The sequence below is a fragment of the Barbatula barbatula genome (genome assembly GCF_947034865.1).
Source record: "Barbatula barbatula genome assembly, chromosome: 10".
Lineage (NCBI taxonomy): Eukaryota > Metazoa > Chordata > Actinopteri > Cypriniformes > Nemacheilidae > Barbatula > Barbatula barbatula.
This window is the reverse complement of record NC_136773.1, coordinates 2084112-2228290: the sequence shown is the minus strand read 5'-3', so window position 1 is coordinate 2228290 and position 144179 is coordinate 2084112. Positions and strand designations below refer to the sequence as shown.

The 144179-nt window shown below is 40.9% G+C and overlaps 4 protein-coding genes across 24 annotated transcripts; 3 read left to right on the top strand and 1 right to left on the bottom strand.

Annotated features, from left to right (window-relative positions):
• The first annotated feature begins 26078 nt into the window (after nucleotides 1-26078).
• cngb1a (cyclic nucleotide gated channel subunit beta 1a) lies at nucleotides 26079-52330 on the top strand. Its single transcript, XM_079465334.1, has 37 exons — nucleotides 26079-26131; nucleotides 27791-27875; nucleotides 27962-27992; nucleotides 28112-28157; nucleotides 28240-28336; nucleotides 28963-28988; nucleotides 29687-29789; nucleotides 30201-30236; nucleotides 30802-30826; nucleotides 30924-31008; nucleotides 31253-31389; nucleotides 31480-31597; nucleotides 31675-31741; nucleotides 31822-31846; nucleotides 36682-36931; nucleotides 37045-37191; nucleotides 37383-37424; nucleotides 39836-39892; nucleotides 41508-41682; nucleotides 42000-42030; nucleotides 42561-42771; nucleotides 44126-44200; nucleotides 44316-44470; nucleotides 44593-44805; nucleotides 45227-45435; nucleotides 45729-45779; nucleotides 45895-45981; nucleotides 46073-46137; nucleotides 46694-46816; nucleotides 46900-47041; nucleotides 47863-48022; nucleotides 48093-48190; nucleotides 48335-48418; nucleotides 48643-48761; nucleotides 48953-49099; nucleotides 49992-50160; nucleotides 50565-52330. The coding sequence occupies exons 2-37, from the start codon at nucleotides 27792-27794 to the stop codon at nucleotides 50775-50777; spliced, it is 3903 nt and encodes a 1300-aa protein (XP_079321460.1). The 5' UTR covers nucleotides 26079-26131; nucleotide 27791; the 3' UTR covers nucleotides 50778-52330.
• Nucleotides 52331-52988: 658 nt separating this feature from the next.
• kifc3 (kinesin family member C3) lies at nucleotides 52989-84315 on the top strand. 19 transcript variants are annotated; one of them, XM_079466078.1, is made up of 23 exons: nucleotides 60061-60691; nucleotides 69754-69877; nucleotides 70858-71006; nucleotides 73380-73569; nucleotides 74472-74611; nucleotides 74804-74869; nucleotides 75009-75140; nucleotides 76572-76853; nucleotides 76972-77145; nucleotides 77340-77426; nucleotides 77834-77981; nucleotides 78067-78197; nucleotides 78287-78398; nucleotides 78471-78652; nucleotides 78729-78833; nucleotides 78910-79040; nucleotides 79696-79819; nucleotides 80023-80152; nucleotides 80464-80693; nucleotides 81027-81179; nucleotides 81498-81621; nucleotides 81842-81888; nucleotides 83249-84315. In XM_079466078.1, the coding sequence occupies exons 1-23, from the start codon at nucleotides 60389-60391 to the stop codon at nucleotides 83255-83257; spliced, it is 3273 nt and encodes a 1090-aa protein (XP_079322204.1). In that variant the 5' UTR covers nucleotides 60061-60388; the 3' UTR covers nucleotides 83258-84315. The 19 variants fall into 19 exon arrangements, with proteins under 19 accessions (XP_079322199.1, XP_079322195.1, XP_079322197.1 ...); XM_079466069.1 differs by lacking the exons at nucleotides 60061-60691; nucleotides 81842-81888 and adding an exon at nucleotides 52993-53265; XM_079466071.1 differs by lacking the exons at nucleotides 60061-60691; nucleotides 77340-77426 and adding an exon at nucleotides 53011-53265.
• Nucleotides 84316-84777: 462 nt separating this feature from the next.
• Nucleotides 84778-95530, bottom strand: wt1b (WT1 transcription factor b). 2 transcript variants are annotated; one of them, XM_079466472.1, is made up of 9 exons: nucleotides 94820-95530; nucleotides 93123-93245; nucleotides 92853-92943; nucleotides 90007-90087; nucleotides 88411-88510; nucleotides 87892-88030; nucleotides 86378-86467; nucleotides 85875-85967; nucleotides 84778-85756 (listed from the first exon to the last, which is right to left on the bottom strand). In XM_079466472.1, the coding sequence occupies exons 1-9, from the start codon at nucleotides 95223-95225 to the stop codon at nucleotides 85635-85637; spliced, it is 1245 nt and encodes a 414-aa protein (XP_079322598.1). In that variant the 5' UTR covers nucleotides 95226-95530; the 3' UTR covers nucleotides 84778-85634. The 2 variants fall into 2 exon arrangements, with proteins under 2 accessions (XP_079322598.1, XP_079322599.1); XM_079466473.1 differs by having other exon boundaries at nucleotides 85884-85967.
• Nucleotides 95531-101419: 5889 nt separating this feature from the next.
• eif3m (eukaryotic translation initiation factor 3, subunit M) lies at nucleotides 101420-107284 on the top strand. Of its 2 annotated transcripts, none has more exons than XM_079466313.1 (11): nucleotides 101420-101746; nucleotides 102073-102205; nucleotides 102283-102421; nucleotides 102528-102651; nucleotides 102775-102869; nucleotides 102953-103036; nucleotides 103114-103213; nucleotides 103291-103372; nucleotides 105436-105579; nucleotides 105679-105739; nucleotides 105899-107284. In XM_079466313.1, exons 1-11 carry the CDS (start codon nucleotides 101705-101707, stop codon nucleotides 106020-106022), a joined length of 1128 nt encoding a protein of 375 aa, XP_079322439.1. In that variant the 5' UTR covers nucleotides 101420-101704; the 3' UTR covers nucleotides 106023-107284. The 2 variants fall into 2 exon arrangements, with proteins under 2 accessions (XP_079322439.1, XP_079322440.1); XM_079466314.1 differs by having other exon boundaries at nucleotides 101611-101746; nucleotides 105679-105734; nucleotides 105972-106075.
• Nucleotides 107285-144179: the final 36895 nt, after the last annotated feature.

Here is a 144179-nt window from a genome sequence, read left to right as displayed (position 1 = left end):
AGCTTAAACCAAGCTTTTTCCATTTTTAACCGGATAAAGCCGGCCGACCAGCTTGGCCATGCTGGTTCAGCTTTCAGCCTGGACTGGTTTTAGCTTGTGAGTCAAACTAAAGAACTAAAACAAAAAACACACATTTCAGTGGGCTAAAATATAGACATGCCCCCGGTCAAATTATAATTGCTCGGCTGCTTATGGAAATCCTTCATAGCAAATCTATAATGCCGCCCTGACATGTTTTGTTTCCTTGTAGTTAATGTTCAATCACTCTTAACTCCAAGAGTCAAAAGGTTAAATCCTTAAGCTGCGAGAATTGACAGGGTGTGTGTATCTACCAAATGCATGCATTCGGTGTTCACTTATGTTATTATGTTATTACACACATTTTGTTATTGTTGGAGGCAGGACGGTGGGCTATTTGTCACACAGGGACGTCAGTAGGCTATTTAAAGCTTAAATTATAAAACCATGACATTTTTGTAATCTGGTTAATGATTGCAGTAGATATTCATCTAAAAAACCCTCTGTGTTCTATAATCCAGATCTAACTCTGAGACTTTGTCTGCACCTTAATTTTCTTATTAAATACCCAAGTGTTTTGTCAGGCCTTTGTGAAAAAGAAATGGGCTCCAATCTGGTTCCCTTTTACTATGCAAATGACAACATACATAATGACACAATGAATAATGCATTGAAATCGTGAATTGTGCAATTTGAGTATAACAATGGTTTGCTTGTTTAAATGTGATATTCAAAATTGTGTACAGTTTCAATCCCAAAAGAGGGTGGAGGGACTCGGCTCACTCAAAAAGAGGATGAATTTGCACTTGTTCAACACATTTTGGTCAGCCGACAGTTGCTGTGAATCTTGAGTTTGCTCTGCTGGAGTTGAATCCGAGCCATGCTCGTGTGTGAGGAGAAGGTCGTGACTCCATTATCACACTGTGTCTGTCTGTGGAAAGCCTGTTAGTCTGAAGAGTTGTGGAGTCAGTGAGTGTGAGTGTGGCTTTACACAGCGGCTCAGCTTGATGGACACACATTATCAAATGTCATCCAGTCACTTCACAGTATGCTGTCAGGAAAGAGAAAGAAAGCGGCTTACTAGTCAAAATGACTCCGTTCTTGTTTTGTTAGTCATTTAAGCATTGGAAAACCTCAAAACAGTGCCAGTCAAAAGTTTGGAAAAGCTGATTATTTTATTTTCTCAGCCTTTAGAATAATAGTTAACTCATCAAAACTAAGTAAAGCGTCTAAATAAATCAAAACTATGTTATATATTAAGTGTATGAAATATAGCGCCATCTAGATGTGAGGTGAATTGCACCCCTCCCTTTCAAAGACCTACGGCAGCTCACACAGGACAAAGATGTTGTCATGTTTTCACTTCTGTGCCGAAGGAGATAACATATTTACAGTTGGGATCTGAGCAGTTTGTCCTTTAAGGGCTACTGTAGAAACAAAATGGTGAATTCCATGCAAGGAGACCTGCGGTGTACGTTGATAGCTATAGCTCATTCTTAGATAAGAAAAACATAACGCTTCATTACATAAGGTCTTTACACCTCTGAAAACATAGTTATGTATGTTATATTGCATTTCTGTCAATAGATCCCCCCAAAATGATACCCTGGCATGTATTGAAGAAGCTCCCATCTATCTTTGGCAGCTTTTTCTTCATTAATTGGTCCAAATAATACGTTTCTAAAATATTTTAACACGTTTTTTTCTAATATAAGAAATTGATATGTTGACACAATCATATTTTTGTCTGCAAAAGTAGTTCCGTAGTACTTCAGACCGGTCTTGGTCTACTCTCTTAAAGGGACTTAAATATGGATCTGATCTGAGATCAACAATGTTTGTCAGTTCTTCAGTATGCTTGGGCGTATGGCAAAGGCTATAAATATCCGCCTTTATCCAGCCAAACAGAAATATATTTCGATGTTGTCAATGGGCCATTGACCCAGTTATAGTTGCATATGAAACTATCGCAGTTCTTCAGAGCATCTCACGTCTCAGTGGCTCATGTAAGTGAATTCTGGCCTATCTTTCTGTGATCAAAACTGGTCCCGTGACAGGTTTATAACGTTCCTTACTCTCACATAATCTACTCATTATTGTTTAATCCTTTGATGCTGCAAGCAATAGCATTTAAATGCTGAAGAGATGTGGGGAGAGCTCTTGTCATTCAGTATGGTGATTTTACATCTGCAGATCTGATTGAGTTAAGATTCTGAAAGTATGAATCACTACGACATACACACAAGGTGTGTGTGTGTGTGTGTGTGTGTGTGTGTGTCAGTCGCCAATTAGCACATTTCCTCAGCAAACAGATGGGCGCTATCAAAAAGTAATTAAATTCAGATTTTATGAAGGTATGGTATATTGAAAGAGCAATTCAAGGGTTCTCATTAGAGAGACTTTCTTTCATCTTGATTTGTTCATTCATTTGGAAAATGTTATAATATCAATTTCCGAAAGCCAGCTATGCAAGTGGCGAAGGCCATCAATCATGATGTGGTGTCACATGGCTCGGACTCTCAGATCGATTTCATTCAATGGTTTCCTACAAAGCGAAGCAAATGACTTTGCATTCCTGACCGATGAAGGTATTTGTAAGGCTGTACATCCAAATATTGACCATTAAACATGTAACCTAGATTGGCTGATTCCAATGAACTACAACTTCTTGCAAAAGTGAGACATTATGCTTGAGTTAAATATCTTGGAGCATCAACCAATGATGTCTGTGGCGTATACAGATAATACAAAAACATTGTATTTTCAAGATGTATTAATAAGTGACAGCTTGTCAGAACTAAAAAACAGTCATGCACTGGCTTTGAATCATTTGGAAAATGTGCTTACGTTGTAAAATGTGAACATGTCTTCACAGATCCTTTCCTCATAAATCTCTCATTTTATTAAAAACATCTCCCATATTGCACAGATCAAACGTATTTTTTTTTTCATATAACACTTTGTCAATGAAATATTTTATTATGTATTCATTTTAAATATTAGTTTTAAATATTTATTTTTAAATTATCTATTTGATTTAAACATTATGTGACATGTTTAAAATATGCATTATTAAATGTTTAAATATTTATTCATAAACATATTTATTATTAAATAAAATTTACATTTTTAGGCAGTTATATAAATCACACAAAAAACGGACATTCTGTGCCTTAGGTTATCCAGTGTAAACTAATGATATTCTGTCTAATTTTGCTTAGTAAACATCATTATAAAAGCTGTAAGTTGTTGACCACCCAAGAGCTTATTTACGTCTACCGCACGGATGTGTAAAGGTGTTTCCATCTCTCTAATGACACATTCCCTCAAGAGACCATTTCAGTAAATATGGTGTGATGAAACCTGCAGTAAGGTTTCTCTGAGGTTGAGCTGGAATGAAGAACCTTCACTTGTTTGTTGGCAGCGCGTCCATGAAGAGGTAAGACACGTCTTTCCTGTCATCCTGCACTCTGGACTGCCCCTGACAAAGAAAGAAAGGCTGTGCTTAGTTCTTTAGCATTTCAAAAACACCTCCCCTCTAGCCTTCCAAGATTCTTCCAACCCTGACAACGTGAAGAAAATAACATAATATAAATAAAAGGGATGTTTAATGTGATATTATTTACATGTTCAGCCCATTTTGGAGTTTCGAAATGATGTTTTCATTCTTTAAAAACATGTAATTATTGGGTGTTTAAACTGTGAGGAGATATTTTTCATTTCGTTGTCATTTTAAATGCTGTGTTCAGTTTGATAGAATCTTCAATTACAGGCTCAATGTCTCTTAACACAATTAGTGTTTGATTATTCAAGATGATGAGTGCTGCATGACCCACATCCCTCTTTTGGTTTTGCACAATTATAACTCTTGTTTCAAATTTCAGTTTTGAACTCAAACCTTGCTGCATTTCAAATTCATGGATTCTAGCACATATACATTTCTTCTGGATTGCAACCTTAATTATTATCATTTTCTATCCATCTCTGATCTCTAGGCGGTGGAAGAGGAAACAACCTATTTTTGGTCTCATCTTATGCAGAAATGTTCTGTGTTTATCGTCCATCTTTTACAATCTTTTGGGCATTACTCACTTACTCATTTACTCACTCACTCACATGCCCACAAAAATAAAAAAATAATTGTTTTTCTTTCAACAAATGTAATTTTACTCTGTTTATGTACATGTATATTAAACAATATTTTTAAATAGGTTTTGCACAAAAACAGATTTTTATGTCAAAGTCACATTTCCAACTTTCATTCAAAGGGATAACATGGAACTTGACATGGTCAAGTGCCCACCTTTTTATTAAATGCACTGTACAAATGCAATACAAAATTAGCAAATAAAGCAGTGACACATTTAAAAAATTGTACAACTAGGAACATAAATTGGTGCTTTCATCTCATACAGTCTGGTTTATTTCGCATTGTTGATTCTTTTTGCATTGTTGGAAGTGTGCCAAATAATTTCTGTCTGTGTGTTATGCTTTGTTTCTGATTTTGAGGATGAATTCTGTCAATTTTCCAAGCGGTGACTTTTTTTACACGAACATAAAATCAAGATATCATTCCAATTGTTTTATTTGAAGATCTTGAAAGTGTTGACCACCGTACAAAGTCATTTGCGGGTCAAAAAGACCACGAAGACCGCATAAGGGGTAAATTTGTTGACTTGCTTATTCACTCGCGCAACAGCTCATCAACTGTCTTATACATATGGTCACTCACTCGCTCGCTCGCTCGCTCGCTTACTTAATAAATCAATCACTCCCACATTCCCAGTTACTAACTCACTCATCCACTCAACCATTTACTAACTAACTCATTCACACAGTTGCTTAATCCCTCAGCCATTTACTCATTCATTTTCTAATTTACCGGTACACATTCGCAGCACCATGCAAAGAGGAAGAGAAAGAAGAGAAAACAAATTATGAAAAAATTTAATAAAAAGAACAACAGCAAGTATGTCTCCTCTTTCCAAATAGACACACACAAAAAAAGAGCCTCCATAAAAACAGGCAGGATATTAAGAGGAAAAAAACATCTGCATAAATTTTAACAACTTGACTTTTTTTGGTTGTTTATAAGCAATAGTGATTTTTTTCTTAAGTTTGTGCAGAAGTGTCTGATGCAGGCGAAGCATGTGACGTTGTTTTTCACTGGAAGGCAGTGACAGCGCTCTGGGGATTTTTCCGACATTTGAAAGGCCCAAATCGGGGGTCTGGGCATTTTTTGACTTTTTCTAAAGTCCCGAGGGCAAGTTAATCGAGGATGGGCAGCCTGTTTGCAAATCTTGCCAAAGCAAAGTCTCCGCAAAAGTCATCTACGTGAAAACCACCCGCTGTTGAATGCAACGTTTAACTCGGTACCAAAACTAACTCGGGCAAATAACCGGACAGATTGATAAGAGATTAAATATTTCATTATCTCACTCGTAATTAACGTGATTCGTGAGATATATACGTGCGCTGTGTCATAATGCATATCTGCATTAACGGACATCTATTATCATTGCTGTCCGTTGATTTGTTTATATTTCATTTGTGCTCATTGCTTGTGTTGTTTTATGAGTGGACTTGATGTTCTTATTCAAGGTACTGTTCATTAAAACCTGCACTAGAAAAACGTAAACCTCTCAGGGCTTTATGCTAATGTTTATTTAATGTTTATGCATTAACTTGCATAATTTATAATTGCACAATTGACAAATTCCTTAATTCAGGCAATAAAGCGCTTTCTTTAGATATTTCTGATTTTAAAAACATTGCATATGTAATTGTTGTTTGTTGATTTTCCAATATAAAAAGTTTCTGTATCAGTTCTTTTCGAACAATTTTAGCTCATTTTAACAAAACCATGACAATATTGATAACCGTGGTAATGTTGATCATGATGTGAAATGTTCATACATTTCTAATCCCGGCAGTGTGCGCTGAGCCTTCTTAATATTGATGTCAAATCACTGAGATGCATTCACGCACATTTGCACCCGGCATGAATGTTTATTTTGCATCTATGAGATGTAGCACTCCTGAGAGTCAACGGGAAGTGAAAAATGAACAGAGAACATTGCAGGTCTTCAGTCAGCATTTCAATTTTGGTCATTAGACTTGTATGAAAAAGCAAAGCATGTGTTAGTGGGTTTCATTGAAGCTTAATGCTCCCCCACACACGCAAATCTGAATACACACAGAAGCCAACATTATTTGTGCGGTTTTAATTTTAGATTTTGTTTCATGTACAGGGACCGGACGTTTTTGTTGGCAAAACCAGATGAAATCTTTTGGTAGTAAAACAACGTGAGTTTATTTCTCATAATTGTGGGAATCTATTTTACAATTTCACCTAAACCTTCAATTGAGGCCCCTGTCAAGGCCCCATGTGTTTCAGAATGTTTGCATCAATACAGAAAGAAACATTTCTTCTCTTTACTTTTTTCCTCTCTTCTTCGTCTTTTTTAATATTCAATCCTGATGCAGAGCAGAAGGATCAGAAACATGGATAAGAGAACATTGGGTCGAATTGAAGTTTGCGGAGTCATGATGAATTTGTTGCTGATGTTTCTGTTCTTTGATCGAAAGTTAAATAAATGAAACCTCCAGATTGTCGCTTTACTATAACTTTCTCTCACCAGACAAACACGAGCTTATCGTGTTTCGAACTTGTTTTTTAAAAATATGCAACTTATGCAAGTATCCGTCCACGAAATAAGCAGCCGTATTTCTGGAAAGTCAGAGAGGAATCTCTCTGTCAGGTATTAAATGTAATACTGCATTCTGCATTTTTTGTTGTTGTTGTTATTTAGCGCAAACCGCATTTTAATATAATTTTAATCAATTGATTACAAAAATAAATGTCTAGTGATCATAAATCTAAATCTAGACTCACTGAATAAATGAATAGCTATGTATTTAAGTAAAATGATTTCTTATTCATTTTGTACACTACTAACAATATTTCTCCCAATTCTTTAATACACATATTATTCTGTTTGCATTAATTTGCAGAAAATTGTCAAAATAACAGAAAATATGCTCTGTATTTTCATACCTCATATACCGTCCATATTAATTTTCAAGCAATACAACACTAATATTCTAACTTTTTTAGGTGATAAACTTGATTTTGATCACAGTTTTCACGTGTCTTGTCATACGGTCGGTCTTTAATATTGCTGATGGATGACTTTATGTCACTCCTAAGGTTTGATTTGGTTGAAATTCAACAGACACTGGACTGTTGTACAAGTAATGTGTGAATTCATATTTTTCACTTTTCCAAACCCCTTAACCTTCAAAACATTGTGTGGTTACTGTGCTTGCACTGTGTCCTCTTTCCAATATTTTGTGAAACGATCTTATCTTAAACTTACACTCAAGGTCCACCGCAGGCATCAAGTCCCGGTCCTATTCAACATTATGATCCAACTTTTGGAGATTGTCAGACTTAAGTAGTCTTTTGCAACGTATGCATTAGTCTATGCCTGCCGAAAGGTGCATAGCAGCTGGAAAGGAGGTTCTTGCTTGCTACCTTATGGATCAGAAAATGATAAATGACACTCATGTACTTCACAAAGAATTGCAAGAGATGTCCACAAGACAGCGATCGTACATCAAGTGTGTCATTCAGACCAGGGCCCGTGTCACAGTTTGCAGGAGAAGTCGCTTGTTTGACGTTCTTCAACATCTGCTGTCTCTCCAGTTCCACACAAACCGTTCATGTGCCTTTCCATATACACCGACCGAAGCAAAGTAAATTGGTAAATGTCGCTGCAAAGCCTGAGGATCTATACGACATTACCCCTAAATGCATCCCGTTGGCTTTGACGCCCCCCGTGTCGCATTAGGAATACAATTTCCCCACACGCATACGGTGCGCATACATGATCTCATAATTCAAGCGTGAAATATCGCCATTTCATATGAATAATGCAAGAGCATTAAAAGACGTAATGTGTCCCTGGCTGTGTCCACTATGTTTTTGAAGCGCACGTGTCTCGGGGGGACACCCATGATAGCGGGCAGTGGTTAAGCCGCTGTATTATTTTCCTGCATCTGAACTTGATTTAGTGGGTGTTTCAGCCATAAATGGCGGTTATTGATTGCAGTAATCTTGAGTTATAGCAGAAAGGTCATTACAGATCATTTCACTGAGATTTCACACTACCAATTATACCTCAGTCTTCTGTGAATGATTTTAATACTCTCTTACGAGAGGCCTAACGCCGGCTACGGCTGAATGATTTATTATATATATGGAGGTTGAGAGGGAAAATTATTGTGTGAATTATTTATCCCGAGCCCCTAGAAGTAGTTTTCTGTCTTTTGGAAATTTCCTAAGGCATGGGAGAAAGACAGCAGGCACAAAACTAAGTTAACTGACACATTGAAGCTCATAAAGTCTGATGACAGTAACTAAGAAACTGTAGACTCCATATTTTCACAGGGCCATGTTGGATGGATGTTGTAGATTAAACTAGAGTAGCATTTGACAAGAAGGCCTTATTCATTTGCATTAGTTAATGTCGTGATTCCAACAGGAAGGACCCCAGTGCTGCCAAGGTGCAACAAAAGGGACCCCAGGACTGCCAAGGTGCAACAAAAGACTCGAAACAAAATGTGATAGGGATAAACAGCAAATTATAAAACACTCGAAACAAAACACTTCCCAAGAGGGGGCAAACCAAAAGAAATCAAAACAGCAAGAAATAAAGTCCACTTGATAAAACAGGCAAGACAGGAACGGGGGGCTTGATGCAGGGGAAAAGAGTTCACACGAGCCGGCACGGGACAGAGAACACGAGGACCTTAAAATGAAAAACCTTACGAGGGATAATGATGAGGGGAAGGAAACACTAAGGGCGAGATTACGGGAAACAAGGGGGTGGTGCCAAGACATGTGACCAGAGAGCATGTGCCGCAAAGTAACCACAGAGGCCATGTGCTTCCACACAAACACACAACAAGCACAACATGAAACTGTCACGACCCTCTCCACAAAACTAGAAAGCTCCGGACAAGAAGGACAGGATCATGACAGTTAAAGCAGTGGTTCTCAAACTTTTTTATTGTAAGGCCCCATTTGTGTAAAGTGCATGGCTTTGTGGCCGCCCCGAATAAAAACGTAAAATCTTTATCTTAATTCAACCAAACACATATTCAGTTATACGGTGCTTGAACATCAATTCATTGTGTTGCTGGTCTTATTTTTCCGTTAACCAAAAGTGAAATTTCTCTCATCGTTTATTCACCCTCATGTCATTTCAAACCTGTATGATTTTCCTTTCTTCTGCAGAACACAAAGAAGATATTTCCAAGACTGTTGGTAACCAAACTACATTGGACACAAAACCACTGAGACATTTCTCAAAATATCTTAAACGACATGATGGTGATTAAATGATGACAGAATATTAACTTTTTGGGTAAACCAGTCACATGACCTGAGCCTCATTTAACCAGACCGTGTACTCTATGGAGCAATGTCTAGCCAGCACAGATGTTTCGCCGGGGTAAAACACTGAACATCTGGAGGTGCGTGTTTGGCAAACTTCCTTTCTCGCATGTAAAATATGTCTTCATGTCGTCTTTGGGGAGAGGGGCTTTATTTCCAGTCTTCTTCTTTCTGGTCTGTATCTCAGACAGGGATTTCTTTAAAGGTCATGTGTTATCGCCAGCTGTATTCCTGCTAGTGGGTTAACGCAGTTTCACTTCATTTTCGCCTCACAAACCTGCTTAATTTAACGCAACCTTTCCCACATCTCTTCAAAATAAGGAACACAGGGCCGTTAACGGCGTGCCAACAGCTTGTGTTCCGCTTCAAAGACAGCAGCATCAGGAAGGAGGCGAGCCGATCTCCACTTCTTCTATATCATAACGCCTCTCCCTCTGCTCTCTCTCGATGCGATGCCTAATTCTGTTAATGTTGTGCGACAAAATAAATGACATTAAATATCACAACTTCTGAATTTTATTGGATGTGATGGGAAGGGAATTTCTTATATTTTTATATCACATTTCCCACACTCAAACCATTTTACAGAGAGAGTAGTAGGTTACGCGTTAATGACCCAGAATGCATCTGTGCATTTCAAAGCTGCTTTATTCCTGCTATGTACTGTTTATTTACTGCTTTACAAATGAAGTGGTTATGAATATATCAGGTTAATACGCATATGACAATATAAACAAAGAACAACTTTGACAACTAGAATTTTATGACAAGTTTGAGCAATAGTTTTTTTACTTTAATGAATGTGAGCAAAAACAGTACAAAAATGATAGTAAAATGTACTTTAAAGAAATGTGTAAAAAATATTTTTGGTAAGAATTACTTGAAAAAACTATTTGCAAAACTTGCGCAAATAAACACAAAAATCCTACTAGTTGCTTTTACAGTGTAAATAATACAGCACCTGTTATTTATTATATTAATTTTAATATATATTGTGAGAATGATGTTATTGTGAATGTAGTGAAAATGCAGCGAAAATCTGATATTGTGAAAGCCCTATACTATTTTAAAGGGGGCTTTTAAATCGTGTTTTTCCTTTTTTTACCATTGTAACCGCTACTTTACCAAAATGCATATCCACACAGTCATACGCTTTACGATTGCAGGTTACAATAACACAAAACTTTTATTTGTGATCAGCATCTGAGAAAAGGCTCTTCCATGAGAGTTAAAAAATGATTTGAAATTCTGTATAGCTGGCAGATCTGTAGAATCTTGACAGAGAAGCTTTGCAAAATAGAGGCTTTTGTGACAGTGTCAGCTGAATGGGAGGATGTTCACAGGATGAGCGTGTGCGCACGCATTTTTCACCTTCGTGGTTGTGCATCAATATGGTCTTCCTTTATTGGATATAAATGCCTGACATTTTTTTATTCTGTTTCTCTCTGCAGAAAATCCAGGTGACAGAAACATTTATTACACATCCTGTTGATGTTTGTTTCTTGTGGTTTGTTGTCTTATTCATCACCACTTCGATTTCATTCTCCAAACACCTGTGTTATCGGTTAAAGACATCCAAACGCACACATACTGTAGTGCATTTATACATTTCTGGACCTTTTATAATTAACTTGCATTAACTTGGTTACACTGTAAAAACTGTGGTTAAAAAATGAAAAACGTACTTTACGAAAAACTTCCTGGCAACCCAGTTGCTGGAATATTGTCGTTTTACAGGTTTTTTTTTAAAGCGTCTCGATTCACATTGTTCTAGGTTAGAAATCAATCCTGAAGTTTTGACATTTTACTCATGCTTTTTAAATCCTACATTAACATTGGCATTCGAATTAAAACTTTCTTTTTCTTGATGTACAAACCCAGGATTAAGCGCAGTTTAAATGCCTGACCTTAGTGGCATCCCTCCCCCTGCCCCAGACGCCATCAAACACACAGCTCATAACATCTCTGACATCCAGTTTAATGGTGTGCATAAAACAAAATACCAATTACAGCGATACTATCAACAGGGGTTACGGTAATAGTAATAATTACGATCGATCTAGCGGTCTTGAGAGCTAATATCACTGTTGCTCCATTGACTCAGTCACGGCTTCAGCTGAGAGCGTTTGTGAATTGAATGTTCATTTTTATTGATGAAAAAATGTCGGCAGGAGGCAGAAAATCTCTGCGTGGAATGAGACGTTCACACCATGCACCTGAGCATTGATAATCCATTCAAACCAATGCGGTCAGAGATTAAAATCACATCTGGATTAGATTTTGTTTTGTTGTGTTTTATGATTTTTCAGCCCCAAGCAAAGCTACACTGTATCCCTCACTCATCCTCTTGTTTACCGATCATTCATACTGACTCTCAAATTCAAAACGGGATTACATCTGTATTTGAAAGCAACAGGCTTGGAGGCCAACTTCATTTTCACGATAGTAAGATTTGCGTGTGGTACCGCAGGGTTTAGGGGTGGATCAGCGGGGTAAGAATGTTCTTCAGGCAGAACTGACATCCGCTTCAACGGATCTGAAGCAGGAAGCGCATATCTGTGTGGGCGACTGAAAAAACAGCATATAATGGTTAGGTAGGTTTTGAAGCATGTTAGCTGGTTTAAAATGGTCATGAGCTGGTTTAAACTGGTCCTGATCGAGGAGCTATCTGATTGGGACCAGCACATGACCAGCTTGTCTTTTTCAACAGGGAGATTGAGCACATAAAGCAAAGATTGTGTTTTAAAGATACAGATGCAGAATTGTATTATTTGAATATGTGGTTTACAGTATGTGTTGTTGTTTTTTAAGAGGAATGCACAAGAAATCCCAGTTAGACCATTTATGGTTCTAAAAAATGGAAAATAAATAGAATTTGGGGGGTTTGGGGAAATATACATTTCTCAGCATCTTACATACAGTATAAGACACACAACGGTTTCAAATTCATATTTATGTTCATAACTCTTTAACATGTACGAGTACAAAGTATGAGCGTTTGTGAGATATGATTTGTATAAACACATGGAATTATCACTGAAAGCAATATAAAATGCCCCACCCCCAACTTGTCCTTATGCTTTTGCACGTTTTTTTAAGTAAGAAAGTTTGGTTCCACAATTCAAAATCATGTTTTTGAAACTGAGTTACTGTATGTCATTTCAAACCAAACTCTTCAAATGTATCTTTCATTTTACATTAGGGGAACCGATGGCAAATAAGTCTTCTGGGTGGTTGCAAAAAAGGATGATGTAATCACTAAACAGCTTTTCTCAAGGTCATATCATAAGCACCAAAATATTCAGAGCATTGAATGCAAAAATCTGTGAAGCAGATTTTTGAAGAAAAATGTCATTACAACTTTTTATAAATACTGACGATAAATAATAATTATTAATGAACAGATTTAAATCCATTACAAAATATGGAAAATATTTTAATGGCATATCCAATTATTATTGTATACATCTAGACTTGAACTTTCATGCCGAGATATTATAAGCAACTCTATAAACAATAAACCTTCTATATATCTCGTATAAGGATGAGCAGGCTGATAGTAAAAGCAATTTATTTTCTAAAGGGTAACCAGGGGAGATGTTGATATGGACCGCAGACATATGTCGAGCAGGGCCAGAATCATGAGCTCTTAAAAGAGCATCTCTCTCCAGCACCGATTCCCCATTCCTCTCCCGTCTCAGCATCAGATAAACGCATGATGAAGAACACTCCATCTCTAGAGGACTTCCACAGCCAGCCACTGCTGTTTCCTGCCCAAGTTGTTATTCTTGCGCTAGTTATGTATAATATATAATTTTAAGGGCATCCATCGTTCTGTATAAAATCTGTGTGATTCTGAATGTCAAATCTTTTCCATAAGCCAGGATCAGCACGCAGTCAGATCATGGAATATTGGTGCATTTATTATTCTTTACAATGTTTGTGTCAAGTAAATAAGCAACGGCAAAGTAGCTCGGGGTATTAACAGAGAACTGAAGCTTAACACCTAAGCTTACTGAAGCTTTAACACAATTCTTGGTATGTCTCTGGAAAAGAGAATCTAGTTTTTATAGCTTACGCAAAGTAATGCCAAACAAAATATAAATCATGCCTCTCTTATATCTAAATTGGATGAACTCTGCACAGGTCAGCATGGTTTTCAATTATAAGTAAAGGATCTTTTATCAGATCCCATGATAAACTGTTGGATGATAAAATGTCTTTGGTAGATTACATACAGGCCTCTTTTTAAGAAGTAACAAATGAATTACATTTATATTAAACAGATTTATCTCAGGTTGATGTTTGTTTTGTTTTGTGGGTTCTTTGTGTTTTGTAGTTTTATTTTGTGAGAAGAAAACATTTCAAGAATCTTCACATGAGCTTTTAAAGGGATAGTTCACCCAAAAAGAAACAAAAATGATATCATCATCAAATCACCCTTAGATTTTTCCTGTATATATATATATATATATTATATATATATTTTTGTTCTGATGAAAACAAAGACAGATATTTGGGAAAATGTCGGGACATGATCCACCACCATAGTTCATCTGTTGAACACAAAATGAGAGAATTGGAAGAATTCAGGACAACGAACAGTTCTGGGGCACTTCACTACCTTTTTGTTTTTCCTACTATGGTAGTCAGTGATGTTCCAGACGTCCCTTTAAGCTCCTACAAGTATACAAGGTTGTTTTATTGAATCCACGCATTGTTCCCTATGTTTGGAGCTTGACATATTATTGATGGATGGTTGCATGAATAAATAGTCAAACAAGTAGTGTGCATCAAGATCCCCAAAGTTCTCAATGTCGTTTATATGTCCGTTTGTTATACGTGTGTTTTGAAATCGCACCTGTTCTCTTACAAAAAAAGTTAGATTTTATGATCAAAGACAAATTTGAAGGAATGAAATGATTGACAACAGGGGGCTTTAAAATATATTTTTGTAGTTGGTGCCAAAAACCAAGGGGGCTGCTTTGTAAAATTGCTATGTTGTGTAATAAAGCTCTGTGATCCAGAGAAAAACAGAAACAGCATATAACAAATGGCTGACAACGTCGTGAGGGTGAGTAAATAATGTGCGAAAATTCCTTTCATTTTGAAAAAGAAACCCTCAATGCTCAAAATGAAGTGTGTTTTGGATATCTAGACCTGAAAACTAATCAAAACGCTCCCTGTGAGTCAAGCCCGCAAGCGTCTTTTAATCTTTTCTCTGCCTGTTTTGCACTCAATAATACAAAACAAAGGAAGCCATTTGTTACACCTGCCAACAGCTCGGCGAGCAGATTTTAAGCAGGATCTTTTCATTTCAAAGCTGTCAAAAGTATCTGATGTATCATGTTTAGGCAGTGGAAACGCTGTTGATTCAGGCTGGCTGAAGTTTGATAAGATGTGTAAAATGCCAAAGCAGGATGCTTGTGCTAATTGAGAGAGCTGTCAGAGATACAGCCAGGTGTCCGGCACCAAAAGACAAATGTCAAAATACTGATAAGAACTGAGGAGGAATCAACAATGACATTTAGTAAGGTTCGGTGGATATTCCTATTCACAGCAGTGGATTTCAACACAGTTTACACACGTACGGTCTTCTGTCACTAAAGGTCATGATTTAAAGCTATCTTGTTATATCTTTCAAGCAGCTGTCAGAACTCTTATGCCTCAAGCTGTCAATGTGACAAAACACTCAGATGCAAGAACTTTGTTTTCTATGCACGACACGACGCAAGGCACACATTGTATGGATCTCGCTATAGCTTTTAAATTGCAATGTTTATGGTTTGTAGTGTGGGAGGAAGATAGTGAACTTGGACCGGGCTTGAAGTGGATGAAAGTGGACGCTAAGAGGTTTGGAAGTATTGTGTGTGTGGGACGTAATTGCCTTATTTCATAAAACCCATGTGCAGAATTGTAAGAGAAACTTTGTTTCAAGACCACAAGGCGATATACTATGGCCAAACGTATGGACAGACCAATATGTGCTTGTGCAATTTATTAGAAAACTATGGAAAAGCTATTGGAACTGAAGGTCTCCGGGATATCTGACAAATGAGGTTGTACTTTCGTCAGTGTGAAATGAATGTCATTGAAAAAAGATCATTTTTCATACTTTGGCATTCATGTAATCCTTTTCTGCATGTCTAATTTCTTTGAGGAGATTCTTTCATTCTTAAGTATCAAAGACAAGGGGTTAACAGTACCCACCCCTCGTGTGCATTCATGCACGGTTCAATAGGTTTGTTGTTGCACGATATTGCAAAATGCTTGCCTGATATTTCTAAAAGACAAATGTAACTTTGTCAAACCTTCAAGCTAATTTAATACTGCATATGTCATGAGCCCAGGGCGAGATGGATTAGTGTGGTGTGTCTAATTGCTCGGATCTCACGGTGGAGTCATTGAAGCTGGACCTTCATTGGCTGCCCTCTCATCCATTAAACTCCATCCTTCAGAGTCACCTCAAATAAACGCTGGGCAATGTCTATTACAGGGTTCAGCGGGCTAAAAAAATCCACTGATGTTCATCACATTTACTTGAGTATTTGATGTTATCGTGTGAGTTTAATGTCTTCTAGCATCTGTTTCACTCTATTAACCCTCTGGGACCTCACAGGGGGAAACGTTTTTTTGTGTGGATATTTTTACAGCATGTACTGGGCTTTTCAAAATCTCAAAAACAAGTGGCAAAAACGTAACTATTTTACAATGTGGCAAATTTTTGACAATTCGTATGAATTCGTTCAATCTCATTGGTACATTTTTGTACAATTTGCTTTCACACCAGTGACATGGGGGTTAGTGAAGGAATTAGGGGTGGCGCTTCAGTATACATTTTTTCTAGTAATCGTGTGTTTTTGTATCACTCACGATGTACAAATTCATACGAATAAGCCACCTCGTAAAATAGTTACCAATTCCCATGAGATCAGGTTGGCTTTTCGCACTGGAAATGGTTAACCCCAACTTATTCTAAACCCCAGACTGTAAAAAAGAAGTTTTGGTTCAACCCAAAAATATTAATAACCTGGCTTAAAATCTTTGAATTTATTTAACTTTAAAATAGTAAATGGGGGGGGTGCCACAGTGTTTCATGCATTCTGACTACTTTTTTAACAAAAGTTTGTAGAAATTTTTTTAATATATATTTTGACGGATGTTTTACCTAAAACAATTGGTCGGTCGGTTTCTTTCGACATTAACATAATACACAGGATATATTTTGTATATAATTTGTCTTGAAAGCTTGGCACTTTTGCTCAGAATGACCGCATTGCCACACATGGTGAGCATGAAACCTTATAGGGATTGCAACAGTAAAGCCATGCCTGTTTTCTATTTGTTGTATAAATTCTTAAGGACAAAGCAAGGAGTAATCTGGAGCTTTACTTTTATTTACAGATGGGTTTCATGGCCCTGATGAAATATTTTCACCATGCATTGCAGCACAGAAACACAGCTTTGTGTTAATCTTAAACAGCACGTTGTGATATCTGTGTTTATCTGGGAATGATTTTTTATCTATACGGTCCAGCCGTCATGAGTGCAGGCTTTTCTCATGAGTGTGTAAATGTGTCGCATTAACCAGGGTAATTCAATAAAATTGAATTAGCAGAAGCTTAACAATGAACCGCTGGACAGGATACAATGAGGGTTTTCATTTCGGTATTGTTTGGGTAAAGCTTTTGTGTTGCTGGTTGAGATGTTCCACAGGCACCTTGATGTTTCGTTTAGTATGCATCTCTTCTTTTGCTCAGTTTTCTTAATGCTTAATGATAATACAGAAGGCTGCAATAAATAATAGACAAATGCACTTTATCGACCCAGAGGGAAAGTGGGTTGTGTTGGCAGCTAGATAATACATGAAATGTATTAAATAGTATTTTCCTTTATCTTTTATTAATGACATTATTGTTCCACATAAAGGGACACATACAGTATGTAGATATATTGCATTACATAACAGATTGCTGATATTATTTTGACAGTAGTATGTACTTAAGGTCTTAGATATTTAGATACCATGATACCCCCAGTCATGTCGACAATACCGTGGTACAGTACATCAAAGTAATGATTGAAATACTCTAATTTACTGTATATTCAGCTACCAAGGTATTGCTACAGTCAGATAGTATTTTTTGTTAAGGTTATGCACATCATGTCTGTAAATTCATTAAGTGGCTTCTGTTGGGATCCCCTTGGTGATTTATGGGCACCTGTTTCCACAGGGGAAACTCAGGAGGGTGCCAGCCACTCTCAGAATAATGGATGGGGATTGATGGAGTTCATTATTGCCACAAGAGAGAGCCTAACCTACCGCCATAATGGCTATATAACCGCATCGCTCTCTCTCTGTCTTCCGGTCCACACTTGTTTGTCAGTTGTTTGGAAGCAATGGTACATATTGACTTTGTGTTATGAGGAGGGAGGTCGTGATCGTGTGTGGAGGAAGGCGCGTTCCCTCAAATAGACTTAGATTTTTTTTGCTCTTTGTATCTATTTGCAGTATCTGATGACGATTAGAGTTGATAGTGTTTAGCATCTAGATGATTTGAGAGCCAACGGCATTAGATACTCTCTCCGGTTGGATATTTCTCCCCACATCTCTTAAGGGATCTTTCCATCTCTCCTTAGCCTCCGGCTGTTCGGCTCAAGGTCTCATGGCTCATTTTATAACAAGGGCCTTTATTGGATTAGATGGATATTCTTAAAAGGTCTCTTTTGGGTTTTTGTGATTTTGAAGATGTGCTTCTCAATCAATATCTTTTCTTGCTTCTGGAAAAGCATTCAACTTAAACAGGCTTTGTGTGTGTGTGTGTGTGTGTGTGTGTGTGTGTGTGTGTGCTTGCGTACGATAAATGTCTGGAGTTGTGCATTTTAATATCCCAATATTCATTATATTGCGACCATAGTTAACAATCTTTGGAAATGCACCCCTGACCAATAAACAAGCATAGACTGGAGGTGTGGACGGCCAATGAAATGGTCTATTGAGTAAAGAGGATATTTTGATGAACGTTGTCCACTGGCACCCACTCGCTTGCATTGGTTTTGTAATAGAAGTGAATGGGTGCGGGCACTGTTCGGTTATCAACATTCTTCAAAATATCTCCTTTTGTGTTCTGCGAAAGAAGTCATGCAGGTTCGTAATGACAAGAGGTCAATTTTTGGGTGAACCATCACTTTAAGTATAAGAAAGCGACGCGTAAAATCACTTTCTGCTCTGTAACTTTGGCGAATAGCATCATACAATCCCTTTTTCTATAGATGCAGTCTGAGAGAACAAGCTTGCCTTGCTGTTCGAAATAAACCGCTTTAATCTAAACAAGTATAAAGCTTCCCATCACAGTGTTATCTCTTAAACGCCAGCAACTCCCGAAACAGGTGACGCGTTAATTGAAACTGCAGGGAGATGGACAGAAAGAAGAAAAAAGCGAGGGAAGGTGAAAGAAATCAAAGAGAATTAGTGAGTCATTCATGAGTGATAGATCGATAAGCTTCTTTAATCTGATCATTCTGCAGCTCTTGCTGTTCAATTATGCATCTGACAAATGTTAAAATAGTAGAACAATGCCACCAAACTGCACAACCAGGCAAAATTAAATAAATCCCCCTGAGCTAGAGGGGAGTTATTGTCACAAAGCCCTTGCTGGGAAACAACAACCGTCAATGACGCAAGCATGTTTTTACTTGGGTTTTGCTAATAGGATGAATTTCCAATGTAAATATGTATGATTTTATACGTCAAGCTGGCTCTTTTTACAATCTGTGGTAAAAATACCATCCGGGACTGTTCCTTTAAAGGGATTGTTCACCAAAAAATGCTTTCATTATTAACTCACACTCGAGTAAGCCTTCTGCAGAACACAAAAGAAGATTGAAGAATGTCAAAGAAAGAAAGAGTCAAAAACAGGTTTGAACGTCATGAAGATGAATAAATGATTACAGAATCTTTATTTCTGGGTGAAGTATTATAACCACACCTTATATCCACAATTTCGTTTTCCCACATATTTTAAATGACCTCCGTATTTCTGTTTCTTTCCTCTTCGTCACTTAACCGTGTGGGATTGGGTGAGCGTTACCAAGCAGTTTCCATATTGTTTGATGCTTTATCTCACTCATGGCAGCATTCTGACTGCATTTGGTCGAGGCAGATTGGCACAGTGTTGACAGCAAAACTGCAGAAGTTTCTGTTCATCTAGGCTCCATTCCCAGGACACTGCTGCCCCCTGTGTGCAGATATACACAGAGTCTGTCAAGCTCACTTATGCAGTAAGCCGTGCCCGCTGCTACTCGCCCGAATGAACCGCTTTCAATAATTCATCTGATTTGATGTGGAGAAAGATCACAGTCTGGTGCCCGCAGGTGCTTTATCAGAGCTGTCCACAAAAAAAGCTGCAAAGTGCATTGTGATGATAACGGAATAATTGTTTTATTTTTAATTCTGAAAGATGGTTTTATTAGTTCTGGTCCATGGTTAAAGACCCCAGACATGTATGGAGAGTTATGGGTTTAGATTTCAAATACCAAATACAAAGGTTTCCTCCAGTAGTCATTTGGTTTGTTGGTTTCAAACGTCTACTTCAAAACTCCTCATTCATTTTTGCAAGCTTTATCCTTCAAATTCCAATATCATATTTTTTGTTTGTCTGTTGGATGAGCGAGTAGACAAAAATAAAAGCACACTGGCACACCTTTATAATAAAGGAATACATTAACTCTAAGATTGAAGTTAAACTGTGTTCTTGACCCACACCTAACCGTTTTGTTTTCCTGAACTGCTGAATTTCATACAGGATTTACTCTTAAAATTCATTGAAATGACCATAAGCCTGTTGAAGTAAAAAGTGAAGACTAGCCCCGATCTAATTGGATTAGAGACCGGCGGTTCATTGCAGAAATACGACCATACACAACCAACTTTATTTAGATAACTTCATCATTGAATAGTTCGGAATGTTGAACAAAGAAAGCAAGTCCAAAATATACTAATAGTACTATAGGCCTATGCAGAACACATGAGATACAAAACAATTAAGTTTAATAGTTTGCCGTTCGATGTCGCGCGTAGCCAGACCATTGAACAGTGAAGGTCTAGGAACTTTAGCTGCATTCTTCGGCTATGGCCTACCCAAATAGCCACATGACTGACGGGTAAAGCAATGTTTAGAAGTTCCATACAGTGTCTGCGCCAAAAGCCGTGTGATCGGTGCACAGACATATAGTGCCAGTGCACTTGCAGCCCGACCCAAGTGTGATTTCCATCTCGAGAGTCGTTTGCCGGTCCCACTCCTCTTGACTCTATCCAAAGCTTTCCAGTCTCTTCGCCACTGTCCTGTCAAATAAAGGCAAAAAATAAAATGTCTACGCAGTAATAGACTAGTGTACACTTACAAATATGTCAAAGGATAACAGCAACAGCAAATATAAAGTGAATGCCGTGATCTTCTTTTTAAGAATTTAGCGTTTAGTGGCTGCTATTGCAAAATAAGTCCCGACGGGGTGATCAGTGACCCGGCGCAAAGCAGATATTGACTTTAACTTATTCAAAACTTCCACAGATCCCCAAGCTCAAACAACGCAATGCAATTTGGTTTAATCATTGTAAATATAATCTAATATATGGTACATTCCTTTTTTAATTTTAGAGAAAATGCTTTAAAAACAATAAAAAACACAAGCACAACCAACGCATTACAAAAATACATTTAATCTATGTTAATTGTTCTTCTGTGTCATGATTCCGCTATCGTGTCATGTTTATTCTTGGTCTTGCAGCGGAGTCATGGCATAGCCTAAGGTTTTGTGTGAGAAAGACTTGCCATGTGCTTTCTCGTGTCTCGTCAGTGTTTCCCGCCCTTTTGTCTCGTTAGCCTTCCCATTAGTGTTTCATTACCTACACCTGCCCCTTGTTAATTATCCTGTGTTTGTTCCCCTTTAAAACATTCATTGTATTTGTTCTATGCATTGTAGCTCAGTCGTGGCCTGTTTTGCATGTAAAGGAGATTTTGATTACCTTGCCCTTTGTGTGGATGGTTTTGTAGTAAGTCGTGTGTTAGTCCTTATAGCTTAAGTATTTTGTCTTATGCCCCCTCGTGGGAAGTCTTTGTTTTCAGTTTTGTATTTTAGTTTGTCAGTGTTTTCCCCCATCGTGTGTGTTTGTTTTGTGTTTACTATTTATTAAAACCTGTTAACCCCTTCATCCCCGTGTCTGCCTGCAATTTGGTTCTTCCCCTAACCAAACCGTGACAGAATGAACAAGCCCGAACAGAACCCAGCAGGCAGATTGGAGGCAAGGCGAGCGACCCAGGCTCGTCGCCTCCTCCGTTTACGTCAGGGACACTCCGACGTATTAGAGTTTGCGGACCGCTTCTTTGAGGTGGCAGGGGAGATGGTCCACAGTGAGCAGGAACAGATGGTCATGTTCAATGGCGGCCTTAACCAACCACTAGCGCGGTGGGAGATGCAGATGGTGAGACCGCTGGGCTTCACTGCCCTGATCAGGTATGCCATGAATCGGCCGGAGCCCAGTGTCTCAGCTCAACCCAATTTTTCCCACCCGCTGGCCGCCATCCCCGAGAGGCCGTACCCTGCGAATCGGGGCTGTGGGCCTCTCCTCATTCTCTGCACCCTTCGACTCCTCCAGCACGGAGCTAGTCGTGCTCCCCACCACTTCTCCGCAGCCGGCCACACCTACCGTGCACCGGTCGAAAAAGAAGCCGAGGAGGGGGGTATTGTCCAGCCCAAAGCTCCAGCCGGAAGACAACACCGGGTCTCAGCCCAAGTATTTTTTGGGGGGTCCTGCCGGTGTCAAGTCCTGCACCCAGTCCTGCCGGTGTCAAGTCCTGCACCCAGTCCTGCCGGTGTCAAGTCCTGCACCCAGTCCTGCCGGTGTCAAGTCCTGCACCCAGTCCTGCCGGTGTCAAGTCCTGCACCCAGTCGGGGACTCATAGAGCCTCTATGACTCCCCCTAAGACTGTCCCACCCTATCCATACCTTTTGGACTGCCCCCTAGGCACTCTTGTTTGCCTCCACCCCCCCTCCCACTATTGTCTCAGCCCAACCCGTTTGTGATTTTCTTGAATGCCCCTAGTCATGTTTGCAATGTTCTGTTGGTTTATGTCTGTTACCCAGTCTGTCTTGTTAGTTACCCCTTGGTGAACACCGGGAGGTGTTCATTTGAGGGGGGGGCTTATGTCATGATTCCACCATCATGTCATGTTTATTCTTGTTCTTGCAGTGGAGTCATGGCATAGCCTAGGGTTTTGTGTGAGAAGGTGAGCTGTCATGCGCGTTCTCGTGTCTCGTCTATGGCCCTGCCCTCTCGTTCCTTGTTAGCTTCCCTTCAGTGTTTTATTACCCACACCTGCCTATTGTTAATTATCCTTTGTTTGTCTCCCTATTTAATGCCCTTGTATTTTCTATCCTGTGCTCGTTTGTTCTCGTACATCTCGGTAACTGTATGCTCTGTGTAACTGCTCTATTGAGGATTTGTCCCTACGCTGTGTCCCAGCGTTAGCGTCCTTTTTGTTACAGCTGGTTACCCGCCGTGAGTTTTTCGTTCCATACGCCATTTCGAATGAACATTTCTCTTGCTTTCCCTGACATCATGTTGAAAGCTTATGAAGATCAAACTTGTCACACCATATACACATGAGCAGCTTTTGAACAAATCAATTGCCATCTTAATGGGAATATGTTAACAATCATATCACCGGACAATGCTTGTCACATTATTTCTAGTTGGTATTGAACATTTCTGCCATCTACATTTTGTGCATTTTGCAGTAAGAAAAGCTGCATTAGAGTTGCATATAATCAGACATGTGACTATTTCACAACCTCAGCCGCAGATTGACATTGTTTGTATTGAGCGTGTGAAAACAGCCGTCACCGAAATTTTTGATTTATACACTAAATACAAAGGTGTTTGACACACAAAGATCTGCCAACCAAAACAATCATGTTTCTTAAGTGTAAAACAGGCCCAGCTAAGAGATAAGCTGAAAAACCTTGACTGTCCTCATGTCAGTCACATTGTAGGCAAGTCGTCCTACCAAAGTATTATTCTGTACACATCATTATTTTCCTACGGCGGCCGTCCTTGCACAGAAAAATATACAGCGGCTTACATAAAGTATTAATGTTCGAAGGAGCTCTTATTTGCATACAAAGTGAAGGTTATGGAAGAGAATAACTCTACCTAACCTGCTCCTGTTACAGCCACACCACGACCCTAATGGCAGCGTAACGCACTAAATTCGCCGGGAGGCGTGAAGAGTGGGTGTAAAATGTGTACGGGGAGAAGATCAGTAAAGAAATTGGAGGTGGCACGAGGCCATTTACTGTGTGATCTACAGGTAATGAGATATAAGACAGCGGCTGTTGATCTGATTTAGATTGCATGATGGAGTGGGACAGAGAAAACAGAGACTGAGGGGAATTATGGCACATGAGATTTATAATCTTGCAGTAATAAATGTCACAACTGCAATCTGTAAAATTCTGATTTTAAAAGATCTCGGGTTTAGTGATCAGATATTTCAGTCACACACCGAGTTGTGTTCGAACACAGTAGCAGTGACCTTTCAAGTCCAAAGCCTTCACACTTTTAAATATACTCCGATTTCAGATTTTATCAAATTTCTTCTAGAGTTGTTTCATCACTGAGTTTGGATAGTGTTTTGTATAGGCATGCTTACCTGTAATGTACTTTTAATAATATTTTGCCAGGCACCGTTTGCATTACAGACATGAATGATTTCTCAGACTGTGCAGTTTGCTAGGAGCTACTAAAGCCGCGGGTATACTTGATTTTCCGCGTCCGTGTCCGTGTCCATCACACGCACAAACATGTCCGCTTAGCTTCTTGAGCATACTCATCGCGGATTGAGCACGGACGTCCGAGCTACCAAGACCGTCAGAGGGTAGCGCTGAGACCATCTACACTAACTTGTCGTATTCTCTTTTCACAGGCTTGAATCTCTTTGGATCAGCCTTTGATCTCATAAGAAGATTGTGTGTGAGTTTATTTGTATGAACGAAGGAACAGAGCACAACAAAGCTTTCCCAGTTTCACATGAGGAAAAAAGGAAGGATAAACTAGAGATTAGTATGAGCACCACACCAGCAGACAATAAACTTATGTTCGCAATTCTCAATTTCATTGCACAAGTCATTTGGATTGGCTGTCAATGTTAAAGTGATTTAAACCATATTGTACCTTAATATTGTTTCTTTATCTGAACACAGTAGTTGAGGTGAGTATTTTCTTCATTTCTTTCAAACATAACGTGAAACTGCTTATATTATGGATGTTTTTCTCACATTAATGTTGTAGGGTGGAGTTTGGATCCACAGTTAGATGTTGAAGAGAAACGTGTCAAAGCTGTCGGTATATAGAGATGATCCATCCTTGTTTTGCTGACTCTGAATTTCAATACGGCTTGCCCTGTTAGCCGACCGAGTACATAATCCCCCAGGCCAAAGAGAGAGCTGCAGTTCACCCTGTAAGTCAAAACCTGTCTGACATCTGCACGGATACTAACAGTGGAGTCAGAACAACATAAAGTGTGTGCCTTTATGTTTAAAGCTTTGACAAACCCTTCACTGTGAAATAAAAGCTTCAGAATTAACTAGGGAACTCACTTTTTAATAACATAATCTGTCATCTGTTTATTTTATTAATAAAACTCTCTATAGTCTTTGGTTATGTGGACAAAGGATGAGATGTCATAGGAACTTCGTCTCTGCTCTGAGTGCTGATGTGATGTGTGGAAGAAGTAGCAGGGTGGCTGACATATGGGCACGAGGAATGAAGCAGACTCGAGAGAGAGAGGAAAAGTGACTCATCTGAGGCGCTGAGAATTTTTAAACACGAGCTGAGAGATTCTTATCTCGCTGATGAATATGTGGCAGATGGCGAACTGGGAAGCAGCGGCACCCGACGGAGATAGTCACGGTGTCTGAAGGGCAGCTGCAGACCCACTGGAATAGATTATAATATTACAGTCTGTTTTACGAACCCCCAAAGATCAGACAAATGACATTATAACACTCATATTTATATTCGTAAAATGGATTTCAAAAGTAATGCAGTGATGTTGCCTGCAAACTCAGAAAGTTTGAACTAGTTTTACCTTCTTATGCAGGTTATCCTTAAAGAGACAGTTCACCCGAACTGCGGAATACAAAAGAAGATACTTTGAGAAATGTCTTAGGGGTTTTGTGTCCATATAATGGAAGTCATTGGGGGTCAGTGTCGTTTGGTTACCAACATTTTTCAAGATATCTTCTTTTGTGTTCTGGAAATTATGAGAAAGCTTCTTTAACACAAAACCCTAGAAATCTGGTTTAACAAACTCCCCTTTATACATCAATCATACATTTACAATTTCCAGACATTCTGGCAATAGTTACTGTTTGTTCTCGGCCCGTATCTGTTGTCGAGTGTGGGCTGACCTCCAAGATGGATTCTGTGAGGCTAATGAAGTCCGAGACGGTCCTTCCTCTCCATCCCTGCCCGAGAGAGTTTAATCCCGTTAGCTGAGCTTTCTCACGCATAATCCCTCCACTTCCCCACCTGTCCGTCCTTGAGCCCTCCAGCCATTTTCTGGAATGACCGCCTGCTTCTGAACGCTTCAGGTAAGTAATCATACAAAGCAACATTTACAAACAAGAAACAGCAAGACTCTGATATAAACTTGTGTGTCTATTTGATTGACAAACAATTGAGTTGTATTATTCTTGTTGGCTCTTATATTATTGACTAGATTGCTCAAAAAGTAATTCAGCGGTGCTTTTTAAAAAACAAAAACACAGTCAGGCAATTTAGTTTTTTTATTAACTGTTTATTTTCATTATCACTACCATCCTCCTTTGCATAATCAAAGTCAATTGAATTTCCAATTGAGCGACTCCGCGAAAAGGTTTATAGGGAATACACTGTATTTGAGATTTCTCTTTGGTTTAATGCCGGTCACAGCTCATTTCCGCACATATTCACAAGTGTCAAACGGTTTAAATCTCCCGACAGCTGTTTTGACTAGCAGTTAATCAGTGCTATCATCTCTCCCATCTGCTCCTAGACATTTTAGACTATTGTGTCATGTGAAGTCGTGTAGTTTGTGTAGCTGTAAGGTGTTTTTGAGAAATCGTGGTGTGTTTTCGTTGGTTGGATTTGAGGCATCTGTGGCTCAGCTGGTGGAGCATTGGTTTAGCAACGCTGGAATGTAGTTTTGATATATACGTGTTTTGTTACTGACTGACCTGCGATGGAGAGGTTATAGTGAGGGAGAAACCAGCAACACACTCACAGACGCATGGCTCTCCTCTCAGGTGTGAAGTGGAACAGTATAGATGGACAGGTACAGCTGGCAGGTGTCCAAGCCTGGAAAGATTAGGCTCAGAGGCATTTATCAGTGATTAAGAGTGACCCCATACAAAATATCAGCATTCCAATTGGGCCAAACCATAAAATCATGAATGATGTATGCATGTCCTGTAAATATCATATGTCACATTTCAAGTTGTACAAAATGATTGACAGGCGGAGTCTTTCTGCTGAAAAGCAGTGATGTTAGAAGGTGTTTAGTCACAAGAATAATATAGATCTTGGCTGACTTCTTTCAGGAATTAAAGCAATTTCGCTTTTCATTATCTTTAAAAAATGTGATGGTAATTAATGAAGGTATTTAGTTTAATCTCTGAAGTTTTCTGAAAACCGAACCATCCCCATATTATTTTTTTTTTGTTTGTTTATTTTTTGGGAACTAATTCATCTTCTGATCCTGTGTTTTTTTTAAATAACATGTTTTGTCTTGCGCTGTTTGACACATCGATGTTACGGTGATTCTTTTAGCAATATTCACGATATTCGGTCGTTTTATATCTTCAGCACAATTATCTCGATAATATCTAATAATCAATATTTCGCCCGGTCCTTAGGGCTATGCGTTTAATAATTCTATTTTCAATTTTGGCTTCCAAGATTTTTTAATTATTTGTGAGGATTGTCTCATTATTTATAAATGATTTGTTTACACGTATTTGCATGTATTTTATTTTATGTTTTTACACGTATTGTTTATTTGTTGAAGTTATTAATTTATGTATTTATTATTTATCTATTTATTGACTTGATTTACATAGTCAACGAGTAATCGTGTCAATAATTGTAAACTAATAGAATTCTTACATTCAGATTGAATCACAATAATTGAAATCTGTAAGTCAAACATGGTTAAAAATACCTATAATATTGTCTTCGTGATTTTCTAACTTTTCTATTTTTGGTTTGTTTAGCATGTTTAGCTGGGTGGTGAAAGTTGTTCCCCAGCCCCCAGAACCTCCTGGGAAACTGGGAGAGGATGGAAATCCCACTGCAACAGTGAGTGTGCGTGCAATTGTGTGTGCATAGAGAAATTATCGACAGTATTAAAATATCTTCCCTCTTTCTATATATATCTTTTCTAGGACACAGGGAAAAAAGAGGAAGCAAAACAAGGTAACAGTCCATTCCATGACTTTTGACTTCAGCTTTGATCAATGACTAAAACAGAAACACCCCATCACAGAAAAATACAGACTTGAGAATGTTGCTCATTCATTTTTCATATTCTACAGAAGCCAAACCAGCCAAGTCAAAGGAGGAGGTCTCAGAGGAGAACAGGTAACGCTTGTGTGAGTGTGCTTAGTACAATATGTGTGTTTAAGGTCCTGACAGACCTCATTACCTCTCTGTTTCTCTCTAGTTCTCAGAGTGGGGTTTTGAGTTGGATGTCTCACGGTTTTAACACTGCTCTCCCTCAGCCAGTAAACACTTCTAAACCGGTCAGCAATGAAGCTAAGGTACCTTCATCAGGACTGTAATGGGATAATTCTCTCATCATTTTCATAATTTACCATTTTCATCTTGCACTGAAACAAAGGATTTTTTGACAAAATGTCATACAAATAGTTACTAGACGTGCGAGAACCAATAGCTATAAAGTTATCATTGTGCTGTTAATGTATGTTTGATTTTAGTGCTATATTTAGTTCGATATATTCATCGTTTTCTCACCCACACCTGGCGAAGAAGACAATTATGAACCTACTGGAGTCATTTGTGTGTCATATTAATGATGGATGTGTGTGCTTTTTGGAGCTGCAACATGTTGTGTCCCATATAGCATTTTTGAAAAAGATTCTCATAGAAAAGTCAATACTTATAATCTTTAGGTGAACTTTTCATTTAACAGATCATTTGTCGTTTTTCCCTGTTTATGTTTAATGCGTCTGATAGCTATAATGTTACCTAATGGTGTACGTTATACAACCTTACTGTAAATGATTACGAGTGATATACTTTACATGTAGACCTACATCATGAATAATAGAGGCCAACTCATGACTACCAAAAGAAAAATCTAAAATCGTGGACACAAAGTGTGTATTTATGTTTACCCGTTTCTTTTTGTATCACTGCTCAACAGCAAGAGGAAAATGAAGAGAGCAACAGGTATCATTTTAATTCATTTAATTGTAGGTTCACATATTCAGAAAACTTGTTTTTTATCTATATGTGTGTGGTGTGTCTGTATTTGCTGTGAAATGAATATTTTGATGAGCACTACACCTGTTTCATTGCTGTGTCGTGGATGGCAGTGACCCATCAGATGAGTAAGTGAGCTCATGCGCGCTGTGGCTGATGCCGTGCCCCTTGCTCTGTTTCCAGACCTGCATGAAACTGCTCTTGGCATGCTGTACACGCAAAAGTAGCTTCTCAATTTGACCAGCTCAGAGCAGGGGCGGACTGGGAATCAGATTCGGCCCTCCACCAATTCTGTCGACGGGGGGGTTTGGGAGGGGGTGTTGTATGTAACGTGCTTACTACTAATATCCTACTGGTCAGTCTGCCCCTTGCTCAGAGCAAACATCCGGTTGCGTGAAGTGGTGAAGTTTGGCATATCATAGCAGTTTGGCTTTCAAGTTAAAAGAAATAAAATGTAGTGACATGGATGTTTTATCAAATTAAAAAATGCTTGCTAGCATAGACTACTCTTGGCCTTTGTCTGTTGCGCAAAGTTGTATTTGTTGGTTTACTCCACCATGCTGCCACCTAGTGTTTGTTTAGGTCAAATCAGCCAACTTGCACGTCGTATACCTCACCTGTAACAAACCCAAAGTTGGTGGATTGAACCGTGTTTATTCTTCCAGCAGGACTGGGATGATCGGATGGATTGTGCAGGGATTGGGAAAAGTGGTTCCACAGCCAGATGAGAAATACAAAGGCCACACTGAGCCAGAGGAGACCACTGAGGTAAAGACAAGACAACATCGAATCATTGCTTTGTGTAGTGTTCTCTTTCATCTGTATCCATTGCAGTAATCGTTCAGTTAAAGATTAAGGAAAATATGTCACAATAATGCCACATAATAATGTTAAAATACGTCCACGAGGAAAGATAAGTTATCAAAATACTGCCCCTACATTTTAAAGTGAATTTTGTCATCACAATTGATCCAAGGATGTTTTGAAGCACATCACAGTTTTGGACTAGTAATATATTTAATAAAATGATATAAAAAACGAAACCATCAACAATTTTCCTGAGTGCAAAAATACATGAATAACATATGCCAAAGACGTCATTAAAATCTGATAAAAACTATAGAAATCTCAATGTCACTTCATATAAGTCTAGTCGAATTTAATATCATTTTCATTTAGACTGCAGCTGTTCCAGCGTTTAAAGTGGATCCTCCTGTAAGTATAGTGTTTTGAGAAAGCTTTATCATGGTCACACTATGTCCCACTTTCCGCTGTTACAATGTATTAAAGTTGTAAACAAGCTGACTGCTGCAGACAAGCTTGCATAGATTGCTTTAAATAGATTGCCTGAAAGGGATAGTTCACCCAAGATCTCTGTCATCATTAATGCACAAACTCTCATCGGCACCAAAAAAAGATATTTGAGAAATGTCTGGCTTTGTGTTCATATTGAAGGGGGATCAATGTTGTTTGGCTACCAACCTTCTTCAAAATATCTTCTTTGGTATTCTGCAGAAGAAAGTCATAAAGGTTTGGAATAACGTGGGGTTGAATAAGTGATGGCAGAATTTTCATTTTTGGGCTGAACCGTTCCAAATACTTTGTGACGTATCCTCTATGTTTTTATTTACATACAAAAAAGTTATTTTGGAAAAATGCATGGCATTAAACAACAGGGACTGACAGAGCCAGTCAAACTCGGAACATTCAGCTGCTCAATCACAACACCTTTACAAATAAACAGTACATGACATAACCACTATTTTGCTTTTCTTGGCAGGTGTGTGAGGAGAAAGACCATCACGGTAAGTCCAGCCTCTACATTACCACTTCATACAGTACGTAGCCATGAATATACAGTAGTTCGGAGGATTAATGATGTGATGGTTCTGTATTGATCAGATGCCGAGCCTCTTCCTCATATTCCTGTGGTTGAAATCGTTTCTGATGAAGAGCCAGATGCAGTTAACAGACCCTTCTCTCCAAAGTACCGCCAGCCCTTCATATCTTACATGAACCTGTATTTTTTTTACATTTGTGATTCTTTAGTTAAACATCTTGACATCTATTAGATTTTTGTATGTAATGCTTTACTTTTATGGCTTAATTTCTTTGGAGTCAAACTTTAATGTTTATCATTTATTTGTCATAACATAAATATAATGTTCGGTTCTGTGTTAGAGCAAATTTTTATATCGTCTTTATTTCCACATGTTCCTCTCCTTTTTTAGAGTCATAGAATGGATCAAACAGGGTTTTGAGAAGGTGGTTCCTCAGTCTCCAGTTAATCTTTGTCCTCCTTCAAGTTCAGAAACTCCAATCCTGAAGGCTGCTTCTGCTCCTGTGACACCCTACAAACATTCACCGAGTATGATTCACCTGTTCTTATTTATTAAGAATGAAATTATGATCACTAGTGAATGTTGAGTGAATGTTCAGCATGTTTTTTTATGTATAGCACCTGCGCCTGCGCCCGCGCCCGCACCCGCACCTGCACCGGCACCTGCACCTGCACCCGCACCGGCATCCACATCTGCAACTTCTGAACCACCAAATGTAGTTGAGGAGTCGAAAGGGTACGTTTATTTTTATCCTAGTCTTTTATTTGTAGGACAAACCTAATATTGTGCATCATGTTTCTATTGTTTTACAGTATGGTTGGCTGGATTGTGCAGGGCTTTGGGCGTATGATTCCACAACCAGTACTAAAACCAAAAGAGGTAAGTTACACCCACACTTCCCATACGGTACATTGTACCACGTTGGTTTGATTTACCATCGTCATTGTGTTTATTTGCAGGAGAGCTCTGATGTTGCTCAAAATGGTAAGTTTTGTTACTATTTCCTATTACTTCCAGCACACACAGACACCTACTGTACAAAGTATGATATTTTACGTCCTGGTGACACCCGCGACAGTTGCGGTTCATACAATCTGCATTTAGGAGTTGCAGACTGCAGCGCATGCAGAGTTTGGTTACATGAGTGCAGGACAGGATGTTTTTTCTCTCTACTCATTTGTAGGATGGAGGTGAAACTCTAACTCAGCTCCTCTTCTCCTTCTGTTTCAGGGGAGAGGGTCTCTAAAGCCCCCTAAACAAAAGGAGAAGAAGACTGGGAGAGTCATGACCTCCACACAGACAGAGAGAGAGCGAGAGATGTTCAGATAAACCCAAACGCTCTGGAATTCAGTAGAGTTAAAGCACAGCTTTCAATGTTTTGAGCAGCTATGATGCACAATGCACAGTTTCATATAAAACATGCCTGCTAGTTTTTATTAGCGATACGTTAAGTGCGCTGGTAACACTTTACAATAAGGTGCTATTAGTTAACATTAGTAAATGCATTAGCCAACATTAGCTAACAACGGACAATTTTTTTTAGCATTTATTAATCCTTGTCTTTCTTAGTTCATATCAATAGGTTGTTCCCAACGTGGTTTTGATGACGCGCGAAGTGCCGATTTTAGGGCACCAAGTGTTTTTTTCACCCTAGGACTTTACTTTACCTTACTTGTAATAAACATTAGCTTCTGTTAAGAGAACGAGACCTTATTAAATGGATAACATGAAAAATTTAACGTTTTTAACACGGTAAACCAAGTTAAATACATTTGTTTATCACTGATATCAAACATAAACATGATAACAGAACATGTTCTCAGTTTTTCGCTGCCTTGAGCCACGTTATGAGGTTTCTTTGTTCTTACGTTCTTTATACTTTATACCTATAACTTCTACGAAAAACAAGCTTAACTTGAGACCATTCTTATCCCTGGATTAAGTGCGTGTTGTAATAGAAATTTGGTTTCACGTGGTCATTGTTTTGGTACTTTAAGCTGTTTCATTATAATGGACTTCTATGGGGAAGAGACGCTTATCGCGAGATAAGATCTTTTGAGTTTGTGATAGTGAATTCCTATGGAGAAAATGACATGCTGCCCTCATCTGCACTTCGCGCAGTGCCCTGACGTCATGTGCAAACAACCTATACAGATATTCATGTTAGTTGATGCATTAACTAATGTTAACAGTGACAACCTTTGAGTTTAATAATGTATTAGTAAATGCTGAAATTAACATGAATTAATATTAATAAATGCTGTAGAAGTATTGTTCATTGTTAGTTCATTTTAGTTAACTAGTTGTTAACAAACAGTACCTTATTGTAAAGTGTTACCAGTGCGCTCAATGATTGTTTAGTACTTTGATAATTGTTGTCAATGAAACATGGCAGTAACGCAGTCGGATAACTTTGTACTTGAAACAATAAATAAATGCTCTGCATCCGAAATCACCTACTTGCATACTATCCCTTACAAATAAGAAGCTCGGTTGTATTCAGCATTTAAGTGTGCTATGAGTATTCGTCTTTACATCTGAAAATAAGAAAGTATAGTTATTAGCTACTTCTTATTTCCTTGACAGAAATATATGTACCTATACTTGACTAACTGTATAACTGGCCTATACTTAGTTACACATACTCGGTTACACCTTTAAATATGCTTTGATCAAAAGATAGTTTTCGAAGTGTTCTTGGGTTGTAGTTGTGTTTACGACGTAGTCTACGACATAACATATACTATACTTCAAAGTGTCCTTTTTAATATGCTTAAAAAGTATTGAACGAAACAATCAGTACCGATACGTTTGTGTAGTATAGTTGCTGCACAAACAAAAAACATAAATTGTGTCAAAGTTTACTACTGATACCTTCAAAGTATAATCAAAGAATTGGGCCACTACTAGTACACTTACAAGTATACTGTTAGTACATTCACATTAGTGGACTTGCGACGTAAAATAAAGCTGAAAAATATACTTGTACTTCACTTTAGTATACTTAGTAGAATTAACTTGAACTAAATACTTTCTGTAAGGGATCGTATGTGAAAATAAGAATGCAAAATCAGTATTATGTCCAAAACCTGGATGCCTGGATGGTCTAATGCTTTTGTCGAGATTTAGTATGCATCTGATGAACACTATTCTATCCCATGCGGTCACCGGAGCTGAAGCCACCACTTTAAAAAAAGTTTATTAATACAAATATAGAATAATTGTGAGCCGGGGTTCTACTTTAAACTATAAATGATATACATACAAAGAACTTCAACCTTACGGTTAAACTGGACCTAAGTCAATTATTTTCGCTGTTGTTGATGGTACGTCATAAATGAACGAACATACAGGGATATATGTTGCATAGGGCATCAACTATTTTCTTACTACTACTATATAGTACCTGAAGCAAGAATTACGTGGTTTATTTAATTTACTACGTAATGTCACAGTACACAATTTCGGATGCAGGGTATGCGTATGCCACTTTTTGCTTTTGCCAACACTGCTTATGTGTAACAGTTTATGTGATTGCTTCACAACAGAGAGCCCATAACCTGATTTTTATAATGGTAAACATGTTAGCAAAGTCGATTTGTACTGTGCATATGATTAATCAATATCAGACTTTACAACAAAAAAGTGAAACATTCTAATAATAAGTTTGATAGACTCTATGTTTAACTGTGAAAAATGAATGCTAACATATCACAGGCAGCTACCGTACTTTGTTTGCTGTACGACATCACTGATGAATAAATTATTTTGAAAAGCAGATTGTGTTTGGAGATTGTCAGATGAGAAATACATTTGTATAATGCTGTTTTTTTGAACGATGACAATGTATTTCTGTCAATTCACATCTGTGAGCTAATGCTAGCTTTGATAAGTAGCTAAAATACTTGGTGAAATGTTTAAAACATATAGGGGTAGACATGTCTTGTTTCATCAAAAACCTTTTTTTAAATGTCTTAAAACTCTCGGTCGAGCAAGTCTAAACATAGTTTAGTAGTTGCTTTTGTCATGTGCTGTCAATTTACAGACACTTTTAGAAAAATGTACAATGCATCAATAAAGAATGAAATACGGTCACACTTCAGTATAGGGATGCAATTCCCGCTATTAACAAACCATCAACTGCAAGTTTTCCTCCTTAATAGTTAGTAAGGTAGTTGGTTAGGATTAGGGATGTAGAGTCTGAACATGCAGAATTTGTGCTTTATATGTTCTAATAAACGACTGATATGCCAATAGTAAGCATGCTAATAACAACTAGTTTATAGTGAGAATGGCCCCTATATACAAAATATTTAATGCAGAAAAACCTTGTTTTTCAATGGTTTTATCACAAATAACAAAAATACTATCAAGGTTCCACAGTGTTTCAGCGAAATTGGGCTATGGTTACAGGTTGTTCAATATTATGTCTGTTAAAGGTGGATAGGTGGATTTTGATTACCAGCTGTCAATCTTAAAGTAGGTTGAAGTTAATCATTTAAACAGAGTGTTTATGACTACTACGACTGTGAGACTACTACCACTGTGATTTTTAAGACAAAGTTGTTTGTAATGCATGATATTGGGCTTAAGGCACAGGTATACTCGACGTCCGTGTCCGTCTCGCGAACAAACGCATCCGCACAGCTTTCTGCTCTTTCCATCGTCCGGATGGATGAGTTCGATACACACCAGTCCGTCAGAGGGCAGCACTGAGATGCATTATTCACAGGCCCACTGCAAATTAATGATAGAAGAAGTGTGGCTCTACCTTTGCATACAACAGAGATCACAATAGGCCTCTTCCACAATACGGCGGCAGCGACCGGAAGTAGGGTAACACTGCTGCCATAGCCATTCATTCATCGTTTTCTCACAGGCATTAATTTTATTTACCAAAAGCAAAAGTAGCATATGTTGTCCGATGTTCATGGTTTACTGGGAGAGGTAAAATTAGGGAAAACAAACATTACAAAAACATTGTTTTTTGAGCGATTTATTTATTTCCAAATGAAGGTTAGACAAATCAGCATAAAGAATTATATGATGCATTTATATAAATGAATGATATAAATGCAGATATTTTCGAATCTCCTCACACAAACGCTCGTCGAACTCTTTGTTGTAGTGTTTTGGCTCCTCAGCTTAAGCATATTGCTTTTGTGTCGGTCTTCTTCGACATCTGCACACCGCAAAATTTCCGTGTGTGTTTTTCTTGCACATGTGCTGTTTTACATGTTTCATCTGCACGCTCAAATTTGGGCTGTTCTGATGATGGAAATTGCATCATGTGGATGGCGCGAACCTGCAGGGGCAGACTGTACCTGTGGCTTTAGGACACTGGTCTAGTTTTGGGTGAGGGTTAATAGGCCATGGGGCTTATTTTGTCACGTTGTTACGTAACTGTAGTTAGCTGTATCAATCAGCTGTGGCCTAGTGGTTAGAGTGTTGGGCTTGTGATCAGAAGGTTGCCGGTTTTAATCTCAGTGCCAGCAGGTCATGACTGAAGTGCCCTTGAGCAAGACACATTACCCCTGATTGCTCTGCAGTAATGTGCCACTGTAAAAAAACCTACTTGTAAGTTGCTTAAGATAAAAGCGTCTGCCAAATGAATAAATGTAAATGTAGTTAAACCATGCTTTATTTTTTGTAAAGACAGTCAGCAATGAAAAAAACTATATTTGCTCTGCCCTCAATTCTTCAATGACAAGCCTGTAAAACACTTCCTTTTGAGCTATCATAGATGTCTAATTATTCAGAGTCTCATCCCAGCCTATGGGAATGATGACCGGTCTGCTGTGTTCTTGTTTCCGGGACAGTGTGCATCCTGCAGGATCCATGTGATATGGTGCTGGAGGAGGTGGACTCAGACTGGGAGACCCAGCTGGAGGAACAGGGCTCTGGGCGTGACGACCAGGCAGAGGAGCAGGTGCTTCCCAAAATCCTGCCACAGGTGCTGGCCATGCAACAGCAGGATGATGCAGAAACCCAGACAGAGCGCTGGACACCTCTTATTGAGAGGATCAAGAAAGAAGCGGAGGAGGCTGCCATTGCAAACATAGAGGAGAGGTCAGAGTCAATCCTTCTAAAAAGCATGTGGTTATCTTGGTAAAGAAACTGCCAGTCTTTTTTAGGGCCCACACTGCAATAAAACAGACATTCTTTCTGCATTTTATGTGTAGACTACAGCAGGAATGCATGGAGGCAGCTCGAATGGCAGAGGATTTGGCCCGACAGGCTGCGGAGTTGGCTGTCAGACAGTTGGAGGAAGAGCATCCCGTACAGATCATCAAAGAGCTCAAAGATGAAGAACAGGACAATGATGATCAGTAAGTCCCAAACACACAACACACTCAGTGTCCCTGTGATAAACCCTTCCACCAGGCTATTCTGTGTACCTTTGGTGTGATCTGAGATCTGGGGGTGTGATAACATCTGCGGCCAAAGTGTGTGCTCTCTAACACACACAAAAACATGCTCATAGTGTTCAGAATTCACCTGTTTACTGTTTTTTATCAAGACTGCCAAATATCCAGGAGGAAGAAATTGAAGAAGACCCAGAGTAAGTGTAACTCCCTGCCACTCTTGATCCGTGTTTCCTGCCAGGCTCCAAAATGAACCCTCACCAGGCACCAAATTCCACTTGAATATTAATGGGTTAAAAAAACATTTACTGGTAACTACTATGCAAATGGAAATATTTCATATACTGTATGGTTTAAATCAAATTCTGATGTGAACAGTAACTATAAACATTATAAAAAACATCTTTACAGGAATATTTTGGGGGGATTTCTACAGTTTCTAATTACATTTATCTCAGTGTAAAATGTACTTCGAGAAACCAGTTTTTATATATTTAAAAATGCAAAAAGAATTTGAATGTCAAGAAAGAAATATTAATGGATGCCCATGTTCATTTGATGGACCGATGGCAAAAAGTTGATTTTGGACCCCTGTTCCTATGAAAGCATACAAGGTGCAAAAATCTAATGAAATGTAATGTGCAAACTGGCAATGCAGCATGTATTTCTGTACCGTGTTTAAATGAATGCGCCTTTTTAAACTCAACCACCATGTTTCCAACATAGACCTACATGTACTAACAGACTATCATTGAGTGGGAAACAGCGAGTGAAGTTTTTAGGTGTATTTTTGTTTGCGTTTTGCTGCATCCACTCAGAAAAATAAAGTTCCCTTTCTGTCGGTCTCTCAACGTTGTGTCTAACCGAAACATGGAGTTCGCCCTTGAGAACCTATCATCTTCTGACTAGTTTTGAAAAGGCCAATGAAATTGGCGAATGAAATTTGCATGCCGGACTCCACCCCGGTATAAAAGGGAGACGGGATGAGTCTACATGCTCAAAATAAACCCTCTCCAAATCCTCCTTTCCATTGACCATAAGACCAACCATAGCCATGTCAACTGCATACTAGAGTAGGGCAGCATTATTTTCACGAATCTGGGAAAAAGGAAATACATAGGAAATAATGCAGGAGACAACACCCAGCCTTGGGGCACTCCAGTGTTCAAAGTAACCAGTTCTGACATGGTACCCTAAACAGAGTCTCTTTGAGGACGATCAGTTAAAAAATCCTTAATCCATAACACAAGGTGCCCATTGGTGTCAAGTTTTAAAAATCGATCTAACAAAATGTCAACCCTGACAGTATTAAAAGCTGAACTAAAATAAAAGAATACAATTCTGGCAAATGCACCAGGGAGCTGAATGTGCTAATCATATGAAGCAGATTTAAAATAGCATCCTCTCTGTGCTTTATATGCAAAATGCAATGTGTTATGACAGGAGAAATATCTGTGAGAGAGAACCCAAGTGAAGGCAGCGGTACAAACAAATTTAACTTTATTAAATGCAAGAAAATACGAAAACCCACGATGGGGGTTTCTAAATTAGAAACAGACTTCCCATGAGGGGGCAAAAAACTAAAGGGTCAAAACTAGAACTCACACTATAGACAGAACTGGGGAAACAAGATAGAAAGATACGGTATAATCCAACAAGACAGGGTATAATACACAAGGTAAGGTAAGGTAAAATCCATTTGATCAGATAAACAGTCACACAACTGGCAAGACAAGAACAAGGCAAATATATCAAAGCAAAACGAACAAGCACAGGACAGCAGACACAAGGGCATTAAATAGAGGATCTAACAAAGGGTAAAATAACACAGGTGTGGGTAATGAAACACTGATGGGAAGCAAAACAAGGAAACGAGGGCGGTGTGGTCAAAGACTAGACCGGAGAGAGTGCATGTTATGCCAGAACAAACAATAACATGTCTCTACCCACACTAAACACGTGGCCCTGTCATGATCATGCCACTATGCTAAGTAAGTAAAGGGCAAGAAGAGGCACACTCATGACAGCAATGGGTCTGACGAATAGAAATTTGGCAGGCGCCCTAACACAACCCTTTCCATGCATTTTCTCAAAATGCTGGTAAGAGCGAAAGGTCTTTAATAATTTAGTGATACGGGGTCGATGATGACCCTACCTCTCAAACCATCCGGACCAGGTGCTTTTTTATCGTAGCAAGACAACCAGCTAGCTCCTCTTCAGGAAGACTGATTTTATTCCAGACTAGTTCTGTGGTCCAGGGTCACATATACGTAACATTTGAAACATTTACCTCATCATGTGGAAATGACAAATCTAAATTGTATGATTTAATCTTTATTTTTATTTAGAATCAAACATTGCACACGTGATATGAAAGATTTGCATTTAAATACAGAAATGCCTTTCCGTTTTACATACTGCATTGCACTTTTCATATTACATATAACATTGAATTTCTCCACCTGTATGTTTCCATAGCTTCCAGCCCTTCAGCGCTGCCACTTTTAAGCAAAGTGAATGTTATGACTGATCATATGATTGCCGTCATTACTCTTATATCCTACGTGTCAGCTGAGGTGCTGTTTGTCCTCTCCGGCTTGCCGTACAGGTTACAGCCGCTCCACGAAGAGACTGAGGAGGAGAATGAGGATAGTAAGATGACAGAGTAAGAGCTAACCCGCAAACAGCTTCTAGCCTGAGCTTAAACAACAGTGCTGGGCGCCTGTAGTTGTGTAGTTGACAGCACATCATTTTAAACTATTTTTAAAAAAATGTTCTATATGCACACAAACAAATAACTAAAAGCCAGGCCTGGTCCTCTCTCCCTGGCGGTCCGGTCGCCCATCCTCTTATGCTCCCGGCTCTCGTCCAGCCTACCTCACTACATAATACAATATAACTTATTTATTGTTAGCAACATGAACACTTTAAGAAAAACTTCTGAATAGGTTTCAATGGATTACCATGTATTTTTAGCAAAGGATGAGATAACTGTAACCTGCCAAGTGAATCAAAACTCTTTCACATTTCATAGAAACATTTTCAGGAAACTTAACCACCCATTTAAGAACTCATTAAGATCATTGGGATATTCACAGTGTTGCTCAATGGTATAGAGTATGGTCACAATAATCACTGAAAATCACTAATGTACCTATTGTATTATATATATAAATATATACATTTATGAATATATAAAAGTAATAGGGTGGGAACCGGCGAACGTAAAACAACATTTAATTAAATAAACAAACAATAAAACAAACTTAAACATGCCATACAAACATAATAAAAACACAACATAAAGTCCAGGCCTGGTCCTCTCTCGTCGTACACTTCCTGTCGCTCCTTCTTTTATGCTCCCGGAGCTCCTCTGTGAGAGATGCAAGACCGGTGTAACGCACAGCTGACACTAATTTTCACTCGCGTGCCCGGCCTCGAGCCTTTCCCTCACGGCTCTCGTCCCGCCCTGCTCGCCACAATAAATTATATCTAGAAATAAATATATATTCAAAAATAAAATGAATCACCTCAAATTTATTTACATTTAATATATTACCTAATAATCTCAATATTTTTAAAAAATGTATGTCTCTGTATAAAAAAACTCATGGTACAGCCATGATACAGCATAGAAATCTTAATTCTGAGCTCAATCTAATATTTGGTTAGGTGGACATACATTCAGAAGCTTTTTTAGGCTTCATGCTGCCATGCCTCATAAAAATACTATAAACCACCCTATTCAGAAACCAACACAGCTGAGGCTTGAGGCCAAAAAAGCTTTATGGTTGTACCATACAACTTGTAGTTGTAGATGACAGATTTAGACCTGCCGCATGCTTTGAAATAAATTCAACTCAAGTGTGCACGTTGTATTAATGTTTTTGCCACCAATTTGCCATCACCTGCAAACAGTGTCAACATAAAGAGGTATGTCAGGCCAGCATGGGGTAGTATGTTTAAATTAAAATTCATGCTGATCTGAGAGTGTATTCTTTTGGTCATTCATAGCTGTATAAAATTAAATAAATTCAGGTAATTTCGCAATTTTAAAACTATTCTTTGAGTTACCTGAAATAACATCACGATTCATATTTGTGATAGCTGGCCACCCATTGACTCATTTATTTTTCTGTGCTGAATAAATCTGATGGCAACTAATAATGGATGATGGAAATAATCCATATGAGTTAAATGATCACCTGCAGGTTTCATTTGTAATTGACTGGTTGTGTTTCCATGACTACTGTACACTCCCACTCAAACCCCTTGTTCAGGTGCCTGGTGGACGTCTGCCCGGCAGAACCATCACCGCATGAATCTGAGGCATCAGTTAAGATGACCCAGAGTCCCATTGCACCAACCCAAACATCAAAAACAGATACAGTGTCTCCTGCCGTCACCACCCAACCTGAGACAGCCACATCTTCACCTCCTGTTCATGTTCAACAGGTAACATGGATGTTAAATAAATCTGCAGTGTTACACTGAAAAATGTAATAATTTACTGATTTTGAGCACACTTGCATTTTTTATTTCAGAAAAAACCTTTTTTACAAAAATTAATTTGTCTTTTTGTGAGATAAAAACTATTCTGTGCACTATAAAAGAAAGCAAACTGAAGCAAGACGAAACATAAAACTTCACTTGAATATATAAATAAAGTATAGCCTATCTGCAAAGCTGTCATGTAGTCACTAAATTACTTTAATGTTTGATCAATTATTAGTTTCCATTAAAGTCTTACGGAAATTAATTTTCTATCACAGGAAGAGGAAACTGTTGAAGAAGGCTGTGGAGGTCAGTTTTGTCTTTTTAATCGTGATGTTTAAAGGACCATTGTGTAATTTATCTAGTGGTGAGGCTGCGTATTGCAACCAATGGCTCACTCCACCCCTCCCTTTCAAAGCAGATTGAGAGAGATTGAGAGAGGATTAAGATGTCGACACATTTTTTGCTTCTTTCCTGAATTCGATATCGTATTTACGAACACTCTGTAGAGTGTTTGTCCGTTTTGGGCTACTGTAGAAAAAACATGGAGAATCCCCATGTAAGGTGTATTTAAGGTCTTTATACACCTCTGAAGACATAGTTGTGTATATTTTATAGCATTTCTGTCAATAGATCCAGCCAAAAATGACACACTGGTCCTTTAAACCTTATATGACAAATAATACAGTTATTGTGCTACATTTTCTTTATATTATCTTCACATTCTTCTATTTCTTTATCAAGGATATTAAGATATGTTTAATAGAAATGAAGACCAAATGGGCTACTTTTGTGGCGTAAACATCTAGATGTTGAACTGGTTGTTTACGTGCCTGCAGAGCCCGCTAGCTGTTCTGGTGTAAAGAGCTGGGTTCTTCGCTTCTTGCATGCCTTCAGCCAGCATCTGAAACAGAATAACATTATGCTGCCGAAGCTGTCATCTCTGTCCCCTGACCTTCAGCTGCTGTGCCAGGAGCTCTCGCAGCTTACCAAACAAGCCCACCAGCGCTTCCAGAACGCCCTGCTCTGCCTCAAAAACCTCAAGCCCTCGTAGAGCACCTCAGCAGCACGCGGTAGAAACTGTAGCTAGTGGATTTAGTGCTAAAAATACACACGAGACCCACTTTCAGCCTTCCAGTATTCCGTATATCCCAAAGTGCCATAGAAACATCAAACCTCAAATCTCTCACGTGCTGTGCTGTGCTGTTCTGTGCTGTGTTTTGTTAAGAGGTGCTGTCAGTCTAAACAGTCAGATCCCATTTTTCCCGTCATTTACAGTAGGAAATCATTTCAGTGCTTCCCAAATGGGATAATGAAATTATCATTATAAAAAGTTAAAAGTCGAGGTTTTTATTGCATACCCTTACCACTCTTACTACATGAATGGTTTCGTTTTGGGGGGAAATTTGGGGGATTCTTTTACTACTAGGCCAAAGATTTTGGTATGCTTTTGGAGGGCCGTTTGTCTCTAAAGTTTGGGAAGCTCTGGCATATTTCATGTCATACAAAGACTACTGGAGTTGTGTTAAAATACATTATTTTACGGTTGCACTTTATATTAAGGTACACAAATTAATTATGAATGACATGTTCATTAGCATGCCTATTGGTTGTAAATGAGTACGTATAAAGCACATATTAAAGCCTGATCTTATTCTTAGTTCTCGATTCTACATTTCTAAGTCCTACCCTGTACCTAACTTACCTTATAAGCAGTAGTTAGGATTTTATTGAGGCAAAAGTCAAAGTTAATAGTAAGAAATAGACCCTAATCTAAAGTGTGACCATTTTGATAAATCTTTCCACTTTGCAAACTGTGTCGTGAGAAACTAATGATGAAGGACATTTTGGACAAAGTGAACTATATAAAGAATAGATACAGCAAGTCAGCCGTTAAGTCGGACAATGTTCATTTAAAAAAAAAAACTACAATAATTTCCCCCACACAGAGATCAAGCATATATGAATAATATATAACTATATTACAATATATAGTGTGTAATTCTACACCCCCCATGGCCAGAAAAAACGTTTTTTACGGGACTTTTTTACCGTGTATTGTTCTCTCAAAATGCATCCACGTAAATCCAGAACCGAAGTTGGAAGACTTTGAGGAGGGAGAGATGACGATTCCCACAATCGTTGTGGCCCCAGAGACAGATTCAATGACCCTGACCGTTCCAGTACAAAACCTGACCCTTCTCAGGTCTGTGTTTAATAATCAAATCTGTAATGTTTAAAAAGGCATTTTTGCAATGAAACCTATATTTTGTCTCCACACTCACAGCAAATCTGTGGATTCAAAGTAAGTTGCTCTTACAGTACCTTAACCTTGTATCCCGTACAGTCATTTAGTTTACAGTTTTTTACCGTAACAAGGTATCTTTTCCGTCCTGTTATTCAGAAGGGACGATGTGGAGGAACCAGGAGGACATCTGGAGAAGGATCTGAACCAGACAGATGCACTCGGTATAGACATGTACGTTTAATCCTAAAACCAAATATTCCAGGTTTTTTATAGAGCCTTAGCAAACATTTGTAAGTTAAAATATAAAAAGAAATCTCTTCCGATTTTACGATATCCTTTCCTATAGAGGCCTTGAGCGGCCTGTGTCTGCAGCCAGTCAGAGAAGTATAGTCGTGAACGAGCGTCTCCAGGAGCTGGTCAAGCTGTTTAAGGAGCGAACAGACCGTGCGAAAGAGAAACTGACCGACCCAGATGAGTCTGATCAAGAGAGCCCGTCAGCATGTGAGTTCACCATTCAGCCTACACCTCATCATTATCATTGTTTTTTCAGTGACGGTGTCACCAGTGGTGCAGAAATCACATACTATAGGTTTGACCTCAAACACATTCTATTTCAACCTCAGCTCCAGCCAAAAAGCCCAGTGACGCCCCACCTCCACCACCACCTCCTGAGGAAATTAAAGATGAAGGTGCTGGAGAGGAGGAAGAAGAGGAGCAATTCTACGAGTTCATGGGTCACAAATTTAAAGTTCCCCAGTTTACAATGCCTCAGATTCCTGACTGGCTCAGAATCATACTGGAGTTTCGCTTCCCGTCCAGCATTGACCCCTACACAGGTCAGATCACCCGGAGTACCGTATTCGTCGCAATATAAGGCAGTGTTTTTTCTTTGAAGTATATAGGGAAAAATTGCATCGTCTTATATTCGGGGTCTTGCACCCTGGTCTTACAGGGTCGTGCACACGATTCACTAGTTTATTCCTTCAAGAAATTTTGGTAGGCTTTATGGTTCTGACTATGAGATGAATAGCCTATTGAGCAGGACAGGTTTTTATGGCATGCCTTGGCCTAAAGTATTCCATTAAAAATGATTGTTGGTACATTTATACTTTACTTACAATAAGATATTTTCAAATAAATACATTATATAAGACCAGTTGTGGTCTTGAATTTCTAACGTTTGCCTTCTGAGCACATTGACCGTGTACAACATACATAAACGCATGACAACTCTCTGTCTGATCGTTCATCCTGCAGATCTGATCTATGTGGTGTGGCTCTTCTTTGTGACAATCGCGTGGAACTGGAATGTTTGGCTCATCCCGGTGCGCTTGGTTTTCCCGTACCAGACCCCCGACAACATCCACTGGTGGCTCCTGATGGACTACCTCTCTGACACTATTTACATTCTGGACATCCTGGTGTTTCAGCCCAGGCTGCAGTTTGTGAGAGGAGGGGATGTCGTGGTGAGCACGTGTAGGACATTAGTGGACTCGATTAGACCACTGATCTGTCAATCACAGATCGACAGCTTCTCTGTCTCTCTCTAGTTCTCTGAGTTTCCTCTCAATCCACACAGGTGTCCTTCCAGGTGTAGCCCACCGCATTAACTTTGGAAATGTTTTACATATATTTGACAACCAGAAAGTGTCCAAATACTGTCTTTACTTTAAACAATTGATCGACTGGGTTTATTCATTCAGCTTAGTACATTGTCAATTGATGATTGTGTCGTTTTCTTCTGTTTTGTGCATTTCAGTGTGACCCAAAGGACATGAGAGAGCACTACATGCAAACGGAACGATTCAAGGTCACATCTCTACTTCATGCCATTATTATGCATAACATCACTGTATCAATGCTTTACTATATAAGCGGCTTTCTACATTGTGTTGAATGCTGTTTTCCACATTTTCTTGTCTCAGATGGATGTGATCAGTCTCTTTCCTCTGGATATCCTTTACTTCTTCACGGGTGTCAAATCAGTGTTGCGGTTTCCTCGTCTTCTAAAGGTCATATCTCTCACAAACACACACACACACACACTTGATACGTACACAAACTTATTCTGTGATTAAATGTAAACTTTATGCGCTGTTGCAGTATCATGCATTCTTTGAGTTCAATGATCGACTGGAAGCTGTGATGAGCAAAGCTTACATTTATAGGTAAGACCGGAGACAACCACCAGAGGGCAGCTTAACACAGAGTTACTGCCTCTTAAAAATATTGTTTACCTAAAAATGAAATTTTGATATTTCTTTTATAATTGACTCTTGATTTTATAATTGACATTTTTTCAGTCTTAAACAAGCAAAGATTAAAAAATATTTCTCAATCTGTCCACTGTAAAAGATCAAGTTATGTCATATTGGCTTAAGTCAGTTATATTAAACTGACTTTAAAGCCTATAGTTTCAACTTAATTTGGTTAGGTATGCAAAATTACATTGTATTTAAGTGAGTTTAACATATAGTTTCAATTGAAATTACTTGTGAAGCCATTTTGATTTAACTTAGAAATTTGAGTCAGCTTTTGAACTAAAGCTTTAAAAGTTCTTTTTACAGCGTGTGGTCCCAGCTTGTTGAAACCTCAAAAAGCACATAAATCCATAAATAAAAGAACAATTTTGGGCTGAATAATTACTTTGAATAAATTGTTTAATCGTTGTTGAAGCTTAGCTTTACCGCTCTTAATCTGTCTATATAAAACATCTGTTTTCAGGGTCATCCGGACAAGCGCGTACCTGCTTTACTCTCTGCACTGTAATGCCTGTATTTTCTACTGGGGGTCTGATTATGAAGGTCTTGGCTCAACCAAATGGGTTTACAACGGCAAAGGAAACGCGTGAGCTGACTATTTAACCTAAACTATATGGCTTACCCTTAATAACAAACATTGTATAATAACAATGTGTGTGTGTTCTGTAGTTATATACGCTGTTACTACTTTGCCGTGAAGACTCTGATCACCATCGGAGGTTTGCCTGATCCCACAACTGTCTTTGAAATCGTCTTTCAGCTTGTCAACTACTTTGTGGGAGTCTTCGCTTTCTCCATTATGATTGGTCAGGTGAGAGCACACGGTACATTCCAGTCCGGTGTCTGTTGAGTTTTAACAAAAGCAAACATTAGGAGTGACATCGAGTCACCCAACTGCAATGTCAAGACACGTGAAAGATTTGATTAAAAAACTAGTTTACTTGATCAAATTTGTTTTTTTAAACGTTAGAATACATGTATAACTTGAGTATTGTGTTGCTTAGATGAATATGAACCGCAGCATTTGAAATCTAAAAGGATTGCATCTTTTATGTTATTTTGAGCAGTTTGTCCGGTTAAATTGAGAGGAATATTGTAAGTAGTTAGAATAAAACAAAAAGATCACGTTATCTAAACACATATCGAATTCAGAAAAACAAAGCATTCTTTTGGAATGGTCTCTCAACAGTTTCCAGAGAAAATAAGTTTTGTTTAGAAACTTGAAGATTTGTTGAATTTATATACACAATTATTTTTATTGCATTGCAAAAAGTTATTTTATTACTGTTGTTCAACAATATCCACAAATAATGAAATAATGGTTGTAATTGTTCTGAGCACACCACAATAATCTGAATGTTTTGTAATTGTTATTATTATTTTTTATGTATTTAATATAATAAGAAAAAGCAAAAACAATCTTCTTGGCCTTGAAAATAGGCTGTTTTTGGTCTTGAAATATAATATTTACACTTATAGATCAATGCGATTTCGAACGAAAAATAAAGAGTTGCTTCATCATTATCATCTCCTGAAGACTAAACATACACCGACTGTGACTTTAAAGAGCACCGTAGTATCTACTGACTCCACATAAATTGTCTATCTGTGGTCACGTCTGTGTGTGTATAGATGAGAGATGTTGTTGGAGCTGCCACAGCTGGTGAGGCGTACTACAGACACTGTGTGGACAGCACTGTGAAATACATGAGCTCCTACAAGATTCCACGGGAGGTGCAAAACCGAGTCAAGACCTGGTACGATTACACCTGGAAGTCGCAGGGCATGCTGGGTAGGCAAAATCGACCTGCACCCTCATATGTCCTAAGAGTGTGTTGTAAGGATGGTATGTTCATTTTCAGATGAGCAAGAGCTGCTCATACAGCTGCCCGATAAGATGCGTCTAGACATCGCTGCAGATGTCAACTATGCCATCGTCAGTAAAGTCGCACTCTTTCAGGTCAGCAAACCCACATTATTTACTCTGTCTGCTCTTAATCAGGTCATTCCAGTTTTAAGCTTTGGTGTTTGACCCAGATCAACTGAGCAGACCAAAAATAATCAAACAGAAGCTGTATTTAATCCAAAAGTTTCATTATTGCAGGGGTGTGACAGACAGATGATATTTGACATGCTAAACAGACTAAAGTCTGTGGTGTATCTTCCAGGAGACTCTGTTTGTAAAAAGGTGAGCGATATAACTCCATGTTATAATTTACACTGCAATTCCATTGTTGTAAGATATTTAAAACCCGAATAGATATATTTGTTGCGATGTGTTTGAAGGTAACCCTTGGTTTTTAGATTCTCAAAGCACATTGAGTTAAGGTCACATCAAACAGTCAGCATGAAAGCCTCTTTTATCTGGTAGCGTTTTGAACTGACGTGTGTCCCGCTCGCTGTGTTGGTCAGGGCGAGATTGGCCGGGAGATGTACATCATCAAAGCCGGAGAGGTGCAGGTGGTGGGAGGGCCTGATGGGACGATCGTGTTCGTGACTTTGAAAGCTGGTTCTGTGTTTGGGGAAATCAGGTGAGTCAATATCGGAGCCCCACATATGCTTTTGCACTTTTATTTGACAAAACACAGTAAAAAATGAAGTACATATTTGCATGGTCATTTGTACTACGTGGTTTTATAAGCTCCACCCATTAACGGGATAGGAAGAAAGTATTTTATCACAGTCAAAAGTGACTCGTTTTCATGCGTCTTGTCCCCTTCAGTTTGCTTGCGGGTGGTGGTGGAAACAGACGGACAGCTAACGTGAAAGCCCACGGTTTTGCTAACCTCTTCATCCTGGATAAGAAAGACCTCGCAGAGATCTTAGTGCACTACCCCGAGTCAGAGAAGCTTCTGCGAAAGAAGGCCAAGTGAGGGGATGGGAGCTCAAACCTTCACCAAGAGCCCCAGAAATCCTTTAATACACAAACGCTAAATCCAGTGCAGCGGTTTGACTGAGCCATTGACAGCTCTGTATCACACTCGCAGATCTCTTCAGTGCTAGCCCTTAGCTTTGTTTACCAGACATGTCTTTCTCTGTGCCATTTCTGTTGCGTTTCTCATAACACTCGCTCTCTGTGTCCCTTCTCCCTTCCTTTTCTGTTTAATTGGATGGGGAATGTTGAGAATGACTGTATTATTGTGTTTAGAGTAGTTTGGATGTAATTGGGAAAATGCAGGTAAACACAGTCATGCAGGTGTAATCTATCTTTGATTTCTGTTCACCCATTAGTCCAATGTTCTTCAAAGTACCTGTGTGTTGAATGTGTTATGCGATCATGACATTTGATGACATCTAATAATTTGATTCTGCCACTACCTGGTAACAGGGAACACGTTAGCATACTACTTCCTGTCATTACTGTAGTGTAGGGTGACCATACATGCCATTTTTCCCGGGCACATCCCGGCCAGGATTTCAGTTGCGTCCTCCGAAGGTTGCATTTGTTGACTGCATCCTTCATCGTGGTTCTGACATTTAAGTTAAAAAAACATTATAAAATTAACATTTATTTCTCTTTAGACATATAATCATTGTACTTTCATTCTTAGCTGGAAATATAATGCTTGCTTTCCTGAAATAAAACCTGTAATAATAAACCTCAATGACATGTGGTGGACAAACGCGACCTCTGGGAGAAACCAACCGAAATCATGGCCAGGACGTATCTGGGAAAAACGGCACGTTTGGTCACCCTACTGTAATGTTTGCAGGTTCTGGTGTCATGATTTACGTTTGTGTGTGTTCGTCTCCTCCCGTAGGAAGATGTTGACCAAAGACAAGAAGCCGGCAGATGAAAAGGTTAAGGATACGGGTGAGGTCATCCCTCCACGTCCAGAGACGCCCAAACTCTTTAAAGCTGCATTGGAAGTTGCCAAGGGACAGACTTTCACAAAGCTGAAGGAGACTTATAAAGGAGCAATGCTGGAGGTATTTACGGTGCATTGTGCTTTTATGATTCTGAAATAAACACACTAGAAATATATACTGTGTTGGTACTCATAGTTGCAAACACAGATGAAGGAGATAACCTTTTTAAGAAATGCATTCTGTAGAGCAGTTTGTCCGTATAGGGCTACTGTAGAAACAACATGGTGAATCCCATGTAAGGGGACCCGCGGTGTAGGTATATAGAAACAGCTCATTCTTAGATTATAAACACATAACGCTTCATTATGTAAGGTCTTTATACATCAGAACACAAAGTAATGTATAGACTATTGCATTTCTGTCAATAGATCCAGCCTCTATAAGGTTCGCATAAGGCCTTTTTTCCACAACATTCAGCCAGCATCTCAAGTCGTTTCTTTTTTGTTACTCTTTTTACTCTACAGCCATCCACTTCTGCTTCCTATAGCACCTCCACAGGTCCAATTCCTCCTCCCTCTCCCATCCATCGGCGTTCACCGATCCCCCGCCCTCGTGTGCCAGATGACGATGACATGGTGTCAGAGACCACCGACAGCACCGTGATCATTCGCATGACTCCACGCGTTGAGGGAGAGGAGACCCTCTCTGTGGAAGTTAGCCCAGCAGAGTTAGTCTAAGTGGACATGGAAGAACAAGCCAAAACTGAAGAGAAATGAGAGAAGGAGTGAGAGGGCGAGATATAGAGTAGAAGAGACAGTAGTGAGCATGAGGACAAGCTGGTTCATGCAACCCTGGGGTTCTTATTTTGTCTGCTTCTTGAGGCACAGTTTGGATTTCTCATTTTGCCACAATGGAACCTTTTGATAAGCTTTAGGTAATCTTAAAGAAATAAAATTTTGAGGAAGTGGAAAATGAAACCATATGTACCGTATATAATGAAGTGCCAGCAATGTGTTTATCAGAAAAACAGAACAAAGAAATGTGTACAGGTTTGGAACAACTCAAGGTTGAGTAAATGACGACGATTATTCCATTTTGGGTGGAGTATCCCTTTAAATGTACAACAAATATTTGAGAACCCTTTAAAAGGCTTTCAAGAGTTTCTTCAAAGGCTCAGACGCATTTGAAGATGAAGTGAATGTTTGGGCCAATACATTTCCTTCCTCTGTCATTGGTTAGACAAACAGAAAGTCCCGCCCCAAACTCATGCCATTGGTTTAGCCACTGTTGCTCTGTCTGGATGCTAAAACAAACAGACTGGAGATGGCATTTAAAAGATTTCTAGGACTGAAGAAGCATTACGCCATGTATAATGGAAAGTAACTCTCAGTAACTATCCACACATTTGCATGATAAAATGCATTTGATACCTTGCTGATATGTGCTTTGATACACTGACAGAGCTGTGATCAATTACGAATGATCTTTCGCTGTTTCCAGGTCAGTTCATACTGAAGAATTGGTGTCTGAACTGGCCCCAGAGAATCTATAAATGGAAAGTTACAACACACTTTTAGCTTCTGGCAGTGGAACAATGCCCTCATCATTCAGGTCTCAGACAGCTCTCAGCAATATTGTGTGTTGAATTTAAAGAATGTGTGGAAGTGTGTAGGGAGGGACAGCAAGGAATTTTGTCCTGTGACATGAGGGGCCAACAAGGTTTTCTTATGGTATAGTACTCAGAAACGTCAACCATAAATATTTTGTCATATATGAATTTAAACAAGCTATGTGAAAAAATGTAATAAACAGTTCAAGCGCAGTAGATCAGTACTGTCGGTGAAATTTTGCTAAGCAGGCATTTTTTGCATAGGTTTCCGAAAAAAAATATGTGAACTGCATTGACAGGAAGCGCACAGGAAAACGGTTTTCATTGTCTCTTGCTCCATAAAACCAGATGTGAAAAGGAGGCAATCTAGGAGACAAGACTTGCATTTATGTGAATACAGAATACACTGACTTGACATTGTCACAAAAATTATTTATGAAATACTTTAAAATTTAGTGAGAATGACATCAGTAATAATATTTCTTCTTAAATTCAATTCAAAGTCAGCAATGTGATGTTATGTTCTTATGTAAGGTTTCTGTCTGAGCAAATCTAATCCCAGAAACTGTGTGACTCAAGTGTGACCCTGGATCACAAAACCAGTCTCAAATACATTGGGTCAAAATTATAGATTTTTAATTTATGGCAAACATCAAGAGGAAATTAAGTACAGATCATCCATGAAGATACGTTGTACATTTCCTACCGTATATATATATATATATATATATATATATATATATATATATATATATATATATATATATATATAGGCCTATATATATATATAACCTTTATTTTTGTGAGTGGATGGCCTGCTACAGCGCCTCTCATCAACAACTTCAGAGGCGATTTTCTCAATATTTAGATATTTTGCACGCTCAGATTCCAGAGTTTCAAACGGTTGTATGTCTGCCAGATATTGTCATATCAAACCACCATCAATAGAAAGCTTTTCCGCTTTCAGATTATGTAAACATCTTAATTTAGAAAAATTGACCGATTTTCTTGTCGAGGGTCACAAATGTGTTTGTGTTATTGGGTGTCAATCATTTTAAACGGTAAGCAAACTGAGTGAAAATACACGCCTATATATTCCATTTGTTGTGTCATTGTAGAGTGTAGAACTCTGAATCATAGAACGTTCGCACATTTCTTATTTTCGCTATATCTTTTTAGCAGCGTATAAAACAGGTTTTCAAGATCATAAAAGCATCATTTTTTATTTCATTTTATTTGTATTACTATAATCATTACTATACAATTTCTGTAAAAATGAATTTGTAGCTTCAAAATAAAAGAGATCTTAAATGTGTTATTTCACACGTGTCTCTATCCCGAGAGCGGCTGTGAGTTTGACTGGAAGTGGCCTGTAGTCATTAATGGGAAACGCTTGCGTCACCGCAGTCAGCTGTGTGTGCGCGCGCGTCTCACGCTTCTTGTTTCTCAGGCGGGTTTCTTTTTCTTCACTTCACGAGACTCCGCCGAGCTTTTAACTGTGAAATATATCGCAGCTTTCTTAAATAAGCTGACAAAGAGTGGAATAAAACCGACAGGGAAAGTTTCAAGGAGGAAGCGGCGTGCGGAGGAAGCAGTTCGGCGTGCTGGCCTGAGACGTAAGCGCATTCTTTCGCTTATTTATATCGCTGCTTTAAAAGAGCTTTAATCCCTGTGAACTTTAAGCGCTTAAACGAGCGAGTTGTCTGTGCGTTTGCCTGTGCTGTCAGTGAGAACTGTCGTAAAATCTTTCAAAAAGTATCCGGTGCATGAAAATGTTACATTGAGTCATTTAGCGGACGCTTTTATCCAAAGCGACTACAAAGAGTTCAGGGAGCAATAAGCGACATGTCATACAAGAGCATAGTATACAAAGTTACTAGTTTCAACAAAAGCTAGACCACTACCTGTTGAGACAAGAGTTTTTGTTTTTATTTATTGACTCTGTATTCATACACATTTGGGTATAGCGTATACTATCGCTTTATAAGATAATACAGATACATGTAGCCTTCCTGATATTATTCGAGGATCAGACACACTCGCCAAATTTAAATCTAGATTAAAGACACATCTTTTCAGCCAAGCATTCACTTAATGCAAATCACCAGGAGATGCTGACATTAGATATTATTTACTAGAATAATTTGATTTATTATATAAAACACCATGTAGTGTGTTTTACCCTTTCTTGGGTTTTTCGTTTTTTCCCCCCCTGTAAAGCTGCTTTGGAACAATGCAAATTGTGAAAGGCGCTATATAAATAAAATTGAATTGAATTGAACATGTTTAATACACGATAACACGTGTCTGTTGCGGGTAAAGTATTCCGCAGTTTTATCTGCCAACGCACAACTTGTACACCATCTCAAAACGCGTCCGTTTTCACGATACATCTGCGGTTTCTGTACAAGTGCCAGTCTTTCATTCAAAGCACGTCAGCTGGTTCCTCTGAACTCTAAACAGTTATTTGGTGAACTCTTAAGACGCGTTTGACTGGTCCGGGTGTGCCCGCCCGCCACTGCAGATCCAGCGGATGTTTTATGAATAGGTCCCCTGTCGGTCATCGTGACACTGATGGTTTGAACCACAAGGTCCAAACTCCACAAGGTCGCAAAGTTTCCAGTGTTCCCTCGACTTGTGTAGTTAAATAATGTCTCGGTTGCCCATCATTGAAAACGACAAGGAGCTGCGCTGGTCTGATGCGTTCCGATAAGAGGGATCGAGCGTGACTGCTCTGTGTTTGTAAAACCTTATTGTTCCGATGCAGAGGAATATAAAACCACGCGTGCGTCACTTTGCGTCGCGTCTTGTCGTTTTCCAGGCGTCGCGCTTTACGCGTCCTGTGAAGTGTGCATCGCCAGCGTCTTCAGCTTGCGCGTTGCTCACGGCTTCGTTTTTAATATTGACAGGGTGTAACGCAGGCAGGCAGAGACTGAACGCACATGTTGGGCCGCCTCGTCCGGTTCGTGTTCTTTAATTCCCTCGTATGCCCTCGAGTGCATTCCTCAGCGACAATGACGCGAGCGCATATGGCCTTGTTTTTCTTGGGGTATGATCTTTTATTCGCACTTGTATATTTATTTTAGCATTTCAGAATATTAAAACAAATCACTTTAAGCAATGTTCATTTATTACATTACATTTAATTGCGGTTATTTGAGGCATTCGTGTTGTTTAATGTTCCTTAAGTGTATTTCTGTGATGTTATGTCAGCTAATTGTATGTAATTAGTTTAATTTTATAAACAACTTAACTAGTTATTCCAAGCAGCCTGAGTCAGCCCGTCACACCCATTCACTTCATACCGTCTTCTTCCCAAAGCACTTTTTCCAGTGTTACATAATAGTCTAGAATTAAACCAGACACTTGTATATGCGAGACAGCAGATGGCGCTGTGTGCCGCTCTTTGTTGCGCATCATTTACAGTGTGATTTTGCTTTTGTTGTGGATGAGGGTTTGAGTTTGTCTCATATAAACAGAAGAGCAATCAAATCTGGTCATTCATTCATTCATTCGTCTCATACATCCGTCACACAGTCGTAATGGTTTATCATGGGTGATGTACTGGCCACCCACTGAGTGTCATGTGACCGAAATAGTGTGCGGTTGGTTGAAGAGCTTTATTTTCCTCTTCTCTTTGTACCCTCTGGAGGTATCCGGGCTGAAACATTGTCGACGGCTTCTGTAAAGGGAACATGTGTAAAACAGATGTCAGACAGCCGGACACGTCTGTCTCACCCTATGCATGCATGTATGTACGGTATGACGCCTCGGTGGAGACTCTGAGTCACTCATGAAGGCCAAACCTCTGTTATGGCTTTTTATATAGTTTATGCAGATCCCTACTGAACTGGCAAGAGCAGTGTTCAACGAAAATAGGCAGTTCCTCGAAATAAATATGTGTGCTTATATTTACATTTAGCAGATGCTTTTATCCGAAGATACTTACAGAGAGTTCAGGGAGCAATAAGCTTGCCTTTTCTCTAGCTAAAAATGAAAAAAACAAACGTATGGTTGAGATAATGTATCATGCGTAAATGGTAATGATCCCTGTCATTTTGTGGTTTCCCACCCTTTTTGTTACTCTATAATTTCTTCCTAGAGCATTCTGGACGCAGTGTGCGACAGCCAAGCTACAGTAGATTCATCGCTCTGTAGAGACTCATGTTTACGTCTTGCTGTGTCAGTTCACTGTCTCTCTGTGTTAATGGTGAGGCTCTGAATGTGGTGGCAGATGTCAGCTTTTCCTAATCCCGCTGTTCATTTTGCTGAAATGAAGAGCTGCATATTTCTGCACTAAGATGCTTAAATTAAGAGTTCGGCGAGCCGCTTAACCAGAAACCAGCAGCCTACCTGAGAGTATCTGTACATCACCTATTAATGTCTATTCACACAAACGACATCAAAGTAAATCAAAGCATGAATGTCATCAAAGTTTTATTTATAGGGTCGGTTTTAAGACACAGCATCAGTCCTCATATTTTATTTTCCAAAATGTGTTTAGATGCACGAGACCCCTGTGTGAACTTGAGGAAAAATGGCTAAATAAAGCAAAGTTATTTCTATGAAATATTGAGTAATTTGTCTGAAGATCAGCGTATAATATGTGATGAAGTTAATATAGGGCTGTTCAATTATTAGGTGATGCAGAATAAACGTTTGAGTTTGTGTTTACACAATATATGTCTGTGTAATGTGCATTTTTATTTTGGTGTATGTATTTAGGAAATATGTGCATGTATAGATTTATATGTATTCATTTGATAATTTCTTTAATATTTACATGTATGTGTTTATAATGAAAAAATGAGTATGCACAGTACATGGCTATATCATGTAAACGGGTTAAAGATGAAAAAGGGTTTAAGCATTAAAAAGATATTTGTAATACTGCTAATTGCTGTTTGCAATTAAATTACATTTTTTATTGTCGTTTTTATTTTATCCTACATTCTTCCTGATTTACATAAGACGCCCACTACAATGTAATCCAGTGCAACAATCTTGTCAGGCATATTTACAACAAAAATTTGTGTCATATCAAAAGACCCCAAATGCTACATTTGTAATTTGCCACTATCCAAGGTTTTGCCCATTTGTCCATAAGATTGATTTACAAAATTTCAAGCACAATGAAATGTAATATGCTCCGATGTTGTTTGGATGGTACATAAATATTGTGTTACACTGAATGACAATGTAACATTATTTCAACCAGATTTTCACATTTTATTCTCCCCAAAGTTTGTCGAAACCATAAAGTAGACATTTAAATGTGGACATAAAATCACTTTTTGTAAGAAAAATGAGCTTACACTATTTTTGTAAAAGCGATAACTCACGACTAATTGTTGTTCAGCTCTACTGTAACTTTAAACGTCTAAATGTGTTTGATTGTCGTCTTTATTCATTTTTGTAATTCCAGCAGCGATTGCCTGTAGTTTCTATTACCTTGTGTGCTGTACCTTGGCCAGATAATATTGTCAAGCCATTATCAAGCCATTATTAAGACATTGCCATTATTTGCCAACACCGCCTTACCTTGATGTTGACCTTCTTTATTTGAATTGTTTTATTTGTATTCCTGTGAAGTGAGTCTACTTGCTGACTGCTGAGTAATAGCAGCAATAGAGTCCGTCATATTATTTAATGCATTTATGGCCTACATGTTATCCGTCTTTTCATCTTTACATAAGAAATCTGTCAATGATTTTGTGTATTTCGCTTTTGTATGGGTGAAAAGTTAAACTGCAGGATTTTTAAACATACATATAATTCACAACTTTATACATATAGCATATTATTTAGATATCAGATATTTTCTACACAGCCGTGGAAAAAAAATTAAGAGACCAATCCAAATTTTTAATATAATCAGAAATTCTATATGTATTGTGGTCATTCCATTTCAGTGACCTTTGAATTTCTATAAAATTAAACCTCAGGAGTGACAAAAGTTCACATAGATAACAATCCAATCTTTTTTTTACTTTACCTGAATGCATGTAGAAATATTACTCTTTTTTTTTTTTTTTTTTCTTTTTTTACTTTTTCTTGAAATCCAAAGCATATTTTCTGTATTTCCAATTCTCATTTTTGGCAAATATATGTTAAAAAACTACTTATAATTGATATTTGGGAGATATTTGTTATTGACAGAATTGCTCACAGAATGAAACAAAAATGATCATTTTACATAAACATAAATTGTAGATTATTTTTTAATTGACGGCTAAATTTAAGTGGCTGTGTTTTTTGGTAGTGATTTAACAATGCTTATACTATAAAAGTTAATATGTTTTTCTGATTTGTCAGTGAATTAGATCTTACATTTTCTAAATGCTGCCTAGGCAGCTCACTAGGTTTTGAAAGACAGCCATTATGATGGCTTTGTACAACAAATACACCCATTTTTTAAATTTAGATTTTGCATTTGGTGACAGTGATTTATCAATATGTTGTTTGTTAACAAATTCTTGCATATTCTATTAGATGTGTATGCTTGTTTTACATTGGCACCCTGCAAAGTTCCATATTACAGAGAGGAAGTACAGAACAGTTTATGTTTGCAATAACGTGAAAGTACGGGGGGTTTTGGGTGGAATTTCTGGTCACCTTTTTGTGCCTTGTCATTCTAGATATAAAGTTGATCATCTTTTCACCATGTCAGCTCTTTTATCTACAGTTAGTGCAAGTGGTGCTCTGTTTAATAATTTTCATGCCACTGTATCTGTGGTGTGCAGCACCATCGGCAACTCCAAAGTGATTCAGCCAGATTTCTAGAAGGCTTTTAACTAAGGCTTACAGAAACGACAACATAAGAAGTTTGCGATGAGGGTCTATGAATTCATGGGAGTTCAATATGTGTGTGCATCTATGCAAACCTATTTGAAGGTTTAAATGAATGATTAAGATGACAGCTGGTTAATTTTTCCCCAAATTTTCCAGCCTATTTCATATTTTACGCTAAAGGATTTTTAGAATATTAAAAAAACTCTGCACATATTTTTATAAGTATTAAAAATATTCTTAATGAAACTTTGAAAAAGACAGTCTTATTCTGATTATGCTAAATAACCCGATTACCAGTAAGGTCTTGTAAACGCGTGAAACGTTTTCTTTTATCGGGGAAAGCTCATATACGGCATAAGTAGTTTTTTGCCCATTACTCTGATTTTGCGCTGCATGTAAACGCCTTTACCGGTTTCTCTCCATTTTGTTGATGTGCACATGTCTGACAGCGAAATAGTAAAAGTCCCAAACCTAACCGTTAAATAAACCCATAAAAGGCCGCTCTAGAATCATGCAGTTCATGTAGAAATGGCTAAATGAATAAGTATTGTTGCATTTGCAGGTACTGTGGACATGAGAAGAGATTTAAAATGACAGCTTCTGACCAATTTCCTGTATTTTATTTTCTACAAAACAATTTGGTTACAGTATTATTATTCAGAACAGTACCCATAAAGGCTTGTTGTTTATCTGTGAACTGAAGTATGTGACCCGTTCACTGTTTAACATACCCCTTAAATGGGTAATGAACCAGAAGATGCTCTTTTGTCTGTCCACACACACTGGGGGATATTTTCAAACGTCTGTGGTTGCATTCCAACATAGAGGTCCAGTGATCTGTTTTGACCACATTGTAATTCAGACCCCATGACTGGCACTGCCATTTCCCGCTGAGTGTGGCGCACAAAGTATGATGAACAGGCCTGCAAGACGCAATGCAACGAGGTCAACTCACTATGGCAACAACCAATCGCGAACAAGCTTGGAGTTTTTGAATGGATTTTCAAGTTTTTGCATAAATGCAAACGCAGTTGTTACATCACCAGAGATCAAGCGATGGGTGCGGTTAAATCTGTACTGCTGTGACAGATGGGCTGCATGAGAGCAGGACGGGCAGGCAGAGACCAAAGATCATGTTTCTGTGAATGTTTGGAGTTTGCCCAGCGTTACATAGCACGAGTTTGGAGAAAGACCGGACTATCGACAGGAATTATGGAAGGAGTGGACTGACCTGCGAGAGTTTTACTATCATTAAATGACTGTAATGCAACAATAAAACCATCAGTGATGGAAGAAGAGACGATTTGTGTTTGGATAAACGTTTATGACTCCACTGTTCTGATTTCTGTGGAATTATAATGTTTGGATTGATTGTCCTACGAGTCACCAGTTATCAAAGAAGAGGCATTGAGATGGACATAAAATGTACAAGGGAGGACCTGTTGTTTCCTGAGTAACAAACAATATAGCTCTGTTATTCTACAAGTGTGTGTGTGTGTTTACAATGGTGTACGTGCAGTGAGTTGCTTATCAAGGTGTGTCTGTATATGGTGTGTCCTGGAAGATTGTAATGGCTTTTGTTGATTATAAAACAGGTGACCATGAGTCCTCCCTCCCTCATCCTCTCTCGAGCGAGAGACAAGAGCCATCTCATTTGCTGATCCGATCACTAACAGATTATCTGTCTAAATGAGCCGTAGACAAACTCTCACAGAGGTGTCTGACAAAACACTCAAAGTTAAGCCACTATCTACCTTGTTTATGGACTTTGGCAACCCAAGAGAACTCGAAGGTGCAACTGATATCGTGCCTGTAAGATAGTGTTCTGCGCTCGACTTCACCCTGAAACAAGAGCAGCCGGAATGGCTCCAAAAGGAAACTTCATCTCTGTTTGAGACCGAACTCATTTGCGGAGTCGCTTGTTAAAACCAAATTGTGAGAGCCGCCATGTATGTGCTGTGCACCTTGGTGTTGCTTTCTCTCAACAGCCTGTTCAAGAGACCTAAGTTCCTGGAGCCCCTACAACCCGAGGCTGTGGAGGACTTCAAACAGCCCAGCCCGGTTGCAGTCAAACCTGGACGTAAGAAGAGGAGCAAGCAGTCCTGGTCAGGTATTTCTAGAGCCCTAGAGACTTCAAAAGTCCACAGGCAACGTGGTTTTGAAAGCGGTCTGGATGGAATGACTAGGAAATCATGTCGAAGTAGATGTACACAACAGGAGAATGTGCATGTCAGGAGGAGAAAAGCACAGGTGAGATTGAAGCTGGAAAGATGTGCAGGGGTGGGGGGTATATCTAATGTTTTTGGATGTGGCAGATGAGAGTTTAAGAAGGTTTGAAGAAACCGTTTACGCTGTGTGCTTTTGGATGGAATCCCTCCATTTGATCCAAATAATTTATTGATTTTCTTCTCGTTATTTATGAGTGTTGTATTATTGATTTGATGAAACATCAGATGATGCTTTGAGGTTTACGCTTGGCTTCGTGCTCTGTGGGCATATAGAGTGCCCCAGACAATCGTTGAAGAACGTCAAAGGCGCTTTATTTAAATGAATATGTCCGAGGTTGTCTCGTCCCTTATCCAAATGGGATCCCAAGTTTGTGTTCTTCTGTGATGAGGAATTGTTTCCTTGCAGTTATTCACAAATTGAAATTACCTGGAATTGGTAAGCATCCTCTTTTTCATACCCACAACCCATCTCCCCAATTGTACATTCACTGTCCTGTATCTGCTGTAATGGAAAGTTTCAGCAGATAAAATCCGGTTAGCTGCGGCGGATGAGATGTTATGTAAGCAGTGGGTTTATCGGAGAGCTCCCTGTCCTTTCATCATAACATTCATTCGCACAATCTGTCATTGTTGGGTGTTCTCAATCTTCTTTGCAGTCACTAGTTGTATCTTCAGCAATGATCTCCTTTCTTGGAATAAGTTTTGTAAGATCATTTTGTCAGGAGCAGCATCAGTTATTATAAAAACGGTTTATTGGTTGATAAGGCAGACCTGAGGTAAAGGCTCCTCATGTCAACAGTATGTTACGCAGCATTGAGACTGCATCACTTGTGACATTAAACATCACCCATTGCCATTGGCAAAAAGGATGATACCGCTGGACTCCTGAGTACATGAAAGCAAACACTTCTATGTCTGCTTAACGTGTAGTTGAGTTTTAAAACGTGTTAACATGTTTTGTAAGGTAATGCACATGTTGTGTCTAGCCAAAAGGAGTGCTTACCACATTACCATAAATCTCATGAGAATTCGTATGTATTTCGCGTAAAATGTGGTTCTACAAAACGTATATTTATTTACGTTTGTACAAACAATAAAACGCGAAATACTGACTTATTTAGAGCATCTAAATGCACAATACTGATGTACAGACGACACACAAGACGTTAATTATTTCCAACGTTACAGACTTACAAATGAATCGAGTCGATATCAATGCATATCGTAGTCGCTGTATTCATTTTTATTTTATTTTATTGTATTTATTTCTCATAAGCCTATCAATGGCATTAATTTCAAGTGCATTTAAAGTTTACTCGTTTACTTATGAAATGATTTCAGTTCTGTGTGATTTCTGCTGCCATCTCGTTTAGAAGAAACAAGACTTTATACTCTCAGAATGAATAAGGTTTCTGCAACCGTTTAACCATTACTTATCATGTGATCTTTGCTTTGTTTGCCATGAAACACAAAGTTATTTTCTCCGACATGCTGACAGTAGAACCATAAAATACACCTAAACGACTTCGAAAAACAATCAGTGTTTTTTTTTATATTGCGATTACGATTTAATTAGCGTTATTATTTTTTTCGCATCTTATCTTCTGTATTATTTAATAAATCAACAAATCATGGTAACCAACGCAATATTAGACAGACTTACTATAAACTATAGGCCAGGCTAAAGATGATATTAATTGATACATGATTTGATTGACATATTTTTATAGAGCTACCCCAATCATACTAATATATTAAATGATTTGTTAAATTTCTAGAAACTAATGTGCACATTACACGAATATGAAACAAAACTGTGGCTTTACCACACTCAGCAATTTGATAATGCCGAGTCACAGTAATCAACATATGATAAATTTGTGGATTGCACTTAAACACTGTCTGTCAGCTTAGTAGATATGAACTATTAATATCTGTATTATCTTATATATTGTCTTTTATTATTGTGTAAGTGCTGCATGACGTTAGTAGTATTGCCCCTTGAGGTAGCATTTATGTTAGCACACACAATACCTTACACATTATCCACACAAATGACGTGCTGTTGCTCTTTCTGTCGAGCCTGATGCTATTGTACAACAGGTCAATGTACAAATTCATTATATTAAATGCAGACGTGCGGGAAGCGCGCTTAAACTGAGACAGGCGCAGTCGCAGCGTGCATGTGGTGCAACATGCTCTTCAGCTGCAGCTCATGGTTCAAATAAAGACGTGGTGAGGTGCAACGCATTCTCTTCACTCGTAGGCAGTCAGCACAAGAGAGCAACATTTTTAATGATTTTGAGATAGTACTGGTGAGCTCCAGGCAGATTTAACGTTTCGGCATTAGTAAAATCGCACTTGCTACGTATTTTGTGCTTGTAATTTTAACATACAAGTATCTACGTATAAACAATGAGATCAGGCTGATAAACCAGATGAAGACAAAGATTAAGCCTGTTCCAATGCATTGCATCGTCTGTAGAATTGCTGAATGATGTCTAAGCAGAAAATTTCCATTTATGCAAATTCTTTTTTAAACTGTGCACCTTTAATGTCCATGTACACGTCCATGTTTTTTACTTTATCTCACTATAATTTATGTTCATTCAAAAGTTTGCTTAAGTTTGATTTGTTGTGGCAGTGCTAGATTTTCTTTAATGGGGTCAGTGGCCGGTCAATATTGAAAACATCCCATTGTGACACAGATTTAGAGCTGACACGTCAATCGTTCTGACGTCGAGCTTCTTTAGTAAACATTTGACATGCACATAACAGTGGTTTGTATCCTTCGTTTTTACAACCTTTAGGAAAAAGTTTAGTAATGCTGACCTGTAATTTTGCAAATACTGTAGCTTGTACAACTATAAAACAATCTTGGCTTAGCTCAGCCTACTGTATGAAGATAGGTCGTCGTGGATGCAAGGTAGGGCTGGGCGATATGGCTAAAAAAAAAAATCTCCGATTTTTTCACAACAAACCCGATTTTCGATTTTAATCGATTTATTTTTTCTATTTAAAAACAAACTACAACTGACAAAGAAATAGCTCAAAACAAATGTACTCTTTATTTTGTTCTGATTTTCCTTTATGCAGTTTAATCTAAATTTCCCATTGGGGCATAAGTGTAACAGGAAACAAGCCTTAAAACATGCTTGTAAACGAGATGGCAGGCCCTGCCATTGTAAACAGTGAAAATGTAGCTTATCAGTTTTCTAATAACCTCAAACTTACAGTGACACAATGCACCTTCAAAATAACTTAAAATATGAAAAAATAATTTAATTGTGTCCATAAATGTGGCAAAAATGACTAAATTAGATTGTACAAAAATACATACAGCAGTGGTATTCATAAAGTGCAAACAAAACTTTAAACAGTTTTCCTGAATCCCTGAAATTGTAAACAAAATGAAACATCTACATCCAATACTTTAGTTTCAACATTCTTCATTTACACATTTTTAGCCAGGAAGACAAGCCTGTCTACTACCTCTGGCTTAAGGCATGCCCGGTTACATGTAACAATGCCCTCTCCCACACTGAAAAGCCTATCTGATGGGGCACTTGTAGCAGGGACAGACAAGTGTTATTGGCCAGATTACTGAGCCTTGGGAAGTTTGGTTCGTGACGCTTCCGCCACTGAAGTGGATCAGTGTCTGGGTGTGCCGCTACCCTCTCAACAAAATCCATGTCGCAATTAGACGAGAGCCGCTTGCCAGAAGCCCCTCCCATGATGCGCATTTCACTCACGAATGGCGCGAATTACACGCGCAAATGGCGCGAATTACACGCGTGAATGAAGCGAGTAAAATCAAAATGTTCAAGCGTCCAACTACTCGCGAATAGCGCGTTTTATTCGCGCAACTCGCGTTTGGTGTGAACACTCGAGAGCGTCGGTCGTAGAAGTTAAAGAGAAAACCGATTTTCATTTAAAAAAATCGCCCTAAACGTCAAATTCGAGTTAATCGATAAAATCGATTTATCGCCCAGCCCTAATGCAAGGTTTATCAAACAGTTGCTCATATTTCCGAACTGTGTCCCGTTTTCTGTGCACTTGCTCATGTTTGCGATTGTAACCCAGTTACCTTTTGAGTTTGTGTCTGTTCTCGTGGGATCGTCACAACAGAAGAATGATGTTAGTGTAGTTGCTGTGAGACCCGTAGATTAATACACCACACAAATGAGTGACCAATTACACCCGCTTTGGCAGGCCCGCAAAGACACGCAACTATTTGCGGTCTTTTGTTCATCAATATGAATAACACATGATTCTCAAAAGAATGGATTTAATTTAACACATGGATTCCTGTGGCTGAGCTGGTGAAGCATGCAGGGCAGAGGTTATGGCTTTCAGTTTTTACACGGATGGTGAAGCGTGTTCGTAGATGTCGAACATAGTCGAGAGAGGGCGAGAGAGAGAAGGTTTGCGGGGGGCCGAGATACTGGCTCAGATTCCACCGTTACCAGGGAACAGCGACGGGAGAAAGAGCATACTTGTCAGTACACACAGAGAGAGAGAGAGAGAGAGAGAGAGAGAGGAGGTGTGTGAGAGGGACAAAGAGAGAGCAGCTAGTGGCGGTGCACAGATCGGCTGTATGTGTTCCTCTATGTGAATGTATATGCATGTCTGCTCTGAACGTAAACGCTGCAAAATGATGGAGGGATGAGAGACGGCAGGAGGCCGCAAGGACATAGGTAAGTTCAGAGATATAGGGAGACATTTTTTTAAGGATTTCTTTTCTTCAACCACCATCATTTGGTTTCTTGTGATGATGAACCTATAGTATGATCTCCTGTAGCAAGTAATGCATCGTGTTTGCATATCTGCTGATGCTGTGAATCGGTCGCCGGGCGCTGTGTTTTAATTCTGCGGTTTCCAGTCCAGATGTTTTCACGCCAGCTTTGATGTGTGAGATGGAGGGATTTAGAGGAGCAGATAGGGAGGGAGGAATGATTTTACTCCTTTATATCGGGGGGATGGGTAGGCTGTAATAACTGCATGAATGTTTTATGGGTCTCTTGGTTAAATAGACCATCCGTGTGTTTTTATTCCTGCGCGCTGCTTGGTTCTACGGTGATTTAGACAAAGACAGAAATGCAGACAGACATGTGGTGAGACACACGAGACTACATAGGAAGGATATAGGGATATCAGACAGACGTGTGACAGACCGTTTGACCACAGGATTCGGTTTGATACTGCTGACAGACTGTGCGCGCACTCATGTGAATAATTGATGCTGTACACTATGGTGAATACATGAAACATGACAGGATCATCTCTTATTTTGTTTTTTATTTCCAGAATAAACTTGTGATTTTATAATGTGACGTGGTTTTATAACACGGCATGTTAGCAGACCTGTGCGCACACATGTAATGATGTTCTTTATATGTACGTGTAAATGTATATGTTTAAGACATTTTGCAGATGCTTTTACACCGTTACGCTTGTGTGTTTTGCCCATGTCATTGGTATCGCATTATTGTATTGTATTTAAGTATTAATTGACATCCATTCAGTTCTGTAGAGATTGGTTGACTTTCTTTCAATGCTGCATGTAAAAAAATACAATTAAAATACCATTTAAATTATAAAAAAATCAGACAAACAGTAAAACAAACAAAAATATATAAATTCTTCATTGTCTCATAAACATATCAACATTTATTTAATTCAAGTTATATACCCGAGGTCTCCAAGTCCACAAACAAATGTAACATGTCATGTCACTTTTAGAAATATTCTTGAAGTTATGTTTGTTTATGTCTCATGAATCTGAAACGGTCTTTCAATGCATAACGTGTTTTACAGCACAGATTTTCAGATCCACGTAGTCTCATTTGACCGCTGTTTTTTGTAACATCGCCAGTGTTTTGTACGGACTTGTGTCTGGTGATCTAGTGTCTGTTGGAGGATGTGGGTAGCAGAACTAAAATAGAAGATGAGACGCTTGGGACAGAGCGAGGCAGAAGTAGGCTAATGAGATTCACACACACAGTGTTCATGCGCTGCTGCAAAAGATGAAAATGATCATGTCTGTATGATCAAAATACATCTACAGTTAAACCAAGGGTTTCAGTGTAGTGCGTCTTTAGATGTCAATCTATAAGGACTAGATTAAAAAACACTTGTGCACAAATGAGCGATGACATGATGATCTCTGGTGTGGCATTTCATCAGGGGATATGAGCTGATGATCCGTTATTCCCAGTGGAGGAGAGCGTTGTATGAGGTCCTCCCTGGAGACCAGACGATGCTCTGCTGAAACGTCAGAAGGATCCGGGTGTTGTTTTACTGATGAGCGAGCGTAATTTGACTTTAGGGAGAGAGATGGGGGGATCTTGGGTGTCATAAAGTTGTGGGGTTCACAGGGACTTGTGTTGATCTTTATTTTGTTTGTTCATGTAAATGATGTAAACATGCATTAATTGGTGAGTTGTTGGTTCTTACTGCTCCCCCTTGTGGCCAATCAATAACAAATACAGTGACGCTCAAGGGGCAAATGCATCTTGTTGTTTCATTCACTGACTGCTATTAGCAAAACATGTAGATGTAGCTACAGTATGTAAATATGTGTGAATGTGTAAATATAGGGAAAAAGGTGTATTGTTTAGTGAAAAGTAGACTTGGTACGTGACTTTCGGTGAAAAAAGAGAACTAATGGTTACATTGTTTTCTGCCGTGAATGTTTTCTAATAAAAGCAGTTTTTGCCTTTTGTTCCAGCCTCCGAAAATGTTGTGTTAATATTTATAAACTGTATATTGGCTCCAATGTTAAAGAATTATCGGTTATCGGTCAAATTGTACATATAGGTACATCCCTATTAAAAACACAGTACGTGGTGTTTTGAGCTCTTGTTATACTATGCATTTCAGAAAAAAGGATGCCATGTAGATTACGTTCAGAGGCCCTACTGTAAGTGGCATTTTTCTAAACACGGTCACCGTTTGTTCTGTCACAAACTGTACGATCAGGTGAAAGTACTGTACAGGTCGAATGCAAGGATTGAATTGAATCCCTTCTGCCATGACGGAGGAATGAGGTCATCTGCTGACAGCTTAAAGGATTATGGGGAAAATATGCTTGGCATAAGCTGTTGTGTCTCAGCAGAGCGAGGTGAAGATGCAAGATGTCTTAACTATCCTGCAAACGTTTACTCTTTCTTGCTGTTTCTCACTTTCATTTTATTAATAAGAGCAGTAAGTCATCAGCATGAAGATTTAGAGAAGTCAGGAGTAGTTGATGCGGAGATGTTGGGTTGGATGGGATCGCTCATTAACTGGGGCTGGTTGGAGCATGTCCGGGACCGCAGGAAGTCCGGATTCCCGGTACAACAGGACTATGGGCATGTCAGTGAGAGACCTCGAATAGGAACTTTAAGGTTTTTTTTCAGTGGTCTGGTTGTAATAGTCAGGTGTAGTGTGGTGTTATTGTGGAAAATTCACAAAGCTTCACAAAGAGTATAGAGCTTTTGTTTGGATTAATATTATTTGCATTACATGAGTACATTGCATCACATTCACTTTCCATAGTCATTTTTAATCCTACTATGGAAAGTTAATGGGGGCAAATTTTGAAGTGAAGTAGGATTATTCTTATTTCAGAATTTCTGTACACAGAATCATCAATGAGAATTTAGAGAAGACCCTAGTAGTCCTAAAACAAGCTTAATATAACCTTTATTACATAACTAAATTTGCTGGTGAAAAAATCCTGTTTTTATAACATTGACTGAATGAATTTTATGCAGATGAATAACATATTCACACCACAAGAGGGTGCCCAAGTGTACAATTCCGAACTAGTTAAACAGATTATCACTATACTGGTGGTATTGAATACCTTGTGTTTTTGACCAGATGGGTCTGTTTAGACAGTAGACTATAAAGACTATACATAGCCACAGTTCAATATGCAGGTGCTTGTGTTTTATGGACTTTAATCCTCTTCAAGGTGGCTGCTGGGCTATAATCTGTTCGGATAGCTCCATGAGCGTGCTTATTGTTGTTCATTTTGTTGACAATATAGGGAACACGGTTGTTTACAATAACACATTATCATATTTTACTTTGTCTGCAACGTGTATGGGTTGTGGGCAGTATGTGGATTTTTCTGTATGATTAAAACACAGGGGTGGGCAGAGCTGGCCCCTAAAGAGCCCCTTAGTTCTCCATATAAGCGAGCTAAGCGGCTAAGGGACTAAACATTCAATATTTGACAAGTGTTGTATAAAATTTAAAAGGACAGTTCAGCTAAAATTCAAAGTTGTGAAATGATCAAATGTTAACTATCACAATACACTTCTAATGCAAGGTTTATGTGTTTTTGTTTTTATGACATCACAACTACAACTAATTGAATTGTTAGATTTAAAGTGTGCGTGCATATTATCAAACATTGACAATAGTCGATTGTATTGAGGTCACAGGGAGACCCCCAAATAAAATTCTGCTTGGGGCCCCATAAAAGCTTGGGCTAGACATAAGTGACTGTAAGCTATCACAAATGTTTTTGGCTTGTTACTCGATAGACTGTATTTATTCCACCTACAGTTCACTTCCTGACAACGTTCAGCTGATATTCAGTTATTTTTATAGTTTGTGTGTTCTTGTTTAATGTTGGTATGTACCAAGGTTTGACTTGCGTTGTTCAGCTTCCTGTCATTATAGGGACACACTGCTAATGTTTAATCTACTACACATAGCATGGACTACTATATCCCACAATGCAATGCTCTTACTTTGAACTTCCTTTTTCAATATGACAAATACACTTTAAACGATGACAACCACTATTTGCCCTACTGAGTTTTGATATTTTTAGGGAAAAAACAAATCACTCAAAATAATCACTTGGACTTTAAAGGTAATAACATGATTTAATATTAAAAGTCAAACATGCAAGATTTCTATATTGTTTCACATCATAGAAAATGGCATGCAGTTTATCGTAATTCATAGCCATGTGAACCATAGACACTTTGTAGAGATTTCCAAAAAAAGCAAAGGGTGAAAAGAAAGAGGTGTCTTCAGTCAGCTATTTGTCACCCAGTCTTTTGTGATTTTCTGTGTCCACAGGCGGTCCAGCGGTGCGGTGCGGGTCTGCTCGGCCCTGTGGTCATGTACGGCACACGAAAGACCTGGGACGTCGGCCACACCCCCTGCCTTCAGGAACTCTGGAACACAGACCTCCCATTGGACGGTAAGCGTCATCAAATGGGTCAACTGGAAACCGGTGTGGCAGCATTTCTTTTAAAGGATTGTTTAAATATTTGCGTGAGTGTTGAAGAGAAGTGAAGAGAAAGACAGAAGATATGTGCGTAAGAGAGCTCTCGCTCACTCACAGAAAGCAGTGAGAGAGGCTTTCTCTCTTACTGACAGAGTGACATTTCCAGACTGAATGGAATACAACAGCGTTCTGTCCAGGTACAGTAGGGTAAATCTCCTTAGAGACAGACCGGGGGCTTGAAGACTGGCAATGTTGTGTATGTGTGTGTGTGTGTTAAACAGAGAGAAATCGTACATGCGAGCTTAAGCTTTCCGTTCTGCATGGGACAATACAACAGGCACAGCAATTGTGTGAGGAAACAATGACCAAATAACACTAAAAAGAGGTAAGTGCGAGAAGCCAACAAAGAGAGAGAAACACTGGGATGTTGTGGAAAGCGATGCAGACTGCAGATTTTGTGTTATTTGCGGTAATGCAGCGACTGATTTGCAGTGTGTTTTGAGAGAAAGCGTCTCTACCTGCTGTGTCATGGTTAAGCGCACCGGCGTCTCGTCCGTGTGAGCGCGAAGGACCACGGGTGTCTGACATCAAGGACAAAAAGCTGATTGTTTTCCCTTGAATAAGGTTCAGGGGCTGGTATGAGGTCCAGGTTAATATATCACCCGCAGTAGACTGTTATCTTGTACCTTATCGCGCTTTACCGGTTTCCATGGCGCTTAGAAGACCCTGAGACGTGTTTGTCAGAGGATTGAGTGAGCGAGGGGAGAGAGAGATTTAGAGTAATTGATGTCAGGTTGAGGGTTGCTGTACTGCGGTGTGCTGCAGTGTGAATGAATGGTGCATTTGTTTCGGTGTATGTTTGGATTAACCATTTAATTGAGTAAAGTAGAAGCTGGAATGTGGATTAATGTTCATTTCCTTGAGCGCAATTTGTTGTTTTTGTGTGCGTGTAGTTTCAGCAAGTTCTTTGGATATCCTGATGAGTGATGGTGAGGAAGAAAGCTCCTTCCTCTCACTGCCTAATTCTGTCCTTCAGCGCCATTGTTTGACCTCTGACCTCTCTGAAGCGGCCACCTCTGAGCAGCAACAGCTCCTGATACAGGTACGGCCTCCTTATAAATATTTACTTCATAGTGCATTGTTCTGTACAATTCAGTCTTTCCTCACTGATTATTGTACATAAGGATCATTCACTTACAAATGCCAATTTTCATTACTTTACCAACAACCTCTATCTTGTAAAAAAATCTAAATGTGGACGCTTACAAGATTTCAAGGCTTTTAAACGGTGAATTGCAAATTCAACTTGGCTTCGTCCTATGGTAGTGTTTTGGTTTAGAAGACTTGAATGTCTAGTGACTGTAGTGCAGGTCCATCTGTTTTCTGGATAATTGGTTTTACAGGGTTAATAAGATGCAGCACTGCCTGTCTGTTCTGTATTTAAACAATGTTATCAGCTGTAGGACTTCTCAGCTGAAATGGTTGCTCGAGGTAAATTACCCTGTGGACTGTGTGTTAAATGTAGGGATCCCCCAGGGCCGTATCTGCGAGACAATCACGTTTCGTAATTGAATGGACTGCTGTTTGCTCAAAGTGTCCCCTTATACTGTTTATTAGTCTACAATACACTTAATAATTGTTCTTCTGTACTTATGGTCCAAATGGAGGGTTGAGAGCTCTGTACAATACTTAAAAGCTCTCCAGATGGTGCCCTTATATCTGAAGAAAGATTTCCAACCATATCAACATTGTGGCAGCAACAGTGTTGCTATAGCATTTGACAAAGTTTTTATAATGTTGCTTTTTTTATTGGTAGGGCATTGCTAAGAAATTGTCACCAGACAAAAATGAACAGAACACTCAAAGGATTGTTGTGTCACTGTAGATTGAGCCGGTTTCACAATACAGATTTTTCTGACACAGCATCAATAGTGAGCCTTGTTTTGGTGTCATGTTATCCTTTGTACTGAATGTAACAATTGGAGTTGCATAACATTAGGTGGTGATATATTAGGAGAACGTCTCTCTGCTCTTTGATCTCCAAGCCTGGGTAAATGGTGAAAGATGTGTGTCTGTGAAAGATGTGAGACAATCCAAAAGAGCTGTGTGTACATGGGGTCTTTATCGCTATATATAATTCTGGATATGGTTTACATTTCTCTGAAATCACAGTAACTTATTTTCCATCAACAAGACAGGATTTAGAATACTTTATTATAATATTTAATCTATTTATGCATTATTTGCTTGACTTTAAAAATGCTTAAGATACTTCCCTTTTTTTTAAAAAAAAGTAACATCATAAAAACCCCAAAAGTTTGTTTTTGCATTCCAACATTGCAATAATGCTGTATACGGATAAAAGGCATAGCAGATATCAGGATATGAAAAATTGTATAGTGTCACATGGTGGGCCAGCCCATAAGCATTGGTGAGACCTGATTGGCTAGGATGTTCAGAGAGGCCTCGTGCTTTCAATGCTAAGTATCATTGATCCTCGACACAAACAATAGTTTAGACCATCACTAGACCTTTCTGCATTCATGCAACCAACTGTGTCACCTGTAAGGTAGAATGCTTTTCTGTAGAGAGCCAGCGAATCATTGTAATGCAGGATTTCCCCCTCGATGCATTGGTATGTTCACGTTTTGATCTGCATTTAGAGAGTTTGACTCAAGTGTGAAAGAAACCGTGTTGTTTTTATTTGTATGATGTGACGTTTAAGTTCTACGGGTTGTCATTTGTCATCCATCGTTGTCACCTGCTTTCATGCTGTTTCTCATATGCTTTTCTACTGTTCTCCTCTGCCCTCCATATTTCTCTGGTTTTCCATGACTTCCTTTTCTCTGCACCTGGTTGATGTCGGTTCATCTGTACAGAAGGTTACTTTGTCCTGTTCCTGGATGTCTGCCTACGTAATTCCCTCTGATTCTCGCTTTGTGCTTGCCTGTGAGCCGCTGTGCCTTATTCTGACGTCGGTCTTTACAAAAGCCGCAGTCTGTTATGTTTATAGTTCCACCCTGTTTGCTTGAATATTTCTGCCCGTGCTTGTGTTGACGTTCGAGTTGCTGAAGATAATGTTTATTGGATAAATACAGTTTTCCCTCTAGAAATGTTCTCATAATGCTTTTGTGTGAAGTTACAGCTCTCAAATGACAATTTGGTCAGCATTTACTCACCCTCATGTTGTTCCAAACCATTGTTTTCTGTGAAAGCCTAATGAAGCATCCAGAAATGTCCTGCCCTCTCTTCTCCATCCAGAGATGAAAACGAATGCTGAATGTTGACAGAAATGAAATGACACAATCAGGATGAGTAAATGAGGATGGAATTTTCAGTGATCCTAAGTTTCGTTGTCATCTAGATTTCATGTGAAATGTACTTTCTGTTACGCTCCTTTAGTTTCTCATGTATAGCGTGACGTAGCACAGGTGACGGCGTGTTTCACATATACTGATCTTTTGTGTTTGTGCAGACGCTGCAGGAACGAGTTTGTGAATTCCAGGCGCGCCTCCGCAGTGAAGACGCTGCAAAAAGACTCCTGCTGCAGAGCCTGCAGACGCACGACCACCAGATCAACCAAGAACATCCATCTGTTCTCCAAGAACCTCACGAGCAACCCAGACAGCTGAGCGGTCGGCTCAACCAAGCTGTATCGCCTACAGGTGAGAGACACAAACTGTCGTGTGTTGTTGCAAACTTTTTCTTTTATATTTTAAATGGCAAAGATGCTCTAAACAAGTATCACTTGTAGTCAATTTAACATTTTGCGTTATAAATTGCGTTCTGACGTAAATATTAAGTCTGGGTGGAATTTATTGTGTTTTTAGTGTGTTATCATAAAAACTTCATTTTGTTTGTTTAATATGAGCGATTGTTGTTGCATTTTTCATCAGGAATAATTGTGTATATATGTAATATATGTCTGTGTACTGTGCATATTCATTTTTTATTTATAAACATACATGCATTTTTATTTACCAGTAATTCAAATTATACATAAACAATTATAATGTTTTGTTCAATATATGCACGTGTTTAAAAATGTGAAATTGAAATGCACAGTACACAGACAAATATTATGTAAACACAAACTGTTATTCTTGATGCGATTAATCATTTGACAGCCCTATAGTTCAAAGTAAGGAAATCTAAAAAAAGAATCATGTTAAAGATGCTGTGTGTCAACCTGTCACAACACCGGCATTGTCACAAGTTTAATAATTGGTGGAAACATTTACAATTTTCTCATTTAGCCGCTGAAATTTTCACATTTGGGAGATACCCAACCAAAGTGCCTTACAGTTCTTTTAGGTTCCACATTTCTGTTTGTGTGTTGACAGGGAATCAAACACATGACCTTGGTGTCTGTAAGCCCCGTGGTTTACCAGTTGAACTACTATCGACATGTTTATAGCTAGCTACAGTATCTTAAAAAAATCACATTGGCAGGTGGTTAAAAATAACTATCGCCCCCCTAGCTTTGTTACAGAGGAACACAACAGCACTATTCATTCTCAATGTGCTGGTGATGCATTCATGTTTAAAACTTGTGTGTTTTCTGCAGGCACCAGGGTCTCTAATACTTTAAATCAGAGGCTTGTGGATTTTCCCAACGCTTTACGAATAAATAAAGTTCAAACGCAGGAACGGCTCCAAAAAGACGAAGAGGAAGAACTCGCTCTCATCACAGGGCTACGCACACAGGTGTGTTACACACAAACACACACAGCAGAGCTCAGTGTTTCAGACGGATCATTTACATTCCCTGCCGCTTGTGAATCGTGACCTTTTCTACACCGATATTCATTGTTTCTGTCGATTGAGATGAAAGCAGATCTGTATCTCATGAGGTTTGACTTTGGGAGTGGATTCAATACTGTTTGCTGGTTTTTGTAGGTCAAGGAGCTGGAGGATAAACTAGTGGACCAGACGCAGGAGGTGGAGAGACTGCGCTCTGAGCTGGTATGGTCAACAACAGCCTTGTGGTCGCAACACTTTTGTTTTCAGTGTTTGAGAAGAAGTTTGCGTTCTCTCAGTGATATGGTTGATGTTTTGTTGATAGTAGAGGAACATAACCGTTGTCTCGTGTGTTTGTGTGAAGGGGGCGACAGATCTGGAGAAACAGCTGGAGGTGCTTGAGACTGAGAACCAGCGTCTCAAACAGGAGCTGAGGGCCAGTCACGGCCAACAACCTCAGACCACCTGCTCTACCTCCCACTGCCCACACAGCCAGGTATATCATCACAGATGACATAAACACGCTCTCTTTCATGCACGCATTCATGTCAGGTTACATGAAACCAGGTGCACCCGAGGCAAGTTGTTTCTGGGAGGGGGTCCCTCTCCCCTGGGCCTAGTGAGTAGGCTGTACCATTAAAAAAGTGTTTCTCCCCCACATTTGGATGTCCCTTACACCTGATATAGCTCAATTCAAAGTCTAAAATGGGTGTGTCAGATATAGAAGACATCTAACATGTCTACTGTTGGTGTGCCTCGAAAGACAAGTTAAAGACTTGAGGTAAAAAGCATTTTTGTTCGCAATGAAAGAGCCACACTTTTAAAACACTTCGATTCACTTTGGCTTAAACGCACAGATTATTATTCACCTGTCAATTCCCAGTTCAGGAGGACAAATACCTCACCAACCAACACTTCATACTTTTCATTTCTTTGCACAGTTACTGAAAAACAATGCTGAAGTTGTGCTGTCTAATGATTAATCGCATCCTGAATAAAGGTTTGTGTTTACATTATACGTCTATGTGTACTGTGCATATTCATTTTGTATTTATAAAAACATACACAGACACATAAATGTATATATGGATCTATTTCTGTGTGCGATTTCTCATTTTTTTAAATCATATCTAAATATTTATGTAAACATACATGTGTATATACAGTATTTAAGAAAAACATAATTTAAATTATATATAAACAAATACCATTTAAAGATATACACTTAAATATGTACATGTGTACGTGGAAATAGTTGCATGTATACTGTATATACATATTTAAATATTATTTAATATGTATGTAAATCATTTATAAATTTTTATATATCGAAATATTTCCACATAAACATACATGTATATATTTAAGTTTATCAAATAAAACGACTAAATATATATCATGCAAGCACAAACTTTAATTCTGGATGTGATTAATCATTGAACAGCCAGCTGAAGTGAATCTATTTCTGTGTGCGATGATATCCTCAGGCTACCACAGCGTTAATATCTGCAAATAAGAAATACTTTTAACAGATCTTTTCTGTGGATAATCCGTATCACACGGTAGAACCAAAGGTCTCTGCCGGAAAAACTGTTGTCGAGTGCAATGTTCCCAGTTTTTGCAGCACAATGTTTTGCTGCATTGAAAAGCAACGTAAATGAGTCTGTTGTGACCGTTAAGAATATCTTTATATGTAAACATTTTCTCAATAACTGTACATCCAAAGTTGGGGTCAAGTACTTTCCAGGAAAGCCACATAAAAAAATCATTTGTTTAAAGTCCTGCCCCACATTTGAAAACGGGAAATACATTTTCACACATCCATTCTCTTAATTGTAAAATGTTTGATGCTTAAAACTGCAATGTGTTGCAGTTCATTAAGATGTGATTTGCTCGGTCAACTGCTAATTCTTTCTGTCTGTCTCAGAATGTGGAGGTCCTGCGAGGCGAGCTGTGTCGTAAAGAGGAGCAGTGCCGCGAGCGGGAGCGGCGTCTTGCTGCGCTGGAGCAGGAGGTGCAGGAGAAGACAGGTGTGGTGGTACAGCTCCAGCAGCAGTTGGAGGACGCAGCACGGCACAGACAGCAGCTCCAGCGGCAACTGGAGGAGACGTCGATGCACAGGAGCCAGAACGAGGAGCAGCTAACCTCACAACTTCATGATGCTGAGGAGGCTTTGTCACGGCAGGCTGCCCTGTCCCCGCAGGTCAAGGTAAGAACTGCAGGTTACAGAGATTCGACTTATGGCTCAATGGACTGCACTTCTATGACTCTTTTTATAGAGATAGAGGATGTTTTTATTGAGACATGTCTTGTGTTATTCTTTTCAGTATGTGACTAAGACGGTTGAAGTGGAGTCGTCTCAATGTAAGCAGGCTTTAATGGAGACTCAGGCTCGTAACCAGACGCTTCAGGAGCAGCTTGGTGTGCAGAGACAACTCCTCAGAGAACTGGAACAACAGCTCCACGAGTCCCAGAGAACCAGCAGTCAGCTACGACAGCAGGTATCACCACACGCGACTCCTCTATGGTAGACATTTTGAGACGCTTTGAAGTATCTCCCTGAAGATCAGTTCAGGTGTCTCGTCGGTACCCAAGCGGTTTGATTTTCGTAGTAAGATTGAAATGTGAGGTCACTGTCATTGAGGTGAGGTTGTGGAAGAGCAGTTTAATGGCTCTTTCTTCACTTTTATTACAGCTGAGGACGGATCGCAGCCGTCTCTACGGTCTGCTCTCCAAGGCTGTGGGTGGGGGTAGCGTGGAGGTCACCGACAGGCTCTCCAAGGTCGGCCGGTTTGCTCTGCAGCGGGTCAGAGGTCAAAAATGTTTGCGTTGGCTCAAACATAAAAACATTTACTTTAGGGATGGAAAAAATACATTTATATTGTAGATTTCTTTCGTAATTTCATGTTGGCTGATGCTCACATTTTTGACCTGTCTTCCCCCGAATCTTCGCAGAGTAGCTAGCTCATAACATGACCCCGAATCGCGTGATCCAAATAATCCGCTGTGAAATAGTTGATCACCTTGTGTATTCCATTCGTATTAAATGTGCGTGATTCCAGTCGCCCTTCTTGTGTGTGACCAATGACCCCCTCACCAAACATGTAACACATGTAACTGCATTAGAAGAGTCTGACACATGATCCTTCATGAATCGTGTGTAGCGACGTGTGTATGTACGTGTTTTAGATTCTCGTGTATGAGGGTGAGATGGAGAGAGCTCAGGGTCACCTGGAGGCCGAGATGCAGAGTCTGGAGGAGGAGAAGAACAGAGTGATCGAGGAAGCTTTCATCAGAGCCGAGAGCGAGATGAAGGCCGTCCACGAGAACCTCGCAGGTGAATTGCAAACCTTTCGGAAATGAGATTCTCACGTTCTCATCCACGTGACTAATTCATGTTCCTGCTAACCCTGCGTGCGCAGGCGTGCGGATGAACCTCCTGACCTTGCAGCCGGCTCTGAGGACACTCACTTGCGATTACAACTGTCTGAAAAGGCAGGTGCAGGACTTCCCTTACATGCTGGAGAAAGCTATCACCGAGGCAAAGCAAGAGGTTAGATGAGTACAGAGAAACGCAGAACGCACTTTAACGCCATCGCTTGGATGCTAAAAAAAGTGTTGTGTTGGTTTGGTGTGATGTAGATCTGTCAGGTGATCGGAGAGGTGAGCAGCGCAAACCAAGAACTGCTGAGGAAATACAAGCGTGAGATGAACCTGAGGAAGAAATGCCATAATGAGCTGGTGCGCCTCAAAGGTGAGAACACAAAGCATTCTGGGACGTTTGTCGGTGCATTGAACAGGGATAGTAAAACGCATCGTTTTGCAGGAAACATCCGCGTGTTGTGCAGAGTACGTCCCATCTGCCCTGGAGAAGCGGATTGTGCTGAGACCAAAAACATTGTGACCTTCGACCTTGACGACGACTCTGTTCTTTACCTGTCCAATAAGGGCAAGCTTATGACCTTTGAACTTGACAAAGTCTTTCCTCCTCAGGCTACTCAAGAGGAGGTTAGTGCACGAGTTTCTCATGTTTATATCCTGAGTGAAATGTGACCTCACAGTTTCCCATCTTCTGATTGGCCAGGTGTTCCAGGAAGTGCAGTCTCTGGTCACCTCCTGTATCGATGGCTTTAACGTATGCATCTTTGCCTATGGGCAGACAGGTTCTGGAAAGACCTACACTATGGAGGTACTGCCTCACTACATTCGCTTATCTGCTTCCTTCTTGCTAAAAGGATGTTCTAATGCTTTTCTCTGTCCTGTAGGGCGTTCCTAATGACCCTGGCATTAACCAGCGAGCTCTCCGGCTGCTCTTCTCTGAAGTGTCGGAGAAGAAGCCGGACTGGGATTACAAGATCACCGTCAGCATGGTGGAAATCTACAACGAGACACTTCGGTAAGAGAACCGGTGTCGTGCAGATATTCACCAGTCGTATTTTATCCTTAACTGGCCGTCTAGTCTGGTGTGCATTAGATTCTGCTGATCAGCAGTTATGTCAAAACAGATTAGATAAAAATCACCCAGCTGCAAGATATAAACAGAATAGACCACACGTCACACTTTTATCTCGCGCCACCTCTTCGGTTCCTGCGGTGTTGCATAACCTCTGCCCATCTGATTCAGTTTTATACTGAAAGCAGAAGGATCCGATTACTTAAAGCATCCCACTTTTGGAGTTTTTACATTAGCATAGTTCTCATGATTGTTTTTTTGCTAAAAAAAGCATCACTACATCGCTCGTTGTTAATGTTATTGTCTCACATAATGTGACTTAAGTGCTTTACATATGGTGTTCCTGTAGCTATAATGGTACAGTATAGTGTTTGCACATACAGTCCGACTTAATGTGCAACTGAGCTTTAGTCTTGTCATTAAATCTTGCAAAGACCTTTAGTCTGTGCTTTTCCTCACTCGGGTTGTCAGCATATCCACGTGTTCCAAGTTTGCAGTAAGCACAGCGCCCCTGATGTTCAAAACATGGATCGTGATTCATTTAGCATCTCAACCGACTTGAATCGTCACATATTGACTTTCTATTTGATTCCCGCAGAAATCTTCTGGGTAATAATCCGAATGAGAAGCTTGATATAAAGATGTGTCCGGATGGGAGTGGGCAGCTCTATGTGCCAGGACTCACCGAGTTCAACGTGGAGAGCGCAGAGGACATTAACAAGGTGAGAGTTCACACCAACCCACCCAGATGAACAGCAAGTCTGTATTCGCGTATTTATGAAAGTCTGTTTACTCAATGTATAGTGCAATGTTGCCCTGTAATTCAGTTTGTCAACGTTCCTATTTAAGGTGTATTAAATACAACAGCATTGACCTTGAGCTTATTTATTCAGTCTTTGTTTCCTTTGACCATTGACCGCTGCAGGTATTTGAACTGGGTCACATGAACAGGGCAACGGCATGTACCAATCTAAATGAGCACAGCTCGCGCTCTCACGCCCTCCTCATCATCACCGTAGTGGGTTTCAACTCCTCAACAGGCCACCGTTCCTCAGGTACACACACATTTATTTGGACAACCATAGACCTCTATTACTTTACAGCCTAACCCTCAGCCACACGTTGAGCAGAAATATTTAACAACTTTTTTTTAGTCCTGTGGAAATTTAACTCTTATTAATATGCATAACTATGTGTATAAAGACCTTACATAATGATCCGTTATGTTCATCTTAGAATGAGCTATTTCTGTCTAAATTCATTGCAACCTCACCACTAGATGCCGCTAAATTTCATACACTGGAACTTTAATACCATCTTTTAAAACTACGTTTTAACACACTCGCTCTCCTTCTCTGTTTTGCAGGTAAGCTGAATCTGGTCGATCTGGCCGGTTCCGAGCGAATCGCCAAATCCGGTGCTGAGGGCAGCCGTCTGCGTGAGGCTCAGTGCATCAACAAGTCATTGTCTGCGCTGGGTGATGTCATCAACGCCCTGCGCTCCAAACACTCACACGTGCCCTTCCGAAACTCGCGCCTCACATACCTCCTGCAGGACTCGCTGAACGGAGATAGTAAAACCCTCATGATGGTGCAGGTGAGTCTCACGTTCGGCTGCTTACAGGGTGTTTAAAACGCCTTGTGGGTCAGTTAGGCTAGATCTGTTCTGGAAGTATAGAGAAAGGCTTATTTTAAACCATTTTCTGGTGGATTTTAGCTTGTTAAGGAGGTCAGGTATTTTAAGCGGTTTCTGTGCGCACATTAATCATCACAAAAGAATCACCAGCAAATGTAGAAGAATTTCAGCTCAAACCAATTGTCTCCATCGAATTGTTTTTGGGATCCAGTGAAATCATGTTACGTGTGAATCACAAGACAGATGTTATGTTTCTCATTCTTATTGGTCATGTGTTGTGTTTCTCTGTGTCAGGTGTCGTCTGTAGAGAGTAACATCAGCGAATCTGTCTGCTCTTTGAAGTTTGCTCAGCGTGTTCGGACTGTTGAGATCGGCCCCTCGTCTTCATCACGACGACCAGCAGAGAACTCTTCAACATCCTCCTCCCCTACTCATGACAGCGTGGAGGTACACACACATTCTTGTGCTTATTTCTGCTAACAAAGACACCTTTGACTCCCTCGTCTACCACTTCTCTCCTGTTACTACAAGAACAACATTTTTGGTCTTCAATACACTCTGTTCCTCCCTGGTCTCTTGTTGTTTTTTTGAGTGATACTGCTGTTTTATTGTATATTAATGGCATGTCATTTAAAACAAACAAACATTTCCAAACGTCCATTCAGGCAGTTCTGGCTTGCAACCTTTCCCCGATATTTGAATGTTTCTCTTTTCCTCTTTACATTTCTCTTAATATACAAAGTTATTTTGGATTTCTGATTGCAGCTGGACTCTCCTCCTGTGACTCCTGTCCCACTTCCCATCTCAAGGGCCAGTAGCGCAGGTTCGACCCTCTCCTCCACCTCTAAAAGCAGCACCCGCCGGAGGTCCCACAGCCAGCTTTCCACAGGTAACTCATTATTACACGAGACTGATTTATTTACATCAACTATACATCCCAAGACAGTTTATTCAGAAATATCTGCTTGTAATCGTCTTTTGTCTCATAATGTAAGCTGTCAACTCACACATTCAGTACAGGTCACATTTTATAAACAAAAAGTCAGTTCTGTTCCCTTTACTTGCAACTTACGGTTTGCATTGTGACCCTGTAATTGGTTGGTTTACAGACAGACAGGTAGACAGAAGCAGCCCATTGGCTGGGGACGGTGGGCAGGTAGGTTGGGTTTTATGTGGTTTGTCGCTTGGCATGAAAACGCTCAGCATGGCATGGTGTCCCACGCGTCACCTGGTCAGTGCCCACCCATCTAACACAGCGCCTTTAACCCCAAGAAGCTTTGTGTGAGTGTGTATGTCCGTTAAGATAAAAGTTGGCCAGTCTGTTATTTTGTTTTCGTCTTGTATAAGTTTATTGTGTTTGTCTGATTTATTTGTTGTCTTTTGTGGGTTTTGCAATTGTGCATTGTGTATTTACTGTATGTCATTGTAAAGTACGTGATAAGTGTGTGTTTTTGTGTTTACCCACAGTAGGGGTCTGCGCGATTCGTTCGCATTTCCACGTCCACCCCTCAATTTAGATGCCTTTTCCACAGGTTCTGCATTTTAAAACGGATGATTTATATAATGGCGCAAAAGCCTCTTTATTGTAGTTGACATGTTTGCCTCTAGTTATCATCCATTAAAACATGCAAAGCCAAACCTACCTTATCCTTACCTCTTAGAGGAATAGTTTACCCAAAAATTCTTACATAACGTACCCTTATCCCAAAATATATATATATAATGTATACTGACAGTTTGTATGTGAAATAATATATATATATGAAGAGTTTGTTTCATAAATGAGAGAACTCATTTATTTTTCAAAAATCATGTTTTTTATTATGTTACATACAGTATATTGTGTTTTTATTGTGTTAGTTAGCTGTGTTTTTGAGTTATTAGGGCTTAGATCAAAACAAACCAACTGCAGTTTGATTGATATTCATTGGACTGCATCTCATTTTGGAAATAAACTCTTCATATATACTGTATATATAAACTTATTTACTCCAATGTGTCCGACTTCCCAATGCTAAAGCGGTAAAGCTCATATTAAAAAGACACATATAACGGACAGTTCCCACAGAGAAATGTTTATAATGCCGCCCACTCTCGTCCGCACATCAAAAATATAATCTGAGCAACAACAACAACCCCTAACCCACAGCTTTTGTTTGCTGGGCTGCCCTGTGGTGATGGTGACATGACGATGTTTGTTGTTTTCAGATATGATGTCATTATCGTGAGGGTAAAAACAGTTCACCCTTAAAACGATACACAAAGATTCTCCTGGGAAATGAGTAATAACTCATAGCAAAAGAGATTTCTATACTTCAAGGTTTTTTTAATTATTACAGAATTGTAAAGAATTGTATTGTATAGAGAAGATTGCAAGTCTGAGCAGCGTATTTTAATAATGTCTGTTGTGTGGTTTTCAAAGGCCCCAGCCTTTTATTAAAACGTAAACCTCAAACAATATTCATCAGTGCTTATGTAAATCCCACGCTTCATCTTTGCCCTGTCTTCGTTTATAGGACGAATGAAGTTGATAGCGTGACGGACGTCTCAAAAACGGACCACTGAGAGATGCCCACCTTCAGTGCTGTGCATCCTCCAAAGCTCTCGACCAATCAGCTCCCTCCCTCAGGATTCTACCAATGACATTCAGCTTCCTGCTAGGGAAGGAGCTTAACTGGCATCAATCAGGGTTTGTGCCATCAACCACGACGAGGAGAGACCTCAACAGAATTGACATTCCTATTCATTGGATGCGATTTATAATGATGTGTGATTAGAAATGGATCATCCCGCCGACCTCTCGACAGCGTCTGCTGCCTCACGATCCTTCTGTTACGGCAAAGTATTTCTGGGCAATAATGCACTTTAGTCGAGACTGTCATTTGTAGTGTTAATGTTACGTAAATGCGTTTGATTTACAATGCTTGAGTTGTGCGTGTTTGTATATCTGTGTGTCCGAGCAAGATTTTTCAATTTGATTCCTTGAGATCTTTGAGGGATAGTTCACCCAAAAAACATTTACTAATTTTACCTGAGGGTGAGTAAATGATGACTATCCCTTTAAAGAGATCTTTGTCTCCTTAAGAGAACTTTTTTCTTTATCAATCTCTTTTTTTCTTAGCTGACACACATTGAAAATTGTTTAGTAGTGGCAATAAGAAATGATGCAAAGAGCTTGGTTTCTCCGTAGCATTGTGTATTTTTTGTATATACTGTAGAAACTCAAAGGCCATTAAAGCCTGGACGTGTCTTCCTGATCCATGCATGTGTTGAGACTGTCTGAATGTGCTCGAATTTTAGTTTCTTTTTATGACAATCATTAAAGATTTTCATGGTAAACATGATGGTATACAGTGTTTGCGGCGGGTAAACAGGATGAGGACTAGATTTGTAAATATATAAATGCATTCATATGACCCCTCGCTGAGCTAACAGTACATAAACAGTGGACACGTTTGACTTGAACTGTAAAAATCCACCAGTTTGTGGCTCTGACGGTCTTGCTTGTATTCACATTGATGTACGTTTGTATACAGTTTTGTTTTTGTACACTGTTTTTAATAAATACTCTGAATAAGACAAATCATTTTGCCGAAGTTTGATTCATAGTTGTGCCTTCCAGTAAAGATCTTATTTTTCACATGATTTCATCATTTTGTTAACAGCATTGGTGCTACTCAGAATGTTACATGCTTAAAAGTGAACCAAGATCCAAGCAATTTGTCCACAAAACTCAATATTCTGTGTACACGTTCAACTTTTCTGTGCTTTTTGTGTAATGTATTTTAATCAAAAGTTAAGCTTTAGTGGCATCTAGTGGTGAGGTTGTGAATTGCAACACTTCTCTCCACCCCTCTCTTTGGTGGCTGATACAGCACAAAAATGTTAGTTTTCACTGCTTTGCTGAAGGAGATAACGTATTAACGAAACACTCTCTGTAGAGCAGTTTGTCCATTTAGGGCTACTGTAGAAACAACATGGTGAATCCCATGTAAGGGGATGTAGAAAGAGTTCATTCCAAGATAATAAAAACATAACGCATAATCATTATGTAAGGTCTTTATACACCTCTGAACACACGGTTACGTATATTGTTTTGCATTTCTGTCAGTGGATCTTGAAAAGAATTACACACAGCACTTCACAAATATATACTAAGATGAAGCAGAGTTTACTGTAGGAACAATTTAGTCAAATTTCACTTTTTAAATGGATCTTTCAAATCATGTAAACCTGTGACTGTGCACAAAAAATATATCCAGTGCAATCAACTTTTCGTTCATGTACATACAATTTGTACCATTTGTAATAATAATGCACATTGAAAATGAGTCCTTATTTACAAAAACAAGATGTTAAATATTGCTCATTGTAAACCGCACTGTTCCCATATATAACATATGGAAAATGCTTCCATGCTGTAAAAAAACTGTAATTTGTTATTGTTTTCACAGAATTTCCATGTAAAATGTCAAAACACAGGAATTGTACTGTTTTTTTTCAGAATGTATTTTTTGAAATGCGGTCAAAAACCCCAAAACTACCGAAAATTGACACACATTTACAAGCAAAACAGGGGTAAATGTAACCTCTTATTTTACAGTTTATTTCCTGGCACCCCAGCTGCCAGAAAATGTCAGGTTTTTATAACAAGATTTCCTTTTTTACAGATTATTGTTTAAATAAGGTCAAAAACTTTATAATTACAGAACAAGACATTTTGAAGAAAAGCGGGGAAAACGATTGAATATTCCAGGTCATACATTTTTTTAATGAATGCATTTGACAACATCATTGCAGCAGATTCACCTGTGGCTGTATCTTCATGTTAACAGCTCATCTGGTCGTGGTCCATCTATTGAGATTGTCTCGGCGTCTGTCTGTGTGTGTTTTTATAGTGTCTCATATTGAGGGCTGGAGTTTGGTTATGTTTCTCTGATGCATATTGTGATGTCTGACCAGCTCATCTGAACGGGCGAATTTCTTCTGACAGCTGGGCCAGCGACAGTCAAAGGGTTTCTCACCTGATGACGATGGTGATGAACAGAGAAAACGTGTTAAAGTCCTCATATTCAAATGGAATTTATTCACATGCATCAAAAAAATGTTTTGAAGAGTTTGAGACAAAAAAGGTTTACGCACTTGTTTTACCTGTATGAGTCCGTGTGTGTGTTTTGAGATGATCGGAGCGCGAAAACTTTCTTTCGCATGTCTGGCACTGAAAGGGTTTGACTCCTAAATAGCACCACAGAGAATAGATAACACACACACACACGACTACAGTGGGCTTCAGACACATAATGGATGTTGTATGATGAAAAATATTTTATGTGGATAATAAAAATGCCTGATTTAAAAACATTTTATACTTCAATTTATACAATTTTATTGATGAAATGCTCAGAATGATTTTTTTGAAATACCATCAAATACAAACTTGTATATGCCTATAGTAAAATAAGTCAAGTTTGTTGGTTATGGTTTTCCTGTAAAGCATAGGCCTAGGTTTTTTGTGTCTTTTAAGCCAACAGACATGGACTGTAATTGATAATTTTGTAATTGATCATTTCATTTGGGTTTATGAACTATTATTTAGAGCTCTCTTGAGAAAGACGAAGGACATCAAGGGGTGTGCATGACCTCACCTGTGTGTCTACGCTGATGTCTCTTGAGCTGATCCGATCTGGAGAACTTGCGGCCACAGCCTGTGTAATCACACTGATACGGCTTCTCTCCTAAACATACAAGACAAAACTAGTCTATCATTATTTCATTCTCATCCCGAGTTAATCATCCGAGCCATTGATGACCTGGGGCCGTGCCCCATAAAGGGGTCCCAGCTGACTTCCAAGGGGGCCTCATATTGACAGCATGAGCATGGAAAGAGCCTACATTTAAAAAATCTAGATATTTCCTGTTATACACTTTATTAAAAATAAAATATGCTTCACGAAGTCATAGGAGAACCTTCTTTTTTTTGTCTCACAAAGAACCTTTAACAAAGGTGAAATAAAGGTTCTACAGATTATAAAAAGGTAAGAAAGAGAAGTTGACTGAATGTTTCTTTTTTCTGGGACTAAAATTGGTTATTTATTGGCATCACTGTGAATTAAAGGAACTTTGTAAGCACCTTTATTTTTAAGAGTGTATTTTTTTAATAAATAAATACTATAAAATGTTTTATTTGGTAGAAATTGTGAGTTTTTGTGTGTGGGAGCGGGTCTTAGAATATTGTTGAATACAGTATGGAGTCCAAAATGTTAAGACCCACTGAGCTGAACGACGACTTGTCTGTCATTTACATTAAGCTTGCACAAGGGGGCGCCACAGATATATTTTAATTTAACGCTGATTGATTTATCTGTGGAATCGACAGCTGTGAAACCATAAATGACAAAACGTCCCTAAACAGAAGTCTCCAGTTTGAAGAAGTTGCTGTATTATTTCATAATAGTTTAAGAAATAGTTATTCTGGCCAACAATTGTACTGCAATGTTTTGATAAAAACTGTCACGATACAAGGGTCATTATTTGTGGTTGCATGCAACGGGACTTTTCTTGGTCTGTGAATGCACACGTACAGTAAGAATAATAACACATTGGGTTGTGGCCTCTCTTGTGATGTTGCCATGGATACCAAAGCAGACCCGGCCACCAAGTGACCCCGAGTTCACTGTAAGTTTGTGTTTTTCATAGAAATCACAGTTATCAGACTGACACTGTTACTGCAATAAAAGGTGAGACATTCCTGAGAGCCGGAATCCGAATGTCCAGAGACCTGATCTGATGAGTTAATGTTCCTCTGAGTCACGGGGAAGTTTTTAACATTTCATATAAATCCCTGCCACCAATGTCTGCCGACCAATATTATTTCAGGTCTAAACAAATAAATCCACGGATGACATACAGCTTTGTTATGAACGAATTCCAGCCTATTGCCTAACATAGTAAATCACATCTGCTCCGTTTTTTTAAGAAGAAAAAAGCAAAGATCACGTGAGTTACAGGTCTGTTCTTAAACAGCAGGGAGATATAAATATAATGTAACTATTTCATTTATAAATTCTGGATCAGATTATAATGATGTTTCTTCTGAAGATCAAGGCAGGTGCATCAGTCACATTTAACACGTTTGCTGTGATGTCAGCTGGCAGCTCACCTGTGTGTTTCCTGCCGTGCATCTGCAGGTGGGACAGTTTGAAGTATCTTTTACTACACCCGGGGTATGAACACATGAAAGGACGTTTCTCGTTGGCCTTCACGATGGAGGGAGTGATGCCTGGTACTCTCCGCACATCCTGGAGAACAGATAAAAACTTATGTGTCTTTACGTAACTACCCAATCCTGGCTCTACCATGCATTAGACCAAACGCTCTTATCATGGCCTGTTAAACATCAGTTTAGCTTTCAAAAGCCTTAAAGGGTAAAAACAGCATATGATGTTTAAAATATACACAGAGATCTCTGGACATTTTCTGCTGTTTCTAAGACTCTGATGTTAAGACTTTATGATGTAACAGCTGAGAGGTCGAGCTCAACCTGTACTGTTAATGGACCATGAGAAAGATGATGGGGGGGTCTTGGACCCCTCTGATGCTCAGGTGGGGGTCTCTAAATATTTAAGATTATGGGCTTGTAATGTTTGTCTTGTGAAAGGTGTTTTTTGTATTAACTTACCTGCATTTCTCTGAACACACCATGTGTGTGTATGTGATACTGTGCGCTACAGCTGTACACCACAGGAGCTGCTGCAGATGCCTCAGTCTCATAACCTGAACTGTGTGTGAGAGAGAGAGAGACCGGTCAAAAAGATACAACACTAGATAAGTCCTCCCACAGCCGATTCATTTATTCATTCAGCAGATAAACTCCTGGTTGTCATGGCAATTGGAGTTAAGAGACTGGAAACCAAATCTTTTATCTGGACAGCTTGCATCAATGTTCTGTCCTGTGTCCTGATCACCCGATCCAATGGCACATCTTCCTACACACACAATAACTCAAACACAACCCCAAATTCCAACAATTGTGAACTGCTTTCATCTCGGCCTTTAGTCAGACTATATCACTTCATTTTAACAATTTTGTCTCTCCCTTTTTTGTCTTTTTTATTTTTGGCAATAGTACGTATTAGTCATCAGTCAAAGAAATGAGCTAAAACAAATAGAGGGAAATAAATTTAGATGCATGCCCCCTGCATGTGTTCCATGACACGCCCCCTCGAGTGGTAAATCATGCAGAAAATGGATTCGCTGAAATTTAAAGCAGTTGGAACCAGGTGTCCTTGGACACTGAAATGTTGTGCGGAATTGCGTTTTGCCACTCAAGGGAGAGTGATTTGACGCGTTCACGTAGGAAAATTGTATATAGTAGGGGTTTAACGTGGATACAAACATGGATATTTACAGTATCTCAGATCTATGATGATTGTTTTATGATATGATGTCTGTTATGTTTAATCCTGTTGGATGTGCTGTCAACATGTGACCTGCGTCATCATACTGCATAATATCGTTTTATTAATTGGTTTATTTTTGTACTTTAACCACTATGAGAAGTTATTTTTAACAGTTCAGCTTTTTTTTTTTATTACATTTCTTTCTTATTTTTATTTTTCAGTGACAGGTCTTATAATGTTTATTATTTACCAGCAGATCATGTTTCACAGGATGTTTTTTTGTGTGTGTAGAATGATTTTATGTAGAAAACAGTAACTTACTAAATGAATTTAGCTGGGTTTTCACATTTTATTCATAATATCATGATATAGTCGTAATTGTGAACCCAGTATGGTGTATTGCATTCAATCATGAACTGTATTGTAACACCTCTAGTATACCCTCTCTCTCTCTTTTTCTCTCTCTGTTTCTCCCTGTCACACACACTCTCTCACACACAAACACACATTATCCCTCACTGTCCGTTCAACACACATGAGTCAGACACTTTATCTGGGTTGGACTGGCTGACTGGGTTAGAATCTGCTCTTATCTCGCTCTGCTGTCACTGCAGCATAATTCTTGCTGTTAGTTCAGTCTTCACAATTGTTTCAAAATGCAGAGCAGTGTCAGTGGATAGAACTGTCCTGCTTTTAAAACCAACACCATTTAGGGCATATAGCATCGTCTCACAAAGCCGTAAATCTGGTGTCTTTTGCAGTAGTCTTGCACAGAACAGTCCACTTTGACAGGAAGAGCCCTCTGACTGACGGGTAAAGCAGCCAATAGAGCGACAGATCTCAAAACCACAGCTGGTGACAGTAAGAGTCTGTACCTCTTAATGGTGGATGTCAGAGGGCTGACGGGGTTCCAGGCCACACATTCCAACTGAGACGCCATTTGATACAGACCATCACTGCAAGAGGAAAAAGATACATACAGGTCAGGTGACCCAACTACTCGGTTTCTACAGACTGACAAAAGACACAAAAACAAACAAACAAAGTACCAAAATGTAAAACAAAGTGATGTTGTCATTAGGCATTTGTCAAAATACATTTTTCACAGAGGAAATGGTCACATAAAGGTTTTGAACAACGTGAAGGTGAATAAATGATTTTTGGATGAACAATCCCCTTAATAAGCTTGTTTTCTTGATGTTTTGTTGTAGTGTTGAAGTTAAGCAGATACTGTCAGCAGTGTGGTGTGCTGATGTTTCACAGGGATTATTTACTTCTGCTGGTTAAAAGAACATGGTAAACTAAACACTGTGGAAACTGCGCACACACACACACATGCCATATATCACACACGTCACACATGTATCTGGCTGGAGAGATCGGTGCCTGGCATGATGATGCAAGAGTGTGATGTCATGTGGATTGCTGGGCAGTTTGTGGAAGTGATCAGACTTTGAATGAAAATATTTTTTTACAAGGAATATAAAATAATAAGATTATTATTATTTTTAATTTGTAGTAGTAGTAGTAGTATAATTAGTAATGTATTACTAATATAATTGTTTTATTATTATTATTATTATTATAATTAGTTATAATGGTAGGTAGGAGTAGTAGTAGTAGTAGTATATGTATTTATGTATTAATAATATAATTGTTTTATTATTAGTATAATTAGTTGTAATAGTAGGTAATAGTAGTAGTAGTAGATTATTTATGAATGTATTACTAATATAATTATTATTATTATAATGAGTAGTAATAGCAGTAGTAGTGGTATAATTATTAGATTTTACAAAATGTATTTAATTATGATTATTATTATTAGTAGTAGTTGTTGTAGTAGTAGTGCTGGTGGTAGTTGTTCATGTATCATTATTTTTATTATTAGTGGTGGTGGTAGTAGTACTAGTATTATTATTAATTTAATACTAATATCATTTATTTTTAGTAGTAGTAGTATAAATGTATTAATATAATTTAATATGAGTATTGTAGTATTGTATTAGTAAAGTTTACATATGGAACAGTCCAGTGATATTTCATTAGTAGTTTATGGTCTGCACATGGCTGTCTCTTAAATAATTTTCCATTACAGCTCATTCCAGTGTTACGAAATGCAAGAGACCAGACTTTGGTGATGAAAACTACACTGGAATTTATCTTTTGGCGTTCCCTGGGATTGAGTTTTATCGCCAAGAAGTAAAGTTCGCGGGGTCACCAGAACACAGTGCAGCGGTACCGCTGTGATACGAGCGAGCGAGTGTTTGTGTCTTCTGTGGTGGTTTCCAAAAGCTTTCTAAGCTCCAGAAAAGTGTGTGTTCGGGTCTTACCAATTTTTATTGAATGAGCGTTTAAAAGCTGACCTTTAATTGATGCAATAATAAAAAATGTAATAAATAATTACACACTTCTTTTTTTATATATTTTTTCATCAAAGTTCTCTTTGAAACATGCCTCTTTTGCTTTCTCTCTCTCTCTCTAATCCTTATTGATTTTCCAATCTTCAAAGCTATATGAATGATCTTCTTTCTTCTGACTTGATATAGTGCTGTAGGGGTGCCTTGTGTATGTTATTGAAGCAACTTAGTTTTTGCCCCATCTTTGGTACATTTTGTTCATCCTTATCTTTTTTTCTTCGATTCAATTCAAATCAGTTGATTTAATTTAGTCCTTTTTTATTTATTTTAATTTCATTTTATTTGTCTGGACAATAGTGTGTTCTTACAATATTGCCAAAATCTTGTAACCTCTCTCTCTCTCTCTCTGTATGGGGAGGGCCAGGCAGCGAAGTAAAGAGAAATGCGGAGGAAATGGGCAGTAGATCACTGTGAGTGTATTTTGGCCTGCTGAGAGGTGCTGTGTAGTTCTTAACCTCTGTGCAGAAAACAGCGATCACTGCAGACTTACAGAGGATTTATCTGAGTCATGCAGACTGGGACTCTGAATGCTGGGGGTTATGCCACAGCTAACACCCACAACTGTCTGCCTTCCTAGTTTGAAAGGTGGATGTTCTGGGTAAAAAATATTTCGGCAGTATTTACTGTAAAACATCTGTAAATAATGAATCAAGACAAACTTTACATTTACAGCAATGTACTGTACATACAAGTAAGGCTCAATGGGGAAGGGTGTTGCATTAAAAGAGTTTAGCCACAAGTATATACAGTATTTGTGCTCCCTTAAAAATCTGTTATTGTGTCCTGACCATGTAAAGCCATCAAACTCTTTATAAGTTTGAGTGTTTGCAGTTTTGTTTTCAGTTTTATTGCAGTTTCATATTTTGAATGAGCTTTTCTTTAAAAATGTTTTGTTTGTATTTGTTTTTTTTCTAAAGTTTAAATAGTTTTTTATTTAATTTATTTGGTCACTATATAATATGAATTAACGTTTATTTAAGTTTAAGCTACATTTTGATTTATTTTCAATTAACAATTTATGACTCTGTTTGAGGCAACATTTAAAAAAAAATTGTAGAAATTTTTGTTTCTAGCTTTTTTATAATATTTAGGCTGATGTTTCGTTGGATTAAAAAATGAATTAAAAAAAAGTTAATGTGTTTTAATCATTTTTGTGTAGCAAATTATAAAAACATTCTGTAATACACACAAGGATGCCAGAAAAAAAGAACTACAAACGTTGATTGAATGTTGTGGCTTTTTTGTATTAAACTGTGTGTAATGTGTCTTGTGTAGCCTACATGATGAACCAATGAAGATACCTGTTGAATGCATTTCTCAAGAGCAGCGTCTGACTGTCAGGAGGACTATGGCAACCATAAACCGGTGGGGGGACGGAGAACTGCTGCTCACCTGTGTGTTCACAAAGACAAAACCCAAAGAGATATTACAACATGCAACTATATAAAAAAATCTAAATGTATCGAGGCCTCACACTTTCAATTTTTACAGGACAACTAACAGAGAATGCAGAGAAATCCACACCATTGGTTTAGAAAAAACTGGCATGGTAGCAAAGAAATGATTCTTACCCATGGTGCTTTGCGGAGACATGTTGTCCTCATGTTTAAAGCAATGGTTGGGGAATGATGGCGTGTGGTGCGCAGGTGTGTGACCATAACTGAGAGCTCCATCCAGTGTCCCTGGACCATAACCTGAGAGACAGAGACAGCAAAAACGTTTCCGCTTTTAATTTCATTTGAAACAGGCAACACCAGGTCAACTTAGAGGAATAATTCACCTTCAAAATGACAATTCTGTCCTTATTTACATGCCCTCTTAAACTTGTATGACTTTCTGTCTTCTGCAAAACACAAAAGAAGATATTTTGAAAAATGTTGGTAACAGAAAACTGTGTACATGGAAGAAGTCAATGGAGACCAACAGTAGACAAACAATTTGTCTTCTTTTGTGTTTTGCAGAATAAAGAAAATCACACAGGTTTAATATAAGACAACAGGGTGAATAAATTATGACAGAATTATCTTTTTTTAAGATGAACTATTCCATTCACATCAGAAATTTGGAAAGGAGAGAGTTTTTTTTCATTTTTAAGGGCCATCTTGCATTCAGACTTACCAATGTGAGTTTTCTTAACCGATTTGCGAAGGTTCTGTATCAAACGATAGGTATAAAAGTACTTAAAAGTATCTGTAAACTGTAGCGCATCTGGAGTTGGAATCTGCATGGCATCGGTATTATTTTATGTCAAGATGATATGTCATTGTGAGTAAAGTCAAGTTTGCATAGATGTGGTGAATAAGAGTGCAGTGTCAGCAGTCCTGTGATTTAAACACACTGACAGAAAACATTTGGGTTTTGATCCCTCAGCTTAGAGGTAGAGAAGCTTTGAGAGGTTTTTATGGTCCTGTAAGGCATCAGTAAAGACAAAGACAGAAAGAGCATTTAAGAGCATGTATGTAGTATGACAATATGCTTGCTGCAACGGTTTACTGAGCTACAACACAACTTTGTTTTTTATTTTCACTTTTAAAACGGTCTTTATAACATTTTTAGTGTTCCCCACTAGCAAATTGTATAACTTGAATGCCCTTTAACACACAGTATCTGCCAAATGCATACACTAAATCGATCCATAATATTGTTTAGCAAACAGGGTTTTGATCAACTTAAAAATCGACTTTTATGATCTGCAAAATAAGTTGTACTGTACATTTACTGTAATATTTGTTTGGATCCTTAAATTATTTTATAGAAAATTTAATAAAGCACTGAAAATATTTTTTCTTTACACTTAATGGCTTCGTTTTACTATAAAATGTATATAAAATGTATCAATGAATTAAATGTTGAAATTCAATGTAAGTGTAAAATAAACTTTTCAGTAATATATTCGGTTACACTTGATTTTATATGTCTTATGTTACAGTGTCTTTATATATAACATAGTGACTAATAATAATGAACTATGTGTATTTTCTATAGCGATTGGATTAGGGTGTGTAATTATTAGGGTGTGTAATATTGCATAATTTATAGTAAATACACTGTAAAATAAAGTGTTACCAAATATCCTCAGAGTAAGAATTGACCTTTATGAGTAAGTCCTAAATTTCCTTAAAAGTGCCAAACAAATACACCCCCACACACAAGCACATGTTTCTCGTTCTCTTTGCTTTAGAGTAAACCCCATAACAGATTCCCATCAAAGACAGTAGAACCTAAGACATGCTCAATATGAGGCACAAGAGACGGGCAGCTGTCTCACCCTGGTTCCGTGGTACAGGAGGACTGTCCATACAGCCTGTCAGATAAGGCCCGCTGGAGAACATCTTGTTCTGATTAGAAGGAGAATCTGTAAAAGCCCCGTGTCTGCAGCCTCCGGCTCCTGTGAGCTGCCCTGAGATGTGTACGGTGAAGGCCCCCAGACCACAGTGAGGGTCCTCATGAGGGTCCGCAGACCCCCAGCCTGGCTCCTGTTTGATGAACGGATGGGAGGGCAGAGATCCGTACGGGGAGCTTGTGTGAAAGTCCAGCATCGGCCCCCACTGCGGAGCTCCGCTGACAGGCATAGAACAGTTATTGTTCACCCCGACCAGCGACGGGACCGCTGGTAGAAAGGCGTTACTGTCTCTGATGTCCGTTCCCATCAGGCCACACGACTCTGTCAGCATTTGGAAAAGATTTCTTAGGTCCAGCACATTTAAACAAATATCTTCTCTTTCAGAAAAACGCAGAGGTTTCAAATGCTGATGCCTCGAAACAATGATGAACTCCTAGATCTTCAGCAAAGAGGACTGTGAGGGGCCTGAAAACGTCCAACAAGGGGTCCAGTCGAGCAGATTCTGGGACTCTGTCTGCTCCTGAGATCGGTGGAGATTGAAGGAGTGATAGGTGAGGTGTTTAGAGAAAAACATGGAGAGCGATCAGGGGAGTTTGAGGTAGGAGTAACTTCACTCTTGGAGATTTGTCTGGGTCTGTCGACTCTAAAAACCATCCCATCATGCCTGGAGGAGGAGCCAGAAGGGTTGTGACATTTTTTTACATTACTCATCTATTACTTGAACAGCACTTTCCATCCACTTCTGACTAAATGCTTGTTGTAAATATTTGTGTGTGTGTGTGCGCGTGTGTGTGTTATTTATGTTTTTGCCAGCATCAGCATTCATTGTTCAATTATGTTTGATTTCTCACATAAGATATATGCTATGGAAGCACCACAAAATTCTTACAAATTCATAATTTGTCAACAAAAAGAGCTGGGAAACTATTTTCTGTCATAATGAACTGATTAAATCCCTGTCAGAAGAGAAGTGTGACCCATGTTTAGGTTTTGATCCACCCAGTAAAAAAGGGTTTCTTAGGAAATGTCATTGATTTTACTGGATTCATTTTTCTTTGTTTTGTTCACTTAAATGCTTACATTTATTTTGTTCATAAAGACATATCTGTCTTATTTTTATCACTCTCATGATGTTTAAAACCTCTGTGGAAAAGAAAACAACATATTTTGAGAATTTGAGAATTCCTCGCTGTAGTTCAGATATCCTGCTCACTATGCATGTCACATTGCATTAAAATGCGCACGCTATAATACTAATGATTGATATAAAAGGCAATATAATTCAATAGACAAAAATCATATTGAGCAAGTACATACCAATGTAAATATAAAGGTAAGTACAACCTGCAATTTTCCATTTTAAGTATAGACAAAGGTTTCAGATTGCAGCTTTAAGAAGCACCTTTGATGTGATAAATGTTTCTCTGTTAGACAGAAGGATATTCCTCATGTTGCATGGTTTATTCTTGCTTAAATGTATATTAGGGTGGAGCTTTTGGGAATAGTAGTTATGTAAGGACAAAGGCGATTGAAAAGCTATTAAGTGATTCAGAGGTCATTCGAAAGAATAAAGCAGGTCTCTTTCAGCATGGCAAATGTAGCGATTTTCTGAAATGTAATAAAAATGACAACATTCACCAAGAATTAAAACGACAATCATTTGGACGTCACCAAAAAGTTTTAAATGAAGAAAAAACACCCTAGATTTATGACTTTAATAAAACGTGACACTGACATCCATTGGATATCATAGAGTGTTCGTATAAAAAAATGAGGGGTCAGAGAATTAACAGCGGGACAAGCCATAAATACTGTATGTGATAAAGAAATGCACTATTCACACAACTCATTTCTGCACATGAAACCCGGCAAAGACAAGCAGAAACATTAAAAGGCTCATAACTCAAGGCTACACACAAGCACACAGTCAAGATCGTCCACACTCCTAAATGATCTGAGACACGCAGATAAAGCAGCAAGGGCAAGTATCAAAGAAGGCCAAAGCTTTCAGAAAGGTTTGTTTTGAGGAAACATGCTTCTTCACAGGTGCAGATGTTACAACATCTCTAAAATCTACGTCACATGTTACCGATAGAAGGATTGCAATATATTGTTACCATGGAAATACCCTTTTCCACAGTACAGAGGTTCAAAAAATAGATACATTTAAGGAAGTGCTTCAGCTCCATAGAATATGGATTTCACAACTAGTGAATTTGAAGCATGTTCAACAGTCAACTAAAGTCAAAGTGGTTAAAATAACTCCTTCAGTGGACACAGGGTCTACAAATTTTATTTAAACTATGCTGCGTTGACAAAATTTTTGCAAAAACGTAGATTTTATTACATAGAAATTATTACTGTGTGTTAAACTGAGCATTAAAGGGATACTCCACCCAAAAATGCAAATTCTGTCATAATTCACTCACCTCTAAGTTGTTCCTGACATGTATACATTACTCTGTTCGCTGGTTTTGAGTCCGAACAAGGGAAGTCAATGGGGGTCAATGGAAGTCAATGGGGGCATTCTTCAAAATATCTACTTTTGTGTTCTACAGAAGAAATAAAATCATACAGGTTTGAAATCAACGTCAAACATCAAAGTAGAGGCCTGAGCCATAACTAGCATAAGAATGTCACAGTACTGTTAGTACTACAACTGATAATAATAATACAATAAATAAAGCAATAGCATCATTTGTCAGAAATGCATTTAAATTGGAAATATAAGTAGGTCATAATGGTAAAATCAACTCAAACAGCAGATCAGAGGAAATCTATCAGCTGCACTCATGCGTCATTGCATCATTCCCAATGACTAAGGTAAAGAAAAAGTTTTTCTCATGGTTGCAGATATGGCTCATCAAGTAAGTTTTAATATAAAACTCCACCTAAGATTCAACACTTTGGAGTCACCATGGACAAATGTATAGTTCAAAACAATATTTCTATAGATACGTTTTTCTCACCTTGTGTTGTTTCCAATCTGTTTGATTTAGTTTCTTTTAAGTTAAGCAGAATGTTGGAGTTGTAGAGTTAATCTTTTAATTGTAGATGAAGCAAATAATGAAAATAACATGTTGTTTTGAACATGCATAGCAAGCCAGGTTATCAGACTAAAAGTTTATATCTCAAACATAAAATCAATCATTTTGGCAGGAGATTTGACCACTTATCCTTTCACTACTCTTCTATATATTCTTTCCCCTAACAAGTTAAACAACATGAAATAAACAAAAATCTGACAGAATTTATACATTGTTTCGATCTATCTGCAACATACATGAGAGTGCATGAGTGCATGGAGAGGCCAAAAGGTTACAGATCAGATGTGTTACGGTAAAGAGTGTGACATACTCCATGAGAACATCTTGACTCAATCCATTGCACATCCCATACAGCCACAGAATCATTTTCTGAAAATATTTGTTATTTAAAAAAAAGCTTTATTTATTTATTTTTGTTTCTTATGTTTGTGGCAAAACTCACATATTCGCATGTGTGTATTTCGGTTAATCATTGTACTTTTCCAGATCATTTAAACTGGAAATCATCTATACTCTGCCAAAACCAAAAATAAATGCATGTTCATCACTTCATATATCACTTCAAATATTCATGTTTTATTGCATGCTTTTAATTTGTGTTATATTTCATCATGAAGATAGAAATGCACTGACTCATACGCATTATCAGGAAGACTTGCTCACTCTGTTCCCTTAAGTAACAGCAGGACTGTCACTTTAGTCATCATGTAAGAGATTTTTATAGATTCACTGTACTAATGTGAATTGGTCACAAGTGTTTCACTCTACTCATACATACCCTTCACAGGAAAAATCGGGTATCGCAAATAATATAATCTGTCATTCTTCTTCTTCTTCTTCTTCTTCTATTCTTGTCCTGCTTGGCTGTACCACATTCCCGTTCAGGCCCTTTATGTCGCTTCGCACCTGGAATCAAGTCACCAAACTGTGTGTTTGATTCATTGAGGCGTGGCACATTCTGATGAGGTCACTGACCTCGCTGATAGAGGAGAACAGTCGTGATGCAGGGAGGTAAGGAAGGCGGTAACCAAACTGTGGGAACCAGAGTTCATGGACTAAACTCTGCTTCTGTCCATCTACACTGAAAAAAAGGTGACAGTGATTATTTGTTCCCTAAATTTAATTACGTAATAAATCTCAATATCCATGCCGTCCTTCTGAAACCTTGTGTTTCCATATTTGGTGATTTGTACTTTTTCCTCAAAAATCATTATTTTAGGTAACCCTTTATGTTAGTCGCTGGGTTTTGCAAATATTTACAAATAAAAAGTATTTAAAAGTGCTTGTTAACATCCAAGGTTTTACACGGACAGCCATTAAGTTTACTTAAAGGGATAGTTCACCCAATAATGAAAATACTGTTATCGCTTACTGTTTAACACAAAGGAATATATTTTGAAGAATGTTTGCAATTTTCAGTTCTGGGACATCATCCGCAACCATAGTATAAGAAAAAGTAGTAATATAAAAAATGTCTTCCTGTTGAACAGAAAATAAGATAAGATAAACTAGCTGTTCTGGGGGCCCTCTGTCTACCTTTTTTTATTTCGATGATGTTCCAGAACTGAGCATTATTGCCACCATTCTTCCAAATAATTTTTTTCTGTGTTCTTCCGAACAAAGTCATTTATGGGCTTCATGTATGAAACAACACAAGGATTTTCATAACTGTCCCTTTAACTTGATGCTCTTGTTAAATGCTTAAATCTTGTACTTAATGATATTATAACAGAATATATTAAAAGAATTCATGACAACTATTGAACTTCTCAGAAAAACACATAAAAATTACATGTATTTTTTACATGTATACTTATACTGTAAGTGCGATGTGTTAAAAAGGTCCATGTTTACCAAAGCAAACAGAAATCATGAAAAATGAGCTAGATTCTCTATGACCTTTTATAAAAATCAGTTTAAAAGTCAGGTCTTGCAATGTATCTGTATTTTTTCCTAGAATTACAAAAATGTGCATTTTAAAACAATGCCTTTAAACAAAAAAGGATTCTTTGCATTTGGTTTCTAAACTCCGGAACGACACACTCTTCCAATTCAAATCTCGATTATAAACGTCTCTTTAGCCACGCATTCACATAATACATTTAATAACCTGTGTTAAATGCAAATGAAAATCAGATATGGAATCAGCCAGATGAGCCAACCTGCGAAGAGATGACGCCAACCCCTTCGCCAACAGTACTTCAGATGATGTCAGCTTCAAATCAACACAAAACTGTCAAATATACACATGTGTTGTAACGAAAGATCACAACACTGAATCGTTGCTTCCATACTATTCTGGTTTTAAAATGTAAAACATGCATTTTCACTAAAGCATCTTTGTGTTGATATGTATAGTGAGACGAGCTATATAAATCAAATGGAATTTAAATTAATGTGGCACTGTTCCGAAGATGCTGTGATAGATATTTGAAGAAATTAACATTATTAACAAAACATCATTACAGGTCCATCCCTGTTGTTTTCTCCATCTCTGAATGTTTCCACATTCTTTTACTCACTCTTGGTCAGTGTTTTGGACTTCTCCCTGTGACTCAATATAAGTAGACAACCACACCAACCAAACATCATCACATTGAAACTGATTTAAAAAAACACTAGTGGTTAAAATCGAAAAGCCCCTATTGCACTAAACATAAATGTGAAAAGTTTTCCGCTGACCCATTTGTGTCTGAATTTGACATTTCATTAGGACATCATTTGCAAGAGCCCATACATTAATTCCATCAGCATATCATAATGAAAAATAGCCGCAGAATCTCAAGCCTTCAGATTGTCATTTAAAAAGGTGCACGCTTAAAATGTACTTGTTTATCCGAATAGCTTTTTTTTTCAAAAGATTCATCTTCTATACCCTTTGAAGTGCTTTGGAGAAAAACAGCAAAAGAAACTTTGCTGTACACAACTCATTAGATATCCCGAACCCCCCGGAAAAGATTCGGACTGGCAACTGAATTGCCTTGACCTGTGGAACACATAAATCGCCGGATAAGAGATACAAGGATCTGTCAAGGTGGTCCCACACTGACTCTAGGAATGTACTACTAGCATCTGACTTTCACCCTTATTGTATTACGTGTCCAAGGTCAGGTTGGCTTTAATCTTCTTACTGCACGATTTATAACCGGACATAGAGAGTCACATAGACATTAAGACAGACAGTTTACAACCGAATGACTCATGTGAATGATAAACTTTAAACCCAGAATAACCCGTTGACTGCAGATTTCGCATACCAAACACTTGAATTACAAACTCCTATAGGTGGAGAAATGCCAGCAGTATGTATACGGTCATTTTGTTTCATTTTATTTTAAAACTTTTAATCGCCTACATGAATTGATGAAAATGACAGATTCTGGGGGGCTCTACTCTAGTATGGGACATGTTTTATATTTTTACATTTTTTATATAATAAAGACTTTTAATATATACTTTGGGAAACGAATGGGAAAATACCCAAGAGAGAAAGTTAGCAAAACGTTGCCATACCAAGTAGATAATGCTGTACATTTACTAAAAAAAAAATTAAATCAAGGGATATATTTTTTTCCGCAAACACAACGTTTAATCGATCGAAAGGCATGCGTGCTCCTTAAGGAACGCGGTCCCTTTAAATCTGTGACCCGGAAGTGCGTCCGCGTTACCGGTAAGCGCACACGCTCTAGGGTTTCTCTTCCGGCCGCTGAAGGCAGACTCCGAGCGTGGATTTTGTTTTATCTGGGCTCTAAAAACAATAAAAATGAGCGTCCCGGCATTTATTGACATAACGGAGGAGGACCAGGTATTATTAAACGCTTTCGGAAACCGTATTTGCTTTACTGCACGCAGCATACAGCGACGAAACACGTCCATATGTTTAATCATGCTTTCAGATGCTAACACGAATTAGCCATTAGCTTCTCTTAATACCGACAATGATCTGATGCCGTTATAAAAGAAGACTTTAGATTTTACGTATTTAACGAAAGTTGATATATGGACAGTTTATTTCAGTATGTTGCGTGTCAGCAGGATGTTGTGAACTATAAACATACGTTCTTACATATTGTAAAGCATGCCGTGGCTACGTCGCTATCAGAGAAGTGACTTCTTGTACTTATTCTGCAGGCATCTGAGCTTCGTGCCTACCTTAAGTCTAAGGGATCTGAGATCTCAGAGGAAAATTCAGAAGGAGGCCTGCACGTCGATCTGGCACAGATCATAGAAGCATGTGATGTCTGTCTGAAGGACGATGACAAAGGTGTGCCACACATGACTAAGAGCTTTAAATCAATATATAATATTAATATACGATTGTCTCTGTCCTGTGTGTTACAGATGTTGAGAGTGTGATGAACAGCATCGTGTCCCTGCTGCTGATTCTGGAGACAGAGAAGCAGGAGGCGCTCATTGAGAGTTTATGTGAGAAGCTGTTGAAGTTTCGCGAGGGTGAACGTCCTTCACTCAGGATGCAGCTGTAAGTGTTAGTCTTTATCTGGGCAGAGAGTTTGTACTTGCATATATGGCTGTGTTGTTGAGATGATTATATTCCAGCCTTGTTCAATTGTTTGCTTCCCCCCCAGTTTGAGTAATCTGTTCCACGGTATGGAAGAGAACACACTAGTAAGATACACGGTGTACTGCAGTCTGATCAAAGTGGCAGCCACTTGCAATGCCATTGCTTTCATGCCTACAGAACTTGACCAGGTACAATAATCACATTCCTGCTATCAAAATCCTATTGATTCAATTACCTTCTATAGTAGTCTGTGGGAACGAAAATGTGTTTTCCTCACTGTGCTGTAACCCCTGGTCCTTTGTCTTGTTCAGGTGCGAAAGTGGATCGTAGACTGGAATTTAAGCACAGAGAAAAAACACACTATGCTCAGGCTGGTGTATGAGGCGCTGGTCGACTGCAAGAAGAGGTGCAGGCACATATATTTAATACGATCCAGAGATTAGATTTGTGTTGTAACATTTTACATCTTTATGATCTGGTGCCTTCCAGTGAAGCTGCTGCTAAAGTGATGGTGGAGTTACTGGGCAGTTACACAGAGGACAACGCATCACAAGCCAGAGTCGATGCACACAGGTATGAGTTTCTTTCTCACTTGCACTCTCTTTCTGTCCGACAGCGTTCTTACTGATAGACGTGCCTGCTCTTCTCAGGTGTATCGTTCGTGCCCTGAAAGATCAAAACACCTATCTGTTCGACCACCTGCTGGCATTGAAACCTGTGCGTTTCCTGGAGGGAGAACTCATCCATGATGTAAGTGATGTAACTTTTGTACCATCTTTGTGAATTCTAATTTTTTTAATCCTGAGTGAATCCTTTTTTTATTGCAGCTCCTGACCATCTTTGTCAGTGCGAGGCTCGTGTCATATGTAAAGTTCTACCAGAGCAACAAAGATTTCATTGAGTCTCTCGGTGAGTATTTTATGACAGTTGTTGTTATATACATTTTAATGCAGGGGTAGTTCCAGTCAGTTTCATTTTCTCCTGTCTGATAAAAAATGACACAACATTTTGCAGATGCTTTTATCCAAGCGACGTACATTGCATGATACTATACGTTATTGTTTCTGACTATGTGCAATCCCTGAGACCGAACCCATGACTTTGGCGTTGCTAGAGCCATGCTCTTAACCACTGAGCTACAAGAAAGCTGTCTACATAGGTTGACCTACATAGGCTGTGTTTGTTTGACTTCAAGTGTGTTTATCAAGCGCTGTTGCTTCATTCTTAAAATAACATTCCTAAATTATTATTTGGTGCTCAGTGTTTTTTTGTTTTTAAATGCGGTAGACTGTTTAGCGTGAGCACGCTTGCATGTCTGTTTTCTATGTTGCTGTGGCGTCACTGGGCTGCTGGAATTCCAGACTCGGCTCTCTTGTTTCTTTTGCGAAGCAAACGGTAATTAGAGCAGGATCCTCCCTGGCACTGACCAATGATAGCCGCTTCAGACTAATCCAAGTAAAGTGTTGATATAGCAATAAACTGTTCAATCACTGCACCACCCTCCAAAATGAAATGGGTCATTAACCATCTCCTGGTTTTAATTATTTTTTAATTAATATAAACAGAATCTCTGTGTGGTTTACAGCGAGTATCTACACCAATATAACATCTCAATAGAGCACAACAGTGACATCCCCTTTTTCAAGCACTGGTTCCAAAGTGTTTTTGTTTATTTGGGAATTAAAAAATCTTCAACAAATAATGTTAACCAACCAGATGTATACATTAGGCAGATTATCTGAAGCAAAAGTATACGAACAACTATATACGGCTTGGCCCACAGAGAACTGTGAATGATCAAATAGAATACTATTGACCATATACTATTAGTAAGGAATGATATATTAAACGTGTATAACTTGGTTTAAATGTAAATACCTAAGAGACTGATTTTTACACCGTGCTTTGGGGAGGTAGGTGGTCACTGAGTCATGCAATTCCTGGATCTCTTGGGATTGTGGGTAATGTAGTGTTTAATCTGGAATTTCTCAATTGAATTTGTTTTCCATAAATTGTGTTGCAATTACATGAAAGACCTAGGCATGGGCTGAATACCGGTTTCAAGGTATACCGAGGTTTGAAACTGTAAATGTTTGTGGTTTTGAAACCTTGACTGTGATAACATTTCTAAAGAAATGAGCTTTGTTTACAGAAAAATAAATAATTAAGTCATGTAATGCAATGTTTAATGTTAAGGCCTAATAACCGGGCTATGACATGTATACAGATACATTTGAGAATAAAAATTTTAGTGTTGTAATTGCAATACTTTGAAACCGTGACACTTTTGCTAAAGGTTATCATACAGGCCCATGCCTTGATAGACCTAATGTGACGTTTTTTATGTTTATGCCAAACATACAACGGGGTATATGCACATGGGACGATGATGTACTTCTACTCATTCTCAGCCAGCTAGGGATTTTTCACCAAGTCATAACAAATCATGATATTTTTTAGTAAGAATGCTCAAATTTGGGCGAACCGACAGGACTACGGAGGAGCATTTCATGCCTCTAGTAAGTGCAAAAGTTCACTTTGCTTTTATTCATATTTGACAATTTACTTTAACAGATAGCCGGAAGTGCTTCTCCTTTTTGGTTGTCGACATATGGCGAAGTGTTTGAATATTTACACTCACGTAGTTTATTGTAATCAATGTGCATCCTGAAGAGAAACGCCATTGTTCCCTATGGTGCTGGATGTAACAGCCTGGCTGAGTTTTTTGAGGAGGTACGTCATCGATCCGTGTGCATATACCCCATTGTTAAGGGTATTTAAGGGGGATTTTTATGAGACTGTCTACACCCTTTTTTTCCATTTAACTGTCAGTTGTTTTATTTGGCTCAAGAGTATACTATTATTTAATGTTTTGACAAAAAACTGGTGTAGACACATGGCCGTTCATCAGATGCAATAGTTGTGCTCTGAGGACCAAACTGAATAGCTTGCTGCTTGATTTGTTCTTTCAGGGTTGTCTCATGACCAAAATATGGAGAAAATGAGGCTGTTGACGTTCATGGGCATGGCGGTGGAGATGAAGGAGATCTGTTTCGACACCATGCAACAGGAGCTTCAAATCAGTGCTGATGATGTGGAGGCTTTCGTCATTGATGGTACAGCTCATCGTAGATAGAAATGCTTATTTACGTCCTAAATATTGTCCTGAAAAAGTCCAGTTTTTAATCCTAATGAGTATTTCTGCTAATTTCTAGCTGTTCGGACCAAAATGGTCTATTGTAAGCTTGACCAGACACAGAGGAAGGTTGTGGTGAGGTAAGACCTTCTTTCACTTCAAATGCAGGCCTTCAAATGTTTCAGACAAATATGATGTACACATCAAGTTATTTGTTTTATAATGTAAGATTTAGAATTAGGAATGTTAGAAAATCTAGCCATATTAACATGTTTTTGCTTCTGTCTCACTTCCGGTAGTCACAGCACACACCGCACCTTTGGCAAACAGCAGTGGCAGCAGCTGTATGACACACTTTCCTCCTGGAAACAGAATCTGGCGTCGGTAAAGACCAGCCTTCAGACGCTCTCTCCCACTGCCTGACACAGCAGATGCAGATTTTATACACACTCAATAAATGACTAATGAAGACCATGTTTGATTGTACAGTCTTTTTTTTAATGATCACGCTTAACTAGTGCTTTCCTTTCAGGATGTTTTAAGAGTTGATGTTTATTATAGAGATTGTGGTCAGGTGCAAATGAATAATGCTGGAAAATCCTTCAGTAGACTTGTTTTGAACATTTTGAGGATTTATTTATTTTCCCTACTATGGCAGTTAATTGGGGATCTGTTTCGTTACTGACATTCTTCCTTCCTTTGTGTTTAGCAGAACAAAGAAATTTACACGTTTAGAACCACTTGAGTGTGAGTAAATGATGATTTTTGGATGAACTGTTTCTTTAGTCATATTTCTAGCAACAAAACAAACATGATCTCAAAGCACTTAAATAAGGTCATAGTTGAACGCTAACTGCATATCAACCAGCACTTGGTTTAAAACCATTGCTTTTGACACAAAACACTGAAACAATGTGACTAATTGTTTGTGAACACATGGTTCCAATGAGCTGTGAAACCGTTTCTCCAGTGGCACTCAGTTCAGGTGAACAGTTCATACTTAAATTATGTTATGTGAGATCTTCCAGTTACATATCTTCTTTGCATTGTGTCTGACCCTGTATGAAAGTAACATCAAATGATCTCACATCAAACTTTAGTGACTTGAGTGAGTTTAGATTCATGAAGTAAGCTTGACCACAGGTACGTTTGTCACATTAACTTTAATACTGTATAAACCTGTTGTATTTGACAAAAATAAAGATTGCAAATCTATTTGCTAGATTTTCACCTCGTTTTCAAAAAAGTTGATACTCAGTTTTAGAAAACAAAACATTAAGAATTGAAACTAAGGAGATGTACTATCTGAAAATGACATATTTCATCAGCTTGACATTTGATATGATTTCTATGTTCTAATGTGAATTCTAAGATTTGCAAATCATTTAATCCTGTTGTTTTACATTTTACTTGTGTCCATTTATTCATTTATCAATTTAACATTAATGACAATATTACAATAATGTTATATTATGATATTGGCTTTTTATGAATGTTTTGTTTAATAATTATGTGCTTTCTTTAAAATGAAATTTTTTGTTTTGTTTTTGTCGCAAATGCAATTATATTTATAGGTTGTTGTATTAGGATGCAAATACTTTGCTTCTGTGCTATTTTACACATTTTTTGTCTCTTTTGAGAAAGCATTTACTTAAAGGTTAATAAAAGCTGATATATTAATAACATAATAGGACAAATCCATTACAAATCTCACGAACTTGTACAACTCATAACTAAGCGAGACACTTTTCCCACTTTAGAGGAATTATCGAGTTATTCGTCATTATTCATCCATCATGTATAAAATCATCTGGGGTTCAATGTCATCTGGTCTTACACACAAGATAAAAACAGGAATTTGACTGGCTATGGACAGACTCTGTTTAACTGTATCAGCAGCATTCCTTCACTGGATTCAGCTGCTCAACAGTGTCCAGTATGAACAGTCCAGATTGTTTGTCTATTGATGATAGAGCTTGCTGAAGCTGATCACCAGCGTCTCTTCTTTCTGAGGACACTGAAGAAGAACCAACTGTCTTCAACTATCCTGGTGAACTTCTATCGCTGCACGATAGAGAGCATCCTGACCAACTGTGTCACAGTCTGGTACGGGAACTGTTCAGTTGCTGAGCGCAAGGCACTGCAGCGGGTGGTGAAAACAGCCCAGCGCATCCCAGGGACTACACTTTCTGCCATTGAGGACATCCAGAAGAAACGCTGTCTGTGTCGAGCTCGCAGCATTCTCAAGGACTCCTCTCACCCCGCTCATAGACTGTTTACTCTCCTGCCTTCCGGTAGGCGCTCCCGGCGCCTCCGGACAAGAACCAGCAGACTAAGAAACTGTTTTTTTCCCAGAGCTGTTTCATTATTGAACTCTGCCCCCCACTGATTGCACTACCTCTCTTACCTTTAACTTCAATGCTGCTATAACATTGTTTAAATTGCACTACAGGGCTGCATGCATGACTGAACTGTACACACCAGTACTTCATGTTATCTGCTCTACCGGACTGTTTACACACACACAGCATCATTTGCACTCTATACTGCTCACTTGCACTAATGGACCATTTTCATAACTGCACTAACTTATCTACTGCACTGTAACTCTATTAACTGCATCTACTCATCTACTGCACTGTAACCTTTTTAACTGCATTTACTCATCTTCTGGACTGCAACTTATTAACTGCATTAACTGGTATACTGCACTGTAACTTTAATAACTAATGTCAATAATTTATGCACACTTAAATCACTTGCACTATTGTTTAGTCTAAATTATTATCTGTTCTGATCCACCTGTATATTAATGTTCATAGTGTTAATGTCATCTGTATATATTGTTCATAGTACATACCTATTGTCATATTTTTACAGAACATACCTACTGTAAAATATTTTCATAGTCCATGTCCACTGTATTGTATTTTCCTAATATTGTATTCTATATTTATTCTAACTGTATATCCTGCACTTGCTAATTGCACTTCTGGTTAGACCTAAACTACATTTCGTTACACTGTACTTGTATATGTGTAATGACAATGATTAGATTAGATTCAACTTTAAAGTTACAAATTCCTCATCACCAATGACACACAAAGCAGCAATGATATTTGACGTAAGCACTTGTGTTCTGGAGCTGAGGAGGCCAACAGCTGTATTAACATCCATTCTGTTTGATAAATCTTTTAATATAAAGTACTTGTTAACATTTTGTAAACACTTATGTTTTTTCACCTTTTATAGTAAACTCATCAAAACCGTAGAGCTACACACTTGTAACTATGAGTGGTGATGTGACTAAAAGCATCTAAAATAAATCAAAACTACCTTATACATTACACATTACACATATACAAGTACAGTGTAACGAAATGTAGTTTAGGTCTAACCAGAAGTGCAATTAGCAAGTGCAGGATATACAGTTAGAATAAATATAGAATACAATATTAGGAAAATACAATACAGTTTAGCATCTTCAGTATGGCCACCCTTTGATTCAAATCTATGTGTATGTATATAAATAAATATTTAGCTTTCTAATGAAAGAAATTCATATTTTGGCACAATTGTATTTTCAACTGGAAAAGTTATTTCAAACATTTACTCGCACACCTTCAGAAAAAATATAATTTCAGTCCCTTTCGAATGGTTCTGTATATTGAAGTTTCTTATTGTTAAAAGGTTGTTCTGAAAACTGTGTTTCCTACTTGTAAGACTGCCAAATGAATAAATGTTTGTATGTTTTGCTGTTTTTCTTTCTGAAGTACACAAGAGGTGTCTTTGTCTTTGTCCCATATATGTATTTATGTTGCTGGCATGAGAAGTTTAAAATCTTATATACTGTAGAGTTGTGGTCATAAGTTTGCAAACCCATTGCAAAATCTGAAAAAGTTGAAAATTTAAGAAATGTAAAGAAAGTTTGTTTCAGATTTATTACTGCCTAGAACAAGTTATTTCACATAACAGACGTTTTTTAACACAGAATTATCTACATTTATAAAACTAATCCAGTTCAAGACTTAACACCTGCACACCTGATTTCTAATACTGTACGAGTAGAGCTGGGTATCGATTCTGTTACAAGTTCTCCCAGTCTAGCGTTGGGAGAGGGTAACAGGTTTAAATTAAATCAAAAATGTAAACGTGGAGCGTTCTCTTCAGTCCTCTGCCCCAGAAAATGTGAGCCAACTCAGAATGCAATAAATTAGATACATTTATTTTTGCTTAGAAAAATGGAAGCATTCAATTTTCAGGAGAAGGTTCTACCAAAACAACAAACAAAAGATTTGGTCACATCCATTTAAGAAATGACCCCATCTAAATGCCTAAATGCATTGAGTTGCTGCCATGTGACTGGCTGAGTAGCTATTTGGGTTTACATGCAATTGAACTGGTGTACATAATAAAGATGTGTTATGTTTAGCAAAACAGTATCTTACAACCAGCCAGACATGTTCTATTTTTATAGATGTGTAAATATGAAGCAACATTTGATGTATATTGCATTATATGTCTAACACTGTGTTCCTGTGAAACAGGAAACGTATCCCTTGTCCGATCCCCATCATATTTTGCATGCTTGTTTGTAGTAAGATGTATGATTGTACTTAATGGCAAGTCCATTGGATTATTTGTTAAAGAGTAGCAAGCTTTCAGGTACACCGTTCACTTGAATATAATAAAGGACCCTGTAATGGTCACGCAAATGAAAAAGTTAAACATGTTTTTGATAGTTTTGATCTAGAGAGTCCTGAGAATTGTACTGTGGTGGAAATTCTGAAATTTCTTGAAAAACCTAGGACAAGTTCGCAAAAGTAGGTTCTTAACATCATCACAGATAACTCACAAACTGTTTGATTGACATCAATGGTTCAAGAGCCAAATTTGTTCGTAATTATGAGAGCTTTCATATGATATTGATAGTTGGTCTAACTGTCAAATGTCACGTGATACACAATTGTTAAGGCAACCAAAGATGTGTCAATTTTGCCATTTTTACTGTTATAGCGCCACCTAGTGTCCAAACGCTGCGGTATTATGTAAGTCATCTCGGAGTGATGGTCTACACATATGTTCTAAGCCCCATGATGATATCTCTAATAGTGCTCGAGTTATGGGCATTTTAATGTAATAGGCTCCGCCTATTTAAAATATTTACGCCCCTAAGCAACCGTGAAAGGAAATTTCAACTTTATTTTGATTATTATTTACAATCACAGTCCACAGATTTTATCTGCATTGGTTTAGATCCGATCGGTCGAAAAACCAAGGACTAGTTCGCGAAAGTAGGTTTTTAACATCATCCAGCGATAACTCACAAACAGTTCAATCGACAGAAGCGTGTCCAGAGGCAAAGTTGTTCAGAATGAGAAGAGCTATCATATGATAACAATAGTTTGAGTATATGTCAAATGTCACGTGATATACAATTGTTTATGCACTCCAAAAATCATTACTTCGCCCCCCAGTGGCCGAATGAGTTCATATTTCTTACAGACCTTCAGGACCATGAGTCGAACAAGCCCAGCGAGTGTCGTTTCGATCGGCCTCCCTTAACCTGGTCTAATGAGTGCTCAAACCTCATTGGCTGATGACCGCCATGTTTCTTTAGATACGCCACTGTCCTTTAAGACAGTCATGGTGCATGACACAAAGACACACCATACCAAATAATAAGTAGATCGGGCAAACGGTTGGGTAGTTATAGCCCTTTTTGAGTTCATGTATATTATAGCGCCACCTAGTGGCCAAACGCCGACTCCTTTTGTCTACACATAGGGTCCAAGCCTTATGAAGATTGCTCAAACGGTTCACGAGTTATGGCCATTTTAGAAAAATATGCTACTTACGGTTCAGACGTTTTGGCGCCCCCTAGCAACGGTGAATCGAAATTTCTAATTATTCACATTCACACTCGTTGGTTCACACACACGTTGGTTTGGTTTCGATCGGGCAAAAATCCAGGGACTAGTTCATTTTTTTGGCATAAAATGCAAATTAGCGGGGAAATTTGCATTCCGGAAATGAAATCGGAGATATACGTTTTTTAAGTTTTGAGTCAATGATTACATTGATATAAAACACTTGGGTGTGCGACAAATGGTTTACGAGTAAAGAGTGCAAACACGGTTTTTATTGCTGTAGCGCCACCTATGGGCCAATTTGGCTGGGTCCATGTTTCTGAGTAGCGACAAGGACTACTACCATCTGACCGAGTCTCAGCTCTGTCGGCCTTACGGTTAAGGCTGCCCATTCAGTTTTAGGGCAGAATAATAATAGAAAGAAGAACGAGAAGTTTAGGCAAGTAAACGTCGACCAGCCTCAGGGATGGCAAACTAACATGTCCACAATCGACAATACAACCCCACACCCAGAAAAATTTGTCAGATGGTCAGCATTGGCTCATACAGACCCAGGCATGCTCACACACACATGCACATATAGGACATAAATTACATTTTCTTATATCAAGTCATTCGGACAATTCAGTAGCAAGACTCATGTTATCAGGATAAATTAGTCAAATCCATTTCAGAAATGGCCCTAACACACATCCTCAATGAATGATAGGCCTTTAGACCCAGAATTTTGACTTAGGTGATCAGTAACGGTCTATGCAGACTACGCATGCTTACAAAGACATGTATGAAAAGCCCATTTGAATGAATATTTCACCTTTTGGACTTTTATGAAGGCATGCCTCTTCTGATGAGCATGCTTGTTTTGAGTCATAATATGTATAATACTACTTAATTGCAAGTCAGTTGGATTATTTATTAAGGAGTAGCAGCCGTTAACGTACATTTTTCACGTTAATATAATAAAGGACCCTGTAATGGTCACACAACAAAAAAAACTCAACATGTTTTTGATCATTATTGGCCTAGAGAGTCCAGAGAATTGTACTATGGTGGAAATTTTGATTGCTTGAAAATCAAAGAACTAGTTTGCAAAAGTAAGTTTTTAACATCATCAGCAATAACTCCTGAACCGTTTGATTGACATCAATGGATCAAGAGATCAAAGATCAAATTTGTTCAGAATGAGAAGAGCTATCATATGATATCAATAGTTTGTGTGTATGTCAAATGTCACGTGATACACAATTGTTTAAGTAATGAAATACGCGTCAATTTAGCCATTTCTACTGGTCTAGCGCCACCTAGTGTCCAAACGCCACCTTCTTTTGTAGGTGACCTACACATAAATTCCAAGCCCCATGATGATGTGTTAATCCGTTCTGGATTTATGGCCATTTTAATGTGATAGGCTCCGCCCAGTTCAGTTTTTGCCCCCCCCATACCGTGTATGAATACAAATTTAAACTTTTTTTCAATGATTATTTACATTCACACTCCACAGAAGTCATCTGCATTGGTTTGGTTCCGATCGGGTGAAAAACCAAGGACTGGTTCGCGAAAGTAGGTTTTTGACATTATCAGCGATAACTCACGAACTGTTTGATCGACAGAAGCGTGTCCAAAGGCAAAGTTGTTCAGAATGAGAAGAGCTATCATATGATGTAAATAGTTTGAGTATATGTCAAATGTCACGTGACACAGAATTGTTTAAGCACTCCAAAAGCATTATTTTGCCCCTGGTGGCCGAATGAGTTCATATTTCTTACAGACCTTCAGGACCATGAGTCGAACAAGCCCAGCGAGTGTCGTTTCGATCGGCCTCCGTTAACCCTGTATAATGAGTGCTCAAACTTCATTGGCCGATGGCGGCCATGTTTTTTGAGAAACACCAAAGTCCTTTTATACAGTCACGGTGCATGACACAAAGACACACCACACCAAATAATAATTCGATCGGGCAAACGGTTGCGTAGTTATAGCCCTTTTCGAGTTCTTTGCTATTATAGCGCCATCTAGTGGCCAAACACCGAGTTATTTTTATTGTGACCCCGAACTGAGGGTCTACACATATGGTCTGAGCCCCGTGAATTAGAGGTCTTCTCTGGTCCAAAGATCTTTACCCGACCTGAAATGACCCGAATCACTTTTTACCTGAACCCGAGACAGACCCGATAACGTTTTTATTTTAAAGCCCCGACCCGCGACAGACCCGATAGCGTTAGACCCTTCGGGATTTCAATTCTAAGGTGATTTCAGATCACCGCGACTTTCGGAAGATTTGCGTGGCTTTCAACCGATCGGCTGAGGGTTGGAGGAGAGTTGGTAACTACACGCACACACACAAGCGATCTTTTAGACCCGAACCCGCTCGGGTCTCGGACCGGACCTCGGGTTTTCGGATCTAAGAGGACCTGTGAAGACCTCTACCGTGAATATATCTCAAACCGTTCTCTAGGTATAGCCATTTTTGTGAAATAGGTTTTGACGTTTTGATGCTCCCTAGCGACCCTGAATCGAAATTTCAATTTTTTTCTATGATTATCTACATTCACACTCCACAGAATTCATCAGCGTTGGTTTGGTTCCGAGCGGGAAAAAATCCAGGTACTACTTCATTATTTTTTGTTTTCATAAAATGCAAATTAGCGGAAAAATGTGCAAACCGGAAATGAAATCGGAGATATAAGTTTTTTTAAGTTTTGAGCCAATAATTACAATGATATAAAACACTTGGGTGTGTAACAAACGGTTTAGGAGTAATGAGCACAAAAGCGTTCAGCATTGCTGTAGCGCCACCTATGGACCGACATAGTAGCGAGCAAGACTACTACCATCTGACCAAGTCTCTAATTTCTACGACTTGCGGTTTGGGCTGGGCGATGCGTTTTATGGCGGAAAAATAATAATTACAAAAAAAATTGGTTTTTAGCACTTCGTGCTCGAAACCCTAATAAAACCAACAAATACAATAGGTTTCTAGCCCTACGGGCTCGAACCCTAAAAAGTTTAATATAATATAATTACAATACTTTTTAATACCGAAACAAAGTTAGAAAAAAAGAGATAAAAGAAAAGTCACTACCTGATAACAGAACTATAATGCTGTAATGCTGACACCCTAGCATTCACAAAAGATGCACTGCAATAACTACACCATAACTACACCATGACAACACCATGACAACACAAACAATTCTGATGTTACAATTACATTTCAATGCACAAGTTCTTCCCGTGGGCTCACCACGTGCGGGAGGGACCATAGGGGGTCGGTGCATAGTGGATCGGGCGGCAGTCGGAGGAGAGTGCCTCGACAGCCCGATCCCTGGATACGGAAGCTAGCTCTAGGGACGTGGAACGTCACCTCGCTGGCGGGGAAGGAGCCTGAGATGGTGCGTGAAGTTGAGAGGTTCCGACTAGAGATAGTCGGGATCACCTCTACGCATGGCTTGGGCTCTGGAACCACACTCCTCGAGAGAGGATGGACACTTCACCACTCTGGAGTTGCCCATGGTGAGAGGCGGCGGGCTGGTGTGGGTTTGCTTATAGCCCCCCAGCTCTCCCGCCATGTGTTGGAGTTTACCCCGGTGAACGAGAGGGTCGTTTCCCTGCGCCTACGAGTCGGGGTTAGGTCTCTCACTGTTGTTTGTGCCTACGGGCCAAACGGCAGTGCAGAGTACCCGACCTTCTTGGAGTCCCTGGGAGGGGTGCTGGAAAGTGCCCCGACTGGGGACTCCGTCGTCCTACTGGGGGACTTCAACGCCCATGTGGGCAACGACAGTGACACCTGGAGGGGCGTGATTGGGAGGAACGGCCCCCCTGATCTGAACCCGAGCGGTGTTCAGTTATTGGACTTCTGTGCTAGTCACAGTTTGTCTATAACGAACACCATGTTCAAGCATAAGGGTGTCCATCAGTGCATGTGGCACCAGGACACCCTAGGCCGCAGGTCGATGATCGACTTTGTGGTCGTTTCATCTGACCTGCGACCATATGTTTTGGACACTCGGGTTAAGAGAGGGGCGGAGCTGTCAACTGATCACCACCTGGTGGTGAGTTGGATCCGATGGCGAGAGAGGAAGCTGGACAGACTCGGCAAACCCAAACGTACTGTAAGGGTCTGCTGGGAACGCCTGGCCGAGTCTCCTGTCAGAGAGATCTTTAACTCTCACCTCCGGCAGAGCTTCAACCAGATCCCGAGGGAGGCTGGAGACATTGAGTCCGAGTGGACCATGTTCTCCACCTCCATTGTCGAAGCAGCCGCTCGGAGCTGTGGCCGTAAGGTCTCCGGTGCCTGTCGAGGCGGGAATCCCCGAACCCGGTGGTGGACACCGGAAGTAAGGGAAACCGTCAAGCTGAAGAAGGAGTCCTATCGGGCCTGGTTGGCTTGTGGGACTCCTGAGGCAGCTGACGGGTACCGGCAGGCCAAGCGGACTGCTGCCCGGGTGGTTGTGGAGGCAAAAACTCGGGCCTGGGAGGAGTTTGGTGAGGCCATGGAGAAGGACTATCGACTGGCCTCGAAGAGATTCTGGCAAACCGTCCGGCGCCTCAGGAGAGGGAAACAGTGCCCTACCAACGCTGTTTACAGTGGAGGTGGGAAGCTGTTGACCTCAACTGGGGATGTCGTCGGACGGTGGAAGGAGTACTTCGAGGATCTCCTCAATCCCACCGTCACGTCTTCCATTGAGGAAGCAGAGGCTGAGGGCTCAGAGGTGGACTCGTCCATCACCCAGGCCGAAGTCACTGAGGTAGTCAAGAAACTCCTGGGTGGCAAGGCTCCGGGGGTGGATGAGATTCGCCCTGAGTACCTCAAGTCTCTGGATGTTGTAGGGCTGTCTTGGCTGACACGCCTCTGCAGCATCGCGTGGCGGTCGGGGACAGTGCCTCTGGGATGGCAGACCGGGGTGGTGGTCCCTCTTTTTAAGAAGGGGGACCGGAGGGTGTGTTCCAACTATAGGGGGATCACACTTCTCAGCCTTCCCGGGAAAGTCTATGCCAGGGTACTGGAAAGGAGAATACGGCCGATAGTGGAACCTCGGATTCAGGAGGAGCAGTGTGGTTTTCGTCCGGGCCGTGGAACGCTGGACCAGCTCTATACCCTCTACAGAGTGCTGGAGGGTTCATGGGAGTTTGCCCAACCAATCCACATGTGTTTTGTGGATTTGGAGAAGGCATTCGACTGTGTCCCTCGCAGCATCCTGTGGAGGGTGCTTCGGGAGTATGGAGTCTGTGGTCCTTTGCTAAGGGCTGTCAGGTCCCTGTACGACCGAAGCAGGAGCTTGGTTCGTTTTGCCGGCAGTAAGTCGGGCTTGTTCCCAGTGCATGTCGGACTCCGGCAGGGCTGCCCTTTGTCACCGGTTCTGTTCGTAATTTTTATGGACAGAATTTCTAGGCGCAGCCAGGGGCCGGAGGGTGTCAGGTTTGGGGACCACACGATATCGTCCCTGCTATTTGCGGATGATGTTGTCGTGTTGGCCCCTTCAAACCAGGACCTTCAGCATGCACTGGGACGGTTTACAGCAGAGTGTGAAGCGGCTGGAATGAAAATCAGTACCTCCAAATCCGAGGCCATGGTCCTCAGTCGGAAAAAAAGGGTGGCTTGCCCACTTCAGGTTGGTGAAGAGTTCCTGCCTCAAGTGGAGGAGTTTAAGTATCTTGGGGTCTTGTTCACGAGTGAGGGAAGGATGGAACGGGAGATTGACAGACGGATCGGTGCAGCTTCTGCAGTAATGCGGTCGATGTACCGGTCTGTCGTGGTGAAGAAAGAGCTGAGCCGCAAGGCAAAGCTCTCAATTTATCAGTCAATCTACGTTCCTACTCTCACCTATGGCCATGAGCTTTGGGTCATGACCGAAAGGACAAGATCCCGGATACAGGCGGCCGAAATGAGCTTCCTCCGCAGGGTGGCCGGGCGGTCCCTTAGAGATAGGGTGAGAAGCTCGGTCACCCGGGAGGAGCTCGGAGTAGAGCCGCTGCTCCTCCACATCGAGAGGGGTCAGTTGAGGTGGCTTGGGCATCTGTTCCGGATGCCTACCGGACGCCTTCCCCGGAAGGTATTCCAGGCCCGTCTGACCGGGAGGAGACCCCGGGGAAGACCTAGGACACGCTGGTGGGACTATGTCTCCCGGCTGGCCTGGGAACGCCTCGGTGTCCCCCCGGAAGAGCTAGAGGAAGTTTCTAGGGTGAGGGATGTCTGGGCATCTCTGCTTAGACTGCTGCCCCCGCGACCCGGCCCCGGATAAGCGGAAGAAAATGGATGGATGGATGGATGCACAAGCTCTCGATTCCAGTCAATGATTATAGATTGAATACAAATCCTATAGATATTTCTAAAAAAGATCAGTAAATATTAGATTACAATGGGGAATAGAAAAACGAAACGAAGAGCCACAAACCTGTATTTAAACTGTTAACACATTTGTGTATATTGAAACAGAACAGGTTATTTTAGATTTAAGATGCAGTATAAGAAACAAAATAAGCTGTAAAGAGAGGCTGCAATCATATCAGTTGCTGTTGTAACATCCACCCGTTGTTAAAGGAAAAGTGACATCTAGTGGATAGTAGTAGCAATAACATTCACGTAAATGAACGTACAGTGCTTGTGGAAATATGAAAGAAAAAATTCTATATTGAATCGACCGCATTTAAAAAAAGTATTTTGTATTTTTTTTGCGCAGCCCTATGTACGAAGTTGTTTTGTAATAGTTGTTGAAAAAACTATTGTCTGAAGGCCTGTGGACAGATTAATGGTGTAAATCCTACACAATCTTTGCTTCTTCAGCATCTTCTGCATTATCGACCCTTGTTCATCAGTGACTGAATGTTGAGATTCATCTTTTCACAATGAGGAGAATTGAGAGACTCATACACAACTATTACAAAATATACAAACATCCCATAATGCTCAAGACGTCAACACTACACTATTTTTTTACACCCACCTAAAAATTTACACCTGACTTAAAATATATCGTCTTGACTTCTTGAGCGTCAGGTAATGTTTGTATCTTTTGTACCGTAATTTATAGACGGACAATGTCATTGCGATCCTCAATGGGGTTAAGGAATGAAGAGTAGGCTAAGAGGAACTCCACCAGCATCCTGTTGTGGGCTGCAAAGCATTGCCTGCTGATGTTGGAGTGATGGAAACTGACATTGTCTCAAACTAACACGTACTTTGGCAGGTCATCTCCAATCTGCCCCCTCTCTTGTTCAGGGATGAGATCCCCTATAGAGAGTGTCTAAAAAAGTGACAAGACGTTCTGTATTGTATGGCCCAATAATGGAAATATGCGTAAGCACACCATTCTCAGAGAGAGCAGCACCCATGGTTATGTTCCCGCCCCTCCTGTTTAGGTTGGAAAAGGGGCCTCCTGCCAGCCCATGAAGTTGTCTTGCAGTCCTATGTGGAAAAAAATATAGTAATGTAAAACACTAAATTGAGTAAAATAAAATGCCACTGTTTACGTAAAGTTTACTTACTGTATATTGTAAAACGAAAGCCTAAATGTCCTGGGGGATGATACTATTCAACACAGACCAAGACATTTTAATCAATATGACACAAGCAATTGATAATGTAGGAAACAGCTGAAAATTGTACATTATCATTTGCATGGATGTACCAAAGCATTTGCAACTTGTTCAAAGAAATAAGAAACTGCTTTTTTGATGTGGAAAAGTGACACAATGATGTGAGGATTGAACAAGAAGTTTTGAGAATTTCAAATCTGATCGGAGAAATGTACCAAATTGACTTAGAAAAAACTGTTTAAAGTGGGTGGGGGTACTTTTGGGGCAGTTTTGTTTCACCTAAGTGTCCCATTTCCACCCCTCTCAAACTGATGCATGGATGCATATAGTCAGAAACAATTCGTTTGATGCATGCAAAGAAGCAACACTGTTTGTCTCAAGAAGCATTTATTCATGAATACGTAGACATGCTAAAATTTCAAGGCCCTACACACACACACTACACATTACACATGACATTACATATTTCATTAAATTTACATTTAGTCATTTAGCAGACGCTTTTATCCAAAGCGAGTTACAGATGAGGAAACATTGGAAGCAATTATAACAACATAGGCAACAAAATGCATAAGTGCATCAAATCCAGTCCATTAAAGCCTAGCACAGTATACAAAGGTAAGAATAGTGAGGCAAGTACCATTTTTTTTAAGAAGACAGAAAAGAATTAGAGGTTAAAATCAGTCAGCTACATTTTGACGGAAGATATGCATTTTCACACACTACACCGGCCTGTAGTGTTCTAGCTGTCATTGACTTGTGTGCAGATTTTTTCTCTGTGCTGGTACCCCCGGAGACTCAGCCATTGTTAGCTTTTACATATAGAGGGCGACAATATTCATGGACACGCCTTGTCCAGGGCTACACAGACTCACCCGCTGTCTTTTCGGCAGCAGTGCACAAAACTTTGGCAAGAATGACTGATTTGCCGTCAACGGTGTGTGTGCTTCAGTTTGCAGATGATATCCTGGTGTCGGGAGAGACGGAGGAGGACTGTGAAAAAGCATCTGTGATTGTTTGCAATGTGCTTACGGACGCAGGTTTCAAGGCATCGAAAGAAAAACTGCAATGGGTCCAGACTATGGTGAATTACTTAGGTCATGTACTGATGCAGGGCCTCAGAGCAATATCCACAGACAGGATCCAGCTGATAAAAAGCATTAAGTCCCCACGAACAGTACAGCAGCTCCAAAGTTTTCTGGGACTAGTGAACTATTGTAGATCATGGATACCTGACTGTGCGATCCACGATAGGCACCTGAGAGGTCTGATTGATCACAAAACTCCACCAAACACACGTCTGGACTGGACTGCCGAGGCAGATGAACATTTTGATGCATTGAAAGCAGCCATCATTAAAGCACCAGCACTGGGTTTACCAGACTATACCAAGCCTTTTCACTTGCATGCTAGGGAGACGGAGGGTGTAGCTGTAGGTGTCCTGGTGCAACCGCATATAGACCAGTGGCATATCTGTCTAAGAAATTAGATAACATAGTCACAGGTATGCCAGCATGTCTTCGTGCTGTGGCTGCAGCTGCTCTGATCGTGCAGATGGCGGAGAAAACTGTTTTATCACACCCAATGACATTATACGCGTCGCATCAGGTCGGCGCTATTTTACACAACATGCAAACACAACACATGACAGCGCAAAGGCGATCAGGGTATGAGGCTATTCTGCTGGCTACAAGAAATCTTAGTATACAAACGACAGCAAGCATTAACCCTGCTTTGCTGGGACTTTTAGGTGTTATGGACATAACAGATTTGACTATTGATCATGATTGCATCTTTGAACTGACAACTTCATGTTCTTCCAGGATCGATCTGTTGGATACGCCCCTGCATGGGGGGGAACACATCTATGTTGATGGGTCTTGTTCAAAGCCCTATGATGGTGTCTACCTTTGTGGCTATGCTGTGGTTTCAGACTCAGGCAAAGTAATTGAAGCTTTTGCTCTAGACTACAATTCGGCTCAAGTGGCAGAATTGGTAGCATTAATAAGGGCCTGTGAACTAATGACAGAGAAGTGAGCAACAATTTACACAGACTCCAAGTACGCGTGGAGTGTGCTTCACCATTATGCTAAAATGTGGGAAGCAAGAAGTTTCAAAACAGCCGATGGTAAGCCCATAGCACATGCAAATCTGATAGGGCAGCTAACGGAAGCAGTTCAGCTCCCGTTGGAAGTGGCAATATTGAAGGTCAAAGGTCATGCCTCAGGGGAGGATGAACAAACATTAGGGAACCGCAGGGCTGATGAAGCTGCAAAGGCAGCAGCCAGAAGTCAGATTAAATCACCGTTTCACCAAAAAGATGAAACACAGACAGCAATGACCGTGCACATAACGAATATACCAGATATCGACATCAAAATTGTACAAAGTCAACCGACCCAGGCAGATTTGGAGCATTGGAGCAAAAGTGGTTGTGCTCTGGACGAAAGGGGGATCATAAGAGATGAAAAGGGTAGAATTGCAATACCGAAGATAGCATTAATTATTCTAATAAGGCACTACCATGGTTTGTCTTATACAAGCTGTGCAAAAGTTGTTCAGGGAATTAATCAATTGTATTGCATTGCTGATGTGCATAAAACGGCAAAACTCGTTTTGGACGCATGTCTAACATGTGCGCAGGTAAATCCGCACAAAGCAATTAAGCATGATGTGTTGCCACACCCAGAATCACCGTTCCAACATGTACAGATCGATTTTACTCATATGCCGCCGGTAGGAAATCTAAAATATCTTTTGGTCATCATTGACCGATTCTCAAAGTGGCCAGAAGCATTTCTGTGCACGAAAGAGGATGCTAAAACGGTAGTAAAGATCTTAACGAAGGAGATAATACCGCGTTATGGAATAATTTCGACTATCGAAAGCGATAACGGGATGCCATTCACGTCAAAGGTGACACAGCTCCTAGCCAAAGCTTTGTCTATTGATTGGCACTTCAACATTCTGTATCATCCGCAGAGCTCAGCAGTCATAGAACGATGCAATCGCACGCTAAAGATTGCCTAACGAAAGCCGCACTCGAGACGGGGAGAAAATGGGTAGATTTGTTGCCCGCCGTGTTAACTGAAATACGGATGACCCCATCTTCCACTTCTAAGTTATCACCTTTCGAGGTGCTAATGGGTAGGCCTTTCCCGACCCCGTGGGTCAAAGGCTGCGCCGGTATTTCTTTCTTAGGTGACATGCAGGTGATCCAGGAGGAATACGTGACTTCCCTTGTCGAAAAGCTAAATTCTATATGTGCTGATGTTTCCCTGTGTCTTCCTCTTCCCTCAGAAAACCCCACTCATAGTTTTGTTCCAGGACAAAGAGTGTTCGTGAAAAGTCTGAAGCCCACTAAGGTTGGAGAACCAAAGTACCACGGACCAGCAACTGTAATTGCCGTTACCCAGACAGGAGTTCTGACAGATTACCAGCCGCAGTGGATACACGCTTCGAGATTGAAGCCGTGTTCTTCAGGAGAGCAGGCAAGCTCCAATTTAACATAGAATCTCAAAAGGGGATTCACCTTACTGTATTTTACTGTATTTAGAAGTTACTTACAAGAACAGCACCGGTGAGGGGTTCAACTGTCCCTTCTCACATTTAGACAGCGCACCTGGGATGGTGTGGGTATGTGGTGAAACTGCGTATTATCATTTCGATGAAGGACAGTGGAAAGGTTGTTGTTATCCTGCTATTATATCTACAGGAACTACTATTTTAAGAAAGAAAGTGAAAGCTGGGGAAAAAGAACCATTAAGCCGATCGAAGCGGGATATCAAACCCCCGCCAGACTATTATGCTGGTCATCGAACTAGCAATCCATGGACCAGCCCGTGGGAAACTGTAGCATGGTCTGTGGCAGGTTACTTTACAGGCATAGGGACAGCCATGGCTTTAAACAAAATAAATGGTCTGGCATGGCAGGTTCTGTCATTGGAAAATGATACAGCACAGGCATTGAATTTGATTAGCACTCAGTTAAGAACAATGAGAGAAGCAGTTGTTCAGAATAGACTTGCTCTGGACATATTGACAGCTGAGAAAGGAGGCGTGTGCAAAATGTTAGGAGTCTCTTGTTGCTTTTCAATTCCAGACTATTCGGACAACATCACCGACATTGTTACGCACATGAGGCAGTCCATCCCAGTACCTGAAACGGCTGATTCATCATGGTTTGAATGGCTACACGGGTTGGCAGGAGGATGGGGTGGCTGGATTTTTAGCACCGTAATACCAATAATTGTTTGTTTATTAGTCTTCATACTGTTTGGACCTTGTATTCTGCAAGGCCTACATAAATGTGTGCTGCAATCTTTTTCTCCCTTGACAAGGCAAGGAGATTATCAGGTAATGATGATATCACGCCAGTTGACAGAAATGAACCGAATTAGGATGGCTAGAGTCAGACGTGAAGGTCTCGCTGAGGAAATTAACAATAGGGTACGGGGAACTGCTTTTGATAGTGATAATGATAATGAAGACGATGATGATGATTATGTACATCTATATGAAGAAGCACTTGAACCAATTATAAGAAGGGAGGCGCAGGTGTTAGAATGAGAGGAACGGGAAATTCAGGTAGATGAGGCAGTTTACCAAGTGATGGAAGGAGATATTCAAGTGGATGAAGACAGTTACCAGGTGATGAATGATGGAGAAAGAGAAGTTCAAGGAGATGAGACTGATAGGGCAGACGACGGAACAGTGGTGGTGGACAGACAAATCGTAGAGATAGGGACGGACAGCGATGAGAATGAGGAGAGCGATGAAAATGATGAGGATCAGGAAGATTATGAGTAATTCCTTGTTAAGAGGGGAAGGAAGTGATGATTTCTTATTTTTATGATAACTTTTTATTTCTTATTTCACTTTCTTTTCTAATTTCCTATTTTTCTAATTTCATATTCAAGTTTTATTAAAAGTGATTTTCAGTGATGTTATCTATAACAGCTTGCACGTCAAAACAAAACAAAAATACGCTAACCGCAAATAGAATATCACTAACTATTTTTAATATATGTTTTGACTATTGTAGGGGTACATGGTTATTTGTAAGACTGTTGGTCTTAAAGTGGCCATTGTGAGATTCTAGAATCTTGGTCATTGATGGTTCCCATGAATCCCATGGTTCCCATGCATTTTCTCGCTACAAGTAACCTGGGAGGATAATATATGTTTCCTTAGATGATATATGCTTCCTTAAAAGGATATATCTCATGGTGTGTTATAAGTGGCACCAACGTATAACCAAGCACTAATAAATTGACCTAGACAGAAAAAACTAACAATGTGTGATATATGCGCTGTGCAACAATGTGAGGGATTTCAGCCCAAATCTCACTTCCTCTTTCGCATATATATAAACTGAACCCATTTGTAATAAACTTTGACTTTGAGTGAACTGTACTTCGGTGTCTGTTTCATTCTTGGTCCCAGGGCCCGGTTCTTCTGATTGTTCCATCGACTAGACTCATCAACTCGTAAAAGCTATTATCTAGACAAAGTAATAATCTTACAAAAGCCTAGCACAGTATACAAAGGTAAGAATAGTGAGGCAAGTAATTTTTTTTTTTAAGAAGACAGAAAATAATAAGAGGTTAAAATCAGTCAGCTACATTTTGACGGAAGATATGCATTTTCACACACTAATCCAGCCTCTGCAGGCATCAGCTGTGATGTCATTACACGTTACATCCATGGCAGCCAGAAGGGTAATCTGTGTATGCGGCTGGCGATCATATACTTTTAATCTTCATGCTGAGAAAAATTCCTCAATGGGGTTAAGGAATGTAGAGTAGGGTGAGAGGAACTCCACCAGCATCCTGTTGTGGGCCGCAAACCATTGCCTGATGATGTTGGAGCGATGGAAACTGACATTGTCTCAAACTAACACCTACTTTGGCAGGTCATCTCCAATATGCCCCCTCTCTTGTTCAGGGATGAGATCTCTGTAGAGAGTGTCAAAAGACTGTTTAGGTGTGAAAAGGGGCCGTCTGCAACCCAGCGAAGTTGTCTTGCAGTCCTATGTGGAAAGAATAATGCAAAACACTAAATTGAGTAAAATAAAATGCCACTGTGTACTTGAAGTATACTTACTGTATATTGTAAAACTAGTGCTTAAATGTCATGGGGGATTATACTATTCAACAGAGACCCATTATAATGCATTTTGATCAACATGACATAAGCAATTGATAATGTAGGAATCTGCACAGAATTGTGTCATAATCATTTGCATGGATGTACCAAAGCATTTGCAACTTTTTCAAAGAAATGAGAAAATGCTTGTTTGATGTGCACAAGTGACACAAGGATGTAAGGATTGAACAAGAAGTTTTGAGAATTTCAATTCGGATCTATGAAATGTACCAAATTGACTTAGAAAAAACTGTATTTAAAGTGGGTGGGGGTACTTTTGGGGCAGTTTTGTTTCACCCAAGTGTCCCATTTCCACCCCTCTCAAACTGATGCATGGATGCATATAGCAGAAACAATTCGTTTGATGCATGCAAAGAAGCAACACTGTTTGTCTCAAGAAGCATTTATTCATGATTACGTAGACATGCTAAAATTTCAAGGCCACACACTACACATTACACATGACATTACACATTTCATTAAATTTACATTTAGTCATTTAGCAGACGCTTTTATCCAAAGCGACTTACAGACGAGGAAACATTGGAAGCAATTATAACAATATAGGCAACAAAATGCATAAGTGCATCAAATCCAGTCCATTAAAGCCTAGCACAGTATACAAAGCTAAGAATAGTGAGGTAAGTAAAAAAGTTTTTTTTTAAGAAGACAGAAAAGTATTAGAGGTTAAAATCAGTCATCTACATTTTGACGGAAGATATGCATTTTCACACACTACACCGGCCTGTAGTGTTCTAGCAGTGTAAGGTTAAGAGTGGGTTTCTTCAGTAGCGGTGGGATGCAGGCCTCTTTGAAAGCAGTGGGAAATGTCCCAGTGGTGAGCAAAGAGTTGATGATGTGGGTCAGACCAGGCACAACTGCTGGAGAGATGGCATGGAGGAGATGGGTGGGGATGGGATCCAGTGGGCAGGTGGTAGGGTGGTTGGAACCAATGACCTTGCAAACATCATCTTCAGACAGAGGAGAAAAGACGGGTGATGGTGGTGTAGAAAATTGGCTGTTGATGGCGGTAGTTTTCTTTACGAAGCACGTTGCAAAATCATCAGCCATTAACTCTGATGAAGGTGTGGGAGCAGGCGGACAGAGGAGAGCAGAGGAGGTTTTTTTTTTCAGAGGTGAAGTCAACGGAGAAAGTAGAGAGAAGAGACTGGTAGAGAGAGAGGTCAGTTTGGTCTTTTGACTTGTGCCATTTTCTCTCAGCTGACCGGAGGCTGGCGCGATGCTCACGTGGTACATCCGATAACCAGGGGGCAGACAGGGATGCACGGGCTGGTCCAGATGTAAGAGGGCATAGGTTGTCCAAGCAGGATGTAAGCATGGAACAAAGAGTGTCTGTGGCACTGTTGGTATTCAAAAGAGAGAGCTCCTCAGAGGGGGGGAGTGCAGACAAGATAGCAGAGGAAAAGCAGGAGGGAGGGACCGTAGGTAGCGCAGGAAAGTGACCAGCGGTAAGACATCTGCGTTGTCTGGAGCGGTGAGGTCGGGGGTGACAAAGAAGTGATCAGACGTGTGCAGCGGAGTGACCTGAGAGTGATGAGTGGTGCATTTCTCGCATCATCCTTGACATTTGCAAAACAGTATGTGCATTTCTGGTTTTGATTGTTTGATTGCAAGAGACGGCACATGATTCACGTTAACGCTTTTACTGTTTGTACAATAATTTATTGACAAACAGTGTCATTGCGATGCAGACAGGAAAAGACAGCACTGCATAGCACAAACAAATGTAGAAATCTGAACATAAGACAATCTCCTTAGGGAAAACTGTACATGCAGTGCAGTGGAATTACAGTGCAGTCTTCCTACACCTCCTGACGTTCCTGTCTTTTGGGCAATGGATTCTCATCCACATCACAACAAATATCTTCTCTTGCGATACAGCGTGAAAATCATCTTTTAGAGTGTCTAATCCATCCTCTGCAGGCATCAGCTGTGATGTCATCACACGTTACATCCATGGCAGCCTGAAGGGTCATCTGTGTATGCGGCTGGCAATCATATACTTTTAATCTTCATGCTGAGAAAAATTCCTCAACAGGGTTGAGTAGGGTGAGAGGAACTCCACCAGCATCCTGTTGTGGGCTGCAAACCATTGCCTGATGATGTTGGAGCGATGGAAACTGACATTGTCCCAAACTAACATGTACTTTGGCAGGTCATCTACAATCTGCCCCCTCTCTTGAACCAGCAACCTAAGGATGACCTGTTAGACGCCTACAGTCCTCCGCTCTACCAACTGAGCTATCGAAGGAGACTGCGACCTGAACGCAGCACCTTAGACCGCTCGGCCATCCTGACTGTCAGACTGCTTTGACACAACCTGATGAAGTAAGTGCTGCCTGACGGTCTCCAGGGGTAAAAACGACACTTCCTTCGAGCCGGATTCGAACCAGCGACCTAAGGATGACCTGTTAGACGCCTACAGTCCTCCGCTCTACCAAGTGAGCTTTCGAAGGTGTCGCATCCACCCCCATGGCACGAAAGGGGAGCACAACGAACGAGCCAGCCAGGAGTCGAACCTGGATTCTTCTGATTCGTAGTCACACGCGTTATCTATTGCGCCACTGGCCCACCGCAAGGTCCTGGACAAAATGATGGAACCCAAGTGATGCAGTCCTTTACAGGATTACCAACAACTTCAAGGCACTGGAGCAACGCAGAGTGTCTCTGCAACTGCATTCCTACGAAAGCACGGAGGATCACCAGTGACTCGAGCCACCCGTCCCACAGACCGCTCTGACTGAAGACGGTTCCCGTTTTGCTGTGGCACGCCTCGTTGGCGCAGTAAGGCAGCGCGTCCGTCTCATAATCTGAAGGTCGTGAGTTCGAGCCTCACACGGGGCAGTGTGGATGGAAACTTTAGAACTGTTTTCAGATCCCGCCGTGTCCCATTAATATGCGGCAAATGTTCATTTACCTGCCACGGGCTGCCTTGATTAAGGCTAGTCATCGTGCCAGGCACCAACGCATGCTCTCCCAGGTGGTTTAGTGGCAAGGATTCGGCGCTCATCGTGCCAGGCACCAACGCATGCTCTCCCTGGTGGTCTAGTGGCTAGGATTCGGCGCTCTCACCGCCGCGGCCCGGGTTCGATTCCCGGTCAGGGAATGTGGTTTTGGACGCCCTATGGGGCATTTCACGAGTGCTTGCAATCACTGCTCTTTGACGGCACGCACGGTCTCCACGGGAAAAAACAAAGCTTCCTTAGAACCGGATTCGAACAAGTGACCTAAGGATGACCCGTGAGACGCCAACAGTCCGAGAATAGAAGACTCTGTGGATAGTGTACGACATGCCGAGTTTGTGACCGAGTTAGACTTACTTAAGGGTTATTGGCAGGTTCCCCTAACGGAACGTGTCTCAGAGATCTCTGCTAGCTTATGCCACTCCAGGTTGATTTTTTTACAATATATGGTTATGGTTTTTGGTTTAAAACATGCTCGTGCAATATTTCAAAGTTTGGTGTCTTATGTACTTTGTGATGTACCTTGTTGTGAAGCATAACTTGATGATGTAGTGTGTTACTCTGAAACTTGGAAGAAACACCTGAACACTGTGTTTGGGAGTCTTCAATCAGCAAACCTCACACTTAATCTTGCTAAATGTGAATTCGATTGTGCTACAGTCACTTATTTGGGTAAACATGTGGGTCAGGGGACCGTTCGCCGTCCTTTTGACGCTAAAGTAAAAGCCATCGATGCTTTCCCAGTTCCTGTAACAAAATGAGAACTTAGGCGATTTCTTGGGATGGCTGGATATTATAGAAGTTTTCGCAAGGACTTTTCAGATGTTGTAAAACCCCTAACAGATCTTCTGCGTGGCCCAGTGTCTTTTGAATGGAATTCGAGGTGTCGGTATGCCTTTGATGGCCTCAAGACGTAGTTGTATTGTTCTCCTGTGTTAGCAGCCCCGGACTTCTCAAAACCATTTAAGCGGGAGGTGGATGCGAGTGGGACTGGTGCTGTCTTATTGCAGGAAGATGATCATGCAATCAACCGCCCTGTCTGTTTCTATTCAAAAACGTTCAATCGTCACCAGGTTAACATTATCACCATGGACAAAGAGGCCCTGAGCCATTTGCTAGGCTTACAGCAATGTGAGGTTTATCTTGGTTCTAGTTTATTACCCATTGTTGTTTATAATGACCATAACCCAGATTTTACACAACAAGGCAGTTGAAAATGTGATTGCGGACACTTTGCCTAGATATCGTATTTAAAACTATTTGGAAATCTGAGATTTTATGGGTGGAGGTGTTACAACCCGGAATGAGTGTTTGTTTTCTTGTGCTTGAGTCTGTGTTGCAGGAATGGAGGCTGTTTATTGGTTCGTGGATAACTTCTGCTGATTGGCACGGCTGTTTTGGGGGGGATAAAAACCTGTCCTCTCTAGTCATTTTTAGCTTGCTAGCCTAACAGGCAGCTTGCTCATGTTTAGTCTTAGGCCTGTTTTTGTCATGTTTTGGGGACAGTGAGTTTAATTGTCTTGATTCTTTAGGGGACATTTTTTTCCTTTATCGTTTCTTGGTTTTTATTAACTAAGGAGTAAGGTAAGTGTTGTGTGAAATTCATCATACTTTTTCTTTTCTCTTTTGTTACAGGTTATGTAGAAAGGTTGTGAGTGGAGTTTCAGTTATGGGTTTTGTTTGTTGTTTTGGCGTTTTCTGATTCTGAAAGAGTGTCTCTTCTTTTTGTTTTCAAAAAGAAATGCATAGCTTGTATACGGGTCTGAGACGTCTTTTCTGTTGCAGCCTGGCCATAGAGAGAATTGGGGTTTGACAACTCTGCGAGGAACTCCGTTGAAAGCCAAGCACTAGAACAAAGCTGTGTCAGAAGTGGGATTCGAACCCACGCCTCCAGAGGAGACTGCGACCTGAACGCAGCGCCTTAGACCATCCTGACTGTCAGACTGCTTTGACACAACCTGACGAAGTAAGTGCTGCCTGACGGTCTCCAGGGGTAAAAACGACGCTTCCTTCGAGCCGGATTCCGACCAGCGACCTAAGGATGACCTGTTAGACGCCTACAGTCCTCCGCTCTACCAACTGAGCTATCGAAGGTGTCGCATCCACCCGCAGACGGGGCTAAATTTTGGCGAGGTCAACGGACACCCCATGGCACGAAAGGGGAGCACAACGAACGAGCCAGCCAGGAGTCAAACCTGGAATCTTCTGATTCGTAGTCAGACGCGTTATCCATTGCGCCACTGGCCCTCTGCGAGGTCCTGGACAAAATGACGGAACCCAAGTGATGCAGTCCTTTACAGGATTACCAACAACTTCAAGGCACTGGAGCAACGCAGAGTGTCTCTGCAACTGCATTCCTAAGAAAGCACGGAGGATCACCAGTGACTCGAGCCACCCGTCCCACAGACCGCTCTGACTGAAGACGTTTCCCGTTTTGCTGTGGCACGCCTCGTTGGCGCAGTTAGGCAACGCGTCAGTCTCATAATCTGAAGGTCGTGAGTTCGAGCCTCACACGGGGCAGTGTGGATGGAAACTTTAGTTCCCTTTCTGTCGGTCTCTCGACGTTGTGTCGACAGAATGGGGTTTGACTTGAGAACCTACCTTCTCTGACTGACTTGAACAGGCCTTTTGTTCTTCGGAGCCTTCGCATCCTGATGCTGACGACTCTGCAGATACTATCTACGTGTTGCTGGTCTTACGACGTGGTGCAGCGGACTGTCCCTTTTCCTGTGACTTCCCCTGGGCGTCTCGGCAACTTCCAAGGCATCTCTCTAAAGAGCGAGCCCTTTTCAGGGCTCAATATTTCTTCAGCGCGGCATGTCCCGCTGTGCTCATGGGTGCGGCGCACTCATCGAGGAAGGGGACGGACACGATGTCTGCCTCGTGTGTCTGGGACTCCAGCACGCTGAGGCAGCGTTTGTGGATACATCTTGCCCGCACTGCGGGCGGATGGTAATTCAGACGTTGCGTTCACGGGTAGCTGCGTTCTTCCGAGAATCAGCCGCCACCTCGAGTGCTTCCCGTTCTGCGGCAGCAGTGGCATCAGCCCTGCCGTCCGCTTCGGCGAGCACCGAGGGTGATCGGGGAATTACCGTGAGCCTCAATCCGTCAGCCACCGGCTCGCGGACCGTTCACGCCCCGCCTCGCTCGTCTGGCCGTCCCGGAATAGGCGGTACGCCGCCTTGTTCCTCCGTCACGTACTCGGACTCGGGGCGTGACGACGATGAGATGTCGCTCGCAGCATCGGAGGGCGACCTCCTGGCATCCGACATCGACGATTCCTTGGAGCTTCCTCCCCCGGGGGGTCGAGCTCAGGATGAAGCGGACGTCGAGATGTCAGCCATGCTTTCCCGGGCCGCCGCGAGTATTGGGCTGCAGTGCACCGCACTGCCAGGTAAGTCCACCCAACGCTCGCGGTTGGACACGTGGTATCTGGGGACCGGCCGTGACTCTAAGCCACGGTCGGCACCGGTACCATTCTTCCCGGAAGTGCATGAGAAGCTCAGTCGGACCTGGAACGCCCCTTCTCGGCGCGTGCACGTCAGACTAGCTCGGTCGCCCTGACTTCCCTCGATGACGGGGCAGCTGAGGGCTACGTCGACATCCCTCAGGTGGAACGTGCAGTCGCAGTGCACCTGTGCCAGCAGACAGCTGCCACCTGGAGAGATCGACCAAGGCTCCCTTCCAAGGCTTGTAAGTTTTCGGCATCGCTGGTGTCGAGGGCTTACAACGCTGCGGGTCAAGCTGCCTTGGCTCTTCGCGCCATGGCCATCCTGCAGGAGGCCAGGGCGTTGGAGGAGTTGCACGAGGGAAAGTCCGACCCTGGGCTACTGCCGCACTGCCACTGACCTCGCTCTTCGGGCGACAAAGGTGGCGGCGCGAGCCCTGGGGTCGTACGATGTCCACACTGGTGGTCCAGGAGAGACACCTTTGGCTGAACCTTGCGCAGATGCGGGACGCTGAGAAGGTTCGCTTTCTCGGCGCTCCCATCGCGCAGGGTGGGCTGTTTGGTGATATGGTCGAGGGCAGCAGTTCTCGACTGTACAGAAGCAGACGGAGGCGATTCTGCCCCGCCGCGACCCGGCCGCCTATCGTCCGTCGAGGTCCCGCGCGGCGTCTGCTTCCCAGCAGCCCCGCCCCTCTCCGACTCAGACTCCGGCTCCAGCGCCCCTGCACAGGCGGCCTCCCGGAGAAGGATGTCCAAGTGGCGAGCACCAGCCCGTCACCAACCTCCGCGGAAGCAGAAGTGTTCTGACGGGGTGAACCCAGGGAGATCGAGTTCACCGGGCCCGACCCGAGCAACTACATCGCTAGAGGGTCGGACTGGGACGGTGCCTGCCCCGTCCCAGCAACACCAGCCGGGCCCCTATCAGGGCCTGGTGCCCACATTCTCGCAGAAAGAACTTTCTCTCTCCCTGGGTCTTTCTCACAGCCGCTCTCACCCTCCGCAGGACGGTGCTCGGCAACCCCACGTTGTGTTTCGGCGAGACACACGGTTGGGTATACTCTCAGTGGCCACCAGCACCCTCAGTCAGACGGTGCGGTATGCCGCGATATCGCCCGACAGGCACCTCGGCAGAGCCGCTCTCCTCCCCGGGGTCCCCCCCGCGTCGAGGGAGCCGTACTGCCAGCCATCGAACCACCCCCCACGGGGACAATGACTCAGATCGAACCTCTGGTCCCCCTGTCTCGGTACCTGGGAGCCTGGTTGGCTCTTCCCAGACCAGCACGGTGGCTAGAGCGAACGATCCGTCTCGGCTATGCGATTCAGTTCGCCAAGCGCAAGTTTCGGGGCGTCCTCTTCACCTCAGGGGAGGGGTAGATGCTCCCGTGCTTCGGGCCGAGGTCGCTACCCTTCTGGCGAAGGGGCCGATCGAGCTCGTCCCTCTGGCCGAGATGTACTCCGGGTTTTACAGCCCGTATTTCATTGTCCCCAAGAAAAGTGGCGGGCTGCGCCCCATCTTGGACCTGCGTACCCTGAACAGGCACCTACACAAGCTGCTGTTCAGGATGCTAACGCAGAAGCGCATTCTGACGTCCGTCAGGCGTCAGGATTGGTTCATGGCGATCGACCTGAAGGACGCGTACTTCCATGTGTCCATCCTCCCTCGTCACCGGCCGTTCCTACGGTTCGCTTTCGAGGGACAGGCATATCAGTACCGCGTCCTCCCATTTGGTCTGTCCCTGTCTCCTCGAGTCTTTACGAAGGACGGGGAGGCCGCCCTCACTCCCCTCAGGGAGCAGGGGGTGCGCATACTCAACTATCTCGACGACTGGCTCATCTTGGCGCACTCGCGAGATCTGTTGTGTACACACAGGGACCTGGTGCTCCGGCACCTAGACCATTTGGGGTTACAGGTCAACCGAGAGAAGAGCAGGCTCTCCCCTGTGCAGAGCATCCTTTTCCTCGGTATGGAACTCGACACTGTCTCCATGATGGCACGTCTTTCTTCCGAGCATGCCCAGTCGGTGCTGACCTGCCTGAGGAGCTTCAGGCAGCAGCCAGCGGTCCCCCTGAAACGTTTTCAGAGGCTCCTGGGACACATGGCATCCTCGGCGGGGGTGGTCCCCCTCGGGTTGATGCACATGAGACCGCTACAGCACTGGCTACAGAGCAGAGTTCCTTGGAGTGCGTGGCACACCGGCAGCAGGCGCGTCCCGATCACGCCCTTCTGCCGGCGCACCCTAACCCCATGGTCTTCAATGACCTTTTTGCGGACAGGGGTCCCTCTTGGGCAGGTTTCGAGGCGCGTCGTGGTGACGACCGACGCCTCCCTGCAGGGTTGGGGTGCTGTGTGCAACGGGCACGCAGTGTCGGGTCTCTGGACGGGCCCCCGCCTGCGCTGGCATATCAATCGCCTAGAGTTGTTGGCGGTGCTGCTTGCACTGAGGAGGTTCCTTCCCCTCGTGCAGGACAAGCACGTGCTGGTCCGGTCGGACAGCACGACTGCTGTGGCGTATATCAACCGACAGGGTGGTATTCGTTCACGGCAGCTATCGCAACTCGCCCGACGCCTCCTCCTGTGGAGCCAGCAGGTGACGAAGTCCCTGTTAGCCACTCACATCCCGGGCGACCTGAACCAGACAGCCGATGCGCTCTCTCGTCAGTCGACGCCCCGTGGAGAGTGGCGGCTCCACCCCCGCGCAGTCCAGCTCATTTGGGTGCAGTTCGGGCAGGCACAGGTGGACCTGTTCGCCTCCCTGGACACCACCCATTGCCCGCTTTGGTACTCCCTGACCGAGGCCCCCCTCGGCACGGATGCTTTGGCGCACAGCTGGCCGCGGGACAAGCGGAAGTACGCCTTCCCCCCAGTGAGCGTCATTGCACACGTCCTGTGCAAGGTCAGGGAAGAGGAGCATCAAGTGCTACTAGTTGCGCCTTACTGGCCCAACCGGGCTTGGTTCTCGGAGCAAAATGTTCCTGACGACAACTCCCCCCTGGCAGATTCCCCTGACGAAGGACCTTCTTTCTCAGGGGAAGGGCACGTTGTGGCATCCGAGACCAGACCTCTGGAACCTCCATGTCTGGCCCCTGGACGGGACGAGGAGATCCTGAGTGGTCTACCCCCAGCGGTGGTAGAGACCATTGTTCAGGCTAGGGCCCTGGCCACGAGGCGGTTATACGCATTGAAGTGGCGCCTCTTCTCGTCCTGGTGTTCTTCTCGTGGAGAAGACCCACGGATATGCTCGATCGGGAGCGTGCTGTCCTTCCTGCAGTCGAGACTCGAGAGCAATCTCTCCCCTTCCACGCTGACGGTGTATGTAGCCGCTATTGCCGCTCATCAAGGACCAGTTAGTGGGAAGTCTCTAGGACAGCACGACCTGGTCATTAGGTTCCTGAGGGGCGCGAGGAGGCTGAATTCAGCCCGTCCGCGCCAAGAGGGTAGGGGACCTACATGCATTTTTCGTGGCCACGGATTGCCTAGAGTTCGGGCCTGGTCAATCTCACGTTATCCTGAGACCCCGGCCTGGCTACGTGCCCAAAGTTCCCACCACTCCCTTTCGGGACCAGGTGGTGAACCTGCAGGCGCTCCCTTCTGGGGAGGAAGACCCAACCCCTTCCGTGTTGTGTCCAGTGCGCGCGCTGCGCCTCTGCCTGGACCGCACGCAGAGCGTCTGGAGCTCTGAGCAGCTTTTTTGTCTGTTTTGGGAGGTCAGCACAAGGGGAGGGCTGTCTCCAAACAGAGGTTGGCGCACTGGATCGTGGACGCCATCAATGGCTTACCGATCACAGGATCTCCCGTGCCCGCTTGCAGTGAGGGCACACTCCACCAGGGGTGTGGCCTCCTCGTGGGCACTGGCGCAGGGCGCCCCTCTGGCAGACATATGTAGAGCTGCTGGTTGGGCTACGCCCAGCACCTTCGCGAGGTTCTACAGCCTCCGCGTGGAACCGGTATCAGCCGGAGTCTTACAAGACACCGCCAGGTAAGTCCGGCAGCCGGTGGGCGTACGCCTGCGATAGCACTCCTCCATAGGTGAGACGTGGTGCTATCCAGCCTCCCCTCTTCCCCCCACGTGGGCGAAGAGTAGGCATTCCATCCATCACTAAGCACTCCTCGGCGGCGGGCTCGGCGGAGCAGCCCTGCCTCCCTTGGCCTGTTTCTGAGCTCTAGCAGTGACTCAAACAAGGCCTAGTGCTCCACACGTAGTAACCCCCCCACAGGGCGGTTCCGTCTGATGTCTTCTCATGAATGGCTCTCAATCATTGGCCCATGACCTCTCCCAGGTGTACTTCACCTGCTCGCGACACCATCTCGTGTCTGCATGTCTCCCACGTGCTCTCCCCTCTCCGGTGAGACCGTGTGTGAATCTCCACTAAAGCTCCTCCCTGCGGTAGGAAGTGGTCTCCGTAGCGCGTTCCCTCAGGGGGGAATGACGCTTCCCAGTGGCCTTACGGTGCCGGGCGGCTTCTCGCTGTTAAGAGAACTAGGCCGCCGTCCGTGACGGCCGGTGGAAGGGGCTCCCATCTTTTTTGAAAGCTCTGGACTCCTTCCCTTCCGCTGGAAGGTTGCAATTCATGCTAAGCGCTCACGTCTGACACGCCCAGGCCAGTCAGCGTTGCTTCGCGAGGAATTGTGACGCGGCACAGCGCTGTGGCGTTTTCCGAGGAACCCCATTCTGTCGACACAACGTCGAGAGACCGACAGAAAGGGAACGTCTCGGTTACGTATGTAACCTCCGTTCCCTGATGGAGGGAACGAGACGTTGTGTCCTTCATGCCACAACACTGGCCGCCCGCTGCAGCAGTCGGGGCAAGATCCTCAGGCTCCTCAGCACAAAAGGTGAATGAATGCGGCACGCCGGCTCCCTTTTATACCCGGATATCCGGGGGCGGAGTCTGGCATGCAAATTTCATTCGCCAATTTTCATTGGCCTGTTCAAGTCAGTCAGAGAAGGTAGGTTCTCAAGTCAAACCCCATTCTGTCGACACAACGTCTCGTTCCCTCCATCAGGGAACGGAGGTTACATACGTAACCGAGACGAACTGTTTTCAGATCCCGCCGTGTCCCATTAATATGCGGCCCAGGTGCTTTAGTGGCAAGGATTCGGCGCTCATCGTGCCAGGCACCAACGCATGCTCTCCCTGGTGGTCTAGTGGCTAGGATTCGGCGCTCTCACCGCCGCGGCCCGGGTTCGATTCCCGGTCAGGGAATGTGGTTTTGGACGCCCTATGGGGCATTTCACGAGTGCTTGCAATCACTGCTCTTTGACGGCACGCACGGTCTCCACGGGAAAAAACAAAGCTTCCTTAGAACCGGATTCGAACAAGTGACCTAAGGATGACCCGTGAGACGCCAACAGTCCGAGAATAGAAGACTCTGTGTATAGTGTACGACATGCCGAGTTTGTGACCGAGTTAGACTTACTTAAGGGTTATTGGCAGGTTCCCCTAACGGAACGTGTCTCAGAGATCTCTGCTAGCTTATGCCACTCCAGGTTGATTTTTTTTACAATATATGGTTATGGTTTTTGGTTTAAAACATGCTCGTGCAATATTTCAAAGTGTGGTGTCTTATGTACTTTGTGATGTACCTTGTTGTGAAGCATAACTTGATGATGTAGTGTGTTACTCTGAAACTTGGAAGAAACACCTGAACACTGTGTTTGGGAGTCTTCAATCAGCAAACCTCACACTTAATCTTGCTAAATGTGAATTCGATTGTGCTACAGTCACTTATTTGGGTAAACATGTGGGTCAGGGGACCGTTCGCCGTCCTTTTGACGCTAAAGTAAAAGCCATCGATGCTTTCCCAGTTCCTGTAACAAAATGAGAACTTAGGCAATTTCTTGGGATGGCTGGAAAATGGAATTCGAGGTGTCGGTATGCCTTTGATGGCCTCAAGACGTAGTTGTATTGTTCTCATGTGTTAGCAGCCCCGGACTTCTCAAAACCATTTAAGCGGGAGGTGGATGCGAGTGGGACCGGTGCTGTCTTATTGCAGGAAGATGATCATGCAATCAACCGCCCTGTCTGTTTCTATTCAAAAACGTTCAATCGTCACCAGGTTAACATTATCACCATGGACAAAGAGGCCCTGAGCCATTTGCTAGGCTTACAGCACTGTGAGGTTTATCTTGGTTCTAGTTTATTACCCATTGTTGTTTATAATGACCATAACCCAGAATTTACACAACAAGGCAGTTGAAAATGTGATTGCGGACACTTTGCCTAGATATCGTATTTAAAACTATTTGGAAATCTGAGATTTTATGGGTGGAGGTGTTACAACCCGGAATGAGTGTTTGTTTTCTTGTGCTTGAGTCTGTGTTGCAGGAATGGAGGCTGTTTATTGGTTCGTGGATAACTTCTGCTGATTGGCACGACTGTTTTGGGGGGGATAAAAACCTGTCCTCTCTAGTCATTTTTAGCTTGCTAGCCTAACATTCAGCTTGCTCATGTTTAGTCTTAGGCCTGTTTTTGTCATGTTTTGGGGACAGTGAGTTTAATTGTCTTGATTCTTTAGGGGACATTTTTTTCCTTTATCGTTTCTTGGTTTTTATTAACTAAGGAGTAAGGTAAGTGTTGTGTGAAATTCATCATACTTTTTCTTTTCTCTTTTGTTACAGGTTATGTAGAAAGGTTGTGAGTGGAGTTTCAGTTATGGGTTTTGTTTGTTGTTTTGGCATTTCTGAGTCTGAAAGAGTGTCTCTTCTTTTTGTTTTCAAAAAGAAATGCATAGCTTGTATACGGGTCTGAGACGTCTTTTCTGTTGCGGCCTGGCCATAGACAGAATTGGGGTTTGACAACTCTGCGAGGAACTCCGTTGAAAGCCAAGCACTAGAACAAAGCTGTGTCAGAAGTGGGATTCGAACCCACGCCTCCAGAGGAGACTGCGACCTGAACGCAGCGCCTTAGACAGTTCGGCCATCCTGACTGTCAGACTGCTTTGACACAACCTGACGAAGTAAGGGCTGCCTGACGGTCTCCAGGGGTAAAAACGACGCTTCCTTCGAGCCGGATTCGAACCAGCGACCTAAGGATGACCTGTTAGACGCCTACAGTCCTCCGCTCTACCAACTGAGCTATCGAAGGTGTCGCATCCACCCGCAGACGGGGCTAAATTTTGGCGAGGTCAACGGACACCCCATGGCACGAAAGGGGAGCACAACGAACGAGCCAGCCAGGAGTCGAACCTGGAATCTTCTGATTCGTAGTCAGACGCGTTATCCATTGCGCCACTGGCCCTCTGCGAGGTCCTGGACAAAATGACGGAACCCAAGTGATGCAGTCCTTTACAGGATTACCAACAACTTCAAGGCACTGGAGCAACGCAGAGTGTCTCTGCAACTGCATTCCTACGAAAGCACGGAGGATCACCAGTGACTCGAGCCACCCGTCCCACAGACCGCTCTGACTGAAGACGTTACCCATTCTGCTGTGGCAAGCCTCGTTGGCGCAGTTAGGCAGCGCGTCAGTCTCATAATCTGAAGGTCGTGAGTTCGAGCCTCACACGGGGCAGTATGGATGGAAACATTAGAACTGTTTTCTGATTCCGCCGTGTCCCATTAATATGCGGCCCAGGTGCTTTAGTGGCAAGGATTCGGCGCTCATCGTGCCAGGCGCCAACGCATGCTCTCCCTGGTGGTCTAGTGGCTAGGATTCGGCGCTCTCACCGCCGCGGCCCGGGTCCGATTCCCGGTCAGGGAATGTGGTTTTGGACGCCCTATGGGGCATTTCACGAGTGCTTGCAATCACTGCTCTTTGACGGCACGCACGGTCTCCACGGGAAAAAACAAAGCTTCCTTAGAACCGGATTCGAACAAGTGACCTAAGGATGACCCGTGAGACGCCAACAGTCCGAGAATAGAAGACTCTGTGGATAGTGTACGACATGCCGAGTTTGTGACCGAGTTAGACTTACTTAAGGGTTATTGGCAGGTTCCCCTAACGGAACGTGTCTCAGAGATCTCTGCTAGCTTATGCCACTCCAGGTTGATTTTTTTTACAATATATGGTTATGGTTTTTGGTTTAAAACATGCTCGTGCAATATTTCAAAGTGTGGTGTCTTATGTACTTTGTGATGTACCTTGTTGTGAAGCATAACTTGATGATGTAGTGTGTTACTCTGAAACTTGGAAGAAACACCTGAACACTGTGTTTGGGAGTCTTCAATCAGCAAACCTCACACTTAATCTTGCTAAATGTGAATTCGATTGTGCTACAGTCACTTATTTGGGTAAACATGTGGGTCAGGGGACCGTTCGCCGTCCTTTTGACGCTAAAGTAAAAGCCATCGATGCTTTCCCAGTTCCTGTAACAAAATGAGAACTTAGGCGATTTCTTGGGATGGCTGGATATTATAGAAGTTTTCGCAAGGACTTTTCAGATGTTGCAAAACCCCTAACAGATCTTCTGCGTGGCCCAGTGTCTTTTGAATGGAATTCGAGGTGTCGGTATGCCTTTGATGGCCTCAAGACGTAGTTTTATTGTTCTCCTGTGTTAGCAGCCCCGGACTTCTCAAAACCATTTAAGCGGGAGGTGGATGCGAGTGGGACGGGTGCTGTCTTATTGCAGAAAGATGATCATGCAATCAACCGCCCTGTCTGTTTCTATTCAAAAACGTTCAATCGTCACCAGGTTAACATTATCACCATGGACAAAGAGGCCCTGAGCCATTTGCTAGGCTTACAGCACTGTGAGGTTTATCTTGGTTCTAGTTTATTACCCATTGTTGTTTATAATGACCACCATAACCCAGATTTTACACAACAAGGCAGTTGAAAATGTGATTGCGGACACTTTGCCTAGATATCGTATTTAAAACTATTTGGAAATCTGAGATTTTATGGGTGGAGGTGTTACAACCCGGAATGAGTGTTTGTTTTCTTGTGCTTGAGTCTGTGTTGCAGGAATGGAGGCTGTTTATTGGTTCGTGGATAACTTCTGCTGATTGGCACGGCTGTTTTGGGGGGGATAAAAACCTGTCCTCTCTAGTCATTTTTAGCTTGCTAGCCTAACATTCAGCTTGCTCATGTTTAGTCTTAGGCCTGTTTTTGTCATGTTTTGGGGACAGTGAGTTTAATTGTCTTGATTCTTTAGGGGACATTTTTTTCCTTTATCGTTTCTTGGTTTTTATTAACTAAGTGTTGTGTGAAATTCATCATACTTTTTCTTTTCTCTTTTGTTACAGGTTATGTAGAAAGGTTGTGAGTGGAGTTTCAGTTATGGGTTTTGTTTGTTGTTTTGGCGTTTTCTGAGTCTGAAAGAGTGTCTCTTCTTTTTGTTTTCAAAAAGAAATGCATAGCTTGTATACGGGTCTGAGACGTCTTTTCTGTTGCGGCCTGGCCATAGACAGAATTGGGGTTTGACAACTCTGCGAGGAACTCCGTTGAAAGCACTAGAACAAAGCTGTGTCAGAAGTGGGATTCGAACCCACGCCTCCAGAGGAGACTGCGACCTGAACGCAGCGCCTTAGACCGCTCGGCCATCCTGACTGTCAGACTGCTTTGACACAACCTGACGAAGTAAGGGCTGCCTAAAGGTCTCCAGGGGTAAAAACGACGCTTCCTTCGAGCCGGATTCGAACCAGCGAGCTAAGGATGACCTGTTAGACGCCTACAGTCCTCCGCTCTACCAACTGAGCTATCGAAGGTGTCGCATCCACCCGCAGACGGGGTTAAATTTTGGCGAGGTCAACGGACACCCCATGGCACGAAAGGGGAGCACAACGAACGAGCCAGCCAGGAGTCGAACCTGGAATCTTCTGATTCGTAGTCAGACGCGTTATCCATTGCGCCACTGGCCCTCTGCGAGGTCCTGGACAAAATGACGGAACCCAAGTGATGCAGTCCTTTACAGGATTACCTCTCCCTGGTGGTCTAGTGGCTAGGATTCGGCGCTCTCACCGCCGCGGCCCGGGTTCGATTCCCGGTCAGGGAATGTGGTTTTGGACGCCCTATGGGGCATTTCACGAGTGCTTGCAATCACTGCTCTTTGACGGCACGCACGGTCTCCACGGGAAAAAACAAAGCTTCCTTAGAACCGTATTCGAACAAGTGACCTAAGGATGACCCGTGAGACGCCAACAGTCCGAGAATAGAAGACTCTGTGGATAGTGTACGACATGCCGAGTTTGTGACCGAGTTAGACTTACTTAAGGGTTATTGGCAGGTTCCCTAACGGAACGTGTCTCAGAGATCTCTGCTAGCTTATGCCACTCCAGGTTGATTTTTTTTACAATATATGGTTATGGTTTTTGGTTTAAAACATGCTCGTGCAATATTTCAAAGTGTGGTGACTTATGTACTTTGTGATGTACCTTGTTGTGAAGCATAACTTGATGATGTAGTGTGTTACTCTGAAACTCGGAAGAAACACCTGAACACTGTGTTTGGGAGTCTTCAATCAGCAAACCTCACACTTAATCTTGCTAAATGTGAATTCGATTGTGCTACAGTCACTTATTTGGGTAAACATGTGGGTCAGGGGACCGTTCGCCGTCCTTTTGACGCTAAAGTAAAAGCCATCGATGCTTTCCCAGTTCCTGTAACAAAATGAGAACTTAGGCGATTTCTTGGGATGGCTGGATATTATAGAAGTTTTCGCAAGGACTTTTCAGATGTTGCAAAACCCCTAACAGATCTTCTGCGTGGCCCAGTGTCTTTTGAATGGAATTCGAGGTGTCGGTATGCCTTTGATGGCCTCAAGACGTAGTTTTATTGTTCTCCTGTGTTAGCAGCCCCGGACTTCTCAAAACCATTTAAGCCGGAGGTGGATGCGAGTGGGACCGGTGCTGTCTTATTGCAGGAAGATGATCATGCAATCAACCGCCCTGTCTGTTTCTATTCAAAAACGTTCAATCGTCACCAGGTTAACATTATCACCATGGACAAAGAGGCCCTGAGCCATTTGCTAGGCTTACAGCACTGTGAGGTTTATCTTGGTTCTAGTTTATTACCCATTGTTGTTTATAATGACCACCATAACCCAGATTTTACACAACAAGGCAGTTGAAAATGTGATTGCGGACACTTTGCCTAGATATCGTATTTAAAACTATTTGGAAATCTGAGATTTTATGGGTGGAGGTGTTACAACCCGGAATGAGTGTTTGTTTTCTTGTGCTTGAGTCTGTGTTGCAGGAATGGAGGCTGTTTATTGGTTCGTGGATAACTTCTGCTGATTGGCACGACTGTTTTGGGGGGGATAAAAACCTGTCCTCTCTAGTCATTTTTAGCTTGCTAGCCTAACAGGCAGCTTGCTCATGTTTAGTCTTAGGCCTGTTTTTGTCATGTTTTGGGGACAGTGAGTTTAATTGTCTTGATTCTTTAGGGGACATTTTTTTCCTTTATCGTTTCTTGGTTTTTATTAACTAAGGAGTAAGGTAAGTGTTGTGTGAAATTCATCATACTTTTTCTTTTCTCTTTTGTTACAGGTTATGTAGAAAGGTTGTGAGTGGAGTTTCAGTTATGGGTTTTGTTTGTTGTTTTGGCGTTTTCTGAGTCTGAAAGAGTGTCTCTTCTTTTTGTTTTCAAAAAGAAATGCATGGCTTGTATACGGGTCTGAGACGTCTTTTCTGTTGCGGCCTGGCCATAGACAGAATTGGGGTTTGACAACGAGGAACTCCGTTGAAAGCCAAGCACTAGAACAAAGCTGTGTCAGAAGTGGGATTCGAACCCACGCCTCCAGAGGAGACTGCGACCTGAACGCAGCGCCTTAGACCGCTCGGCCATCCTGACTGTCAGACTGCTTTGACACAACCTGACGAAGTAAGTGCTGCCTGACGGTCTCCAGGGGTAAAAACGACGCTTCCTTCGAGCCGGATTCGAACCAGCGACCTAAGGATGACCTGTTAGACGCCTACAGTCCTCCGCTCTACCAACTGAGCTATCGAAGGTGTCGCATCCACCCGTAGACGGGGCTAAATTTTGCCGAGGTCAACGGACACCCCATGGCACGAAAGGGGAGCTCAACAAACGAGCCAGCCAGGAGTCGAACCTGGAATCTTCTGATTCGTAGTCAGACGCGTTATCCATTGCGCCACTGGCCCTCTGCGAGGTCCTGGACAAAATGACGGAACCCAAGTGATGCAGTCCTTTACAGGATTACCAACAACTTCAAGGCACTGGAGCAACGCAGAGTGGCTCTGCAACTGCATTCCTACGAAAGCACGGAGGATCACCAGTGACTCGAGCCACCCGTCCCACAGACCGATCTGACTGAAGACGTTTCCCATTTTGCTGTGGCAAGCCTCGTTGGCGCAGTTAGGCAGCGCGTCAGTCTCATAATCTGAAGGTCGTGAGTTCGAGCCTCACACGGGGCAGTGTGGATGGAAACTTTAGAACTGTTTTCAGATCCCGCCGTGTCCCATTAATATGCGGCCCAGGTGCTTTAGTGGCAAGGCACCAACGCATGCTCTCCCTGGTGGTCTAGTGGCTAGGATTCGGCGCTCTCACCGCCGCGGCCCGGGTTCGATTCCCGGTCAGGGAATGTGGTTTTGGACGCCCTATGGGGCATTTCACGAGTGCTTGCAATCACTGCTCTTTGACGGCACGCACGGTCTCCACGGGAAAAAACAAAGCTTCCTTAGAACCGTATTCG

Bases quoted from the DNA above. Each gene is read 5' to 3' on its own strand.
- eif3m (XM_079466313.1), top strand. From the start codon at position 101,705: ATGAGCGTCCCGGCATTTATTGACATAACGGAGGAGGACCAG. The intron at 102,422-102,527 runs GTAAGTGTTAGT...CTTCCCCCCCAG, and splicing joins CCTTCACTCAGGATGCAGCT to TTTGAGTAATCTGTTCCACG. The intron at 103,037-103,113 runs GTATGAGTTTCT...TGCTCTTCTCAG, and splicing joins GCCAGAGTCGATGCACACAG to GTGTATCGTTCGTGCCCTGA.
- wt1b (XM_079466472.1), bottom strand. From the start codon at position 95,225: ATGCTGACAGAGTCGTGTGGCCTGATGGGAACGGACATCAGAGACAGT. The intron at 93,246-94,819 runs GTGAGACAGCTG...TCTGTCTCTCAG, and splicing joins TCCTGTACCACGGAACCAGG to GTTATGGTCCAGGGACACTG. The intron at 85,757-85,874 runs GTGCGTAAACCT...CATCGTCATCAG, and splicing joins GACTCATACAGGTAAAACAA to GTGAGAAACCCTTTGACTGT.
- cngb1a (XM_079465334.1), top strand. From the start codon at position 27,792: ATGTTTAGCTGGGTGGTGAAAGTTGTTCCCCAGCCCCCAGAACCTCCT. The intron at 29,790-30,200 runs GTAAAGACAAGA...ATTTTCATTTAG, and splicing joins AGCCAGAGGAGACCACTGAG to ACTGCAGCTGTTCCAGCGTT. The intron at 48,419-48,642 runs GTGAGCGATATA...TGTGTTGGTCAG, and splicing joins GAGACTCTGTTTGTAAAAAG to GGCGAGATTGGCCGGGAGAT.
- kifc3 (XM_079466067.1), top strand. From the start codon at position 60,389: ATGTATGTGCTGTGCACCTTGGTGTTGCTTTCTCTCAACAGCCTGTTC. The intron at 71,007-73,379 runs GTACGGCCTCCT...GTGTTTGTGCAG, and splicing joins AGCAACAGCTCCTGATACAG to ACGCTGCAGGAACGAGTTTG. The intron at 78,399-78,470 runs GTGAGAACACAA...ATCGTTTTGCAG, and splicing joins TGAGCTGGTGCGCCTCAAAG to GAAACATCCGCGTGTTGTGC.